The sequence below is a fragment of the Phoxinus phoxinus genome (assembly GCF_949152265.1).
Source record: "Phoxinus phoxinus genome assembly, chromosome: 2".
Taxonomy (NCBI): domain Eukaryota; kingdom Metazoa; phylum Chordata; class Actinopteri; order Cypriniformes; family Leuciscidae; genus Phoxinus; species Phoxinus phoxinus.
In genome coordinates, this window is record NC_136877.1 from 31367621 (window position 1) to 31511799 (window position 144179).

The window sequence follows — 144179 nt, forward strand, 5'->3', positions numbered from 1 at the left end:
ACACACCGACTTACTTTGACTTTAGCTTATTCACTGTATCCCCCAGAGTTCGATAAGTCCATACATACCCTTTTCATCTCTGTGCGTGCCGTAACTCTGTCTGACGCACCCACCGCTAGCCTAGCTTAGCACAAAGACTGGAGGTAAACGGCTCCAGCTAGCATACTGCTCCCAATAAGTGACAAAATAACGCCAACATTTTCCTATTTACATGTTGTGATTTGTATAGTCACGGCGTGTACAAATAACAAGGTCACATGAGACACAGCCCTCTTCTAACCGTATACATACTGGGAACTATATTCTCAGAAGGCGAAGCACTGCTACTTCTGTGGAGTGATTTGCTCGCAGCACCTGAGAAGCCCCGTGGTGAGGAGCAGAGAGTTTGCTAATCACTCCACCCAAGTAGCAGTGCTTCGCTACAAGGGTTGGGTACCGAAACTCTGTGCCAATAGGGAACCGGTTCCGACATAAACGGTAGTAACATAACCGAATAAGAACGAAAATTTCGGTGCCTGACTTTTTTTACCGCCCCCTGTAAAACATGATCTCGCGGCACAAATGTTCCAATACATATAAATAAAACATCTCGAGTTAACCAGGCCAGCAGAGCATTCATTTCGTTCATTTGTTAAATAAGAGACGATCTAGCGCTGAAATGTGTTTTTTAAATCAAGTGATCAAAGTGCTCGTTGCCGCTGCGATCAGTGGCGCGATACAGTGTTTTCTCTTGTGGCTCGCGCACACCGCACTGTCTTCACTCGGACGCACACTTCAATCCATTGCGGAGACTCTCTATTCGTTCCAATGAAATCACAAAATATAATGCACACAAACGTGTCCCTGCTTGATATACAACCACTGATGAGCATAATCGGTTTTGATGAGAAAAAAAAAACCTGTACGAATGCGGATTAGAACCCAGAACCTCTGACATGCTTGACGAAAGTTCAAGTTCAGCAGGCTGACAGTGTCTCTATAGCACGCTGTGTGTTTATCGCGAAATTTCATCAATCTATTTTTACGCGAAAATTTGTTTTTACGCCCATATGATACGCAGTTTTCGCGTGCATTTGATACACACTTCATTGCGTAAAATACACACGCATCCCACACCACTAATTCTACCCAAACGTATAATACACACGCACCCCACACCACTACTGAACCTACCCTAACCAACGCATGCGTATCCTATGCATGTAAAAACTAATTTTCGCGTATAAATTACACGATAAACACACAGCGTGCTATAGAGACGCATTTAGTGTGATCGGGTTGCGACATCACAGATGATGATAACGTCAGCCGTTTCTCTTCCGGTAAGTCTAGTAGGCCTATTTTAATGCCAACTACCAATTTTACATATCAAGTAGGCTAGCAAATACTGTTGCCATTCAACAGCGAGTGTGACAACGTGTGCAAACAAAATGTTTTAACAAAGTTCCAACACTTCATACGAGGCTATACGTGTGTGTTAAATATTTCTGCTCAGAGTCAGAAATATTTATCTGCTTAAAGTAAAAGTCATAATATGTGAAGGCAAAATGTTGATCTTAACTTAAGTGTTTTACATCAGTAGCCTATAAAATGGCACAATTTTTAATTTAATCAGAAATCAGAAAAATCTTTAAGTTAATATTGTGTCCAGTTTGGCCCTGTAAATAAAAGGGTATTATTTTTTGACAAAGTGTGTGCGGTTTCGTTTTCTTAAGTACCAGTTCAAGAACTGTTTAAGCACCAGAACCGTTTAAAAAATACAGAGTAGGTACTAGGGGTGGAACGGTACACTGAAGTCAAGGTTCGGTTCATACCTCGGTTCAGACATCACGGTTCGGTACGAGTTCGGTACAATGGAGGGAAAAGCAAAACAAAAATGCAGAAGGCAATTATTTTGCATGTCTCAGGCTGTACCACCTATACAGTCTCTCCCCTGAGCAGCTGCGACAGGCTGCCCTGAAGTGTGTAAAGTAAGATGTAAACAAAATAAGACAATCAGCTATTAACTGAAAATACAGCATCTCTTATGTGCGGACGCACGAGCGCGAAGGTGCGCACGGCAAAAATGTCGTCATTGCGGTGTGGGCGGTCATGTGCGTTGGGTGCTCAAGGCCCCATTTCGCGTGGCGGTGTGCAGTGCACAGCTTTTTTTGTTACAGCGCGCGCGGCTCCGCATCCGAAGATGCACGACTTTGAGCCGATTCTGGCTCAATTCTAAATTAGTTGCTTACATTAACTAAATGAGCCTAGCAGACATAACTAAATGAGCCTAGCAGACATAAGCCCTTTAAATAAAAATAAATGGCCATGTTTTATAAAAAAGTTCACAAAACTAAATAAAAATGTTTAGAAATTATGTAAGATAACGTTAATTTAGTTGTAGGTTACGTTCTCATATCCATTTTTTTTTCTCTAATGTCACAAGGAATAATCTGGTTTACTGCTTTGCACTATTTTTTTGTAGTGTGGTTTTGGTGTAGCCTACTAAAGTGTACTAAAATAAACATTCACGAGTGTACCTTACTTCTTCTCACCGCTGATTCCTGATGGTTTAGGACAATTACACCGAGTCGCACCCTCTCGTTTCAAAGAATAGTATAAATGCCTCGTCCATTTAAGGAGGCGCGCGCGCAGCGGAGGCTCGCAAACCCATAGACAGCGCAAACCTAGCTTAAGGCAGGGCTACAGAACCCACGTTTCTAACAGTAGTTCCGCATTACATTAATTCATTTGCACGTGAGTTTTATTTATTTCTATACCGTGTATTTTCCGTGTAAATTCGTGCACCGAACCGTGACGCCCGTACCGATTCGGTTCAATACGAATACATGTACCGTTCCACCCCTAGTAGGTACTGGTATCAGATAAAACCCAACCAATACCCAACCCTATTCGCTACAAATCACAACATGTAAATAGGAAAATGTTGGCGTTATTTTGTCACTTATTGGGAGCAGTATGCTAGCTGGAGCCGTTTACCTCCAGTCTTTGTGCTAAGCTAGCGGTGGGTGCGTCAGACAGAGTTACGGCACGCATCGTCTAGCGATCCCAATGCTCCAAATAGCAATTAAACATCTAAGAGTATCTTTATTTGTGCATTCCAACTCTGTGAAAATTCATAGCGAACTCTCTATGGCATGAGTCTGAACCAATGAAATGTGATTTTCAAACTCATGTTGATGTAAACAAAAAGATCTTAGTTGCGCTGATTGACAGATCTGATGTGTGCGCACAAAGATGCCTCTCAGACAGCGTGCGATCCTGATATACACATACACAGAATTACAGTATTTCAAATTGTCTGTCTTGGCGAGTATTCACATAAACATTATCTATTATGTCTTAGGTGAACGTTTGGTGAACTGTTGGGGGAAATTATCTTAGATGAGTAACATAGATCCGTGCGGTATAGATCTGAATATATAGGCTGTCTGTTAAATAAATAAATGCTAATTAAAGGTGCATAGCGCACGATTATGAGTTTTTGCAGAACTATGCCACCTCTGGCGGCAAGCGAAACTGCAGCCAGAGATGTGCACGCACTAGACAAAAGTTTTCTTTTTTTTTATCTTACGTGGAGTTTGCGTTGGTGTTTGAAATGAACTACAAGCAGGTCTCTTACAATCCATCTTCTACGGAGAATGCCGGCGAATACACAAACCTGCCAGACATAGCTATGTGAGCGTGCCGTGAACGCGCATGACGTCACGCCCAGTCTCAAATTCCGGCCCGAATCCCTCTTATTTATTTTACTTTACAGGATTATAGAGACAATCTCATGATCAGAGAAGGGCTCATTCAGCCCATCAGGCAATTGTTTAAGCATGTATGGGTTAGAAAAACGGGTATTTTTAACATGAAAAGTTGCTTAATGCACCTTTAAATAATTCTGGTAACATGGGAAAAAAGTTGAATAGCCTATATATTTTTTCTGTATATATTTGGTTTTGTCCTGTTGTGGTATTACCGGGGATTTTAAGGTATATGGTTGCTATAGGTGATTTTGTTTTGGAACCCTCAGAAAGCTTTAACTCGATTTTTCTCAAAATTCACTTTGCTGACTCTACTTCAAACAGGTGTAGCTCGGTAATTTTTTGTCCGATTCAAACAAATCATACATAATTTTGAAGGTTGTTTTTATAGAGAATGTGAAAATACTGTAACAATAACTCATTTGTGAAAATTTGCTCATTCCGACTCATTTTGCCAGCACGGGTAAAATGACACACACGCGTATAATATATACAGTATATATATATATATAGAGTGTATATATATATATATATATATATATATATATATATATATATAGAGAGAGAGAGAGAGAGAGAGAGAGTGCAATACATATATAAAGTGTTTTTTTTTAATAAATTACAAATATTATTCACGCACAAACACATTTAATGGATCAAAAGCATCAGTAAGGACTCTTATAGTGTTACAAAAGATTTCTATTTCAAATAAATGCAGTTTTTGAGCTTTCTATTCATCAAAGAATCCATAATACTAATAAATGTTTCTTCAGCAAATCAGCATATTAGAGTAATTTCGGAAGGATCATGTGAGATTTTTTTTTTTTTTTGTTAATAGAAAACAGTTGTATAACCAATAGTATAAGTTGTAAAAAATATTTCTTAATATTACTGTTTTTACTGTATTTTTGCAGCCTGGGTGAGCATAACATACTTCTTTAGAATAATATAATTGTATGCACTTTTTTGAGTTCTCTTTGTGTAAATTTATCTCACTAAAACAAGTGCTTTATTAGTGTAAAACTTAAGGTTATAAATAAAAAAACGGCTCTAGATTAGTGCGTATTTGGTTACATGAATCTTTTCCTTTTACACTTTTCATTCAAAGCAGAAGTCTAATCAAAATCTTCTCATGCTTCCTGGTCCACCTCATCATTAAGTACAAGCCATCTGTGGTAGAGCGTTCTCAAAAGACATCTCCACTACATGTGTTCTGACCTTTCCCCACAGCCAGCCTCTCTGTTTTCATTTTCTACTTCTGGAGAGAACATCACAGAGAGCACTGCCATTTCATTCCTGCCGCCTGATTATTTTTCTCCCCTCTCATATCCTGAAGAACACACTCGCAAGCAACAGAATTGAATGACTAATGTTTAATACCATCATTATCAGCATCCATTATTAATTACTAACTGTTCTAATTGTGTTTTGATTGCTCAGAAGAACTCATTATTGTGCATAGCACAGCTGTGAGGAGATAGAACCAGTACATTCATATATACAAGATCAGAATTATCTAAAACAGTATCCGTACTTATAAAACAACAGCCACTATTTAACTAAGACCTGCTTGGATGTTTAATGCACATTAAAGCAGTTAAACAAATAACTGAGGTCACTGAGGGTAGGTTTAGGATTAGAATACAGTTTGCACAGTATAAAAATCATTATGTCTGTAAAGTCCCAATAATCCATGGAAACTCAAGTGTGTGTGTGTGTGTGTGTGTGTGTGTACTTATTTGGCTTTACTTGGATTGTCTTATTTAGTTTTTCAGTGCTTTTCTGTGTATATTCATTAATAATGTAAAGAAATCATTTGTTTAATAACTACAGGCATTTAGTGTGTGTAGTCTGGTACATGTTTTTATGCCATTTATCAAACGTCCTATCCAGCTTGTTTAGATTCATAAGATGGAGTGATTGTGTGAAATTTAGGACACCGATGAAAAAATGAGGCCCATATGTTTACAGACGGCTCTTGGGGGAGGCGGGGTTTGGGACAAGGGTTGGGGGAGGGGTTCTGTCATCCTGATGTTGATGGATGAACCCTCTGAAGATCATGAACACAGAATTAGTGCATTAGGAGCTGTGTGATAAATAGCCCCAGCACCTCCGTAGCCTCATCAACACAGTCAAACACATGACAAATTGAATGGAACCATGAACATAATAAACCAGACTCAGAGCCAGGGCAACATACATAAACACGCATTCACACACTCACACATCACTGGGGTGGTCGAAGCATAGAAAAACAATGGAGAACTGATTTAGATTAAAACTCATTTAATATGCATGAATCTTATTTATGCTGGTTCAGCTTTGCAGAGCTGGCTCGACCTTTCAGAATATATGCAGAGATTGTCTGTTTGAAGAGCAGAGATGTTTAAAAGTGTTCAGTTAATATCATTTTAACATAATTTCCACTCATATTTGAAACTAACTTTGACAAATCAATACTAAGTAAAAATGCATTATGAAATAATGGTGTCATTCGGAAGTCATGTTTTATCCACATCATTACGTATACATTCTTGAAACCCATAAAATATCACATACTTATTTTTTTGGTTGCAAATATTTTACATCAGGTTTAATAGAATCTATTTTACATAAATACACATTCTTTTCATGAAATTCCGTACTGTTTCGAAACAGGATTAGGATTAAGTTGATGTGTCTTTATGCAGTCTTGCTGTCTACACCTTCATCTGGAATTCAGCTTACACTCTGACCAAACCAAACAACTTCACTTAATCCATCATTGGCTGGATTTGTTAAGTAGGATTCTGAGTGATTTTCTGTAAGTATTTGCCTCATTTGTATATAGAAGTAGAAGAGTACAGCCAACATTTGGCTGATAGACCATCATCCCTTTACTCTCTCTATCATTCCTTTATTCACACTCACTCACTCACTCACTCACCTTCCCAACAACATTTATTTATTTATTTTATTCTTGAATGTAGTGTATAATATAGATTTCAAAATGCATTATTGTTATTATATTATTATATTATTAGCATTATTATTTTTGTGTGTGTGTCCCTCTGATAAACTGAAAAACAGTGACGAATAAGAAGACCCACTAGTGGATTGTCACGGAGTAAACCCGTGATCATGAATGACTGTATGAAGGTACATCATATCAAACACACAAACATGTGCAGTGTTGTGAATGTGCAATGTTTGTGCAATACTTGAATGTATTGTGTATAATGTGTTTTAGATATTTGAGGGTACAATGTGTATTTGTTTGTTATGTGTAGTGGATATGTACAACGTGTTTGGATATCATTAGCCGCTAACATTGTTCATTCATCATTATAGAGAACCACAACACAAATATGTTTGATTTGAAACTTTATTGAAAATTGTGTAACACATTATTATATATCTAACTTACCTGCTTGGAAAACATCTGTGACCAAACCCGTATTATTTTAAAAGCAGAGTATTTAAACATGGTGCACATGCTGCCTGATTGGGAGAAACCATGTTGGGTAACTGGGGGGTTCCCAAATGTTCCTGTAAGCAAGGTTTATAATTGTTAATTCATTATTTTGCATTTTGTTTTGTATCATAGTTGCATGTTGTTGTTACTGTGTAGTTTAATTATGGATGTTGTTTAATATGCATCAGGATGTTGGAAGTACATATGTTAGAAAGTAAAACTTACCTGTGGAATGGTACATTCCAGGGTGTGGCCTAGACTATAAATGGCTGCCAGAAAGCATGGTACAGAAGGGTCAGGTTGGTTGTGTGAAGTGGAAGCAATCCCATAGAACTTGTTCCAGAAAGTTTGTTAACCAAACGGTACCACTGCTGTTGTGGCTATCTTCCCACACAAACTTGTAAATATTTATGTTATTGTTAATAGTTTTTCTTTTTCTTTGTTTTTGTTTTGTTTGGTTTGTTTGTTTTGCCGTTGGATTTGCACTGTCTTCACAATAAATTCACCTTAATTGGGATTTCCTGGCGCATTGGTCTTATTATGCCTCTGATCGCTAACATGGATAATAGGTGCTTTTGTGGAAAGTAGAGATTAAATAGCTGTTACATCACTATGGTGACAGTGAGAAAAGAGACACATTGGCTTCCCCGATTGCAGCAACTTCCATTTTTATTACAGATATTTTGCGCCAGTTTCCCAGGAAGTGACGTTTCTGTTCTCTTTAACACATGATGGAAACGCTGCTTTAATCCAAATGTCTTATGCCATATTCCAATTTTGCAACAAAAGGGTACTTTTTTGAGAGGTAACTTTGACAACGACACAACGTGTTGACTTTGAGTAACTTCAACTACTGTCGCGCGATGTGAATAGGTGACGGTTCTAACTTTAAGTGATTTTGTGTCCACCCGCACTGTATTTCTGTAAACAAGCCCAAGATGGATGTCTTTGATCACTACACCATGTTTTGTGCAAGAATGCTTTTGGTCTGAACTGTAGGCTATATAAAAAAGTGTTAAGGCGCAGTCACATATTCAGGGAATCCAGTAATTTCAATAGGAATCCTCGCGATTGTGAATTTCTCATGAGGGCAAAATATATATTTTAAAATATTTTACAACTGTACAGGCAAATTCACTGAGCTGACCAACACTTCTGAGTGAGTTGTGTAAGTCACTTTCAAACCAAGCACCTTTCTGTTGATCAACGCAACAAATTAGCATGACCAACTGGGGCCGTATTCACAAAGAATTTTAAGGCTTAAAGTAGCTCCTAACTGGCGAATTTAGGAGCAACTCCTAAAAATAATGGGCGTGTCACTCCTAACTTTAGGACTCCTAATTTTTTTCACTAAGAGTAATTCATGAAGCATTTTAGCCCTAAAAGTTTAGCGCCAACTAATCGCAACAACCCAATCAGTGCCGAATTTAAATGTTTGATAACACTTCGCTACCTGGCAACGGGGAAAATGCAATTGTGTAATGCCGACGATCTAGCGATATCCCAGCCATCGGTAAGCAGATCCATCCACCAAACCATCAATGCACTCTGTAGACCCCATATTATTTGACAGTTCATAAGTTTTCCTTTGGACATTCGCCAACTCCAAAGAAACAAAGCCAGCTTTATGGATATTGCCGGTGTGCCCGGAGTGGTCGGTGCTATAGACGGATCGACACATATTAAAATAATTGCACCACGTCAGGATGAGGACGTGTTTGTGAATAGAAAGAAAACCCACTCCATCAATACCCAGATTGTGTTCGATGCAAACTTTACAATTCTCGATGTTGTATCCCAGTGCCGAATTTCCCTTTTATTATTTTATTTTTTTCAGCACCAACTGGGCCAGCAGCAGTGACTGATCCTGCGTCCAGTTGGGCTTTCTTTTCCGTTTTGGCGAGTTCATAATCCACCGTCATTCAACTATTACATTACTTCAATAGGAGCAATATTTCCTTGCTTTAAGTAGCATATTAAGGCTAATAGGATGTCAATTAACCAAGCAAGTGTTAATGCAAGTGGCGGTTTTCATTACGGTATTAGGCTACCTTGATTTAATTTTATTTAATTCACAACTTTTCTCTCTCTCTCTCTCTCTCTCTCTCTGCCTTTTTAGAATTACACTTCACTGGGGCCTGCACAAACATGTCATTATATATGCATTTCGATTACATTATTATTATAATTTTTTGTAGGACACAGACATATTTAGATGTCGTAATTCCATGATTTGGTGCGTCTGTGTTATGTTCCGCATGATGGCCCTGTCATCTAACAACCAATCACCGTGATCATTGCGAGGAAGCTCGTGCATGATAATTGACGTCATCCATAGCAACGAAGACTCACTCTTAGTTTAGGAGTTGTCATTTTTCCTTACTAAGAGTAGGTCTGAAAGGCGTTGTGAATAACTTTTAAGAGAACACTCCTAGCTAAAATCTTTTAGTGCGATTTAGGAGTACTCCTAGTGGTAAGATAAAATTATTTGTGAATACGGCCCCTGAACCCGATGCAAAAATTGCGTGGGGAAATCTTTTGTCCTCATGCGAATTCCAGATCAAGTAGATTCTGACTATTGAAATGACTGGATTTCACCAGAGAATATCCATGAACAGCGGTAAATGTGATGTGTTAAATTTGAATGATTTTCATGATGTTTGGTTCTATAAGATCAAATATCAAAGGCAGGTATGTTTAGTATTTTTGTTTAGCATATAATTAGGACCAAGTATTAATCTTTTCCTCAAATGTACAAAAATAATAGTCAATAATAGTCCATCCATGCATTCTCCATAGCCTACCACTTATCCTCTGTAAGGATGTATTATGTATTATTTATTACTCAGTATTATTATGGTCAAAATATACTAAAAAGGTTAAACAGTGATTTTGCGAGCATGTTTTTAGGCATCCTATACTGGTTAATATTGAAACATGAATTCTCATTCTCACCGCTCTTGTTGTCATTTGTCTGACTCGCCAGGGACTTCAAAAGACCAACCATGAATGCTGTTTCCTCTTTCTCCATTTGACAGCCGTAATGGAGTCCACTAAGTTCATAGAGACAAGAGGCAAGATTTACCATCTCATATTTAACAGTTTCTACTGCACCCATTGAAAAGAGCATTCCTCCTCATAATCTGTAAAAGATTTGTTTCGGACTCCCCTTTCATTGGAGCAATGCATTTCCACCCTTCCCCTCCCTCTCACCCTCTTTCTCTCTCTTTTAAACTTGTGTGTAACCTTTCTCTGCCCCCATTGTTTGGCTTTTGTTTGGCAACAGCTGTTGGGGTGGTTTTTTTTGGTCAGCTGTGAGAGCTCCAGGCACAACAGGAGCAGATGGCGTTTTGCCCTGCATGAATGGAGAAACGGAGGAGAGGAGCTGAATAGAGTCTCTCTGAATGGTGTCTGTACAGCACCTGCCCCTTGTAGCTCCGCACAGACATCATAGAAACATGGCCTGATCTGCTACGGCTTCCTTACTGTCGTACAGAATTAGACACAGAGAGAGAGAGAGAGAAAGAGAGAGGGAGAGAGAGACTGATGGAGAGAGAGAGCATGGAGATGGAGCATGGCTTGTTGGGTTGTGTCCACATTTATTGATTTCTCTCAGACCACTGGAATAATGTGCCGTATAGTAAGTTTGAGTTATTGGATATGACATTTCATGCACATGTAATCTATCACTTTGGTCTCCCAGTACACTTTATCAGCTTTGTTGCTATAGTAACATGTGAGCTCAGTAATAGCTTACATTAACAGCCTAAGTAAGTCACAATAAAAAGCAATTTCAGAGAGTCAGGTTTCTCCAAAGAACACAAAGTCCATAGAATACTGAAGAGGAACTGGAAAGAGGCAACTCAGGGGAAACAAGATATGGTTTTATATTCTGCAAGCGGAGGAGACGGAGTGAAATCTCTCTCTCTCTCTCTCTCTCTCTCTCTCTCTCTCTCTCTCTCAGAGACACATCTGTCAGCTACAAAGTTTAGTTCTCTGTCACAACAAAGCAAATGTTTCTCAGTCAATGACAGCTCACAATGCAATTTAAAAATGAATCTCTACCTGAACATTAAATAAATGTAACAGTAACGCAGAAAAACATTCCTGAAAAAAATGGCCTCAAATACTCACTATTTGGAAATTTTCTGTTTAAAACTGCTGGCCTTTTACTGCTTGCAAGGTGAAACCGAGTCGTATTTGTGGGCTTGTTCACCCCAGTGATTTTGAACCAGGATTGTTTGTTTGAAGTAGTTTGGGAATATCTCACAGCATTTCTTGACTTTGGCCATGCTGTTTGTAGGAATTCAAATGAAGTGAATTAAAATTAGTCTTTTTTTTATTCATCTAACCAATAAAAAGTGACTCAGTCCATGGAATATTTATGAGTTAAGAAAAATAAAACGAGAGAGGAAAAGAAAACGTCTTGTGGAGTGCTAAACTGCTCTAAGCAAACATAACCTCAGTATATTCAAAGACAGCACTTTACAATTATTGTAGCCTTGGTGAGCAATGAATAGAATTTACTCCCTTGAATCCAGCAAGTTCATAATATGCAAGATTTTTTTTTTTAAATGAACATGCTGAAGTTAAAATATTGAGGGTTTCATTGTATTCATCATTGCAGTGGAGCCGTGAAATATAGCTCAACAGAATAATCTCACTTGACATTAATAAGTTCATATAAGTATCCTGCGTTAGCGAAAACTATTTTCTGGGAATTTAAACTTCAATTTAGTGCAGTTCTGCTCTTTCTGCCAGAGCTGAGAGGGCTGCTGGGAACAGCTAGCCATTTGATGTACTTGGGAGAAATAGGCTCTGCGTTGCTATTGCTTTGATAAAGTGCTGTGGAAAAGCAAAGCTGGTGTTACTGCAACTGTACTGAGTAAACAATTGATGCTCATCTCACTATCAAGTCTAACAACTATACAACCAATTGTGGGAACAACAGAAAATATGTTGTAGAAAGAAGCATCATTCTACTGAAAGACTGTAAAGCATGGTAGCAAACAAACACATAAATGCAAAAAAAAAAAACTACAATGACAAAAGCAAATCAGATTACTAAAACTTAAAATATCAAATAATAAATACTATAATAGTATACAGTTAATAATACAAATATTAGTGGATCAAAGTGCACACTTCCTTAAATATTATATGTGGTATTAGTCTAGCAATTTTGAACACTATATATTTTAAAGAAAAAAAATAGGGCTTGATAGTATATTACTTTAATAGAATACTGTAGAGTTTTAAAGTTTAATTTCAAAAGCAAACCATTCATTAAATACATATTACATACATGCCCCCACTGAAATTTTGCCTTAAAGAAAAGCAAATAAAAAAGACAAATGAAAAACAGTCTTGAAAGTCAAGTTCTTTACTTTGCCCCAGACATTCATTCAGTCTGGGGAATCTTTCATACAAAAGTTCACTGCAGCACCAGCAGGTCAACAGCACCTAAAGAAACTTCTCCCTCTCTCTCTGACTGAGAGGTCAACATTGTGCAAACAAAAGCTGGGTCTTGCCCAAAGCTAGTCAGCGAAACACTTCACTCACTGCAAGGCCATGCAGGTGTCTGAAGTCAGGTCAAAGGTTGCATGTGTGCTTTGGGAACTGGGCGGGAAGGGGTTTGTTCTGTTAATGGAGGGGCAAAATGCATGGGCTACTGGACAGAGTTACTGATGTTCTGTGGCTGGAGATGACCTTTGCCCTGTTCAAGTTCTACCCTATTTGGTTATTGTTGCTAAGCTACGCAAATGATGTCCACAACCAGAAACTCACCATCTGTCATTTAGCTGCTCTATCAGTGTATCAGAAACCAAGAAGCTGTATTAATGATTACCTTAAATTACTGATCACAAACGTTTCATTCAAATTTGCATAAAGTAGTGATAAGATTAAGTGGGGTAGCTAATACTTGATTGCTAACTAAAATAAGTCTCTTCACAACAGTAGCCGTTCAGCTTTGAATTTGGTAGAAAGTATAATCCATCTTAAATGTAATATAATAATATAAATGACGGTCATTTCTCTTCTTGGTCTGATGGAAACTGGCACTGAGGTCACGGTCTCAGCCTCAGGCCACAGACCTTTAGTCACACAGCTCACATTGTATCTGTGTAGACAGCAGGGTAATGAAAGATAGCTAATCAATCATTGATTGATATTACAAAAATGGGACATTCACAATGCATATGACCTTTTCTACTATGTTTTCTTTAACATAGGCTAAATTAAAATGCATTTATGTATGCGCGCACACACACACACATTGGGTTTTCATGTTTTATGGGGACTTTTCATAGACATAATTATTTTATATAGGCCTACTGTACAAACTGTATTTTCTATCCTTTAACCATACCCATCACAAAAAAACTGTCTGCATTTTTACATTCTTAAAAAACATCACCTATGATTTATAAGCTGGTCTCCTCATGGGGACAAAAAATGTCTCCACAAGGATTTGAGAAACACACACACACACGCACACGCACACGCACACACACACACACACACACACACACACACACACACACACACACACACACACACACACACACACACACACACACACACACACACACACACACACACACACACACACACACACACACACACACACACACACACACACACACACACACACGTGATGAATTACAGTGGAATATTAGGTTATATGCAATAACACTACTGTGCAATCATGTGACTGTGGTTTGAACTAGATTCTATAGATAGACATCATAAGCTCTACTTTAGGGTAATTCCAGTCGAGGTGGAATTTATGTTTGCTTTGATGAATTTTGTAACATTTTACTTAAAGGGATAGTTCACCCAAAAATCGAATTTCTGTCCTTTACTCACCCTTATGTTGTTTTAAAGCTGTGTCTCTGTGTTCAACTGTGGAACACAGAAGACAATATTATGGACACAACTGTTGAAAAATTCAACAGTCATACATATTTTTTGTGTTCCATAAAAGAAAGAAAGTCATATTTGGGATGACATGAGGGTGAGTATGATGACAGAATTATAATTTTTCCTTCAAGCATTTAAATGGCACTATAAGGGGAAAAAGACATTTTATGCTACATTTGAAAACATTGACATTTTCACAAGATTATGAAGCATTGATTGAATTTAAATGAGGTCTAGTAGATATGATCAGTTTTCATTCTGTCCCTGAAATGGCACACAATTGGATTCATAATCACTGGTGTGCCAACATCATCCGCCTTTATTAGGACATATAATAAAAGTTTAGAAAATATCTGCAAACCTTTATTTATTCATTCATCACTGAGGTGTGTCAGAGTTCCAACCCTTGTTGCGAGATATTTATCCTCACTGAGACCATGCGGATAACAAGGTTTACCAAATAACAAGGTACTGCATGCATTATTGATGCTGCCCTCCATGAGACTGTTCGGAATAATAAGTGCTATTTCCCGGCCCCTCATTACCGGCTGTTTTTAAAGGATGTGTTTGGTCGCCATGGACACCACTCTTACATTCTATGCTTAGCAATCTTCACTCTCTCCCTCCTTCTCTCTCCCCACTCCTTGCTATTGAAATTCAGGGCATGTGGGGTACTCGCTGTTTTTAATTTTCATTTCATCATAGGCGCTTTAAGACTGTTGCCAGCACTTATTTGCAGTTTTCCTGCAGACCTCTCCACTACACCCTCTGACAGAACAGATGCTGCAATTAATCAAAGAGTGAGAGTGTGGGCTTCTCTGTGACACAAAACCCGACTCGAGAGCCAATCACGGCAGCCTCTCTCATGCAAATAGCACAAGCATTCTCAAAATTAACTAATTGGGTACAAAATACAGATTGAGAATTCTATTAATGTGGAACAAGATATGTGCAGGCACAGATTCCTTCCCTTCTGTCTGGCATAGAGTGTAAAATACCAGCACCGGTCAGCACTGTCCTCACGTGCTTATTGTGCATTTATGATAATTAGCCTTCTTTAAAATCCTACCTTCCCCCTACAAATATTTGTGTCTGGGGGCTCAGGGGTCATTAAACTGTGAAACGCCGTGGAAAAGGAGGTTGATGTGAATGCACATCTTAATGACTCTGCTTTCACAGGCATGACAGAAACATAAATGGACACTTTTCAAACATTTGTAGAACGAAATAGAATCAAATATCTGTTTTGGTACAAGAAAAATATACACCTGTGTATCCGAAATAAACAGAATATTTGAAGTACTGATGTCTTTATTTTAAATCTTTCAGAACTAACAAGGACACATTGAGGAAATATTTTATACAAAAGTATGGCTAATATAATCTTTGAAATGAATCAGTTCCTTGAAATAAATATTTTTGATTATTTTAATTGCAAACAGAGAGACACAGAGAGACAATATAATACAAAATTATGGCTAGTATAATATTGATGATGATGATGATGGTGGAATGCCTCTTTTAAATGTGTTTTTGGGTGGCAAAAATAGAACTTAATAAATGACATTGATGACGTTTAAAAGCAGGTGGGGTTTCGAAATGACATCAACTGTATTTATTTTACTGTCAGGTTTTTAAAAACAATTAATTTTGAAATGTAAGCAAAAAATACAAACAAATGATTTGCTGCTACTGTAACTCATAAAAAAGTAGAAAAGAGTACTATGAGATAAAGCAGGTGACAGGTCAGCTTGCCAGCATCTGCATTTAAAGTCTCACATATTAAAACTTTACAACAAGAGGTATGAAAAATGTACAACTTCATTTTCTTTTATCTTACCACTGATTCTTTTACAGCTGGCACAAAATACTTCCATGTCCTTTCTATGATAGTAAAAAACATCTGATACGATTCCTGCTTAACTGTCCTTGTTGTGAAGTGTAGAGTATTATTAAATACTCAGTAAACCAACAGCCTAAATTCAGTCATTTAGCCATGTGTTTTCATTACACAAAAGAAAGAAAAAAAAACATAACTTATTCAATAAAATTTCTGAGGTAAAGATAATTACAGAGAAGAATGATTTTTGGAGTGCTGTTACTACTGTTGAAGTGAATTAGAGTTTTGAGGGTTTTGGCAAGAGGAGAAGAGCAACTCCAAGAACTTTCTCTCCACTTTCCTCAGAACACATACAGCAGGTCAAAAAAAGTGTTTAGAGACGTGATGACAGAAATGATCTATGGAAGCGTGTCAAATAGTCCAGCAAAACTCTGTGTTTTACATATTTTCCCGTTTGATAACAGTATGAGATGTGTTCTAAAAGCAGGGTGAGCTGATTGAGAGCTTCCCGACAGTGACTGTTAAACAGTTTCATCCGTAGGAATGCCAAGGAGGATAATGGAAAGGGGAAGAAGAGAAGGTAGACTTGACGCTACACTGGCCGGACAGTGCAAGAGCCATTCAGCATGTCTCTGATGACCAGTTTAGTACCTGTGCATTGTTCAGTTCATCTCTATGCCTTCTTTCTGAAATCCCCATTCATTCTTTCATTTTGTCTGGTGGTGAGAGTGAATCCAACCTCATAAATAAAGCTGTTAAATAAACCCATCAGGTGTTTTTGTGATCGTCTCTAAATGTTCTTCCCATGTCATCATGCTCCGACAGAGTTTAAACTCCACAACAGAGAGAGAGAAAATCCAAATGAACTAAATATACATACAAATGACTACTGGGCACTCAAGTCTATGAACAGACCTCCCGGTAGCTCAGCCTATCTTATAGACAAAAAATCCAGCTAAGAAGCTTTGTCCTTTTAAAACGTATCTTATATCCATCTAGAACAAAGGACAGTTCTTTGTATAACATTCATATTTTTTTACACACTTCTTAAGTGCAACTTAAAAAAAGCAACCATGTAATGATGCTTTTCAATAACAACTTCCTTCTGCCTTTCTCGTGGAGTCGCAACTGCAGGTCCGAGGGCTTTTGGTTCAGTAGATGCTCACTTGCGACAGGACCTGCGCGTGAGCCTGTACCTGCGAGGGGTGAGGCTGGGGCGCGGGAGGGGGTGGCGGGCTGCCGAGAGAGGCCGAGTGCGGCGTGCCGGGCGAGTGCTGCACGGGCGAACACTGCGACTGCGGGAGATGCTGCTGCATTTGATGCTGATGCATCTGCTGCATCTGCTGCATGTGCTGCATTTGCATTTGCTGCTGCTGCTGTTGTTGTTGTTGCTGCTGCTGCTGCTGCATCTGTTGATGCTGATGTTGCATGTGGTGCTGCTGAAGCTGCTGCTGCAGGTGATGCTGGAAATGCTGCTGCTGCATTTGCTGCTGAATCTGCTGGTGGTGCATTTGCTGCTGCTGCAATTGATGGTGCTGCAAGTGCTGCTGCATCTGCTGCTGCTGCATCTGCTGCTGCATGGAAGTGTGCCGGGATTGCATCGGTGGACTCAATTGTGACGACACGCCCGACTGCGGACCACCCGCTCCCATCTGCCCCAGCAGCTGTGACTGAACGCCGCCGGGCGGCATGTTCTGGTGAGCTACCGCGACCGAGGTGACAATCTGGCTGCCGCCGACGCGCATTTGCAGAGGTTTTGGGGCGATGGCTCGAGGCAGGGCCTGCTGGAGCGCCTGTGCTGCGGCAGACATTGAGGGGTGCTGGGATAGAGGTGAAGGCATCACGAGCCCTGGCGACAGGCTGGTGGAAGCGAGAGTCTGCTGCACAGAGCGAATCGTCTGGGCCTCCGCTGACTCTGCGGCAGCCTGAGACAGAAATAGAGATCGGTCAGATGAATTCTGGTACTCAACAGATTCTTTCTTTTGTAGTGCCCTCTCCTTTATTAGTGCTGATCTGGTGACTGACTCGACAGAAAAAGCTGTTCAGAGAAAATTGCTGCTGTCTTACATTCAGTGATCTAAAGAACTTGCCAAGAAAGGGATTTATATTATTTAGTAGCCTAGTGAAAGATCTGAAATAAGACGAAGTCTTGCACACTGAAAATAAGAAACTTTGGAGTTTCTGAAAAAAAAAAGGCTTAATAGATTTACTCAACTGCTGAATCGAGAGCAATGTGATGGTGGTGTCATAAACATCCAGTTCTTGAGTTGCTTAGACTTTAACAAACATGAACAACAGTAGTGCTAAACTGTGTGTAAAATGATTTTAATTTTTTACAAGAAGCAACAAATATGCAAATGTTCCCGGCCGCCAGCAAGTTAATGAGGCATGATGGATCATAAGAATATCTCATTCTAATTCATTAGCTGTAATTTAATGCTATTTTTACACCTCTAGTGTGATGGAACAAACACATTCACAGACACATTTAAGTATGCCAGAGAATTCTGTTAGTAGAAAAATCATATATTTAAATCCTTTCCAGTTGTTTTTTAGAAATTCAATTTGTGGAAATCAATGAATGTTAACTAATGCACAAAGGAATAAACACTGCTCCTAGACATAGAACAACTGCTCTTTTCAACCACCTTTCAGCTTTTAGCAGTTCTACATTTGGTGGTTTCTTTGAAAAGTTTACTGTGCAGAAGGTCTTATCTTTTAAAAGTGGTTAAGGACTCAAGATGAAAGTCATTGAGCCTGAAAGTGAGCTGAACTATTATTAACATACTGGTAAACAGAAATATAATAGAAAACAGGATGAATGGAGAGAAAAAAATGAAGGAAACAGTGAGAGGTAGACTGAAAGAAGGAAAGGGAAACAGAAAGACAGAGAGCTGTTTAAACACAAAACATCCTCACCTTTGACACAAGGCTAGCGCGGTACGCTGCAAGAGCTTTCAGATACTCCTTCTTTGCTGCTTCTGTTTTGCTTTTGTAAACCTGTGAAGAACAGAATATATGAGGTGTTGTAAACAGATTATTAGCAGAACATTGACTGGCAAGCATGCGTTTCACAACAGGGAGAGCCTGCAGGCTTCATCTTAGCCAGTAATAAAAAACTAAAGAAGGGTGAAATATCAAGCAGTCTGTTGAAACACCTGACATGAATCATTCGGTGCTAAAATGTGAGTAGAAATTAAGAACATTTGTTATTCTAGCTCAAGAAAAAAGACAGACAGACAGACAGTTCGATTTACAGCACATCACAAGGTTATTACGCAGGACAACAGTTTGATACCTGTTTCTGTTCCTCTCCCAGTCCATCCCACATAGAAGCTACTATCTTGGACACCTCTCCAAACGTGGCGTTAGGGTTCTGGCCTTTAATGGCCGCCTGGGTGTCTCTGAAGAACAGGGCGTATGCAGACACTGGCTTCTGGGGCTCATTAGGATCCTTCTTTTTCTTTTTCTTGGGCGTCTTCGGCTTCTTACCTGTGTCAGGGGCGGGACGCTTTTCACCAATCACCTGACAGAGAGAGGGCAACTCATTATAAAATCTCGCTATTTGGATGTTGATTTAAACGTTATGGTGAAAACACTGCATAAAACATTGCATGTATTTAATGGCACTCACCCTGTTTCCTTCCTCTTGATCGTCTTCGTTAATAGAGCTGGATGGAGAGGGTGTGGCCGATTTGCTGGCGGGTGGAGACGGGGAAGTGTGAGCAATGTTTGATCCAGTCATATTAAGCCCCAGTTGAGTGTTGATCTGGGACTGGTTGATGGTGGTAAGCTGGTTTTGTGACATCATGCCATTGGGGTTGTGCATGCTAATGATGGAGCGCATCACCATGGTGGGGTTAGGAGGGTACTGACGGAGGTGACTTTGACCAATAGCCTGCAGAGCAAACAGACAACAAAAAATGTTTTAGATATTTGGTGTCAAGATTTTTTTTGTCTTTGACAGAACTTTATATTTTATTCAGCAAGGATGCATTGATTTGATCAAAAGTTATTGTTTCAAAATATTGCTAGAAAAGATTTCTATTTTAAATAAATTATGTTCTATTGAACCTTTCTATTCATCAGAGAATCCTGAAAGAAAATGTATCACAGTTTGCACAAAAATATTAAGCAGCACTATTTTCAACACTGATAAAAATAAGACATGTTTCTTGAGCACCAAAGCAGCATATTCGAATGATTTCTGAATGATCATGTGACACTGAATGATACATTATACTTACAGACAAGTTATTTTAAATTGTAATAATATATAACAATATTGAGAAATATTGCAGATTGTGAATAATAAAAGCTTGGGTTTTATTTTTAAGTTATTTGGACAAATTGTCCATTTGTCAGTTATTGACCAAAACAGGGTAGGTTATGCAGGAGCCTGATGCGTTTGACCGAACAGAGGCTAAAATTATAGCATTTGACACTCTCCAAAAGCAACCAGATTACAGAGTAAAATCAACTCAAACAGCTTGAGAAAACCATGAGTTCATTTTGATCTCCTTTGTTCATTTTTTTCATTCTACATCAACTCCTTTCCTTTCTCTCCATCTGGTATTCAGAGACTCAAACTCAATATCTGTATGTGTCAACACATCATAAAGCAGTGCACCTGGCCTTATTGGCCAGACCTGCTGAACCCTCTCCCTTAGTACAATACTCTAACACCTTCCCTCACACACAGATTACATTCTCTTTGTATTAATTCCCTGTGGACACGCAGCTTTATATCAATTCTGTGCCTTATCAAAAACACAATCTACAAAACAATAGCTGTTTTCAACATCATATCCTGGAAAATATGCACTGTTGTATTGGTGTTTTTTAAAGAAACATACTGCAAAAGAAGTATCAAGCAAAAAAACAACAACTAAATAATCATTGAATAAATGACACCCTCATTTAATGATATAAATTACACCCTCGCCAAAAAAAATATTTGCATTAGTTTCATCGCTAGGTTGCAGTGACAGAGCCAGCAGCAGTCTTTGTATCAGACCTGTCTACTGTGTTCATTAGTCATGACCATCTGTGTCTAACACTTTCACACTAACAGCCACCGATGCCCTGAAATCACTACAGCCTTCTCTATGCGTCAGTAATGTAAAGAGCGGAGAGAATCACAGAGATGTAAGGCAGCATTTGAGGGCTCATATTTATCAAAGTCTCTGTGTTCTGGCTTTCTCCCCCATGTGAATACATCGACATGATCAATGATTTGAGCATGCAACATTCGCCAGACAACCATATGCCCACTTACTCATTTGATTTTACTCTATGTTGGTGAATGAGGTCTCAGAAACTATCAGAACTGGTCTTTAGTTCCAGGAGCACTTTGATCCGGTAGCACAAAGCAGAACAGATGTAGAACCAATTCCCTCTGTGAATTATGAAAAAAAGGCTGTGATTTATCTTGAAGCATCTAATGATTTGACAACATTATCTGATGAAAATGAAAAACACGAGATGATTTTGTGTAAAATAGATATTTATGTGTATAATCGGTACATGGAAAAGAAAGAACGATGGATGGACCATTCAAACTAAACCCGCACAAACAGCAGTCAGCTTTCTCTAATAGCAGCCTTTGTAGGCAATGAAAGAAATGTGATTTCTGCTGTCAGAGTGGTTTAGCTGGTAAAATGAGTGAGTCAGTATCCAATCTGTTTATTTATGTCCCTGCTGCACACCCTCCATTTGCATTTTGATTGGAACATTGTCTGCTGACACACAGCTCACATCTACACAGATGCTTTTGATAGTCTTCATAAATCTGTAAATAACTTCTTATCTGAAGAGCAAAGAGGCCAGATGTGCCCTATCCTCTCCTCTGTGTGTTTGCGTGTGCTTGTGCAAATGTTGCTATTATTCCAGCAATCAGCCCATCTCGGCTGACTGTATTCCAGCAAAAAATAACCTTTTTCCTCCTCGTATCTTTATTCCCCAACATACTTTACAGCAGGCACAAAAGATTCCGACATTAAAAGGTGCCAAAAAGAGATGCTGACCAAACAGCTACACCATACAACGAGCCTCTTGTCCAACACACTGAGACGTTTGATGGTTGACTGTTTGGTTCTGCCTCAAATCGTATCCTCACCCTTTCATCAAAAGCAGAAACCGCAACTAAACAGTCAAGAAAATATAACGGGGGGGGGGGAGGGGGGGGTGGCGGCAGACCTCTTTTTCCAGCATGTGTTCATAACCATAAAATAACCTATACTGCTTTCAGACGATCGGGATAAGAATCTGAAGATGCCATGTCAATGGCTGAGAGTATCGGGTCTGCTCTTTAAGATACTGGCCTCGGGATTCTGTGGGGAGTGGGAAAGGAATTGAAGAGTTTATTAAAAGCAGCTTGGTATGAGCTGTTCCATGCTGAAAAGAATGTTAACAAGTTCAATTTTCATTCAATCTTTCTGCGGAGCTCTTGGAAATGTTCCATAACAGAAAAAGGAGTAAAATCATCTATATGGTAATTATAAGGATGAATCTTACAAGTTTGGCCAGTGTGAAAAGGTCAGTTCTATTATGAATAGTTTATCAGCCCCCAGCACATATTCACAGCTGCACTGGAACCTTTACCAACATGCTGCTTTATTTTTCAACCATTTATGGGCACCTGCATAACTGGCTCCTCGAGAAAAAAAAATAAGAAAATGGAATTTTGAATGCTTGCAGAGACCATGGTAGCGTGAAGATAAATTGTTTTCTACTCATATTTCTCCTCCACCTACTTACTCTCTTCTCTCACGCCATCTACAAAACACACACACATTCTCTCGTTTCATACAGCTCAACTACTGTTCATGCTCAATGCACCCTGTACGAATTGCCCCCTCTAAAAAAATGGTCCAAAACATTGTCCCAATGCCTTAAAAAATAAGAGTAGTCTACAACCTTCCTCTCTTCTCTCTTATCTCTTTTCCTTTCCTCTTCCCTCCCTCCATCTCTCCCGTTGCACTATGGGTATTTAAAACTTGTTCAACATGATTTCATTTCATTTCAAGTACTGGCTGAGAAAACTAAATTACAGAATCAATCACACAGAAGGTCAGGCTAAGACTTCATTACAAGTATTGCATGCCTGCATGAATATCTTTCATTTCTTACTGGCCCAATATGTCACAATGGCTGTCTGACAGAGAGAAAAAAAAAAAGAAGAAAAAGAAAAACATGAAGGTGAAGGGGAAGAAAAAAAAACCACTTTCAGAGATTGATGTACAACTGATGTCACAACTACTCAGCTTGGAGATAAGATAACAGAAAAGTGTAAAGAGAAAGAGTGGGGGAGAGAGGAAAGTGTGAGAGTGTGTGTCTGTATGTATTTGGTGTTGGAGGAGAAGAAAAATATAGTTTCTGCTACACTGGTCATATTTTCCATTTTATTCACAGACACAGCAGTCAGATCCTCGTCGGTTTGTGAGGGATCATGTTTTAAAGCTCTGAATCTTACACCTGCTTTATACAAATGCACTGCTATTTCAATAGACCATAATTATATTTTTTGATTCACTGTTTACTATTTATTTATATTCATACATGCATATAAGCAGTGGTGTAGGATTGATTTTGAAATGGGTGGTGACGGGGACATCAATATATAAATATATTTTAAGTTTTGATCGAAATTATTGCTAGGGATATATCAGTGTCACTGGGTAGGGACACGTCCCTATAGCATCCCTACTAAATTCTACGCCCCTCCATATAATCATACATTCTTTACAAAACACTAATGCACAGAACAATGCATTGTATGTATGCATAACAAAGGAATGTCAGCAAATGGAATTAACTGTTTCTGCGAGTGTTTAATAAAAAAAGATGACTTCCAAGAACAAAATGGGAATGGTAAACCTGCTCTGCACAACCTCCAAGAACATCTCCTCTGAACTTAGTCTAAATAGATGATCAAATCATTTGCTTCCATCTACTCTGAGATCCAGTCAGAACCCAGATTCCAACAAGACTCAAACGAAATGCAGGAGCTTGTTAGGAGAACAGATTAAATAAATAATGACTTCACATTCTGAATCCTGCCAGACTTCTTCACAGCTGAGAAATGGATTTCGCAGAGTTGGGTTCAGCCAGCAGCATCTGCGGCTAATTTCGCCTGACATACGTGGAGCATTAGAGGGAAAGAATTAGAGGAATAGTTGGCTTCAATGTACAAACACAAAGGGCATATAAGTTGCTCTTTAGTTGAGTTGGAATGGATTTTTGAGGTAATGTGTAAATTCTCCTGACATACATTCTTCTTTTATTCCCTTGCTAACCATCTGTTTTAAATATTACATAAATTGGACCCCAAGTTGTACTTATTGGTCAGTCTTTCTGCATTAGATATACAATTATAATTCTGAAACGCATCAAAATTACTGAAGGGCAACGTTGGAGGCTACAGTGCTAACTTCCGCTAGCCCTTACCGAGTCCTTTATAAATGTGAGACATGGAGTCAAAGGCACGGCACTGTCTGTACCAGTCCCAGAGAGGAGGACAAACTGAGATCAATTCCATTAAGAGGAGAGAGACTGAGAGTCTTTGAGGAGGACAATGAGTGATGAGCGATAGAGAAGAATCGGAGGGACGGTCACAATGCCACCAGGCACAGAGCAGAGTGCCCTCATTCTCCCCCAAACCCGCTAATATAGTCCCGACACAATCAGCACCACTGTCCACAGAAAGAGCTGCTAAAGAGGAATAATGTTGGAGAATCAAATCTAATCCCTTCACAGCGCAGTGAGAACAGGCCGTGTTGTAATTGTGTCAAGGTTCCGTTATTTTTTCTTTTTTTCTTCCAGATGCATACGAGCTTAACTGACCATGAAATGAAAATTCTTTAGGCAAAAAGCCTTCCGGCAGTCACTTATGCAGCACAGATATTTTAAAAGCTGCAATTATTTTACTTGCCAGCAGCATGGATGGCCAGGAAAGGAGCAATAAAATTTGATGGTGCCTATCTATATTGGAATGTAAATAAAGATATATTATCCCACATATACATATACCACTGTATGTTTAGGGAGAGTGAGGACCTATACAGAATAAAACAAATAAAAATAAAAAGCCTGCCACACATTATTTGCTAGCTAATGTCACTTTGTGTCCTTTTATGTATTCAATTTTCTCTGATAGTGATTTCATTTCTATTTTAGCGCTTTTAATATAGTCTAGCCATGTCATTTTCAATGTTTCCCTTATTGGTGAATCCATGTCTATGGCATTTAAGATCCATTTCTCTACCTGAATTAACAGCTATAAAAGCTTGATCATAAAACATGATTATTATGAAGCAAATGCTTGCCCACACCTTTATTTTACTTTAAATGTTAGTCATCACAGCGACACAAGGTTAAAGAATAAAAATATTCACCCAAGCAGACCAATTTTATTGCATGTCTGTTAGAAAGTCTGCTGTATTTAAAAAAATAAGCATACTGTCATAATTTTCTACTCGTTCTAAGCAAGTATGATATTATTTCTTCCATGGAGCACAAACATTTTTTTTTAAAGAATATACTGGTCGCTCTTTTCCACAAAGTTATAATAAATGAGTATTGGAGCTTTCAATCTTTAAGGTAAAAAAAATACCATTAAATTAACACAAAACTTGAACACTGTATTCAAAGTCTTCTGAAGCCATACAATAGCTGTGTGTGATGAGCAAACCAAAACTGAAGTTAATTAATGGTAATTTTCTAATCCAGTGAGCTGTTAACCATTACTACCAGATCATAGAGTCAGTGAGATGAACCTGAGGACTGATGATGAACTCACCAATGAACTTACCAAGGAGAACTAGAGGGGATGTCAAGATTGTCAGTGAATAATGACTTAAATTCAGTCTGTTCCTTCAAAGCTTAGGAAGAGCTTTGGAATTTAAAGCGCATGAGTCATAGAGAGAACACTTTTATGATATTTTTATGGTGTATGTGTGTGTGTTTTCCCTCCATTTTGGAGCTTGAGAAAACCAGACCTCATTCGCTTTCATTAAAATGGAAAGAGTGGCCAGGATATTACCTTTTGCATTCCATAGAAAATTACTTGAAATTATGATTTTTTATTTATGGGTGAACTATCCCTTTAAGGCTTTGTCTACAAACTAGTTTTATAACACTGACACGTAACATCAGGCACCTTGATTTGTTTTGCACATAACACCTTTGGCAAACTTATTTGCATTTAGAGGAGGAAAATTACCTGGTTTAAATCTGCACCTAAATACAGGTGAAGCTAAAATCTGAATGTAACTGCCAGTGAATGATGATGTGGAAACTTATTTTGTGGAATTTGTTGCCTTTGTATAACAACTGCCTTCAACGTCTGTAAACAATACGATTTTTAAGATGCCCAAGCAAATAACCAAACACTTACCCCTGGATGTCCATTGTTGATTTGTCCTTCCTGCTCCATCATGTTTCTGGAGATGGTGATGGAGGGCAGCTCCAGGCTCTGGGGTGGGAACTGCGGGGTGAATGACCCCCGGTGAGAGTTGGGGTGGTCAGGTAGCCTGGGGAAAGGTGAGTCCACCTCCTGGAGGCCCATACCAGGCTCGGTCTCTGGAGGAGGGGTGATGGGGGGTATTTCAAACTCTTCGTCACCAAGACTCGGAGTATGAAATGTCTAAGGAAAAGACAAAGGGATTATTTTTGCACAAAATTTGGACAGTTGAAATCCTGAAATCACACAAATTCTTACTACGGTTAAAAAGAAGAACCACTGTAATTCAATTAAACAAAACCTACAGATTTCTTATACAATGAAAACATTTAATCTCAGAGCTGTGAAATATGTTGACCAGAGAAGACGAGATAAGAACACCTATTTGATACTTGTACAAGAAAATGTTCATTCAGACACAAACCATTACATTTTCCATTAAACAGGGTGTGAAAAACAAGATGTCTGACTCTGAAATGCAATATTGTGCTATCATCACACTAGCAGGAGGACAAAATTAAAGCCGCTTAATCCGAGCTGGATGATGTTGGCTGGAGGAGAAAGGGAATGCAGGGAGTGATGGGTTTAGAGAATATTCACACAGATTATTTTAGCTGTCCAGAAGTGTCACATTTTGTTCTCTGTTGCACCAACAAATCTGTTCATCAAACGACCAAATCCCTCTGCCTGTGAATTACATTATCTTCACACTTAATATGCTTATGTTGACTACCTGCTCTGTCTCCTCCTCATCTAGGAATTCACTGACCTCCAATCCTCTATCTCTTTGTTTCTTCCTCCTGCTCGCTCTCTCTCTCTCTCTCTCTCTCTCTCTCTCTCTCTGTTTGTATTCAGAACCTAGTTTCATGTTCAATCTTGTTCTCCATCTTCACTTTAATACTCTCAATGAGTTTCCTTCACTACCTCGAAAAAACATATCAACATCATGTCAACACATCATTCATCCTCTGAAGCTGTTTGTCTTTCTTCCTGCTGTCACTTTATATCTTGTCTTTCATGTTCTTACTTCCTCATTCTCAGCCTTTTTCTTTCCAGTTTTTTACTTCTCTTTTGTAAACGAATTATGTGCACAGGGAATATGCCATTATTTTTTTATTATAGAAATGTTTTTCTACTTTTAGTGAAAGTCCCACACACTACAGCGATACTTTCCAATAACATTGAGCTAATGATATTTTGAATCCGATACATCTAAACCCTTACAAAAATCTTTTTGTATTTTAGATTTTAATTTAGACATTATTTAGTACATTTACTAAGCCATTTTCCTTATAGGCCATTGGCTGGTCTCGATGTAGGTACTTTCAGGCGTCCTTACAAGGACATTTGGTCCTCACAGTGTAGGTAAAACCTGACCACCATCCCCCCTACACACACACACACACACACACACACACACACACACACACACACACACACACACACACACACACACACACACACACACACACACACACACACACACACACACACACACACACACACACACACACACACACACACACACACACACACACACAGAGAGAGAGAGAGAGAGAGAGACTCAAAGCTCATTCAATGCCTGTATGATGAGATCCAGTCGAAGGGGTTAAGGCTAATAATCAGCTCTTTTTCCGTCACCTCTCCCTCTTATTCTCCCCTTTATGTGGCTCCATTCCAGCATTTAACTTGCAGCATTTTTTCCAAAGCTGTGAGTAGCAGATCTTGTAAAGGCAGTGGTGTGTTTTGTCATAGAGAGAGCCAGGGGCTTGCAGTGCCTAACACATGTTCACATTACCTCCAACTAAAGCCATTAGTGGCCAGCACAGCTCTGTTTCCCAGTTCTCCATTAACACACAAGCTACAAACTCATTTTCCCTCCCTGTGGCATTGCAGCAGTTAACAGTGTGTTAATCAAAACAGCGGCGTTGAGGCATAAATAATAAAAATTGTGTCATGTGAGAAGAACGCTTCGAATATCATGCACATGGCAGTGATCACAGGACATCACGGACACTGAATTTAAGGGCCAACAGGGAAATTAAATAGAGGAAGAGAGAGGAACTAAACAAAAATATAAATACAAGTTTGATCAAATGGGAGGGAATGAATGATAGCAAAGCAGAGAAAACAGGAAGAGAGTGGTGCTCTTTTCATTTACTTTACTTCATGACCTTTATCTATGAATAAGACCTGCAGTGCCAGCATGTTTTCACAGTACAATACCACAGAGAAAAAGAAAGAGTGAGAAGAGAGAGAGAGAGCAGGAGAGAGCGAGAGAGAGAGAGAGAGATAGAGAGAGAGAGAGAGAGAGAGAGAGAGAGAGAGAGAGGCCCGACCTAAATGTCCCAACAACACACAGCTGTGCTGTAAGATCTGATACGACATTCAAAGATCAAATGTGAGGTACATATAGTCCCTTTTTCATCTTTTTCACATCAGAGCATAACTAAAATGACACTGACCTTTACAAATAACAAAACAAAACACTGAATACCTGACTGAACACAATGAGACAGGAGAGAGAGAAGGCATAGATTAAATTAACATCTGCTCTCAGAGACAGTGAGGTGGTGTGTGTGTGACTGTGTATATGTGTGTGTAAATGAGAATTGAGATGTGCTTGTATTATGTCTGACGTACAGAAGCTGTCAGCTGTCAGTGTAAGGCTGGTGTTGCGGGATGAGGTGGTAGGTCACTGGAGAGTGTATTTATGTGTGTGTACTGTATGTGTGTACTGAAAGATCAGGTCAGTGGTCAATTTGTGTAAATCTTCAGAAAGTGCTGTTTTTAAGTGTGTTCACAGTTATTTATTTTACATAAGTGATATTGGATCGGTTTGACTTGCATGAGACTTATATGAGAAAATGTCAATCAAACTAACTAATTTCTCACTAAGGGTCTCACGATTTCGAATAAAAAAATGGAATCGTTGATGCTGCCACGCCCCCATGTCACGTCCGGTCGGCTTGCCAAGCGGAAAAAAACACGCGTGTTGAAGTGCTGCGAGTCAACCTCCTCTAACTTAGCTACAGCAAGTCAAAAGATAGCATGGCAACTGCAGATGACCCATCGACAGAACTTGAACCTCCCCCTCTTTCACTGAAGTCGCCAGTGTGGAAGTATTTTGGATTTCCAGTGAGTTATGTTGACAACGTTCGCGCTTCAAAAAAGCCACAGTTTGCAAGCTCTGCTATGTGCGTGTACCATATTCTTCCACTGGCAGCACAGGGCATCTCCGCAGGCACTGTCAGGACACACTCCGTTCCACCTGCACGATCCGTTTCACGCATGCGCATAGTTACGTAGTAGAAAACGTCACGGTTTTCGGCCAGGCGGCACAACTTGCGGCATATTTGTGTAACGTTAGTTGTATTGTGTTTAAAATGTCGATGTGTTTACGTGGTTGCCAATCCAAAACAATAAAGGAGTTACATGAACATACATGATCAGTTTCCTCCACACTCTCCTTTGCGATTCATTGCTGTATGGTATTAGGCTTAATTTAGTGTTTTGGTCTGAGGTCAGTATTGTAAGACGGTTTGTATTTTTATTTATTTATTAAAAGCTGCTAATATTAGTTAACTTTTAAATTGAGTAATTTTGTATTAGTATGGGTCTATATAGGCTAATATATCTATATAATCTAAATGAGGAAAATAATCCCTTCAATGTTGTTTACAGAAGACAATAAGGACCATAATATGCATTTCTGCCTAGACTATCTGCACTTACATGAAGAACTACAAACAAGTCTGGGGAAACGTTATAGAGTATTTCAAACTGACAATGAATATGACTTGAAAAGAAGCATGTGTGCACATAGAAGTGACATGAGACCAGAGGTGGACAGTACTGAAGTACATTTGAATATCTTTATTTAAGTTTAAAAAAAAACCTCTCACACACACACACACACACACACACACACACACACACACACACACACACACACACACACACACACACACACACACACACACACACACACACACACACACACACACACACACACACACACACTCTCTCTCTCTCTCTCTCTCTCTCTCTCTCTCTCTCTCTCTCTCTCTCTCTCTCTCTCACACACACAGCTGTGAGTGAATGAAAGTTTAACGGTACAAAAATGCGCATGCGTGGAACACATCGTGCAGTGTCAAATCGTCGCAAAACAGAATTATCATTTGCGCATGCGCGTTTTCTACTGCGTCTACTACGCATGCGTGAAACGGATCGTGCAGGTGGAACGGATCGTGTACCGACAGGCACCACAAAAACGCAGATGTATCTGTTAAACCAACAACTGTTTATTTTATTTGTTGTGAACTTGAATGTCATCTTCTGTGAAGAAGACTGCAGTTACAAAAGAGATACTAGATGGCAGGTTATTTTGCTTAAAGGGGTGGTATAATGCCCTTTTCACAAGATGTAAAATACATGTCCCCAGAGGGTGTGTGTGAAGTTTTAGCTCAAAATACCCCACAGATATTTTTATATAGCATTTTATAGTTGTCACTTATTGAGGGTGAGCAAAAATGCACCGTTTTTGTGTCTGCCCCTTTAAATGCAAATGAGCACAGCACAGGGGGCGGAGCTTCAAGAGCTTGTGTCCTTTTACCTCACACACACATGCACTGAACATTTCAAAAACCTTTATCCTTTTATGTTCAAACCAGTCAGAAAGATGGATAGACTCAAGAAGTGACAATGTAGACAACATTTCTGAATGGTTAGTTGATGAATTTATGTAGCTTATGTGAAGTTAGCTTCTAGTCATTGATTAGCATATTCTGTCTTGATAATCTATAAATCGTGATCAGGGGGCGGGGTTTATGTAAATTTTAGGGTTGGTGAAGTCACTAACCCGGGAGGAATGTCGTGTAGTGCCTACCAGCTGTTTGTTGTAGTCCTTAAAAAGCGATTTCTGTAAAAGAAAGTATCTCCCTTTGCTTTGAACTTTGAGCGTTGTAACTTTCAGAAACAGTTACAACTTTAGTTAAACTAAAGTTAGAAAAGTGAAATCATAATCAACCACCCCTTTAAGTTTCTAATTGACTGAATATATAAGTTATTGTTACATTATGTTGTTAATACATGTTTTATTTGACAATGTAGTGTGGTACATTGTGAACAAAGGTCAGATATTATATTGCATAAAAGTGTAGTCTAAAAATGGCATTTTTAATGGCATTAAACCTGTGCTTTAAAAATATATATATTTAAAAATCGAGAACCGAATCGAACCTTGACACCTTAGAATCGAAAATTTTACCGAATCGAGGATTTGGAGAATCGTGACACCCCTATTTCTCACTAAAGTGAACTAAACTCTAAACATCTAATAAAAAAAAATAAAAAAACACTTTAAACCCTAAGGTTGACTAAAAATAGATCTGTCATTACTTTGAATTTCAGTGTAAATGCAAGTACCAGCAGGTTCATTTTCATTCGGTTCACTTGTTGGTCCACTTAAAAGAAGTTTTTCAACACACCAAACTCTGTGTCCTTGTTCAATAAAACAATTAAAAAAAACATTGATCTTTAGGCTTGATAATAAAACATGGTTATATAGTTTATAGCTTAAAATAGAATATGATTCCAATAAAACAGAACAAACACTACACTATATATGAATATTATGTTTGGAGGCAAATTTCGGCAAACCCAAATGTGATAAATTAATCATGTTTATTACAAAAACATCATGAGATTATTCAGGATTGATTTTAATTTACAGACAGCCTCAGGTTATACATACATCATCCGTACACAGAACACAATAGAGTAATATTTCTGCTATAATTTCCTCACTTTATCTGGCATTGCAATGAGGTCCAACCCTCAAGCATTCATTTGTGCAGAAAGCTGAATGATGACCTTTGAGAGTCTGTGTGGATTTTACAGGGGTGTTTATTATTATTTAATCTCCACAGACATAAATTAAGCAGATCATCTTCTCCTTTGCTTGCCATTATTTCCTTTAAATATACTAACCTGTAAGGGCCCAAATATTTTTAAATAGTATGAGTTTTGCTTTCATTTGAACCAATCACATATTGTCGAAGGTTATGCAAACCGTTGAAGAGACAGCTAAGCATACTCGGTGTGAGAACACCCAGAGATGTCTGCGTTTGGAATGTGTATATTAGGGGCGCTAATGATTAATCGACTATTTATTAATTGTCGATAATAATTTAATCAATAAAACGTATTGATGGTTGATTCAGCAAGGTCATGTGTGCGTAGTTTTAAGGTGCGTACGGCTCGTGCAAAACGTGCAGCAGACACACGAGGGGAAAAAAGAGAGCGCACCGTAGTTACGTACTCTACATGTATTAATGTCTTCAAGCCGTGCGATGGATTAGGTAGGCTAGCCGTTTATTTCAAAACATAATTAACGGTGCACAGGGACCAAAAAACCCTCCAAACAAGTGATTTTAATTAACATATGAACTAAATAAAATAACATAAAAGCATAAAAGTACATAGAATAAACAACTAATAATAAGATCCTAGTTTATGAGTGATGATCTTCCAGCACTGTTTCAGTATTTACGGTCAAATTACATAGTTCCCTTTCGAGGGAACTCGAACTGCGTCGGTTACGACACTAGGAGAACGCCCTTCAGCGTAGCGCGTCTGAATTTATGAATGAAACCGAATCCAATCCTATTGGCGTTGCGTGATGACGTAGAGTGTGACGGCATAAGCGGATGTACACAAAAGCACGCCGGCACACAGGAATGTCAGCTTTTTACTATTCAGCAAGCGCTCTGTGTGTGTGTTGAACTAGCGAATCATTTGAAAAGAAAGTATATATCCTATATTTCGTCTCATCATGGCAAGTGAACAGTTTTCTAAATGTGTGTTCCCATGCCCACGCTTTCTCACGGCTGGGGATACACACGAATTGTGTGTGTCTTGTCTGGGAAGGCAGCACGCTCAAGCAGCTCTCGAGGGGGCTGCTTGCGCTCACTGTGAGTTGATGTCAGTGAGAGTGCTGCGTTCTCGGTTGGCTTTGTTTTCCGAGGATGGCCAAATGCGTTCTCCCCGCGGTACGGGTCCCGCATCTGCCGAGGCAATGCGGCGCCTCGCATCGTGGGGATCGCAGAGAGATCTTTTAGACGACAGTGGGACTGCCGAGGCACTTTCCCACTCTTCGTCTGAGAGTTCAGGTTCCCCTATTCCCCGCTCGGGAGCCCGCCTCGCGGCTTCTCCCGCTCGGGATGATGCAGTTTTACACCTCTCTGATTCCGAGGAATTAGATGTGATTAATGTTGAGGAGGGGGATCTAAGTGAAAGACACAGTACTGTTCAGCCTGCACCCAGCTATGGTGAGTTAGTGGAGGTTTTAACACGGGCTGTGGCCAAGCTTGATATTTCTTGGCCACAGGAAAGGCAGGAAGCGCGTCCTAAAAGCAAGCTCGATAAGCGCTTCCTGCAGCCCCGCACGCAACCTTCACGCCGGTCTCTCCCTTTCTTCCCGGATTTACACAATGAGTTGTGTAAATCTTGGAACAGGCCATTTTCTGCGCGCCTGTCTAACCCCCCGATTTTAAACTACAGTAATGTCGTGGGGGCTAGGGATAAGGGATACGGGATGATGCCTCGGGTTGAGGAAGCACTAGCTAGCTACCTTTCACCCGACCTTGCGTCATCCCTGAAGACACCGGCGCTGCCTTCTAAGCCTTGCCGCACCACATCAGCTTTGGTGGGCAGAGCGTATATGGCGGCAGGTCGGGCTGGTGCGAGCCTGCACACGATGGCTATTTTGCAGGCGTACCAAGCCGACCTGTTGAGGGACATGGACCAAGGCGAAGGTCCCTCGGTTGAGGATATTGCGGAGCTTCGCAGGGCCACAGATTTGTCCCTCCGGGTCACCAAGGAGACGGCCCGTGCCATCGGTCGCTCCATGTCAGCTCTGGTAACCACGGAGAGACATCTGTGGCTCAACCTGTCTGGCATTAAGGAGAAGGACAGGACCTTCCTCCTTGATGCGCCTGTTTCAACCTCGGGTCTGTTTGGAGAAGCCGTTAACGCCGTGGTTGACAGGTTTCAGGATGTTAAAAAGCAGGGCGAAGCTTTTAAACAATATCTCCCTCGCCGTTCAAGGTCCAGGAGGGCGGCTGCTAGAGAACAGCCACAGCCATCTACCAGTTCCTCTCATCGCCAGGCACAGAAAGCGAGTGTCGCCTCTAGAGCTCCCCCTAAAAAAGCTTGGGACTCTAGACGTCGCTCGTACCCGCAGCCACCTGAGAGGGCGGATCTGAGGACCGTCCTTCAGTCCAGGAAGGCTAAGGGAAAGAGGTCCTAGCTCTTACGAGACCTCAAAGGGCCGCCCCCCCCGAGAGAGAGCGATTGTGGTCCCCTCTCTTGCTGGGCCCTCGGGAAGCTGGCGTCAGTATCCCGCCGTCTCTGACGCTTCGGGACACGCTAGCTCCCAGCGAGCACACACTGGTCTGTCTGCCCCGAGGGCTTGCAGTCAGTCAGTGTTCAGGTTCGCACACTGTGGGTCATTGTCGGTTCTCCCCTGCCGGTTCTCCGCTTCAGGGGGCCGTCAAAGACCTGCACAAAACACTGGACACCAGCCCCGAGGGGCTGGTTCCCTTGGTGAATTTTGCAGAGGCATGGCAAAACCTCGCGAACATTTCTCCTTGGGTCCTGCGCACTGTAAGAACTGGGTACAGACTGCAGTTCCGGGTCCGCCCACCAAAATTCAACGGGGTGGTCTGGACTTCAGTGCACCCAGAGCAGGGTCTAGCGTTGGAACAGGAAGTTCACTCGCTGCTGGAAAAAGGGGCCATAGAGTGTGTTCCCCCACCAGACAGGGAGTCCGGGTTCTACAGCCGGTACTTCATAGTTCCAAAGAAGGATGGAGGGTTGCGTCCAATTTTAGATCTGAGGCATCTGAATCGGTCTCTGAGGAGATTCAGGTTCAAGATGCTCACTATTCCCATCATCGTGAGTCAAATTCAATCCGAGGATTGGTTTGTCACGATAGATCTAAAGGACGCCTATTTCCACATCTCCATCCTTCCATCTCACAGGAAGTTCCTGAGGTTTGCTTTCGGGGGCGAAGCTTACCAATATCGGGTTCTTCCGTTCGGCCTAGCACTCTCCCCTCGCACTTTTACCAAGTGTATGGATGCAGCTCTAGCACCCCTGAGGCTCGAGGGCATCAGGGTGCTAAATTACATCGACGACTGGTTGATATTGGCCCAGTCGCGAGAGCTGGCGATTCGGCATCGAGATGTCGTCCTCGCCCGCATCCAGAGCCTGGGGTTAAGACTCAACACGAAAAAGAGCGTGTTGACACCAGCCCAGAGAACAACGTTCCTGGGAGTGGTGTGGGACTCGGTCACGATGCAGGCTCAGTTGTCTCCTGCTCGGATCGAGTCCATCCTGACCACAGTGTCCAGGATAAAGCTAGGCCAGGCCGTCACTGTCAAACACTTTCAGAGAGTGTTGGGTCTCATGGCAGCAGCGTCCAGCGTGATACCTTCTGGCCTGCTACACATGAGAGCCTTACAGTGGTGGTTGAGAACCAAGGGGTTTTCCCCGAGGGGAAACCCATTCCGCTTGATAAGGGTTACGCACAGATGCCTTCGTTCCCTGTCAATTTGGAAGAAGCCTTGGTTCCTGTCCCAGGGTCCCAAATTGGGAGCGTTATGTCGCCGAGTATCTATTTCGACAGACGCCTCCCTCACGGGCTGGGGCGCGGTCATGGACGGCCGTTTTACGAGAGGCCTCTGGCAGGACCATCATTCCTCTTGGCACATAAATTGCCTAGAAATGTTGGCGGTGTTCCGGGCTCTGAGGAGCTTCCTGCCAGACCTCCATGGTCGCCATGTCCTTGTGAGAACCGACAACACGTCGGTTGTGTCTTATTTGAACCACCAGGGGGGTCTGAGGTCGCGCCCTCTGTGCAGACTGGCGCATCAGATCCTCCTGTGGTCCCAGCGGAGACTTACGTCTCTCAGGGCGATGTATGTCCCGGGGGACCAGAATCAGGGAGCAGACGTACTGTCGAGGCAGGGGCTGAGGCCCGGGGAATGGAGACTCCACCCCGAGACGGTGGAGTTGATATGCGAGAGGTTCGGCCCGGTGGAAGTGGACTTGTTTGCGTCTCGAGAGACGACACACTGTCCACTGTGGTTCTCCCTCACGCACCCAGCCCCACTGGGGTTGGATGCCATAGTACAGACGTGGCCGAGGCTACGTCTGTATGCTTTTCCCCCGATCGCTCTGCTCCCAGCAGTTCTGGAAAGGGTCCGTCGAGACGGAGTCAGTCTACTCTTAGTAGCCCCGTTTTGGCCGGCCCGAGTATGGTTCTCGGACATCATTTCACTCCTGGCAGGCCCGCCATGGCAGATCCCTCTGAGGAGGGACTTGCTGTCCCAGGCAGAGGGCTTAGTTCTCCACCCTCGACCCGAGCTGTGGAAACTGTGGGTCTGGCCCCTGAGGGGGCACAGTACCTAGAAGCCGGCCTGTCAGCTGGAGTGGTCGAAACCATATTAACTTCCAGAGCTCCCTCCACGAGGAAGTTATACGGCCTTAAGTGGAATGTATTTTCCATTTGGTGCAGAGAGCGTGATTTGGACCCAGTTAACTGCCCAGTGGCTTCAGTACTGGAGTTTCTCCAAGACCGCTTTTCTGCCGGGCTTACCCCGTCCACACTCAAGGTTTATGTGGCTGCCATTGCGGCTTTCCACGCTCCTCTGAGTGATGGTCCTCTGGGGAGGCATCACCTGGTCGTACGCTTCCTCCGTGGAGCCTGGAGGATGAGACCTGCGACTCGCACCAGGGTTCCCTCTTGGGACCTGGCAGTGGTTCTCGAAGGGCTGGCCGAGGCCCCCTTCGAACCACTGGAGTCGGCTGAGGCCAAGAACCTTTCATTTAAGGTGGTCTTTTTGTTGGCCATTACTTCTCTGAGGAGGGTAGGAGATCTCCAGGCGCTCTCTATTTCCTATGGGTGCTTGGAGTTTGCTCCAGGCAACGTTAAGGCCATCTTACATCCCAGGCCCGGCTATTTGCCCAAAGTGCCATCTAATGTGGCACGGCCTATGGTTCTGCAGGCATTTCATCCACCACCTCACGTGACGGCGGATGAGGAGAGACTTCATCTGCTCTGCCCTGTCAGAGCACTGCAGTGTTATATCCGGAGGTCCTCCTCATGGCGGAAGTCAGACCAGTTGCTGGTGTGTTTTGGGTCGCCCAAGAAGGGGCTTCCCGCCTCTAAACAGACCATCAGCAACTGGATCGTTCAGACTATTTCCCTGGCCTATCAGGTGCGCAATTTGCCTTCACCTATGGCTGTGAGGGCTCACTCCACCAGAGGCATGGCGTCCTCTAGAGCCCTCCTTTCAGGGGTTTCTATCCATGACATATGTGAGGCGGCTGGCTGGGCCACTCCGCACACATTCATGAGGTTTTACAGTCTGGACCTTCCCTCTACACCCGGTGCACGAGTGCTTTCGTCCTAAGTTGTGCCTGAAGACAGCTTCACACTAGAATGAGCGGGGTTCGTTGTGGTATAGTGGGTATCTCGTTCCCCTAGTGTCGTAACCGACGCAGTTCGAGTTCCCTCGAAAGGGAACGTCTCGGGTTACGTATGTAACCCTTGTTCCCTGAGAAAGGGAACGAGACACTGCGTCGGTTCGCCACACCTCACCCCGCCTGGAGCACTTGCTTCATAGCAAAAGCTGACATTCCTGTGTGCCGGCGTGCTTTTGTGTACATCCGCTTATGCCGTCACACTCTACGTCATCACGCAACGCCAATAGGATTGGATTCGGTTTCATTCATAAATTCAGACGCGCTACGCTGAAGGGCGTTCTCCTAGTGTCGTAACCGACGCAGTGTCTCGTTCCCTTTCTCAGGGAACAAGGGTTACATACGTAACCCGAGACGTTTTCACATTATATAGTTAGATAACTATAACATATATATATATATATATATATATATATATAACATGATATATATAACATTAGATATAGTTAGATATTTTTTTGGTATAGTTATATAGTTAGCTAACTTACAGTTAACCAATTAACACGTTGTACTGTTGCATTTTTAGTCTTTTAGTCAGAGAAACAAGTGTGCAGCCATCTATCGAATATTGCATATTTCTATGTCATCACTGTTGAAGAGTAATTAGCTAGTGGATTTACTTATTGTAGTTAACTGACGTTATCATAGGCATTGTAAACCATCCATCAACCCTAATACGCTAAAGTCAGATAGCCAAGGTAAACCAATAGCACCGATTATGAAGCAATAACCCCTTTCACTTTGTAGATTTAGTAAACTGATTCAGCAGAGACATAAGCAGCAGTTGTTAAAAGGCAGTGAATCACAATTACTGAGCATGATGGTTAGAAGGATCGATAGAGCAAAGCTCCTAATATCAACTCAGCAGAGAGAAAAGCTCTCCTCAGATGACAGTGGCAAAGACTCTCAGAGTCCAATAGCAGCCATTCCAAATCCATTTCTACATATACAGTAGTGATTACATGTGTGTGTAATGAGATTGTGTGTGATAAGTGATATTACTAAGTGGAACTGAATATGGCCGTATCAGTTTCGGTTCAACAGCAGGAAGGAAGAGGTCACCTTATCAAGCACTATGATATATGGTTTCCATATCATGTAGCATTACAATGCTCAAGATAATCTGGTTTACATACATTATCATGTATGAAATATTATTTATATTTCTTGTGATCAATGTTTATTAATTATTGATTAATTATTGATACATTTTTACAGAAAAAGACTAAAAATGCAACAGTAAAACTTGTTCATTTGTTAACTGTACGTTATCTAACTATATAATGTGAAAACTTTGTAATTTTACTGTAAATACTGCAAACTTTTTTTACTATGTAATTCACAAAGAAGAACAGTAAAAGGACATTCCCAGAAGACACTACATGACACATCACATGTTTGTTTTCTCATTTATGTAATCAGTAATGTACATTAGGGTATTTTGTGTTAACTTTTATGTAATTTAGTCAATGTTTATTGAATGTTTTAAGTTTAAGTGTTTATGTGTTACCCTGCACTTCAAATAGTTTAGTGTAGGAACAATTTTCACTCAAAAAATGCTGGTAAATTTCACAAAAACATTGCAAAGAAACAGATTGAATTAATCTTGAATTAAACATGCAATGTTGAAGTAGATAAAGTGTTTTATGGACACTCCCGAATAACTATTGTAGGATCTGTATTATCATATTATGGTAAAAAGCAGATTTTGGAGGATCAAGTACAGTAGATTGGTACATTAACATTATATCACTTCATAAAATATACAATTCTAAGTTGTAAAGTTATTCGAACCCGTAAAACATTGTCACTTTTTAGACCACATGGCTACCATTATTTACTCAAAAAATATTCTGCTAAATTTATAGTATTTATCCTATCGTCAAAGGTCTATTTAAAAATATAACAAGATGATGTGTATATAAAGACCTGATTTACATTAAAACTAATGTTATATACAGTATATGCAGGTCTGTATACAAAGTGCAGAGTGTCAGACTCAGAGATATTTAGCCTCTCTCTCCTGGCCCCTCTCTCTCTCTCTCGCCTAAAGATGACATATTAAGCAGATTAATGAAAGAGCTAAAGCTCATGGAAAACCCATCACACTGTGAAATTACAGCACTCACTAGGGTAAAGTCCCTTTAATTTCTCTTCAGCTTGAGTTACAAGAAACAATATCCCCCTTCCACCCCCCTACACATATTTCAGGTATGGGAAAGAGGAATTTAAATGTTAATGCTTTTAATTTCATTGTGTCGTGTGTCATAATACCAGCTGCAGTGCGAAGGAGGAAACATTATTTCTTAGGAAAAAATTCAACTAGGGGAAATTTTCCGTCAACACTCGACAGCCCTACTTCCACTGCAGGTGCCAACTTGGAGCTTGGCCTCAGTAAAGGAACACTTTTATCAGAAGAATTTATGGAGATTGCAACCGGCTCCATCAAATGTGGGTACAACTGCCTGTGACCACCTGAACTTAAAATGAAAATGAAGCGAGAGGCCCACGCAAACCCATCGTTACCAACAAATGTGCAACAAACGCACTTGATGTTCACAGACATTATCTTTGCTTAGCCAGCATGAGTCTATTGATGCCGTTGAGATTGTGAGAAGGAGATTTGCATTGGAAATGTGATGGAAATCAGGCAGTGGCAACAGTGAGTGTAACAGTGAGTGACAACACATACTGTAAAGCACCTGTATACAATCACACACAGATAGTAGGGCCAGCCTGAGATACACCACCTGTGATTTGCAGTATATTGTCAAAAAATGATGGAGAAAGAGTGACTTTTGTGAGAGGTGCCACTTTTCTTTCCTTTTCTAGCTTGATGGTATCTTTAAATGATCATGGGGACAGGTGTTTACATGCATGCTCCTTTAGCCGTCACCTGGAGCATACCAGCAGGATGTGGAAACCTGTGTATCCCCCTGCAAAAGTGACCCTAATCCCAACTCAATTGCCCCCTGTGCTCCTCAACCTCTGGTCAGTACTGAGCCGTTTGCACTGTTAACGCTGGTAAACATATCGGCTCCACTGGAGGAATCATTCAGTCAGATTAGAACATATGTGTATTAACACGTAGCTGCTGGCGTAACAAGCTCTAAGCTTTAAGGGTTTGGGGTGTGGAAAATCCCAAAGCAGTTCAGGAAGGCATGTAGGGAGCTAATCATGTTTTATGTAAATGCAGCAGCTGTACACCTGCCGCTGAAATTAATCACTTCATTTGAACGTAGAGAGAGGCAAGCATGCTAAATGAATTGACTTTGTTTTGAAACAATAAATGGTTAGACATGGAAATGACTGTTTAGTGATTCCAGAATAACACTCCTCATGGCATGAACTATCAACGGTTTACCATCCATAGAAATGAAAGGTTATCTGCAACAATGTACTCACATCTCCTGCTAGCAGGCCTCCGTTGGCATCAGCCATGTTCATGTAGTTGTTGTTATTCCCAAACTGCAAAAGAAACGAGAATAGATTAGTCATTTCAGTTGCACCTCTTTCTGATTCACTAGTTGTATTCCTCAGTAACAATGGATTTTGCTTTATGCACAAAATAGAGGGGATGGGAGATGAATTCAAAATGAACCAATTCTTCGATTCTGAGGAGTTGGGGAGTCGTACATATTTTAAAGGATATTTAAAGGAATCTTTTAAAGGATGATAATAATTATTTGAATTTGAATTTCAGAATCGATTACAAATATTCTGGAATCAAACAGCCATGGGAAATACTGACAGGCCTGTACATTCATGTTATCTGAAATATTTCTTCTATCTTGCAAAGTAGTACCAAAACGGTTAATTGATTAGTTCACCCCTCATGTAACTGGGTAATAATAATGACAGACAGAAAGTAACCCAGTTGCTAATGCACCTCGCTTGGTACTGTAATACATCAGTGGGGCAGCTAGGTGCGGCAACTTTGCATTTGAAAAGAGGGGGAGTCACACACTCGTCTTAATAATCTGAAATGCCCACACAGGCTGATGAAAGATCACAGTTTATTATAGCAGGTGAACACAAAGCAGCTTGTATAGCACTGCAAAACAACCCCCACACACAAAGAAAATAAAAAAATACGTTAAAACTGACTCTACATACATTTTCAGGTCATTTTCTTTATTTTACATGTGAAAATATGATGGGATGGTGGTGTTGTTTATTCTCCAGTATCCATGTAGTATTCTACAGCTTCCTTTCCAAATGGAGTTTTTTTCTTTATTCTGATCCTTTATTCTATCTGTACCCCTCTAAATCAAACATGATGGCAAATTGTTGAAATGGCAGGCATACTATCTTTTCTTCTGAGACACAAACACACTGACAGGTAGGAACAATGGAAGAGCAAAATGAGGAATTATGGGTTAGCAGCTGGAGGGCCAGCACAGAGGGCCCTCTATAACCAGACAAATCATGCATACACACACACACACACACACACACACACACACACACACACACGCACACACACACGTGAGGACCCATGCGCACGCACACACAAACATCAACCAGAACAGCCAGAAAAAGTCTTCACAACAGCCTCAAGGCCCTGATTCAATGGCGCATCCAACAGCAAGCTTTTGTCTGTTTAAAACAAAGTGATTCCTTCAGATGTTACACAACCAGAAGAGTCGGAATAAGAGGGGAAAGGGGCTTTCTTATCTTATTGTGGAGGGCAAACAATTGCAGGAACAAATTAAGATCAGAGCAAAATGAGAAGAGCATTAATTTATTTTTCCCTTGCTTTGTTCTCTCTCCCCCCTCATCTTTTTGTCTGAGTGGTTAGTATGCGAATGTAATTACCGAAGGAACTGTAGCTAATCAACTGCGAATGGTATCCATTAATTAGTCTATGCCCTGGAGAGAGAGTGAGCAAGAGAAAGAGCGGTGGGGGAAAGAAAAAGAATTAGCTGAAATGTTAAAAGTCTAACCAGCACATATACACGTGTAACCGTGCACAACGCAAACACACACACAGGCCTTGCGGCAGCTGCAGGACTTGAAGAGCAGGTGTTTTGGGCTGAGGAGGCCTTTTGGAGCGCTCACCTGGTGCATATACACTAAAGAGAGGAACAACACACTGCCTCGCACAATACAGCACCATAACGTCAGCGGTATATGCCTCCGGAAATAGAAACACTGAAAAATGACCACTTTTTCCATATAGTGCGTGTCTTTTTATTTGTTGTTATAAGCATTCTGATCATATCAGAAAAAGTCTGCTGTCATCGGTGCAGTTTAGGTGCATTTAGTCTAAACCATGATGGAGAACTGGTGTGAGCTGGTTGAGAGTAGTATGAGAAAAGCAACCAAAGTTTTTGGAGCAGCCAATGGGGAGAGAGACAGAAAGAGTGGTCTTTGACTAAACATCTCATTAAAGAAAAGAATTTCCCTCATCCCACCCTTCAAAAATGACAACTATTGATAAACAAATCAATATAACTGCAGCACTGTTTGGATTCAACATTAAATAATTTTTTTTGAAAAAGTAGAAGTTTTCTAAATGAATGTGTATTATTGTAAATGATTCATCAGTGAATCATGCTATTCCAAGGGGAAAAAAATAGTTCATCCATTATCATTAAATCAAAATGTAATAAACTTTCCTCTAATGCAGACATCACTTAGGCCACTCAGGCTATTGGATAAATGTTAATCAGCACTCTTAAAAAGGCGGTTTTCACAGCGATGCCATAGAACAACCACTTTTCTTAGGGTGAAGAATATTTAAATAATCTTATAAAAAAATCCACAATAAAGAACTTTTTGTGCAGTGGAAAGGTTTCATTGATGATTGAGGTTCTTCATGGAACCTTTCTTTTCAAGAGTGAAGTGTCAAATATTAATTTATGCATTGTTCTAACTCGCATTCGGACTATTTCTATTCTGGTATAGAATGTTTTATTATGATCCAATTGATTCCACCACACACTTTTTTACCCTTAAATATACAGTTTCACTTCTAAATAGTTACATTAAGGAAAATAGATTGCAAACAGCAATTCATATTGACTTTACCAATGAATCTTTTGAGAAAGTTAAAAAAGAAGAAAAGGAGGGAGAGAGAGATCTATCAAATGAGAGACAGAGAGAGAACACAAGGTGGATTCTGAGAAGATGGAAAAAAGTTCATGCCTCATTTCATCACTAATGTGGGTCTACATAATACAAACAGCAAAGGGGAAGAAAGAGAGTGTGTGTTTGTGTGTATGTACACACACTAGCACTGCTCCAGGCTTTAAGTTATCCGTTCACACCATCAGCATTCACCCTGTTATAAATCCCATTACCTGCCTCTCTGCCTCGCATCACTGACACATGCAGATCCACAACTCATGAATATTAATTGAACAAACATTATTCTCAAATTAATATAACAGAAGGACAAGAAGGGCTGCTTTAAATCACCTGCTTCCACTTGTCAGCTGTACATTTAACAACTGATGCCGATAAACAGAAATAAAATGAAAGAGAGCTTTTAGGAAACAGAAGTTAGCGTGAATGGAAAAGGACACGGGGTGTTGTTGTCGCTCTTGGCTCTCTTCAGTGAGAGAGCAGACCCTCTCATGTTCATGGCAGGGTGGGATTGAGCCAGATGCCAAATGAGATTAGCCGTGATGGGAGGATGAGACAAACTGAAAGAATGAAAGAGAGAATACTGAAAATGGGTCAGATCAGACAATGGAGCCTCTGTAATTAACAAGATGAGAGAAGCAATGCAAACGCTACCCCTGCCTCGTTAGTGAACAGTAACGAGCTCAAAACACACCCATATTAGGCAGGAGTCACAATGGATGACTAGTCAACTTGGTCATTTAACAACCAACCAGCAGATTAGTTATGTAAATTTCAGTATTTATACTCCTTTGTTCATTTTTTTGAGTGCGTTTATTTATCAGCATTAGTGCTTTAATGATGATTATATATCTTTACTTTTTGGAAATATCTCGTTTTACACGTCTAACCTCTATATATGCATTTAACTAAAAACGCTCAAATCAATGAATAGTATATGCATGATTTTTTTTAGTTTATGCACAAATTATATGCAAAAAATGTCACACATTTTATATTTGATATATTTGAGTCTTAAAGCGATTTTAAGCATTATCGCTTTAATTAACGTGTTTTTTTAAATGCAGTTTTACACATTTCAAATATAAAAATGGTCCCATTAGACAATCTTCATGTTAGTGTTGTTATATACACAAAACTGTTCCTGACTGCATTTGGACACCAGCGTCCAGACTCAGCCAGGTTTTATAACCTGAGTGTTTGTATATTCTTATGCAAGTGTTTCCAGAGGGAAATAAGATATTATTACAACAGAGTGAATTCAATCATCCCGGGGGAAAAAACAATATTACAGAACTAATACCCGGCACAACCCAAACACAATCCACTTGAGAATGTGACCATGACCAACAGCCTGTTTGAAGAATTACTGAGGTCACATGGTCATTATCTACAAATGGGTGAGTTGAACAAACATACTGCAGTATGACGCATATGCAAGATTACTTTATTATAAAAATATAATACTTTGAGAAAGCAATTATATTTGGTGCTTAAAGGGAGACTAAAACTAGCCTCAAGATGGCGTGAACAACATACATACATACACACACACAACAATACAACAATATAAGCGATACACACAAATATAAAATGACATAAGCACACACAGTTCAGGAAGGGATATGTGTAAACTGACATCTTTGTCCAGCAGGCCCACACAAAGAGCCTAAAGCAGGGCCGTTCTGATCCGCAGGAGAAATCGATCTCTAAAAGTCAGTTTAAAGCTAAAATCATTAGATGAAAGCACTGCACACAGAGAGAATACAATCACACTGACAGAGACTCTCTTTAGACAGTCACCTCTTCCTCTCATCCTTCTCTTTCATGCTCTCGCTCTCTCTCCCTTGCTTTTTCACTTCTCTCTTCTGTACTGAAGTTCGGCTATACTTCAGTTTCTTTAAAAACAAATACATCTGGGTGTATAGGTGCTATGTATAAATGAAAACAATTGCATTACATGATATTTATTGCTGTAGATGCTGGCCTTTTACAAATATATCAGGAAGAGAGATAAAGAGAAGATCTGGACTAGTGCACAATTGCCAAAAGAGCTACAAGTGGCAACAATGAAATCTGAGAGCTATACTTGAGATTTTTCCCACCAGATGAGAGATGTGAAATGGATCCATTTATAAGTCTTTGAGTTTCCATTCACTAAGCTTTTAGCACGACAGGCATTATATCACTGTAATGCATAAAGAGAGATCACTGAATGGAAATAAAAATTAATAGATTTTATATATATTAATCTCAGCATGGGTTACAAAATCCTGAATGAAAGAAGTAATAATAATAATAATCATCAACAACAACATTACAATTGTACTGCTACTACTATTACTTTTAATAATAATAGTAACATTTTCAGTATCATCATAATAATAATAATTCATAAGTAATAATAATCATCTTATATACAAATTCGATTAAAATCAAAACGGCCCCGTTTTGTCTTGTCTAAATACCTCTGATTAATGACAACCCCTGTAATCTCCTGTGTTGGAGTCATAGGTCAGTTATTCCATTTCAATCCTTACAGAAAACCTTTAAAGAAAGCACTGACTAGCTGAAGCTTCATCTTTGATCTCGCTGGGTACAGCACTGGCTCTGCGCCACAGTAAAGCTAACACCCTGGATATGGCTTCAGAGATTCCCACAATAGAACAGAACATCCAGTTACACACACACACACACACACACACACACACACACACACACACACACACACACACACACACACACACACACACACACACACACACACACACACACACCCTCGCCCCCACATATGGAAGTGAACACAGATTATAATATATGTATGCTGACTTGCACCTAATTTCATTTCAGGTTTTGGAATGTACCAACAAGCTCTGTATAATAACAAAAAAATAAAGCAATAAAAGTGTACCCTATAAAAATGTTAAATGCATTTTCTTATTACCAAACAACTCTTTGTGAAACTTCCAAAGCAGATGTTTTTTTTCGTATTCATCATTTCCACGACTAATTTCTCCAAGTGTTACATACAGTACATTTCCTTTATTGCAGTTTGGGTACATCTGCAGTGGGTGCACTGCCTGCCAGTTGTTCAGTCTCTGCAAGTCTGTGAAACACAAACTGTTAAGAGTCGGCTCATACATCAGCCTATTATTCTAGCGAATACTCCACCATATTAAACAAATGGATCAGCCTACAGCTGCAGAGAGGAGCCTGCATGAGGGGCCAGAGGTTATTGTCTAATTTAAATCTTGGCTGTATTCCCGGGCCAGTGCCACATTCCAATTTGTGGCTGTGTAGCCTGGCGCCACTGACAGGAGTCCTTCTGAAAACACAGTTATGGCTGCCCTCCAGAAATGTGTCGAGAAACAAAGCAATCAACAGGTTGTGGAAGATTAACAGCGTGGTTGATATAAATTAGCCTGAATAATGAAAACAGTTTATAGGTTTTGTGCCACACAGACTGCTTCCACCTATTGTGTGTACTGTTCACACACAGCTATATGGAAAGAGAGGTCTTGCTCATATATGAAAGACAAACCATGAGCCAGGCTTCATAGCATGCTAAATGAAAGAAAATGTATGAAACAATTAACCATTAGAGCCATTCCAACAAATCAATGGGCATCCCATATGTATCGCACAATTGCAATTACAATACCTAATCTTCTCTTTTCACTTCTGGTTATTATGGTGACACTTTGAGAGCCCAGGAACAAAAGAGCACTAAGGATTTGCACATATATGCCCTAAAATTATTCCACTATTGAAGACAGAGCGACAGCACAGAGATCAAAGAGAAACTGAAATAAAACTGGGAATTACTGAAACTGTGCCTTTGTTAAAAGGGTTTCATGTGATGTGGATGGAGAGAGAACTTATCTTCAGCAATAAAGATGTTTTTAAGAGAACAGAAGAGATGGCGGAAATCATATTTTGAGTGATTCAGACTCTACATCAACAAAGTAAACTGGAGAAATCAATGTACACGTTAATCACACAATATACTGCAAAAATATATGGCAAAAAACTGATCCCAACGAAATATTTAAGTACAATATAATGTAATCAAAATGTAAATAATTTAGACATATTGCTTTGTCTGTGTCCATTATAGACTGGTTTCAGAAAAATTTACACGGACATTGTGCAATATTACCCCATTTTACGGTGAAAAGTCTGAAAAGAGGGTCAATAACAGATCCTATTTTTGAGTCTTGACCTCTGTTACAGGCCAAATGGGAGAAATGCTGGACTAAGATAACAGATTGGCCAAAACACAAGAAAAACTTCCGCAGGCCGACCATCATACTCATATAGACACTGTCCACCTCCATCTGTCTTCATTAGGTCAGTGTTTGACCCGTTTCTCTGCATCTGAAGAGGTCTTCAGGGATATCCTGTGTACTCCTAACACTGTTAGCGTGGATATTTTGAAAGCAATAACCTCACAACAGCACAGCCAGCCAATTTACAGCAACAGCAGGTCCGGTGAAGACAATGGCAAGTGGCTAATCCGAGCCTAAGAGTAAAGAGATAGATGAAAGTTATGGCATGGAACGTATGCCAGGATGGTGGGAAACGAGAGATAGACTGTTGTTTCTCTAGGGTGCTGAAGAGATAATAGGAGATGTAATTGATAAAAAAAACACAATGAAAATAAATAATGTCATTCATTTGCACAAAAGAGATCAAGGCTCATTTTCTGGCTGATATCCATAAACATTGATCTAAAACAGGGCAACATTGGCACGCAAAGGGATTATCACTGGCACATGACAATAGCTGAAGAGGTGTATGCATTAATTTAAATAAGGTCTATCATGACAACTCTCAGAAGAGTTTAGCATGGTAATGGATGTGACAATGTTAATGTATTTGGTCTTATCGGAATAGATCTGCTAAGCTGCTGCTGTTGATTATTGCTACTGCTGTAGAGCAAGTTCAGAGACTTGCTACCATACATACACAGACACGCTGCTGTGAGCAAGACAGACATACTGCTGCTGCACAAATATCATATATGAAATTACCTGTAGCAGATCTAAACAGGTGGAGCTAGGAAATGTGGAGGGTTTCAGGGGAACTTTGAAAATGCACTGCAGACTGCTACAGCAAACACTGACCAACTATGTATATGTTGATGCAGATGCAACAGAAACTATGTAATTGTCAGCAGGCTGAGTTAAGGAAAAATCGGCCTGAGCCATCTAGAGTTTAATGACAGAACTTGGTATTCCCTCGAACTTTCATACAGCTGTACATTTCGAGGTAATCATCTATCCTAGTCACACAGCCTGTTTTATCCATTCAGGAGCTATAAATACTATTAAACTTATAACATGCGCGTGACGATTCGACAAACCATTTGTGCGACCGGAGGTGCACGCTTCTGTAGCGATCCCTCCACGTTTGCCGACCCCTGATCGAAAACAAACCATTTCAGAGGGACTTCGCAAAGATAAACAGGTAAAAAATGGTTTCATTTCAAAGGATAATGCAGGACACTCTTCTTTGCAGAGTACATTTCAATTTCAATCAGCTTGAGCATCTTTTCTTCTTCTACTGCACAGCTACTCTTTAAACCTCCAAATTGACCACAGCAGTGATGAAGACAGTTTTATTTTCATTCACGTCTCCCACTCATCCTCAACCATTCCAATTAAAATCAGAGTGACTGATTGAGTATAATCGTAGCCAGAGGCATGACGTTTAAACACTGGCAGACTCGCTGTCAATGTGGACTTGTCATGTACAACAAAGCATGTTTAAAGCATAATTGAGGCCAGATGGCTGAATCTGGTGCCAAGACAGACAGGCAGTCCATATGCATGTCCACAGAGTATCAGTATGACTGTAATCAAGAATCACACAAGTGTCTGTCAGAGAAGTCTTTTCACTCAGCATACTTTTTTTTTTTTTTAATCCGCAGACAACGTTTAGTGCGCCTTCTGCAATAGTGCAAAAGAAGCCTTCAATTGGAATTGCGTGGCAATAGACAGTCCTTCACATCAGCAACATGCTCTCTCTGCATGTGTGCATTGAGAGAACTCCGCTTCTTTCAGTGGCTAAATGATGAAAGTCGTCTTCCCGCGAGTGCTCTACATTGCTGGTGACCTGACTGGTTAGTTCAGGGGTTTTCAAACTGGAAGATTCTAGGGGGTCTGCAGAAAATATGAGAGAAAAATTATGTATTGTTTAGTCAAAGTTCACTGTAAACTGCTCTGGAATTACATTTATTGTGATTATTTTATTTTTTTAATAGTAACTTGTTTATGAATTAGAATTAGGAAAAACACACTAAATAAAAAGTAAATATTTTCCAGATGATAAATTAATCTTTTGTTTCAGTACAATAACAATATAAAATTTGATTTTGATAACAACAGATTGCCTACATATCATCATGTTTTTTTTCAAATATAAATAAGTTTTTATGCACGACAAGTTTGAAAAAAATGTTTTTATCGAAATGAAGTTTTCTAAAAATAGTACATAAACAACTGATAAAAAAACGGATGAAACAGAAAACTTATAAAGTTACACAGTAATTTCCCATCAGGAATGAACACTATATTGGCTGACCACAAATATGTTGGATGGCAAATATTTTGGACTGCCAAATAGCTGAATTATGACTGACAGTGAAGCACAACATTAAGCATCCCTTCGTATTGCTCTGTGACAAGAAAAATATTCTAAACGGCCTCGTAAAATCGTACTAGTCCACGTAATCCCATCTGGGTAATTCTGCAGTGAACACTCTGGCATCGTTTCAGTAAACTTTCCTGCCAGTAACAGCAATACCTGCATTAATCTCTCTCATCAAATCGACAGGGCCGGCAGAACGTCTGGAGCAGCGCCTCTGCCATCACACTTTATGAATTATATAGAAATAGGATACAACATTGCACGCGTGGTCCAAAACATACATGCAATGCTCTAGGGCCTAATTTATCATTGTTATTCAAGTGCTTGCTCACCTCACACTTAAAACAAAATCCTTCTAGATTCTAATTAAGCTCTAAGGTACCTCCCAAGGGCTCTGCTTTGGCAAAGAAAAGCACTTTGATTTATGTAGCACTTTGTCGTTAGCGCTTCAGGCCTGCCTGTTGCGAACACACTAGTGATAAATATGAGCATGGAGCAATTACTCATATTTGTTAATTAACTCCCGCTAACAATGTTTTCCTCCACAATGTAATGAAAACACAGCAGATTGAACACAAATATGCCCCATTATTTCATGTCTCCACCTACATGCAATTAAGATGAAAATAATTTGCTGCCACAGAGCCCTCGCTGTGAGGGGAAACTTCCACAGCATACCAAATAAAAGCCGTTTACCCAGCACAAGCAGCAATCACATGGAACTGATAGGCTTTAAATGCTGTAATTAGCTCTCAACCTTGTGGCTGTCCGACTGCATCCCACTAATGTGCGAACACATGCACTTGTGAATTACTTCAAATATCACAGCTCTCCTCTGCAGCCCTTTAGCCTCAGTTATACAGGGGCCAAACACTCTCTAGCTCTCTCTCTCTCTCGTATGAAGAGAAGATAGCTTAGCAACCTTTTTGAGGAACGCCGCACAAGTAGATCGTATCCTACGGTACCACTGGATTGAGAACAAAGATGTTAAACATAGAGGTCTTGCATGCCAAGGCAGTGAAAACCTATATGGCTAAATCAGATCCCTATATGAACACAACGCTGCCTGTCATTTAACACAGGCCGAGCAGCACAGAATGTTACTATACTGAGGAGACATTGTTTATATGCTCAACCCACAAAGATTACCCTGATAACAATTCACTCTCTCTCTACTAGCGCAGAACAAAATGGCCGTTCAAACCGGGGGATGTCAAACAGATCAGACTCCACCCCGATGCTCAATTAGTAGTGATCATGGCCTTCTTTTACACCGCGGTGCTTGGTGAGGCCAGTTGAGTTTAGGAGTGGATTGAGCCCCTGTGTAAACAGAGCTCTGGAGATTCCAGTCTCCGGGGCTCTGACATGTGGCTCAGAGGAGCATGGGGAGATGAATGCTCTCATACAGACTTTATCAGGGTGAGTGAGAAGGGTAATGTTCCTAAAACAATCTACCAATGGGGGTTTTACAGAGTGTAAGACTCTAGAGCGTACTGTCCAGCTGTTTAAGCGAACAGATACTAACGCTGCAGCAACATCTAGTGACCCCTACAGTAGCGCATAAGTGGACCAACTGTGTGTTCATATAAAACTCAGAATGGGAGTATATTGAAGGTTAAGTGTTTAATTTCTGCACAACTAGCAGCACCCAATGACACTTTATAAGAACTTTCTCCAAACACACCGCCAATATAAAATTCTTAAATTTCAGACATTGGCTGCTATGCTGAAACACTCAAAGAAATAGAGCAATATTGAAAGTGCTGAGGAATGCATGCTCTGCTAGGGATATTTGTGAGTGTGAACTATGATCAGTTCCAATATATACTTCAAAGGTCAGTTTTTAGAAACCACACAGAACAGAATGAAACAGTATTAATGTCGAATCGTTTAAATGTGTTAACTGCTCAAAAAAAGTGCAATTAAATCCTGAGAATGTCATTTGTACATGTGGAAGTTTAGAGGGGATTTGAAACTGAATTTAAATGCTTGTTTTAACTGTAAACCATCAAGTTAATTTTATTAAAAATAATTAAGAATATTACACAGAACCAAAACCATACTGAATAGCATATGGATGGATCCTTCCTTATTGATACAAGACAAGTTGTCTCACTCTGGAGGCAACAGAGTTTCTAACTAAACACTGAGCAAGGCACTACTCAAGTCATTGAACTATTTTCTGAACACTTTCATGAGCTGTTAAATTCTGATGTAACAATTTGTCTTAACTTACTATAATATTTTTTTTACAATGCTCCTCTATATCAAGTTCAACTAATGAAGAAAGATTACTTCAGCTATAGAAAAACGTATATAAGCTAAGAATGTAAGAATGAAAAGTGTACAACAGTATAGATTAAGTGTATTCAAATTGTCAAAGTGCTTAGTTGCATCAAAGTGATGAGTTACACACTGAATCGTCCCATTTAACCCCTATGTTCTCCTTCCTACTGATGCATGCAAAGGCTTCATATTCAAGTATTTGCATCTGAGAAAAACAACACCTGCATCTGTATGGTGAACAACCGAAGTGAACATGTTCGAAATAAGACCACATTCTATTGCATTATTCAATCATACAATTTTACACATTAGTCCAAAACATATGCTCATTGGGAAAACATGCCTCTACTACATACAATTTTCAAAATTCCAAAAATATAGATTAGATATACAAACAATTCACTGAAGTTTCCAGGTGAAATAAAGTCTAGTGGCAGTAAAACAACAATTGTATTCCATTTTCAGATAAATTATAACTACAGAGGCAGATTATTGATTAATTAACTTTTCAAGTGGTTCCTTGAATGATACTATGTTATGACCTCAAGACACTTTAACCATATTGCATGATATAATATACTTTAATTTAGGGCTGGGCGATATGGCCAAAAAAAAATATCACGATATTTTTTTTTATATCAGTCGATATCGATAATTATCGATAAATGTCAAATCTTTATTTATTTCAAGTTTAAAGACAGATTTGTACTCCTAAGTGAAAGCTGTAGAAACCAGAGCGTTGTGTTTTTAAACTACTCTTTATTGTCAGAACATATCATGCCAAACACTTGCCAAACAGGTGAACATTTCACAAATCCAAGGTAGAACATTCAAACATTTGACATTTTACCTTAACAAAATAAATATCTTTATTTCAGTAGTATTAGCTTGAGTTAGGATGCAGATTTACTTTATACAATTTATGTGCATTAACAAAAACAGTAAAATCTGTTAAAAAAAATATTTTTATTTGGTAAAATGTAATATTCTTTAGTTTTATTAAAATTAACCATTGGTCATCCAGCATCATGCATTTAGATCATGATAACCACAGATAAAATGTAACTTTATGGTTTCTATGTGAGAAACGTCACATATTGTGACGTTTCTATGGTATTTATGAAAACCAGTAGCCTAAATACATTATTAAAAACTGTAATTATATTCCATTAGTCCTTTAATACATTGTATACATTAATAATATTATACAATTCAATATATATATATATCCCACATTTCATGGTGCAGTTAATATTACTAGGCTAACGTTACAGTAACGTTAAATCCGTGGTAAATGATGGGAATGTGTAGACGGAAAAGCTTCTGACTGTATCGTTGCGCACAGTGCTTCTCCTGTTCGTCAGCGCGGTCTCATCTGCCTTTAAACTGGTTTAAATCACTGAGACATTTGTGTTCCTCGCTGAATTCAAGCGCTCTCACTGGATCTAGTGACCGAGAACGATCAGAGTAAACGCGTCTGCTCGAGTGAGCTCGCGCTGCCGTTTGGACTTTGAGCCGAGCGGATAAACGGTCCGTGTGGCGCGCGCGGTTCAAATGAGATTCGTTCCGCTTTTGGCGCAAAAACATTATCGAACATTTATCGAACTCTTGATATCGTTTTATCGAGAAAAATTATATCGCGATAATTATCGTTATCGTTTTATCGCCCAGCCCTACTTTAATTTGAGGTGCATGATTTGTAGTAAACTAATACATTTTGACATTAGCAGCATCACATAACCAACACCATATGACTTTTCTGACAAAGCAACCTTGCTCAGTAGCTCACATGGTACAGCATTACACTTGCAATGGGAAGCATTTGGGTATGATTCCCATGATGCAAGCTAAAATGCCATGGTTGCTTCAGCAAATGTGTTTTTATTCCGTGTTTGCTTCTGTTAACACTTGGTTAAGTTGAGTGTAGGTGGTACGTTACTTATTTTCAAACGTGATAGCGCATTAACCCTTTTAGTGACACTCATCAGACATTTAACTTTTGAACTGCCACAATACGTACAACTACTAACATAAGAAAGCACTGCCAGATTCACGTTCATCTGCTTTGGATATAATTTTAGCGCCACTCATGGGACATTTTACTATGAAGATGTCACAAAAAGTCCAAGAAGAAACGTAAAATCATTTTGCAGAAACGTTGCACAGGCACGTTTTTCCAGTGAGCTTGCGTTGTTAGCTAGCACCCATTACAAACTTTCACTGTGTATTCCTTTTCATTGAAAAACATTTGTTTCAACCAAACACCATGACTGAGACATCAGTGAACCTTTTGAAGGTTCCCTTTCGGCTTCTGTGGCACAACTCAGCCTTGCAAGCTTTTCATGTAACACCATATTAACCACAATATTCCACTATAAATTTTCATTTAGTAAAATGGAGGTGCTTCATTTAACGCCTACCTAAATACATAAAAGCCCCTCACCCCCAACACACACACACACACACACACACACACACACACACACACACACACACACACACACACACACACACACACACACACACACACACACACACACACACACACACACACACTCCAGATGGAAGCCAGCTGCTGAAGTCTCCAATAGAACTTTATTAGAGGCTAAATGCAACATTCAATCACACTTTAGCGGAGAGTACAGACTGGTGTTTCTCTCAAGGATTCCTCTGAGGCTTATAAAAGACCCATCAGCAATGAAGCAATCACTGTACAATTTTTGGAAACCGTCTACAAAGCATTCACTCTCCAGTTTTAATATGCATATGAAATAAAAATCAGCAGCTGGCTTAGCAGTGAGGCAAACCATATGGTTGGTGGCTATGAAAAACTAACAGCATCAAACTTTTTTTTTACCTCCTTTTCTTTATTTCTTTTTTAATAATTCTTCCCCTTGGCAGAACCTTGTCTTCATCTAGCTTCAAACAGAGAGCATATGTCTTAATGTGTTACGATATAAGTGACAGCAAATGAATGTCCATTGCCCTGTCTTAATGAGAAGAACAGATCCTCTGTACAGAGCAGATTTTTATTACAAGGGAAAATACGCTGTCATGGGCATGATAACAATTTCATGGTTGGCGAATCGGATAGGAAGAGCAAACGTGCGAGAGGTCCTTTTCTCTCTCCTCTGCCTGTGATACAGCATCATTCAACATGCTAGTCAAATGATTAATTGCCCTGGGTTGTTCTGTCAAGCACAATTTAAATGAGTCGGCATGTCAGCACAAGCTGCCAGCCTTTGGAAATCAGTGCCCTTGGAGCAATGCGCTGCTACTGAACAAAACCAAGCTCCTGTACCGCCTCAGGCATGGGAGACAATGGCGGGTCCTCCTTCTAGGCTTTGACAAAGTAAGTAACTGGGAGCGCGCGGGTCCAAAAGAACGACTGTGAATCAACATGCTGACAATCAGATTTTTGTCAAGTGCTAAATGTAAACCTAAGAAGAGAAACAAATCCGTTCTGAAAAGGGATGGCAGAGTGAGAGTCAGAGAGAGTGAGGGAGTACACTGCCAACGTTTACATGGCCTAACAATTTAAAATACATTACAGTGAATTACATTACCATGCAAAACAAAGGGTCTTTCTTTCTCATCAGTCTAATGCACCTTTATAAAATATTTCAATTAAAATCCAGAGAGAGAGAGAGAGAGAGAGAGAGAGAGATAGAGAGAGAGAGAAAGTGAGAGAGAGAAAGTGAGAGAGAGAAAGTGAGAGGCTTTTCAAGACATATAAAAGTTACCCAGCTACCTTGTGGGAAAGTAGAGGAGGAGTTACCCATAATGTCAGTAACTGATGACCTTTTTAAGCTAATAGCAAACACACATTGGTCCCTAATTTCCATAACACTGTCTCCAGTTGCATACAATCACCTTACTGGTTTTAAAATCCAACTGAATTTCAAGTTGAGAGAAAAGAGTCAGACAGAGAGAAAGAAAGAAAGAAAGAAAGAAAGAAAGAAAGAAAGAAAGAAAGAAAGAAAGAAAGAAAGAAAGAAAGAAAGAAAGAAAGAAAGAAAGAAAAAAGAAAGAAAGAATAATGAAACAAATCTAAAGTTAGTCTTTTATGTCTATGTATGTTGTTAATCGTACGAGTCATTTCAATATGTGTTCTGTTTGCTCATTCAAATGAGTCTTTTGTTTACCCCCACTATCTGAACTCTTTGCTCAGTGAGCCTTACTAGTATTTGCACACCTGCTGTCTTTGTCAGTTCATACAGGACAACCTGGAGCCGCAGGGCATTCTGGGAATGTGTGCTGCAACCTGACAAAGGACTAACAGATTTTATATTATCATCTGACACGCGTTATCTGAAGCATCATTCTTCAGTTATAATAACGAGATCTTCCCTCCTCTCTTCCCCTTTTTCTGTCACTAATCACTTCTGTAACACGGTATCAAAAAATGGAGTTTGATGAAAACCAATGTCTTCATCAAATGAATAATTGACACTACCTCTGTCACAAATGATTGAATATGTGGAGACTTATGTTAATCTCAGAATGGAGTAACGATCAAAAGTGTTTTAGTCAATTAAGTTGTAAAAGAACATATTTGTTTAAAGTAAATTAAATGCTGAGACGACTGGATTGTTTTAGATCAGTTCCCAAAATTGGCCCCCCTTTTTTTTTTGAGTATGTTTAAACAATTTATTCTATGATGGCAAAGCTGAAATGTAAGCAATTTAAGTCTCAGGGTTACATGATCCTTCAAAAATCATTCTAATATGCTGATTTGCTGCTGCTCAAGAAACATTTCTTATTATGTTGAAAACTGTTGTGCTGCTTCATGTTTTTTGAGAAAATTTTCCAGGATGATTTGATGAATATATACATGACCTTGTTTGCAAAATCCTATAGAATTTATTACTGAAACAGTACTAGAGCTGTACGATTCTGGATAAATTAAGAATCACGATTTCATTGTTTCAAACAGAGATCACGATTCATATTATTCTGAATAAACAACTAAACAAAACAACATGTAATAAAATGCTGCAATCTATTTGAAATGTTGAATTAATATAACTGAATTATTTAAAAGAAAATCGGTTTGAATGAATGATTCAATGGGCCCTATTTTAACGATCTGAAACGCAAGTATCAAACGCGAAACGCTAGTAACTTTGTGGGCGGATCCCAGGCGCTGTTGCTATTATACCGGCGGGATAAATGACTCTTGCGCCCGACGCAAATCTAAAATGGGTTGGTCTGAAGTAGCTTTATTATTCATAGGTGTGGTTTGGGCGTAACGTGAAATAAACCAATCAGAGCGTCCTCTTACATTCCCTTTAAGAGCAGGTGCGCTTGTTCCATGGCGGATTGCTATTATAACGGCGAATTTGCCAGTGCACGCCAGGAGCGGTTCACAGCCGAGGAGACCGACGTTCTCGTCAGGGCCGTAAAAGACAGAGAAGTGACAATGTATGGGGATGGGAGAAACCCACCCAAATAAGCTTCGATTAAACAGGCGTATAATAATTTGGGTAAATTCAAGCTAGATTTATGCCTATTTTTTCACATCTTCATGGACACAATAATGATTTCCCTCGTGTGTTAATATTTTTTCCTTGTAATAATGTATGATTTGCAAAAATTTAAACTGCTGCGTCCATTTAGATTAGAGAATCAAAGTGTATGCGCGTTGTTCAATGATTCAATGACTCACTCATAAAGATTTCACTTGTTTCATTACTGAATGATTCAATGACAAATATATTTTTTAACAGTCACTTGTTGCCACCTGGTGGTGTAATGATGTAATGATAGAATCGTTATTAGCATCAAGTTACTTTCAAAAGGTGATTTGCTCTATTTTGATTGCTACCGGAGACATCATTGTTTATATCTGAACTATAAACTTTTATTCCTGTACTTCTGTGATAATCAGAATTGTTATTACACAGAAACAATTATACTGTGTTGAAAATTGAAAATACTATTTGTGACGCTGTTTCACACCTACACATGATAACTGCTCTATCTAAATCAGTGGCAAAGCCAACGCAGATCTGAATTTTCCAGTGTGATTTTGTCAAAGGTGTAATAGATGCAGGTAGGGCTGGGCGATATGGCCAAAAAAAAATATCACGATATTTTTTTTTATATCAGTCGATATCGATAATTATCGATAAATGTCAAATCTTTATTTATTTCAAGTTTAAAGACAGATTTGTACTCCTAAGTGAAAGCTGTAGAAACCAGAGCGTTGTGTTTTTAAACTACTCTTTATTGTCAGAACATATCATGCCAAACACTTGCCAAACAGGTGAACATTTCACAAATCCAAGGTAGAACATTCAAACATTTGACATTTTACCTTAACAAAATAAATATCTTTATTTCAGTAGTATTAGCTTGAGTTAGGATGCAGATTTACTTTATACAATTTATGTGCATTAACAAAAACAGTAAAATCTGTTAAAAAAAATATTTTTATTTGGTAAAATGTAATATTCTTTAGTTTTATTAAAATTAACCATTGGTCATCCAGCATCATGCATTTAGATCATGATAACCACAGATAAAATGTAACTTTATGGTTTCTATGTGAGAAACGTCACATATTGTGACGTTTCTATGGTATTTATGAAAACCAGTAGCCTAAATACATTATTAAAAACTGTAATTATATTCCATTAGTCCTTTAATACATTGTATACATTAATAATATTATACAATTCAATATATATATATATCCCACATTTCATGGTGCAGTTAATATTACTAGGCTAACGTTACAGTAACGTTAAATCCGTGGTAAATGATGGGAATGTGTAGACGGAAAAGCTTCTGACTGTATCGTTGCGCACAGTGCTTCTCCTGTTCGTCAGCGCGGTCTCATCTGCCTTTAAACTGGTTTAAATCACTGAGACATTTGTGTTCCTCGCTGAATTCAAGCGCTCTCACTGGATCTAGTGACCGAGAACGATCAGAGTAAACGCGTCTGCTCGAGTGAGCTCGCGCTGCCGTTTGGACTTTGAGCCGAGCGGATAAACGGTCCGTGTGGCGCGCGCGGTTCAAATGAGATTCGTTCCGCTTTTGGCGCAAAAACATTATCGAACATTTATCGAACTCTTGATATCGTTTTATCGAGAAAAATTATATCGCGATAATTATCGTTATCGTTTTATCGCCCAGCCCTAGATGCAGGCAAATCTTTGTCATTTAGGAATGAAATCGCTGGGTGTTTGAATCGCTTCCGACGATTAATCGTGCAGCTCTAAACTTCAACCGGCTTTTCCTTGTGATGTGAAGTCTCTAAGTGGCATCTTAACTTGTTCGGCTTCATACTGTCAGAAGAAACTAATATTTTGATGTAAGCAACACACTGTGGTCTCTCTTCATTAACCACAACTGTCCAGGTGAATATGAGGGCTAGATATGTCATATTTTCACGTCTACACCGGACTCGACGGCCATGCCAAAACAGCTTGGATGTGACACAGAACTGGACGCGACATAGCGAATGTTTCAAATCCATTTGTCCTTTGTGTCAGAGTTCTGGAGTACATCAGAAACAGACCAGCGTGTCAGTTAACTGTCTGGGATTTGTTGAGTCGTGTGTAGAAAGCATCACTGATTACTGATTGGTTTATATCACTGTTTTAGATAAGATAGTAGTCTTAGTATATTAGGGATGCATTGACTAATTCTTTCTTTGAAAGCCAACAACTGATACATTGGCCGACAATATAAATATTTTAATCTTTATATTTGTATATAATTTTTGAGAGTCTGATTTAAAAAAAAAAAAAAATCTCACCATTAAAAGCCATGTCCCAAACACTCAAACATACAGTAGGGAACTAAGACCGGAGATGGAAGTAAAACTTTTTGTTCGAGCATCAGTAACTTAGTGATAATAATAATAATAATAATAATAAATGTAATTTATAACGCACTATATATTTAGTAAAATCTCAAAGTGCTACAGGATAAAAAAAGAAAATGTTAGTGGTTGTTTATGATAGACCTCTCAAACAGTAGCCAGTAGCCACATTTGTCTACTACAAATAAACCTCACTTGGACGTGTACACAATCAGAGATGATGTGAATTAAAGTCAAATACAAATAGTTCCATTGAACCTACCTCTACTAGGGTGAGTTGTGACACAGGGTGGGGATAGATAACAATGAGAGGTAATTTTCTGAAATAAGGTCCACACCGTCTAATTTATCTAAGAACTTTATTGAAAAACAAAGAATAATCAATTCTGAATAAAGTGAACAATTTGAAGTGACAATAAATTTGCACAAAAAACTATGTACTCAATTGAAGTTATTTTTTTAAAAATCCAAGACAAACTACACACTGTAAACCCGAATAAGTTGGCAGCACTCAAAACATTTAAGGCAATCAATTGCCTCAATTTTTTTAAGTTCTGAAATTCAAAGTTTAAGTAAGCAGAACTAGCAGATTTTTATTTTGTACTTAAACATTTCAAGTTAAGTACAATTTAAATGTATGAGTACACTAATTCATACAATTAACTTAAAGCTTATATGTAATCTCAATGTGAACACTGTTATTAGTATAAACTTAGTTAGCTTTAACACGCTAATCCACTAACATACTGATTTGCTAGCATATTAGCAATAGTAGTACAGAAGCACTTGCTGTGAGCGAAACAATATCAAGGTATTAATTGCTCTCAAATCAAGCTGCATGCACCACTTGTCACCATGATGGTAACTATCCTAAAACCAACATTAACAGACATTCTTCTAAATTAGCATAACAAAACATTAATCACTACTAAATATCCCACTTAACATTAATCTTGCACAAAAAAAACACATTATATTACACTTCATTTTAGCATTTACTCTCCCTTTCGAGTGCCATCAGCAAAGCATGCTGGGAAATAGACATCCCAGCCATTTCAGTTACACTTAAGTTTGTCTAAATTGAAAGAAATAATTTCATAAAACTCAAAACAATGAAACAGTTCAGTTTACTTAAAATATATCAGTTCTGTGAACTTGAAAGAAAAAGAAAGTGCTAAATAAAAGTTAGGGTTTACAGTGCAATACGTGACTGCCACAAGGGAGGAGATTGATGACAGGACATTTTTAATGAGAACTGTTTGTTACAACTAACTAGAGAAATGGGTACTGTAGGTTATGTACGTTTTAATCATTTTAAGAAAAAATACAATCATTGCTTTGCAATTGATTGCTTACTTATAATTGTTTTTTTTTTGGTCATAAAATCTACAATGTTGCTCAGTCACATGCCACTTCTCCTGTGAGCTCAAAAAGGTGATGGGAGTGTATGGTATTGATGACATCACCACAGCTCTTTTCTGACTTGTCAAACCAGCAGTGTTACAACTCTCCTCGGTCTAGGCTACAGTAGCCTAGTTTGAACCAGTGTAAGTTTTAAAATTAATTTTACACTCATATGGCCAACTGATAACTGGTAAACTGAAGTGTTTTACTACTGGTTACTGGTTAATTAACTTAACCAAACGCATCCCATGTGATGTATATATATATATATATATATATATATACATATATACACAAATACAAACATATTATTAAAACTTACAATTGCACAAAACAAAAGGCTGTGAATTCACAAGCGAACTTGACTCTGCTAGTCATGAAGGTGTAACTGTTGTGGATGCGCTCTTCCCGTAACCGCACGCTAAAACACGAAGCAGAAAGAATTCACAACATTCTTTTCGTGTTCTTATTATACATTTATAAGCCTATATGACAGACTTGCTGCACTACATTGTATTTTTGTTTTCAAAGTGATTCCAATCATATTTCAAGCAATGCACATATGAAGTATCTCAGCTGAAGGAAATAATTAATTATTTATCGGCTTTTAATATATTGGCCAATTTTTTTTATTGGGCTGATAACGATATCGTTAAAAATGAACATATCGGCCAATACTGATATGGTCGATATATTGTGCATCCCTTCCCTACTGTATAGAGAAACTTTTGAAAAATAAAAAAGCTGTTTTAACCATAAAGTAAGAAAACAGTCTATTTAGCAGCTTATGAAGCACCAAGTGGATCTTTAGAAACAGCTTGATTCAGAGCAAAAGCTGTTTTTAGGTCACTGAAAATATCCCTGCAATAAGCCTGAGAGGTCGATAACTTCAAAGAAGCAGGACAAAGCTTGTGAGAGCTTTGAGAGTCCAAAATATACTTTGTAGGGCCATGAACATACACTTTCCAGACTGTTCTTTAAATAGTCTGTTTCCTCTACGTCCTTTTAGCTTTAATGATGTATAAAAGGTCAAAGGAAATGGGAGCAATCATTAGTGCAATTATAATCTCAGAAACACTACACTTGAAGAGCTAAATAAAGATAAATTTAAATTCAGACAGATGTTCTCTTGTACACGGTGTCCTAATGTGATAAATCAACAAGAGATGAAAGTTATCTCTAGTGTAAATAAAAATGTCTGTCTAACCAACCACAACCATGACAAGCTACAATAAATTTTGTTGATTTCTACTGTGCAGGTTAGCTCCACCCACCATGAAATATCATTGGTCCAAAATCCACACAACTGTACATTACATTTCTTCTCATTGGATGAGACTGTCACATCACACAGCATTTTCATGTTCAAAAGAAAATCTGTTTGTTGCTGGAAACCTGTCAGATCAAGTCACCATGAAATGAAAAGCATTTCAAGCATCTACTTTCTAAAAGCATGTTATTAATTTTATTATGAATAATTCACTCATGCATATATTTTTTTATTTATGAAAATGACCGGACTCGTTATTTTAGTGAAACGACAGTGATGTATACCAGACTTCTCATTTTGTCCACTTAAACCTTTGTTAACCACAAAGGTTTGCATGCAAGCTCGCATTCTAATCCATCTAATCAATATCGGATGAATAGAACCAAGTCCCCGCCCTAGATTTTTTTCTTTTCTGATAGTCCGTTTCCCTCAGATATACTACACAATACAGAAGAAAATACCAAAATAAATGTTTAGAAATTTTGAAAAGTAAAAGAGATATACAAACTGTTAGTCAAAAGATCTGTATACATAATCCAATAATATGTAACCATTGAATATCCTCTGAACACATATATAACCCCAAAAGAAGTGGGAAAAAAACGTAGCAATACTTTCTTGCCTTGCTCATCATGAAAGATGTTTGGTGACCCCATCAAACTAAAACAATATATAGAAAAGTTTCCCTTCTCTCTTATCGGAAGTCATTGTCATAACTGGAATATCTTTGGAGTAATCAGCATTCCAGATTGGCACCCTTTGTTTCGCAACAATAAGATTTGAGAAGAGTTTTGGAACAGGATGAGAATCAGAATTTCGGCTGGGCTCCAAACAAAAAAAAGGAGGACATGCTAAACCCTCTCCACATAGCTAACTGGCATGGGCACAATGTGTTGTCAGATGTGCTGTGCCCTTAGCATGCTGGGGCACATTCCTGTCTTGAAGAGGAGCCATCAAACCTTTGTTCAACACAATCTCAGGGGAAGATTTGGTGACAGTTTTCAGCAGCTCAGGATCAATGATGCCTTTCTTTTTCTTTGTCTCACCTTCCTTCTCTCTCCCAATAAACACACACACACACACACACACACACACACACACACACACACACACACACACACACACACACACACACACACACACACACACACACACACACACACACACAGACACACACACACACACACACACACACAGTTACAAACACATATAAATACAGGATTACATCGCCTCAGGCTTCATTTACTTTACTCTTTCATCAAACAAATTCACAAACATCTCTCAATTGCGTTAGAAGCAAAAACAGAAGTTTACTTCATCAGTTAAAACAGAAGAACACCCAGATGAGGCACAAAGGTAATATTGGAGAAAAAGTAGATGAAGAGCATTTGCAGGAAACAGCATGTATAGTGGACTTAGGGTTGTGCCGATAGATGATGATATAGTATATCGATGACAGCCAGATGAAAATATTTTAAAAAATATTTGTCTATTTTTCTGATTGGTACTATTATTGCGCCATTTTGGGTGGTAGCCTACCTGAGGTTTGATTGGTAAGCGTTAGACAGCACACCTTCCAGACCGGCGAAATAAAGTGCAACTGGATTTGAAAGACATTGATGCCTGGAATCACTTCGATCATGAAATACAGTTAGTGCAAGATGTGCAGCACCAATCTGTCATATACATAACATACATAATGGGAACACGATTGTAATATATTAGAATGTTGTAAATTCTTTGTGCTCTAGTTGCCCGTGTATTAGCGCGTTGTTGTTAAGGAAAGTCTTTTTTAACCAACAGAAAATGTTCTGTATGCATTGGAAATATTACTTACTCAGCAGCACATCTTTCTTGTGGTGTACTGCAGGGATCTATTCTTGCTCCTATACTATTTTCTTTATATTTGCTGCCAATGGGATCCATCTTTTCCAAATACGGAGTATCATTTCATTTACGCTGACGACACCCAACTGTACCTCTAATTTAAACAAAAGTTCTTTAGAAATCCTGCTTGCATGTTTTCAGGAAGTGAAACTATGGCTTACACAAAATTGTTTGGCTTTAAATGAGAATAAAACTGAAGTAGTACTGTTTGGACCAAGTCATCTCTATGACTCTGGTAATCCGGAGCGCGGCGACCTAAATTCTCATGTTACCACATTTGCGAAATACCTTGGTGTTCTATTTGATTCAGGGCTCAAGTTTGATAAACAAATGAATTCCGTCGTAAAATCATGTTTCTTTCATTTATGACGTCTTGCAAAAGTTAAATCTTTTCTCTCTTTAAAGAACTTTAAAATAGTTATCCATGCATTCATCACCTCACGCCTTGATTATTGCAATTCACTTTATTATGGAGTTCACCAATCATCCATTGGGCGTCTTCAAATGGTTCAAAATGCGGCTGCCAGGCTGTTGACTGGTAGTCGAAAATCCGATCACATCACTCCTATTTTAACTTCGCTACACTGGATACTGGTCAAACTGAGAATTTAGTTCAATTTTTTTTTTTTTTTTTTTTTATCTTTACACAGCCTAGCACAAAGGTAGGCTCCAGGTCACTTAGGTCTAGCAACCTTGTATTGCTTTATGTGCATAGTAGATCTAAGTTAAAAAAATAGAGGAGACCAAGCTTTTGTGATATCAGGCCCCAAACTCTGGATTGGAATAGCCTACCAGTATCGATCCGAACGGTGTCATCACTTGCCACTTTTAAATCGAAGCTTAAAACACATTTTCTTAATGTGGATCTTTAATGTATTATTCAATTTTGAATCGTAATGTAGGCTATTTAATGTATTATTCAACTTTGTGTATGTAATTTTATAGATTGTAACTTCTATCTTTGACTATATTGTTTTGTTCAGCACTTTGGTCAACCGTGGGTCCCGAATCCTGAATCCTGCCCCAATTGTCCCGAAAATTATACTAAAGCAAAATTTTGAGAAGTTATTGTCTGATAAAACTGTCCGTGGAGCTTGAGTCGTCCTGCAGCCAGCCCCTGCCGGCTGCTCATCGGCTGCAATATCTTTTTTGTTTCTTTTTTTTAAGGTACCGTTCTACAAAGATACCGTAGTAGGCGCGAATTTAGATATGCATTGATGCAAGTTGCAGCAGCCGCGAGGACAGTGAATGAGCAGGCAGCTAGTCGTAAAGGAGTGATTGATTGGTCGCGGCACTGTTTGCAAAAAAATACTTCGGCCTAATGTCTGATGTCGGGTTACACAAAGCAAATCATCTACACAATTATTTAGTTTTCTTATTTAATGACTGACTGTTTAGTTGTAATAATAATTTTGGCATAAGGCTTATAGCGTTAGGCTATAATAGCCTGAAAGGTCTGATTTATGCACTGTTACAACAATTATTATTATTTTTTTCTTCACAATAACATTTGAGTTCATGATGTTCTAGTCATATGTTCATGTTTTCATGTCACATTTGTATTTGTAAACATTAATTTTCTTAACAGTCTGAAAAAAATATTATCATTATCTCCATGACGGTCACAGAATGGCCCTTATATATGTCCAATGAAATATCACCATAGGGGAGTGACAAATTATAAAAAAATATATAAAAATATGATAAAACAATATCATAAATTGATGAATAAACAGACTTCTCTCTCAGGTGACATATACAGGACTTCTCCAATCAATTCGTTTTTAACCTTTCTAAATCACTTTAACTTTTTGTCTTTAGTTCACTGCAGTTTTAAGGAGAAAATACTCAATGGCGTTGACTTATGATTTTGCACATGGTTTGTCTTAGACATATAAACAATATTAAAAACTTGATTCTTTAAATGTGTGACTCAAGTCAGACTCGAGTCAAGTCATGTAACTCGAGTCCCCCACCTCTGGATTAAGACATGATTTATAAGAGTGTGATGTAGCCTGGCTAATGGTGTGTGTCAGCTACAAATTTACATATTTGCCCAGGCACACAACATCATATTAGCCAACTACTAAATCAATCATAGCCACTATTAAAAAGTCTGCTGATAGGGGTTAGTGGAAATGAGCTCTTGAGCCTGGGGCTTGTACTGGCATGGTTACCTTTCTTCCATCAATCACTGATGCATCTGAGATGGCCATTGGTCATGGTTAGCTGTGGAGGACTCGAGTGAATTACATTGCTATTTACACTGAATGATGACACTTCCCACGCACAGAATGAGAATAACCATGATGGTTATACAACACTGCGATATGCGACTAGTACCATCAAGTGACTTCTCGTCCTGGAGGCGAAATCACATTAAGTCTAAGTTCACTTTACGAAATCGATCAATAAAAAGAGAACAAGAAAATAGAAACAGGGAGAAGACGACCGCAAGAGAGAGAGAGAGAGGGGTCAGTACTTCTGCAAAGATGAAAATGAAGGGAACACAATGTGATTGGCACATCATTTTGTTGAGTGTCACTACAAGATCTGAACACTCAGTAGCAAATTACGTGTACCCTGCCACAAACACCACAAGTCCAAATTACAATCTTTGCATCTGTTTGCCTTTTTAGGACATATCACACAGGTGAATTTGTATCCTGATGAAAGCTGTCCACTTTCAATAAATACATCAGTATTTCTGGCAAAAGCAATGAGAAACCTTTCAGACACACTGCACACTTACATGTGCTCATGCTCTCAAAATGATACGTTGTTTGAATGGAGATTGCAAGTCAAACTATATCATTCACATATCAGCTCAGTCGCTATTTTCTTCCGCTGTCGATCAGGCAGTTAAAGAGATAGTTCACCCAAAAATGAAAATTCTGGAATCATTTACTCATTGTCATGTCATTTCAAACCTGTATGACTTCATTTCTTCTCCAGAACACAAAAGAAGATATATATATATATGTATATATATATATGTATATATATATATATATATATATATATATATATATATATATATATTCAAACCATCTTCACTCAATGTCATATTTTAACAATGATTAGACTTTCTTTTTTCCCAAAAATCGTATTTCTGACACTAAGCAGCAACATTTGACAAAAAAATTCCAGAAACCGTAAAAAAATTAAAAATCCCCAGAATCCCAACAAACACACGTATCCACTTCCTCTAGAAAGAGGGATTATGTTACATCGATTAAAACTCATGAATCAGATCTATGCTGCTTCCTGTGTAATGACACCTACTGTGTATTCATTGTATCACTGTACACAGATATGAATGTAAGAATGTGTTTGGGGAGTAATTTAACCCTTGCTGTATGGATCAACACTGCTTGAATTGAAAAGCTATACCTGAGGGACGAGAGTCTATGTTTGGGTAAACTAGTGAGTTCATGCTGAATGCAGACAACGCTATTGTTTGCTTGCTTCAATTGCTGTCACTTAATTTCCTCTAGCCTTTGTCTTCAGCACAGAATCATGAAACAGCATCTACATCTTTCAAAGTCTGTACAGTTTGCTATATGATGTTGTATCTAATCATTTTACATGCACACTGATCCTGATAAATCAGATCAGTGCCAGCTCCTAAAAATAACTTTCCTTCACTCATATGGGAAACGATTCTGTCTTTATTAAGAGTATAACTCAAAATGTAACATAAGATAAATACTAGTTTAAGAAAAGCTAATTAAAGCAATATTTCAGTGAATATTCAATTTTTCCAAGTCACCCATCATCAGTATTTCCTTATAATAACAGCTTCAGCAGCCCCTGCAAATATGCATTCAACAACTACACTTCCTTCCTGTACTGTCTTTACCCAGACTTTCTCTTTCAATGCATTCATCCTCACTGATTTTCCTTTTTAAGAAATGTGTGCATTTCTGAGCAATTCTTGTGAAGAAATTATATACTGACATCTGACTGTTATGACAGATAATTATGAGTAAATACTGATAGTTGGCTATCAAAGGAAAGTAAATGTCATTTGAAATGGCAATAACTTAGTATGTCAAAACAATCTCTGATTTGTTCTATAAACAGTCTGACTAAACCCACACAACTTGTCATTCCATGCAGGGAGTTTGTATAATAAAAAACCTCAGTGTTTAGTTGTATAATTTGCACAACATACATTGAGTCTTTTACATTTAAACAATGAGTGAATTAGTGTGCAAATCTTTGCAGCAGTTCTAAAGTGATCTGTTTATGTCAAGTTCAAAATGCATACACACACAAACATTTCCAGGACAACAGGACAAAGAAAATCATCCATCTCTTGCATAACTGAATGATGTCTTTCATGAGAGAGAGGGGGGATAGAGAGAAAGAGAGAGAGTGAATAGGGTTAGGAATGCTGACAACCACCAAAAGAAAGACGGACGTTCCCTGCCAAAATGTGAAGTCTCATTATCCATGTAATCATTAAATTATCACCTTAACAACAACCTTGAATGTTTTCAGTCAAAAGATTCAGTTAAATGTAATGCCTTTGCATAATAAAAAACGCTCCTATTACACTATTGGACATCTGTAAATGATCAGAGTAAATAAAACTATTGACCTAGGATGCAAATTACTCTTACCTGACATTATGTAAATACTACCACAAACTCACGAAATTATAAAGCGAGCACATGCAGGGTTGAGTTCAGTGTGACAGATCTGTCTTTGATATTTAAGTAGATAAATACAAACCAAAACTAGACCAAACACAGAACAGAAACAGCATTTAAATGTGTCATTTACAATTCCACATATAAACTACCAAAAAAAAAAAAAAAAGACAAAAATTTAAAAATCACATTGCATTCGGCAAAATGTAAGCACTGGTTTATTTAAGCCATCAGGAACACTTTTCTAGTAAATTTCACTGACTGCTAACACATGTGTTCGCTTAATAAACCCAATGCTCCTGCACAAACCACACTCATTACCCAGAATCCACTGCATACAGTGTGGCTCCAGACACAAATCAAGACCCCTTATAGCTGTCTCAAGGATACAGGCCTTTAACTGGTAGCCTAAAGTTCAGTTTGAGAACATCCGCAGACTCGGATCTGTTACTGCACTAAAATGATTCATTTATTAGAGCTGTTGATGGGACACACCTCTTACTTTTTGACTGTTTGCAAATCAGTTGTGATCGTTGACCTTTCCAAAACTGTGGTTTGAGTGTCAACGTTTCAAACTGTTTTTTTATACACCTGAACCTGCATTATGAACATTGATCAGGTGGAGATGATTATATCGTCCTGCCCCTTTTCTTTCTCCCATTTGCCACTTTTTTCCATCTCATCCACACATAGTTTCTGGCTTTATTTTTGTACTAAATTAAGTTTATGTCAGTCATTTTGTTTTTACTGTAGATATACTGTAAAGAAAGATGTGGCGACTGAAAGCAATGTTAATGTGCTGTGGACTGAATTAAATTTGGACTGAACCTACCAGGAAGTTTGGAATATTAGTAAGAACAGGAGCTTAAGTGTAGGATGACTGTCCTAACGCATTTAAAACAACATAATACAAATGAAAAGAATATGGTGTCACAACAACAACAAAACATAAAATACTATCATAGATATTCTTACTATCTTGATAGTGTTGCAAATAATGTTTATGCATTACAGACAGTTTTGTGTACAAAACACAATCTGAGGATCTCTGACGGTCCCTAAAAATGACTGGACACTGCCACTGATGGCTAATATTGTAGTAGATATGGTTCAAGTGCTTAATAGAGAACATTCTGAGCCATGGTCTTTGCAGTGACATTAACAACTCTGTACTTCATATTAAAACAGGATGAAGTTATGTTAAGGGATTGGGGTCAAAACTTCACTTATGCTTTAGATTTATTAACCATCATATAATTGTTTTGGCAGGTTATAAACAATGTAGAAGAGCAGGCAACTCAGCTTCTACTCAAACCTTAACAAAGGGCCAACCACCACAACTTAAAAACAAAACCTTGTTTTTTTTTGCAAACTATGGTATATAGTAACACCATATTGTTTATTTTTACAATCAAGCAGATTTGCAATCTGTATCACTTCGACTTTAATCTTGGAATTACAGAACTATTTCCTTAGGAGCAAATAAAAACATTCCTGTCATATCATGCAGAGTCTGTAAGACAGCACAATTCACTCATTGTCCTGTAACACTGACAGCCTTTTGTCTTTTTTTAACTGCTGAAGGCATCCCTCTGCTTTATTGGAGTCATTACTAAATCTATAGACCTATAAGACTCTGGAACTAACTCTGGAACTAACTAACAAAAAGGACATGACACAAGAAAGAGTGGGGTTGTCTCTTGTGCCAAATCTCTGCCAAAATACTGTTTAAGGAAAATACAGAGGACTCAGAAACTGAGAATAGAAAGAGTGGGGAATATGGCAAGCCATTTTATTTTATTCCTTAAAACTATATATTTTTTTGTGTTGCTATTTTTAACTTGCTAGCAAGTAATCTAATAATGACTAATATATCTGTCAGTTTCACTAGAGGTATTCATTAGATGCTACTTCACTATCCTCCCTTTGCTATCAATCACCAGTTTTCCTAGTAGAAACTGAAAAGACACTAAAATGTATTCCAATTTTTAAAATTTTATTTTATCTATAAAGAAGACCCTCTGATGAGTTATTATATACGACATAAAAAAGCGATTTTATTTCATACTAGTATCCAATACATAATTACTGGTATAGGTACCAGCAACAATAAGAACATACTAGTCAGACATAAATTTGCAATTTGTTACTAGAAGCAATTAAGTTCCTTTTCATCATGGAGTAGCAAAGTAAGGATCTAGTGAACAACAGTTAATAGCAAAACTGAGATAATATTAGTCATAAATCACTATTGGACTACTTACTAGTTCTTTAAAAAAAAAGAAAAGTACTAGTTATATAAAAATAGATAGGCCTACGGTTTAATCTTAAGGAATGTTAAATTGGCTTGCCACAAGTGAGCGTGTTTAGCTGTAGCTCTTCCACCTGCTCTGAATGATGGTGCTTTCCAAAGTAAAATCACTAAAAACATCACGACCCTCTCATTAAACCACTCCAAAGTTACCATATCTTACTTAAACTGGTTGAAAACAATATGTAGTCGCAAAAAAAATGACAACATCGCTCGCCATTTAAAATCTACTGAACCAAACAGAGAATCAACTTTGCGCTTCTAGTTTGGAAACACCAGCTCAGGGGTTTAACAGCGTATCTCACCTTGTTGTAGTTGTAGTATCCCAGGCAGTGGGAAAAATCCAGGTTCTGTGGATCTCCAGGAATAGAATTCCCTCCGGCAGACGGATAAAATACATCCATGTTTCCTCTCGGCGAAGCGCTGCTCTATCAAAAGGGCGCAATTTTTTACTTGTCCTTCAACAATCCTGGCGCGATGAATGAGAGGGACGCGGTGACCAACGCGGGTTTAATGCAGCTCACGGGAGACAGAGAAATGGTAAAAGGGATGTTTTAGGTAGTTTTAGTAATCCTCTTCTATAAGCAGTGGTCGCTGGCCATAGTTTTGGGATGTTGAGGAAGGTTTGGCGATGTTTAAACTGGTCCTGCGTCGCGAGGTTCAAGCATGCTTGGAGAAGAGCAACACAAAGAAAGCCGGCAAATAGCAACTCCGCTACAATGTTCTGCGCTCAGATACACATTCACAGATACACTCAGATGCTGGATTTGAACACAATGTTGTTCCCGCTCTCAGTGTTTCAAATACACCTCCATCAATCCACACTTTGCGTTTCAAATTAAGCGCTGCCGGTCAGTTGGGAGATCTGAACACACTTTAACCTCTCAAAGCTTGGCTAATTAAATGAAATGAAGCCCTCCAGACACGTGGATAATACTGTCCGATGGCACCGTTAGTCCAAGAAACTTGGGAAGCGGTGTTTACATATTCATTACAGCGCTTGAGGGACTCTGAACAGCCAATGGTCTTCTGTTTACTTCAGCCAACATCAAGCTGTGATGGAGGAGTATGGGAGAGAGTGGGGCTCATTGCGACCACTCCCTGAACACCCATCGCCACTCCCCTAGCAGCCCCAGAAAGAAAAGCCCAGGCGTACATTATATGGATGTTCATTACATGGATGGACAACATATAACCACTATATTAAACTCATAATCAATAATAAAAAATCATAACCAATCATAAAAAGTAACATATGTACATATGTCACAGTGTGTTCTTTGTATAAACTTATATTTAAATATTGTATAAGCATACAATTATACACACATATGTGTCATACATGTGTTATATATATATACCTGTATATGTATAAGTACACCACACACACACACACACACACACACACAATCTCATGCCCACTGTCTGTTGAGTAGTCCTAAAACCTGGAAGAATTTGCATTTTGAGGCAATAGGATTGTGATTAGTAAAATAGAGTAACCTTTACCTGAAGAGACTTTCGTGTTTGTCTAATTAACCACATAAATTCTTTTTTTCATTTCAGAAAAAATGCTATTCTAAAAACCCTTAGGAGATTCCAGAGAGAACTTATGGTGAATTAGCCTTCTGAGTTGACAAATTGACGTCATGGCTGTACAGTTCTATTCAATATTTTGTCTTTGTTTAAAGCAGCGTTCATGATGATCTTCATTTCCATTAGCTCATCCTCATCCTAAGCACAGACTCCAAAACTGAACGTCACAGAATCTCTTGTAAATCCCACCATAACAGGACATTAAACACTAACAAGTCTTCTCCTTTTCTCATCTTGTTCTAAAACATTAAATATGCATGTTGGGAACACGAAATCCTCTGCCCAGTTCCAGGCTCAAATGGGAATACGAAACTGCACTTTGATCTGAAGCAAGTAGTTTAATTAAACCAAAACAGATTAGAACAATGAAATAACAAAACCAAATTTGATTGGGTCGTATTAAATAAACAGTTAAATAAAGGCAACCCATATGAACTTTCTTTCAGTGCAATTCAGCATAATTTAAAAGGGGCAGAAGGGGTTTGAACAGAATATGCTAGGCACATTATTTGCATGTGAATAAGCAGAGTTCTTGCTCAGCTATTCTCGTGATCTTTTTATGAGTAAGCAATGCTTTATGAAAAGTATGTACTACATTAGTAGTGTAGTTCTAAATGCAAGGTGACTGTGGGGCAATTGGAAACAGATAAAGTAAAAGACCTGTCATATGTTCCTGTAGCTAAATCTAACATGCTTTGTTGAAGCAGCTGTCTAGCATTCTCAATAATGACCACCAGGGGCTACAGACTTTATACTGCAGAAAATTAGAACAGTTATCTGAATGTTTAAAAAGTTATTTGTTACTCTTTCTCATTTCACACACTGAAGCTGTCATTAGACTTGCTATATGGATTTACAACATTCATTAACTTATATAGGGCCTAATGCAATGACAAAAATAGGTTCTTTTTTATGATTGGGAAATAATTTATGCAATAGTTTTGTGCATTAAAACCAAATTATATGTTGTCATGCAGTGTCACAACTAAAACAAAAATCTTTTTATTTTTGATATCTGAAAGGTTACTTGAATCTTTTTTTGAAAATGACATGTATGTATAGTGCATTATGGGCTAGAATGAGTTCTGTAATCCCATGGGTTTGAATCAGAAAACTAGATGAAAGTAACTCCAGCAAAACAGAGGCTCAGCTGGAAGGTAAGTGGCAATCATGATTGCATTTGCATTCACAGTGTTCCCTTTGAAAATGTTCACTCTTGTGCAATGCATAATCCTAAATTACGCAACACAACCAAATATTTAATTAAGATGAGTTTTCACATTTCAAATTATCTACAAGGCCCAATGATTTTACCTAGTTTTTTAAGGGAAATAAATGCATGCAGTATGTATAAGCACATTATATGCATATCATTCCTTCTTCTTTCTCCCTCTCAGACAGACACTCATACAATAAACATGCAGATGCATGAACAGACTGACACACACAGGCGCGCGTTATCTACTACTACACACACACACACACACACACACACACACACACACACACACACACACACACACACACACACACACACACACACACTCACACACACACACACACTGACGATCAGATAAGGAGGGTGTTCCACATTCCACGTCGTTGTTATTACGTTTGATACGTGTGGTGATGAATGCGCCTGATCTGATGTGTGCAGGGCATCTTTGATTCTCTGTTATTATTTATTTGTGTGTGTAATGCTGTTTGCCCATGTAGCAGGAGGGAAACTGAATTAATTTCCTCTCTGTGGGTTTGGTGTCAGCGTGCACAGATGAATTATGCCGCATTCACACTTCATGTCATTTCCTCTACACCCAGCAACATTGTCACCATTTGGTAACCTGAAAACAAATTATCCCACTCTGGCACAAGTTCAAATTCAATTATGGCAGCCCACAGTAATTATGTGGAGGTATAAAAGAATAATAAATGCAAAATAATTAATTAACCTAATAATCTTTATTTATGCGCCCCTCATATTAAGCCTGTGATCTCTCCATTGTGGCGGTGTGCTCTAAATTAGACTGAACAGCTGTGGATGTAGAAGAAGAGGCATCAGTGGCATCAATAATATTCAATTCTCCTGTGCTTATTATAAAACAAGGCCAAATACTTCACATAATGCAAATCTTTTAGCTGCATTTTTATAGGCCAACCTAATATGATGTGATAATGACACATTTCACAATAGTTATAAAGTCAATCATGTACTGTATATTGCCTTGTGATTCATCATATAGCAGCCTACACATCCTTTTGCATTTGTTAAAAATGACTCTTGTCATCTGGGCCTCGGAACTGTGACCCACAGCATTACTTTTCCACCCAGAGCTCCAAATTATTCTCTGCTATGAATCTAAAGAAGAGCGTCTTCTGCTGTGACCTTGGCAAACTGACAAATCAGCTTTGCTCTACTGTGTATAGAACAGATACTCAAGATTCAGCCACAGTCTTATTAGATATCAAGCTTATTTCCAATTATACATGGATTCATATCAGTAATATTCTCAGGATGTTGGGTCTGTGAGATTGGCTTGGCCTTCAGTCTTCATTATCAGACACTGAGGTCTTTGATCTCTCTCCCCTTTGTAATGCAATAAAGTCAAATTGTCAGTGCACAAAGTGTTGTTCGGCTGGTGTCACATGTCCAAAAGCCCTTCAGAAAAAGAGTCTGATACATTTGCTATCATCAATGCAGTCATATAACCAAAGGCAGGGTCTAAAATATTTACCATGTTTATTTTATAAGGGCACACCGCAGAGTTGAGTAAGAATCTAAAAAGATAACTGAATATTAAATGATGTATCTCCCATGTCACTGAGATCACTGATGTGCTTGGGTGTAGCTGACTTTTTGAGTGTTTCTATTTCTAAACTGATGCATTTGAATCTTACAGTTTTTCTCAATCGCTTTGGCTCAATTCTCGAATGAACAATTAGTTTCTTGTTTACATCAGATTTGAATTTGTTATTGATTTAAGCAAATTGCATGTGTTTTGGCACATGTGTGCATATGAGCAATTGTCTACAATTTGCACAATAACTAAATGCACTTGTTTATCAAAATGATGAGTTGATTCTCAGTGAACTGTTCGCAACTTCTAAACATTCTTTCAACGAGCCATCATCACATGCAAAATGATGCATTTAGTTATCAAAATCTGTCAGACATGCATGTATATTCCATAAAAATCTGACTTTGAATGTTTGTCTGTTAAAGGGGTGGTATAATGCCCTTTTCAGAAGATGTAAAATAAGTCTTCAACAATTCGTTTCAAAACTCTTGACAGAAAGTAGCACGTTTTGTCACCCCTTTTTTCTCTTGCTTGGCTTCTTCCTTTTGTTCCTCTTCTTTTTCTTTCTTTCCAATGATGAATCTGAAGAAGAAATCATTTCTCTTGCTATTCTGTATTATGTATTAAAAGAAAATCCAGCACACCCAAAAAATAAGTCCTCACCATTTACTCATCTTTTAACATCATGCCATCCAAGATGTATACGACTTTCCTTCTTCAGATTAACAACTGAAGGTTTTGAGAAGAAAAAAAATACATCTCTGGGAATACATATAATGCAAGCTCAAGTGTTCCTAAAAGTTGGAGCATCAAGTCAAGTCAAGTCAAGTAATCTTCATTTATATAGCGCTTTTAACAATGTAGATTGTTTCAAAGCTGCTTTAAAGAGATAAACGTATAATTTAAGGTAACAGATTGTTTTGGCTTTATAGCGGTTCTTGAATAATGTTACTTTCCAGCTAAAGTTAGTTTTGATTGATTCACTTCCGTCGAAAGGATAATTTGTTATTAAATTATGGGCCGCTAAGACGACACCGTTCTCTCTACACAGACTTTAAACGTGAACCTGTGATAAACACTGATGGCGCTCAGAATTTGATACAGAATTTTATTTTATCACTACGGGGGAGATACGCGAAATTTCCCAATTGCTTTATCTGTAGAGTGGTAAAGGGATCCTCCATAGGGAGAGGCTAGTTGGCACTTCAGCACTGCGTTGTCATCGGGTCCAGGCGAAGGTCCTTCGTCAGATCTGGATACGGCCTGGATCCGACAGGCTGCGGGAAAACCTTGGGATAAACAAAGACACTAAAATTAGCGTAGATGCCATTCTTCTTATGATGTAACGAGCAGGATTTAAGGGAAGTGTTCCCAGTTCCGGCTGACCTAATCTATGCAGCCTAACATTGAGTTATAGAAGTCTATAATGCATTATGTGAATGATAGGTCAAAGAGATGAGTCTTTAATCTAGCTTTGAACTGACAGAGTGTGTCTGCTTCCCGGACAATGGTAGGAATACTGTTCCAAAGTTTTGGTGCTAAGTAGGAAAAGGATCTACCGCCAGCAGTCGATTTTGATATTCTAGGTATTTTTAACTGGCCGGAATTATGAGATCGCAATAGACGTGAAGGACTAGGCTATAATGCATTAAGAGCTCGCTCAAGTACTGCGGAGCTAAACCATTTAGTGCTTTGTAAGTAATCAGCAATATTTTAAAAAGTATACGATGTTTAATAGGCAGCCAATGCAGTGTTGACAGAACGGGGCTAATATGGTCATACTTGCTGGTTCTGGTAAGAACTCGAGCTGCTGCGTTTTGAACTAGCTGTAGTTTGTTTGTTAAGCGTGCAGGGCAACCACCCAGTAGAGCATTACAATAATCTAGTCTTGAGGTCATGAACTAATTGTTCCGCATTTGTCAATGAGAGCATATGGCGTAATTTAGATATATTTTTAAGATGGAAAAATGCGGTTTTACAGACACGTGACTTTCAAATGAAAGATTGGTATCAAAGAGCACAACGAAGACTTAACAGAGCAGCCATCAAGTGTTAGACAGTACTCTAGGTTATTACGTGTGGAAGTTTTTTGTCCAATAATTAGAATCTCTGTTTTTTCAGAATTTAGTAGTAGGAAATTACTAGTCATTCAATTTTTTATATCAGCTATGCATTCCATTAATTTTGTGAATTGGTAGGTTTCGTTAGGTTTTGAAAAACAGAAGATCAGTTATTGCAGTATATAGCACATACTGCAATAACTGTAGTAATCCATATGACCATAATAGATGTATCAATATCTTCTGAATTGAAACGATAGGTGTTTGTAAGAAAAATTACAATATTTTAAACTTTTTAAACTCTAGTCTAGACTATCGTTTCAGACCAACTGTAATAAGTTGTTTTTCAAATAAAGGTTTCCGAGTCAGTGATATTAGATTGTGTGTATGTATTTTTATTGTACTTACCCTCTAACTACATGGAACAAGAGGGTAACAAGCACCACTTTAATTTTCGGCCCGCAATGTCACACTTACCCAGTAACTACATGGAACAAGAGTATATTTCCCAGTATTTCATTTTTTTTTAATAGGTTTAACCTTATTTGCCTTGAAACATGTAAACCCAAACGTAAAAACATCTGCACTTTTGTAATAAAAACAAACAAAAAACTGTATAAATGCATAGATATGTACCCTGTAATCTTTAGAGAAAAATATTGTTGTATAATAATAGTTGAATAAGTACCCCTTAGTTCTATAATACTTACAGTATAAATCTCCTGTTGTTACCCCTTTATTCCCCAAACTTTACAATATTGTTCCCTTATACTTACATGTAAGTACTTTATAGGTACACTATAATTACCGAAAGTTATGCTGTAAATTCGTCTTAATTACCTTCCGGGTAAACAACATTTTGACCAGTATGGCTCACACAATGACAAAAGCACTTTTTATTTTGGTGGCATAAGCAAATTTACTGACACAATATGTTTTGAAGCACGAATTCAATGTTCTTGTTGAGTTACTACATTTTGTGACAATTGAACTTACAGTTTAGAGAATTTTAAGACTGCTTCAAAAAGGTTTGCGATTGAAAAAAACTGTAATAGTCTGTGAGAAAAAGACTATCGCCCTCCGCCAAAAGTCTTTTGAAGATTCCCCCTTCCATGTAAAGCACTTTGAGTACCCAGAAAAGCTCTAAATAAATGTAACAAATTATTATAATAACAATGCTACGTTGGATCAGAGGAGGATAAAGTTACTTTACCCTCTACAAATGTTGTTTTCATGAGATTTGATTCTCTACCACCCTCACCCCCTCCCTTCTACATCATGGCTGATACTGCAATATGCAGTGTGGATGTGCTGTCTTTGCATTTTACGTGGAGGCCTCAGGGGCCATCACCTCTATTACAGCATTCAGTAATGATGAGAGAGATAAAAGATAAAAGTGCTTTCTTTTTCTCACTACCCCCTTTCCTAATTTATCTTTCTCGCTCACCCTCTTTCTCTGCTACAGTATCACAGTTGCATTGTTGTATTTGCACTGTTGAAATGAACTGTAGGTAATAATTTGCTGCAATGTTGGCATCTGTGCTGTGATATAGCCACACAAGAGAGATCTTCATATGGATTGAAGAATTAGTTGTGTTTTCTGACTCAATCATAGCTCTACAAAACAAGGCTACATTCTTTAAAAATGTTCTTGCCATTACTTATAACAAATAAAACTAGTACAGTAGAAAATAGTGAAAATAGTTCAGCTATTTTCAAAGTACTGTAAATTTGACTTTTTTCAAAAGGTTACTTTTTCACAACCAATTCACCTTTGGCTAAGCCCCGCCCCCCTTAGTTACTGTTGCTACCTTCGACAACTTCATCTGGGCTCTGGTTTGGTATCAACATGGCTTATGCTGTGACGGCTCATCCTGCTGAAATTTTATCAAACTTTTATAAAGCAGTAAATAAAGTGTCCGATAGAAGTAGGCAAAAGGGGCTGCAGTATGCGTTCGAAGGCTATATTCAAGACATACCGGTGAAACGCAAGCAACAACAAGGCATCCAATAGAGGCAAAAGCATAACGGTCACAGTCAAAAAAATGGACCACCGCATATCCTAATCGAGACGGAGGCTGTGACTAACAATATCAGGAGAAACACTGTTCATGCAAAGCTGGGTAGGTCTCTATTCACTTCTATAATCGTTATTATTTACAAAGCAAACGGACTAACGTTACGCGAGTATAAAGTTGTGTTTATTAGCAGCGTGTGCTAGCATATCAACAATTAGGGCAGAGAACCGAAATCATAACCTAAACCAGCATAAAACTGTCTAACTAGTATAACTTCACAGTAAGGTTAAAAGCAACATTTATCTTAGAGCACAAAAGTGAGCTTGTTGATCCTTGAGGGGTTTCGCTGACTGAGGACGTCCACACAGTTTAATCCAAAGACGACACTTGTCAGTATTTAACTTCGGTTTTGGGAAGGGGAAAAACGGACACCCCCCTCCAACCTCTCTGGGAAACGCGTATCTGTGTTACAAATGCCCCAGGCACAACGTTTAACCATATTTTTAATAAAACGACGACGTAATAGCCTGCCGAGCCCAAAAATATGAGCCGCCTGCGTTGAAGTCAATGGAGCGCCGTGAAAAAGTGTCGAACCCTCTGTGGGAGCTCGTTCTTGGCTGCGCTGTGATTGGTCAATCTACATTCTAGGGCGTGGCTTAGCCAAAGGCGAATTGCTACATTGCTGGAAATAATCAACAAATAGGCTACTCACCTAAGCGTCCATCTTGCACTCCTTCTCATATGTAGGCTAATGCCAGAAGTCGGATTCATATTTGTTTATCTGAGCAAGTCCCCTAATAAATGGTCCACCCTCATATTCAAGATCGGAAAGTCTGATTCAAGTGAATTGGTTCGTTTGGGCAACTCATGTAAATGAACAGATTCACCAATTTGAGTCCTTTGACTGTACTAGCTATGTTTATGACTCTGTTATGGAAATGTGCTTGTTACTTGCTCATGATCAATATTTCTATGCTAATTGACCCTTCGCAGAGAGTTTGACTGACAGGCGATCTGACCAATCATACTTCGCCATCTGCCATTTTGTCCGACAAAGCAGTCAGGAGAGTTAGTAACGTTGGAGGATTTGAACTTGAAAAACGGAGTGTACTGACGTCTTTCCGCGGTTAAAGGGGTGGTTGAATATGATTTCACTTTTCTAACTTTAGTTATTGTGTGATGTTGCTGTTTGAGCATAAACAACATCTGCAAAGTTTCAACGCTCAAAGTTCAAAGCAAAGGGAGATATTTTCTTTTAAAGAAATGGCTTTTTAAGGACTACAGCAAACGGCTGGTAGGGACTACACGACATTCCTCCCGGGTTAGTGACATCACTAACCCTAAAATTTACATAAACCCGCCCCCTGAACACGATTTATAGATTATCAAGACAGAATATGCTAATCAATGGCTTGAAGATAACTCCACATAAACTATATAAAATTCAGCAGAAATGGTGTCTACATGTTGTCACTTTTTCTTGAGTCTCCATCTTTCTGACTTCGGTTTGAACATAAAAGGCTAAAAGTTTTTGAAATGTTCTGTGTCTGTGTGAGGTAAAAGAACACAAGCTCTTGAAGCTCCGCCCTCTGTGTCAGGAGCAGCAGCTCATTTGCATTTAAAGGTACAGGCACAAAAAACAGTGCATTTTTGCTCACCCTCAAAAAGTGACAACTTTACCATGCTGTTTAAAAATATCTGTGGGCTATTTTGAGCTCAAACTTCACATACACACTCTGGGGACATCACATACTTATTTTACATCTTGAGAAAAGGGCATTATACCACCCCTTTAAAACAACATTCTTTCTTATGTTCATTCATGTTTATTTGATGCTAAAAATTAACTAGAAGGAAGAGATGATCGGTTCACAAGCAGCTTTAATTGAGGCATACAGCGATCTGTCACGACACATTAAAGAGCCACAAAATGGTATTTATTGTTTCAATTCCTTTAAAAAATGACCAAATTTGAAAGTTGAGACTTTGCTTCATATCAAAAGTAATCTGGTCTGTCCTGTCTGTCAGCGTGTTGTCAGTGTCCTCTTTGCTCCGCGATGTACAGTATATTTCGCTGTGTGTGTGTGTGAGAGAACATATGTGGCGTGGTTTGTCGGACATAGCAACAGTAACTGAAAGGGGCGGGTCTTTGCGAATGGTCAATTGAGACAGTTTGGTCCTCAAAAACCATTATAGTTAAAGCAAAATACAGTTCTGAATAAATTACAAATTCACAGGCTATCCATTGTTATTCATTAAAACATTGCATGAGTTATATGTAGCCCGGTGATCCTAAAGACACTAAATTACTGTTTGAAAGTAATATGTTTATTTACATTTATAAGGTTTATTTATTCTGTGCCTTTACAGTGTCTTCATGTGTATGTATATAGTTATATATTTATATATAATATTATTTAATGTTTATTTACATACTCACGTATCACGCATTTGACGAAAAGTGGGGCGTGGCTAAGAGAGAGGGGAGAGGAGAGACGAGTCGGAGAAAAATAGTATTGTAGAGGCTGAATAAAAGGTTTTTCACACGATAATCCTATATATACAGACAGAATCGGTCATTAACATTGGTATTTTGCTAATAAGAACTTTATTTAGCAATTATTGGTGACATTCGTTATGGATTTCACTCAGCACGTTCACTCCATGCGCTCGTGTGGTGAATAGCACGAGCGACGCGCCGGATGACATTCGTCTGAGAGGAGGCGGACCAGATAGCGCTCCGGGTGACCGGAAAAGCCCGGAGTTCCTCTGGCAACGAGGGACAGATCGTCACAACAGATAGCGCTCTGGGTGACCGGAAAAGCCCAGAGTTCCTCTGTTGCATCGAGGGAGAGCGAGACAGCCCCTTTTGCGAGTTGAAGCCACGACATCATCGGTTTGCGGGACACGTCGCGTTCTGGACACCATCAGGCCTGCAACGTAGGGTGTGTGTGTGTGAATGAGAGCGTGTATGTGGGCCCACTTAAGTGAATTTTGATTTGAGTTATTGAGTATTTCATTGGGTTTAATACTAATTAAGACTGTGTTATTGAGTTTAACGCTTGTGAAGATAAGTGTTTGGTTTATTCCATATCATTGTAAATCCTTTAAAGGGATTTAATGTGACATTTATTTTATTTAATTTCAAAAAAAGTGTATTTTCACATTTTATTTATTTTCACATTATTTCACTTGGCTAATTTAAATACATAAAAAAACTCTTAAGACCCGTATTGGATTCAATAGTCTTTATTGCTGCTGAAGGGAATGGCAAATACATGTGATTATTATAGGTAATCATAACTGTGAAACACATACTTACCCAGGCCCCAGCTTTAACATAGCGGGTATCATCACTGGGGTTACATAATTTGGAGGCACTGCTGGGATCCATTTCCCTTATTACTGCAGCAGCATTAGTAATTGAAAAAAAAAAATCACGTTTTAAGTTTTCTAGTAAAAAGCAACAGTTTAGCTCTAGCTATGGCTCATTTGCAGACCTCTTTCTCAGTCCCTGATTTGAAAAGTTGGTGTCGAGGTGAAGGCATTGATCCAGATTATGCCATCATTGTGAGTAGAATTCCAGAAGAGACAGATGTTTCTAAAATTGAAGACACTATGCATTCTATCAAAGCCCTTGGAAGAGTCAGGGTAAGAGGACGGATGTATAGCCAAGAATCACAGTCTCTTATAGTGCTCTGTGAATGCCGTGAGAAAGTGCATGCAGAGAGACTCCCTCTTGATGTATTGCCTGCTGATGGATCAGACCCATGGATCCTGAGTGCTAACATAATGGAGGGTAATGCTTTAGATGGTGAAGGAGAAAGTTTCATTGCGCCTGATGAATCAGGCCTAAGAAAAGAACATCAAGAATCAAGTTCATCTAACTTGTTAAATGCTTCAACGCCTGAGTCTATCATCTTGGCGGTGGGTGAATTGCTTGCTAAAACCACCAAAATCTCAAGTGATAGCAGTTCTTTTAGACGGCTGAGGACCTTTTCGGGTATCACTCCTGTTCCGGCTGGAGAGGATAATTTAGAGAATTGGATGGAACAAGCAATGCTCATGGTTGAGGAAAGTGATCGTTCCGAAAAAGAAAAGAAGTTAAGGATTGTGGAGAGTTTGCGTGGACCAGCCTTGGAGATTATCCAAGCGGTAAGGTTTACCAATGCTGAAGCATCTCCAAAAGAGTACCTAGCCGCTATTGAAAGTGTTTTTGGAAGCTCAGAGTCTGGTGAAGATCTATATTTCAAGTTCAGAGCACTAAGGCAACGTCATGGAGAATGCTTGTCGGATTTTCTGAGGAGACTTGAGAAAATGTTGATCAGAGTTGTACAAAGAGGAGGGCTACCAGCCCAGTCTGCTGGAAAAGCACGTCTGGAGCAACTCATCCGAGGAGCAACCCAGTCTGACATAATGCTACTTCAGTTACGGCTAAGGGAACGAAAGAGTAACCCACCTGATTTCCTAGATCTGCTACATGAGATTCGGGAAGAGGAGGTACAAGAAGCTGAAAGACGAAAGTCTAATCCAACAGTTCGTCAATTGCGAGTTGGAAGTGAAAATATCAAAGACCAATTATTTCAAGAGCTAGCAACTGAGATCAAAGACTTACAAACTATGGTGGCAGAGTTAACCGTTAAGTCAAAGGATGATGCGATTGCTGAAAAGAAACATAAAAACCAGCAAGCATCAGAGTTCACTGATGAAAGTTATGAGGTAAAAGCTCTGAAGAAAGAAGTGACAAAACTCAGACAGCAAGTGAAAGTGATGGGAGTACAACCAACATCTAAAGGGGAGAAAGACATTTCTTTAGAGGGAAACCAAGCATGTTCAGTGAAGTTCACCCGATCAAAAGTACCCGGATCTTCAAAAAGCTCTGAAGATTACTTCTGCTACCGGTGTGGAGGTGACGGACACATTGCTTCAAAATGCAAAGCTCCCGTAAATGAGAAGAAAGTTATTCAGAAGCTCATTCAATCTCTGCGAAAAGCTAGAGGAAAACAGAGGAACGAGGAGGATCCTGAAGAGGAACATAACTGTTCTGTGAAGAAAAGCGCGGTTCAAGTCAAACCAACCATCAGTATCCCTGAAGGACTAGTGGGACCATCTTCTGTTATTCCGGTAAAGGTAAATGGAACGCCTTGTCAAGCTTTGTTGGACAGTGGATCTGTGGTAACCATTATCTTTGAAGAATGGTATAACCAATACCTGGCTGATACTCCAATTCACCCCATTTCTGGACTAGCTGTCTGGGGCTTGAGTGATTCCAGTTTCCCATATCGTGGCTATGTGGAAGTAGAGCTGCAATTTCCGGAGAAGTTGACAGGAGTGCAACAATCCATCAGTGTGTTGGCTTTAGTGTGTCCAGAGCCTCATGGACCCAAACAGGTTCCATTACTCATTGGTACCAATGCCAGTATGTTCCAGCGGTTAGCGCAGCTTTGTAAAGAGTCTGCTGGAGTAGACATTGTTCGCACGATGCCAGTAAATCTTCAGAAATCAAAGACGATCAAAATGGATGCCAGAGAACAGACAAACCCAGAAGATGCGGTGGCTGAAATTCACTGGTCAGGTCCAGGTCCACTCAGTATTCCACCGAGGAGTGAGTGTCAAGCTACATGCAAAGTAAAGGTGATGCAATCCATTGACAAGAGTATATTAGTTGTTGATCAACCGTTAACTTCTAGTAGTCCTGCTGAGGTTCTAGTTAAGCCTACTATAATTCCCTCATCAGCGATCCAAGTGAACCGATTTCCTGTGCTACTGAGAAATGTATCGCAGAAAGAAGTTTGTATTCCTGTGGGTTCCGTGGTGGCGCACGGATACACCACTGAAGTTGCTACTACTGTGGAGAAAGACCAGTCAGCAAGAGGATTACCTGTAGATCCATGCTTGTTCAATTTTGGAGATTCGCCGATTCCAAAATATTGGAAGGATAGGCTATCCCAAAAACTAGCGGAGAGAACGAATGTCTTTTCAGTCCATGAATGGGATGTAGGATCCGCTAAAGGAGTGGAACACCACATTCGCTTGAATGATGACACACCGTTTCGAGAGAGATCCCGTAGACTTGCACCTGCTGACATTGATGACATACGGCGTCATCTTCATGAGTTGTTGGCTGCTGGAATCATCAAAGAGTCCAGGAGTTCATATGCTTCGCCCATTGTTGTGGCCAGGAAGAAGAATGGAACGGTGCGTATGTGTATCGACTATAGAACCCTAAACACAAGAACCATCCCAGATCAATACACAGTGCCGAGGATTGACGAAGCTTTAGATTGTCTTACGGGAAGCAGGTGGTTCTCCGTTTTAGACCTACGGAGCGGGTATTATCAGATCCAGATGGCTGATGAAGATAAGGACAAGACCGCTTTCATATGCCCGCTTGGGTTCTATCAGTTTGAGAGAATGCCACAAGGAATCTCTGGAGCCCCTGCTACGTTCCAGAGATTAATGGAGAAGGCCGTAGGGGATATGAATCTGCTGGAAGTACTTGTGTACTTGGACGATCTCATAGTGTTCGGTAAAACACTTGAAGAACATGAGGAACGTCTGCTAAAAGTCCTAGATAGACTTGAAGAAAGTGGATTAAAGGTTTCAATTGACAAGTGTCAATTCTGTCAACCTCGGGTAAAATATGTGGGGCATATCATTTCTGAGAAGGGTATTGCCACTGATCCAGCGAAGGTTGAAGCTGTAACCAATTGGAAGCAACCCACTGATTTGAAATCTCTCAGATCATTCCTGGGATTCTGTGGGTACTACAGGCGCTTCATAGCGAATTACTCTGCTATAGTCAGACCCCTTACTGAGCTTACCAAGGGATATCCGCCTACTCAGCATGGCAAAAGAGCAGTAAAGAACAAAGGGGTGTACTACAAAGAGTCTGAAGCTTTTGGGGGCAGGTGGACGGAAGAATGTACGGATGCATTCAAGAAGATCATCCATTGTCTTACTAATGCACCGGTGTTGGCATTTGCTGATTCAACCAGGCCCTACATTCTGCATGTAGATGCCAGCCTGAATGGTTTGGGAGCAGTTTTAAACCAGGAGTACCCAGAAGGCTTAAGGCCAGTGGCATTTGCCAGCCGTAAGCTGAAGGCGTCTGAACAGCGCTACCCTGTCCACCAACTTGAGTTTTTAGCACTCAAGTGGGCAGTGGTAGACAAGTTTCATGATTACTTGTATGGTGCACGATTTACAGTAAGAACAGACAACAACCCACTTACTTACATACTTACTACTGCAAAACTCAATGCAGCTGGTCACCGGTGGTTAGCTGCGTTATCCACCTACAACTTCAACATACAGTATAAACCTGGTAAAAACAACATCGATGCTGATGTTTTGTCGCGCAACTTTTCTTCCTCTACAGAAGAACAAGATTGGCAAGAAATATCACCTTCTGGTATCCAGGCCCTGTGCAAAACAATGAATACTCAACAGTGTGTAGAGCAGCTGGGAGTGTCCCCTGAAGTCATACCTGAATGCTATGCATTTCCCACCAGACTAGACGTTGGTTGCCTTGAGCATTTGAGTTCTCATGACTTAATGAAAGCTCAGGACGAAGACCCTGCTATTTCTCCAGTGAGGCATGCTGTGACAAAAGGACAGTTGTTTTCCTTATCCAGGGACAAAGATCCTGAAGTGCATCTACTGCAGAAAGAGGGATCCAAACTTCTGGTAAGGAGAGGATTATTATTCCGGGTGGTACAGAGACAACAACATGAAGAGTGTCTTCAGCTTGTTTTACCACATAAGTATCGTTCCATGGTCTTACAGTCCCTGCATGATGAAACTGGACATCTTGGAGTAGATAAGACCACTGCTTTAATAAAAGATCGTTTCTATTGGCCGAAGATGTCAAATGAAATTGACCAGTATGTGAAGAACTGTGGAAAGTGTATTCTTCGTAAGACACAACCCCAAAGAGCCGCACCGTTGAAGCAGATCACCAGTAGTGGTCCCATGGATCTTGTTTGTATCGATTTCTTGTCTCTGGAGCCTGATTCAAAAGGAGTGTTCAACATCCTTGTAGTCACTGATCACTACACTAGGTACGCTCAAGCTTTTCCGACGAAAGACCAAAAAGCTCTCACGGTTGCCAAAGTGTTATGTGAAAGGTATTTTGTTCATTACGGATTACCAGCACGTATACATTCGGATCAGGGACGAGACTTCGAAAGCAAGTTAATCCATGAGTTGCTGAAGATGTTGGGGATTCAAAAGTCAAGAACGACTCCATATCATCCTCAGGGGGATCCGCAGCCAGAGCGATTCAATAGAACTTTGCTGTCGATGCTTGGAACTCTTGACAAGTCTCAGAAGCAAAAGTGGAGTCAGCATGTCAGTCAACTAGTACATGCTTATAATTGTACAAGAAATGACGCAACTGGATATTCCCCCTATGTCCTCATGTTTGGACGAGAAGCAAGACTCCCAATTGATCTCTGTTTCTCTGTCTCATCTGAAGGTGAAGCAGAAAATTACCAGCAATATGTAGCTAAGCTAAGAACAGACCTAAAAAGGGCCTACCAAATAGCTTCAGATGCTGCAGACAAGAGCCACCAGAAGAACAAACGACTTCATGATAAGAGAGTTCGAGATCAAATACTTGAAGAAGGAGATCGAGTTCTCATGAGAAATCTAGGAGTCGCAGGAAAGAACAAACTGGGAAACAAATGGAGTTCTTTACCGTATGTGGTTGTCAGTAAGATGCCAAACTTACCTGTCTACCGTATAAAACCTGAGAAAGGTAAGGGAACTGTCAAAACATTGCATAGAAATCATCTTCTGCCTATCGGATACCTGGTGAGAATGCCAAAAGAGACAGAGGAAAAGAAAGTACCTCAGAGACCAGCGACAAGGTCCCAGACTCTTCGACAAACTCCTCTCCATGAAGCAGGAACAGCCGATGTACCTGTGGAAGGAAGTTATGAAAAGGATGAGTTATCTTCAGATTGCGAGGATGTTGATGCATACGTACCTCTAGAAACCCTGGAAGAACTTCAAAGACTACCAGAATCGCATAATCTGAGATCTGTTCTACAGGAAATAAGAGTGTCTGTTCCTATAGAGAGTGAACTATCCAGGAGCTGTGACAACAGTGAGGGAAAAGGAATACACTATGTTGAAGATAATGAGCCAAAGAGGATGGGTCATACTCTGGAGAGGGAAAGACAGGATGATGAAACAACGCACGAAGTCGAAAGACCTAACACTCCAGTGGTAGAAGGGGATAACTTACCTTTTCCTGAAAAACCTGATGGTGAAAAGAATCCCAATGGTCTGGAGCCTGCTAGAGAAATCAGGTCTAAAAGAGAATTAAAGCCTGTAGTAAAACTCAGTTATGATGAGTTGGGTAAATCTACAAACCGCCCAATATATACCATTACTCATGGTATGCCAGTGCACTGCAGTTTTGTTTCAGAGGGTAGGAGAATTAATTGTAACACTGTTTGGTGCCACCCTCTTGCTACTTGCCGTAAATGCAGTAGAGTAACTGAGAGGAAAAAAATTAAACACCTGTAAAGTCCCAAAAGTTTGATGAGGACCTCAAACATTTAGAAGGGGGAGGGTGTAGCCCGGTGATCCTAAAGACACTAAATTACTGTTTGAAAGTAATATGTTTATTTACATTTATAAGGTTTATTTATTCTGTGCCTTTACAGTGTCTTCATGTGTATGTATATAGTTATATATTTATATATAATATTATTTAATGTTTATTTACATACTCACGTATCACGCATTTGACGAAAAGTGGGGCGTGGCTAAGAGAGAGGGGAGAGGAGAGACGAGTCGGAGAAAAATAGTATTGTAGAGGCTGAATAAAAGGTTTTTCACACGATAATCCTATATATACAGACAGAATCGGTCATTAACATTGGTATTTTGCTAATAAGAACTTTATTTAGCAATTATTGGTGACATTCGTTATGGATTTCACTCAGCACGTTCACTCCATGCGCTCGTGTGGTGAATAGCACGAGCGACGCGCCGGATGACATTCGTCTGAGAGGAGGCGGACCAGATAGCGCTCCGGGTGACCGGAAAAGCCCGGAGTTCCTCTGGCAACGAGGGACAGATCGTCACAACAGATAGCGCTCTGGGTGACCGGAAAAGCCCAGAGTTCCTCTGTTGCATCGAGGGAGAGCGAGACAGCCCCTTTTGCGAGTTGAAGCCACGACATCATCGGTTTGCGGGACACGTCGCGTTCTGGACACCATCAGGCCTGCAACGTAGGGTGTGTGTGTGTGAATGAGAGCGTGTATGTGGGCCCACTTAAGTGAATTTTGATTTGAGTTATTGAGTATTTCATTGGGTTTAATACTAATTAAGACTGTGTTATTGAGTTTAACGCTTGTGAAGATAAGTGTTTGGTTTATTCCATATCATTGTAAATCCTTTAAAGGGATTTAATGTGACATTTATTTTATTTAATTTCAAAAAAAGTGTATTTTCACATTTTATTTATTTTCACATTATTTCACTTGGCTAATTTAAATACATAAAAAAACTCTTAAGACCCGTATTGGATTCAATAGTCTTTATTGCTGCTGAAGGGAATGGCAAATACATGTGATTATTATAGGTAATCATAACTGTGAAACACATACTTACCCAGGCCCCAGCTTTAACATAGCGGGTATCATCACTGGGGTTACATATAGTTGTAGTTTTTGGATAGAGATGTGATGTTTTGTTGATCATAAATATATTTAAATCACTGCCCATTTCTAAGATAAGCGCCCTGAGACTTCAGCTCACCTACTGACACGCGAGGAGTCATTACCACACCACTGGTAATTACTTAATTAGTAATTTACTTATCTCCTAATTTCAGTTAAACACTGTCTTATAAAATGTGTAAGTCACCCTACTCTAAAATGTCACTGTAATTATCTAACATCAATTAGAGCAAAGAAACTTTCTTGGTCCAAAAAATGTACAGGAAGTAAAACATGGTCTGTGGCAATATTAGTCTGATGAGCAATTAGTGTGTGGCTTTGATGAATTTGAGGGATAGAGCGTTATATTATTCTCAATTAAAACCTGTCCTCCACAGCATTACTCATTTTAACGCTCCTCGTTCATACTAATTAGCAGGAGCCTTCATTGCCTCTCAGCTGAGAGGACATTTCAATATCCCATTAAAGCATAAGCAGATAGTGGCGTGATTGACACACTGTGAAAGTTGGGAAGTAATTACATTATATGCCTCAGTGTGATTTTCTATCAGCATATAATGACATGTTTCATTCTGCCATGACTTTATTTCTCTATGTTGCCTTTAACTTGGATATTCATTCTTTTCTTTTTATGTGATATTGTCATAATATATATATATATATATATATATATATAGATAGATAGATAGATAGATAGATAGATAGATAGATAGATAGTCTATAAAATTCATTTTAGAACTTACTTTAAATCCTGCTCTTTCACTCTTTCATTTCTCAACCCTTATTTCGACCATGCATTTGCACTAGTCATAGCTAGTGTCTTAGCTCTAAGTGTTTTTGGAAATCCCATCAGATAAGACAGGAAATGGGAATGTGAAATGTGGCAGCATTTAGGTTAGCACAGTGAATAAACAGTAGAAGAAGAGGAAGTAGGAATGTGAAGTCTGTTGCCCCATAAACATGTCATAAATCCTTCCAAATGACCTTGTGTTTATTTTACACTGCAGCCTCACTGTGCAGGGCTGTGAGAACTGGGCCAGTGCTCAGAAAGCATTGCAGTCAGTGATGCTCATGATCTACTCAAGGGGAATATTTGGCTCTTACAGATCACATTCACTATCAATCAAAAGACTAAAGTGATCTCTCATTACAGTAGTCTTCTTCTGAAATGACATACTCTGGCTTCCATAGTTCAACCACAGGTGTTTATATATATTTTTAAATAAACAAGCCAGTTAACACACATTATCAGCAATGAAATCTGGGCTTTATGAATGTAACTAATCACAGAAAAATAACAGCGCCTTCCCACAGCTGTAAAGTGGCATTTAATACATCACTTTCAGCAATTTGTAAATTTCTTAATATGACATGATGTTATTACATTGAAATGTACTGTTGGAGTAATCTCTCCATGAAATTGTGTGCAAATCTTATTGTAAATATATAAATCATAAATATATAAAGACAGGAACATACAATGCAGCATGTATTGTAAAATAGACTAAAATTAACCAAAAATAACAAATGGTAATAGGAGTCTTTTTTTTTTTTTTGATGACACTAATTGGTCACAAGATTTTAAAACAAATATTGTACAGAAAGGTACAGTAACAGACCACCAGGATGATTTAAAATCTAAATATAAACACAGTTTGCAAATTATATATTTATGTGTGATTTACTTCTAGAGGACAATCTCAAACATTTGATTTTCTTGAGTCTTTATATGTCTTGAAGAGAGACTGGTTACCTTCAGCTGGATGTTAGCCAAGATTCAGAAAGAGAAGCTCCCTCTCTCTTTTCTCTACTCAATCTCTCATACCCAAACTCTTTCTTTTTCAAGCATTTTTCTTCATTTACTCAGTTCCTTAAACCAAACGTTTACTGTTTTTCTTCTGTGTTGTTGCTTAGTAGCAATTATTCAGTCTTAAGAAGTGGTGTTCAAAACCTCAGTAACAATTCTGTCACACCCCCACCCAATAATAAGTAGCAGAAATGAACAAATCCTATGTTACTGGGCATGTGCCAGGATGTGCTGCCAGCCTGTGGATCTGCAGTAAAATCAGCAGTAAAATCAGCACTGAGATTATTTTCTGTAAAAACAGACATCAACATATGGTGCCCTACTGGGTAACCACTGCCAGACTATATTATTATATACGGTATTATTTCTTTCTTTCTTTCTTTCTTTCTTTCTTTCTTTCTTTCTTTCTTTCTTTCTTTCTTTCTTTCTTTCTTTCTTTCTTTCTTTCTTTCTTTCTTTCTTTCTTTCTTTCTTTCTTTCTTTCTTTCTTTCTTTCTTTCTTTCTTTCTTTCTAGCACTTACTGTAAGGGAATATAAATTCTATGTCCTCTGCTCCACTTGGTGTGTCTCTCTTGTGAAATGTTCCTACAATCTGCTCTAGATCTCATTTAGTCCTGTTCCACTTTGTGGTTGGAGCATAACTATGTATTTGCAGGTTGCTATTTTTAAATTTACAGCACTGAATGCTGTTGTCTCGTACTGAGAGACAGCATGTAACACACACACACACACACACACACACACACACACACACACACACACACACACACACACACACACACACACACACACACACACACACACACACACACACACACACACACACACACACACACACACACACACTCAATCATATAGTGGTGTATCAATGCTCATACCACACTTTAAAAGCTTCTCACAAATAGAAACACTGTGGGTTATTTATTCTGATAGTTCAAGGCTGCGGACTGAAGAGCCATAGGGGTAAAGAAAAAACAAAACAAAATACAGAGGGAAAGAAAAAGAAGGGAGAGTTAGGAAAACAAATCCGCAGGATCTCTTTCCCTGCCACTGGCACAGAATACCTGTGTTCAGAGTTATTTAGAGTGATCAGGTGCAGCGAGGTGGGTCGGCGCTGCTGCACACAGACACATGTTTCTGCGCAGTTTGACATAATTGCCATTCTCTCTCCCATTTGGCATCTCAGTAACATCAGTCAGACAGAAGCAGGCCTGTCACAACTGTCTGACTGCCGGGAGGAAAAAGAGAGCGGGAGAGAGAGGGAAGTCAGATAAGGATGAGAAAGAGAGATAGGATATATTATAGAGTGCAAGCCACTCACCCAAAATCAACAAAAAGAGATCCAGGACAAAATTAAACATTATCAATACAACTGATGTCATTTAAAAAGACATAATATGTTTATGCATGGTTTCACAAGTTCTTTTAAATTTAGTGAGACAAAGGTTAAAATGTTTGGATGAAGATTTTTGTTTGTTTGTTCCATAAATTGACTCTAGCTTCAAATCCCCCGAAAAAAAGAAAAAGGCCACAAATTATTGTTAGATACACACACACACACACACATATATATATATATATATATATATATATATATATATTGTAACGATTAAAAATGCATTAAACATTAAGATTACACTATATGATATTAGTAATGATATATACACAGGTTTCTTGTATACAAACAATACCGGATGCGCGCTCATCCAAGAGGCAAGACTGCTATATGTTATGCCGAGTTCTGTAAAAGAACATTGTAATTAACGTAGATTTCGCAAAGAAATTCTTGTTGACTCAATAATAAACTGCAATTTCAGAGTTGGATCTGTTTGCTTGTGTTTCATTTGCATATTAATATAACATTATGTAAAACGTTAGTTAGTTGACTTGTATGAAAATAGACTGAAATTGTCCAACTAATAAAAACCTGACATACCCTATGCATTTAGGTTAGTTTACAGCACAACAGCTCCGCGTCATCTCTGCTTCTGCTAGATATAGCCGTAAAGACTGTTGCTTTCTGCCTCTTAGATGCGCGCGCATCTATGTGATGAAGTTGCACAGAAACCCGTGTATAGGTACTAGCAATGAGTAATTTAGTGCAGAATTAGTTAACAGGTAGCAGCATAAAATTAAAAAAAAAAATAACTAAATCAATTAAAACTGAAATGCTGAAAAAAACTCAAACTACCAGTCATACAGTGTACATGAAAAATAAAATAAAACTATAGCCTACATAAAGCTAAATTCAAAACTATAATATTAATAACCTTGGTGGGTCACAATTGGAACGATGTAAGCAAACATTTATTTATGGTTATCCTTGGGTTGTGATTGGCAGGATTAGATGAACATGCTCCTCTTGTACTTTCATTCAGATGTCCATGTATCATAAATAACGTCTTGCTTTACAAATGCAAATGCAATTTTCATGTTCACTGTGATTAACAATCTAAGCAAGTAGAACTAGTTGGTGCGTGTATTTGTGTGAGTGAGTTTGGAAGCAAATTTTCAGCATCTGAAAGGATAGGAAAAAGTGAGGAGTACGGGGGCTTTTAGAATTGAGAAAATTCAATGTGACATGCTGAGAATGAATTGCTCAGTCAAGCTGAAATATCCCTCATTCTAATGGCTCTGGACAGTCATTGGTTTACTCTCTCTGTCCATATCTCCCTTTCTCTCTCTCTCTCTCTCTCTCTCTCTCTCTCTCTCTCTCTCTCTCTCTCTCTCTCTCTCTCTCTCTCTCTCTCTCTCTCTCTCTCTCTCTCTCTCTCTCTCTCTCTCTCTCTCTCTCTCTCTCTCTCTCTCTGCTTTCTATGTCTCTGATATTATTTTTCCAATAATAATTGTTGGTATAAGATGGACTGTACTCTTAATTAATTCAACATCTTGAACATTTCATCCTCTGTTTAAAAAACAATGGTGAACCAAGCCACAAACTACTGAAATACCTATAAACACACTTAGAATAGAACTACTCAATCCAGATCAGCACTATCCTCACAGCAGATTATATCATAAAATAAATATCTAAGAATTCTATTACGCTGCTGCCGTGTCCATTATATATGAAGAGACTAACTTGCCTGGGGATGAGAAAGAAAGAAGCCATTACCCTGTGTACAGAACTGCTGGATCAGATTTCTTCTCTCACTGACTGCTGATCTAAAGGTTAACAAGCTGATAAATTCAGAGAGAGGAGAACATGTTTGAAATACTTTAGTATTGCAAAGGGAGGAGATATTATTGCAGTTACTAGACCCTACTGAATCATTAGTACATGATTCAGCATTATGAAGGCTGTAATGAAACGTTTGAACAGCAAGTAAAACATCAAATTTCTGACCACATTTGCAGATTTCATAAACAGAATGTCTTTTTGTCCTGCATGCAGCATAAACAATTTATTTTATGAGGTGCAGGACAGAGAAGCATTTTTGGATATGAGCTGACTTTGAAATCTAAGAATGTGGCAGTAAAAATAAGGCCGTAAAATATGGCTAAGAGAAGTTGAAATAATGCCCTTAGAAAATGTAATGATGGATGTAATGCTCATTGTTTTACCAGCACACACACATACTTACACAATTCCAGGAATTCATGCAGGAAACCAAAATAGTAAAATTGCACCCTGGGGTTTGTCCACTGCCTCCGTGTGTGTGTGTGTGTGTGTGTGTGTGTGTGTGTGTGTGTGTGTGTGTGTGTGTGTGTGCGCGCGCGCTTATTATTCAGCTAGTTTGTTTCTTGTGTATACCTTACTTCAAATCCAGTGTATGTCAATACAAATATGGCAAAACATCAAATGTTGTATGATAATTGGAGGTTTATGCTGAATGAGGCTATTTTTAAAAGCCAGTCTTTACATTGTTGTGCTTTCATACCGTGGCATCACCGCTAATCATGCTAACATGCTTTGATGCCTAAGAACAACACACAATATAATGGCCACTAAGCCCAGAGAAAGATACACACCCACATTTGTACACACACACACACACACACACACACACACACACACACACACACACACACACACACACACACACACACACACACACACACACACACACACACACACACACACACACTTAAATACATACACAAAGAGAAACAGACAGATAGAGAGATAGAGAGACCAGTAGCACTTACACCCCATTAGCAAAATCTCCCTCTTTTTGGCTGAGACAGAAAAAAAGGTGCATGCATAAATTTTACACATTTATTTCCATGGCAACCATTCACCGTGTCATTCACATGTCAAAGTGAATCAGAGGAGATTAGGGGCATTCTCTCTCTCTCTCTCTCTCTCTCTCTCTCTCTCTCTCTCTCTCTCTCTCTCTCTCTCTCTCTCTCTCTCTCTCTCTCTCCTTCACATTCACACATGCAAACTCTTTTACATGGGGTTAATAGAGAAAACTACATAACAAATAGCAGCCATATATCCGATTCAGATATTCAAAAATATTTCAGACTTATTCACAAATAGTCATCATACACTGAGCTGAAGCTAGCTGAATAAAGCAAATATTTTAAGCATAAATTCTATATATATAATTTGAAATATAATTATTGAAATGTACTCATTTTATTAGTATGGAGACTCTTTTGCTGATATTTCCCATTACTTGGGGGTTGTAATTAGTGCTAAAGTCTGGTGCAGACATTGTCAGGTATGGTAATAGTGATGTGGCTGGTGGTGTGCGATGGGAGGGTGGTCATCTTTGACTTTCAAACGGACCTCATTCATCTTACTCAGTGTTCCCTAAAGACTCGTCCTCTCTCTCACACACCTCTTCAGACAGTTTGAGGCTCTACACTGTGAGGGTGAAAGAATTGCAAAATGAAAAACAGACTTTCCATCAGACGTCTCAGGGATTGCTGCAGAAGCAAAGAGACACATAATTTATCATGATCCTGCCATCCTTCATGCTGTTATGGCAAATATCATAAAATGATTTCTTTGGTGAGGATATGAATAGTCTTTCTTGTTATTTGTAATAGTATTTGATGTGCTGTCAACCCTGGGCTTTAGAGTAGGGTCAATGAAGTAAAAACAACCACGAAAATCGTCTCAGGTTACGTATGTAACCCTGGTTCCCTGAGAGGAAACGAGACGCTGCGTTGAGACACGGTGGGAACTTCCGCCTTGCGTGATTGCGTCGTGAACCATGTGTAAAATCAGTCCAATGGAAAAATGAGACGTCATAGGCGGGTGACGTCATCGACCAGGAAGCTATAAAGCACCCTTGCGATCATACCACATTTCAAAGCCTGAAGCAAGTCGATCACAGGCATGCTGGGAGTATGGCAAGGCGACGCAGCGTCTCGTTCCCACTCAGGGAACCTGGGTTACATACGTAATCTGAGACGTTCCCTCTCAAGGGACCCTGAGCTGCGTCGAGACGCGGTGGGAACAATATACCATAAGACAAATGCCTGTTCTGTATGAAGACCATGCGCACACTAAGAAACAAGCCCCCTTAACCCTGGAGTGGAGTCTAGGTCCAAGTCATAAAAATGGACAAATGTATGCGTGTGGACCAACCTGCCGCATTACAGATGTCGTGGAGAGAAACTCCTAAAATTAAAGCCTAGAGGCAGCCATACTCCTAGTAGAGTGGGCCCGGACAGCCAAAGGTGAAGACTGTCCAGCCGCTACATAAGCAAGTGAGATAAGCAACTACTCGCTTGCTCAATATCTGTTTAGCTTTTCCTGATTAAGGTGGAGGACAGAAGGCCTGCAGCACAAATGACCCGCAAATTTAGTAGGGACCTAGGAATACAACCCGGCCTGGGGTGAAGAAAGACTAACACCATACCAGGTGCAAATCCAAGTACTTGCAGGCCTCAGCCTCAAGTACCACGGAGAAAACTAAATAAGGATCTCTCCTCAGAGATAACCCAGCAAAGAAACATTCATTGCGGAAATCAAGTATTGTAGCCTACCATAGGGCAGATAGCAAGATTCAGAAGGCGTTCTCCGCACCAGGCAGAGAACAGTTTACATTTCAATGCATATTCAGTCTTCTCATGGAGGGAGCTCTAGACTGGAGTATGGTCTCCACGGCCTCAGTCGAGAGACCTGAATCTATGAGCTGGGCCCCCTCAGAGGCCGAGCCCACAGTATCCATGACTCCAAATGAGGGTAACTCCCGGGAACAAAGATATCGGGAAATGCGTACAGGTGTAGCCTCGACCACACCTAATACATCGCATCCAGTCCAAGCGGAGCTTGATGCGTCAGGGATAGCCACAAGGGCAAAGTTTTAACCGAAGTTCTCCCAAAGAAGCACCACCACCTCAGGGTGAAGTCTCCATTCCCCGGGCCTCAACCCCTGCCTCAACAGGATATCTGCTCTGATATCCGAGACCATCAGTGTGCTGTCCAGAAAAACAGGCACATGGTGACCTCTCGGTTCTGACAGGAAGTATTGAGATTCTCGGAATACTGCCATCACTTCTAGCCAATTATGTGCCAAAGGAGATGGTCCTGCCAAAGACCCTTCGCCGAGTGACCACTCATGATCACCCCCCCAATTGTGAGGAAGCATCCATCGATAGCATAAGTGTTGACAAGAAGCCCCCAACACTGGGCCTGGGCGAGGAACCAAGGTTCTTTCACATGAACGAGGCACGTAGGCATAAACGCGTGACCTTGATCATGTGAAAACGGATTTCCCGTTGGAGAAAACCCCTTGGTCCTGAGCAACCACTGCAGGGGTCTCATGTACAGAAGGCCAAAAGTAATTACGTTGGACGCAGCTGCCATGAGACCCAACAGTCTGAAACTGTTCCACAGTGAGTGACTGGCCTAGTTTTACCCCATTTACGGCGAATCGTTTATAACACCTGGAAAAGTGGTCCTCTGAGCTGGGAGGAGCACACTCTTCTTGACGTTGAGTCGCCGAACTGCCATCTGCTCAAATTGAGCTAGGATCAACCAAACATCGATAGTATAATACACGAATGCCCTGGAGTCTCAGAGGAGCCAGAGCTGCATCCACGCATATTGTAAAGGTGCGGGGTGATAAACCTAGGCCGAATAGAAGAACTTGATACTGGTATGCTTCGCCCCCGAAAGCAAACCTCAGGAACCTCCTGTGTTGAGGATGGATAGATAAGCGTCCTTCAAGTCTATTGTGACAGACCAGTCCTCGGGCTGAATCTGTGACACAATCATATTAGTGTAAGCATACTATGAACATGAGATTCTGAAACCTGCTGTTTAATTGACACAGGTCTAGAATAGGACGCAACCCCTCATCCTCTTTCGGAACAATGAAGTAGCGGCTGTAAAAACCCTGACTGTCTGCTGGGAGGAGGAACCCCTTCTATAGCTCCTTTTTAAAGGAGATAAAACGAGGGTAGGGAACAACGAGGGTAGGGAACAACACAACGTTTGAATTCTTGTTTCTCCATAATATATATCTAGATACTGAGACAGACAACAATAAATAGACATGGACAGATATACAGATAGCGCTTGCTGAAGGCAACAAAGCTAATGTAGTATGATCACAAGGGTGCTTTATAGCTTCCTGGTCGATGACGTCACCCGCCTATGACGTCTCATTTTTCCATTGGACTGATTTTACACGTGCTTCACGACGCAATCACGCAAGGCATTCCCACCGCGTCTCGACGCAGCTCGAGTTCCCTTGAAAGGGAAGCATGTGTGTACACATTAGAAATTAGAAATAATTTAACTAGACATAGATTAATATTCTGGCTAAAATGATAAATTGATAATTCATGTTGTGGCTGATAACTGAGAAATGGCCAGTTTTAAGTTCTACACTATTTTGTCTAAGTAAAAAAAAAAAAAAAAAAAAAAAAAAAAAATCATTTAAAGTTATATTAGTGAAATTGTTCATACATTACATTATAATGTGAAGTATGAACAATTTATTTTATTTGCATGTAACAGAGATATTAAACTATTATAGTTTTAGTGTTAAATGATGGAAAAGGTTATCTAAATTTACAAATAGAGGAAATGAGCATGAACAATTAAATATATTGGCCAATATAGATAATACGGCCAACATTAAAACAAACAACAAGCAACAAGTCTCTGGCGAAGTCCAATTAACCCTTTTAATTATTGCAAATTATTTGCCAGATCATCTTCACCTGTCAGCCTATTTTCAACTCTGCCTTATCATTAGTATCCTACAAATATACAAACAGTAACCTATGCCATATTCCTAATCAGAACAGCAATGGATCACACTCAAGAGGCAAGATGGTGTGCACACACACACACACACACACACACACACACACACACACACACACACACACACACACACACACACACACACACACACACACACACACACACACACACACACACACACACACACACACCTCAATGCATGTATCCCCTCTGATGCATACAGACTGCGATCTTCCTGAGCCTGCATGGAGTTCAATCAATACACATCAGCTGGAATATATGATACAGTGGCCGGTATAAATCCAGACCATTGTCAATTCACACTATTTCCATTTGATTTAGCCTCCACAGCTGCCTAATTAAATGGACAAATGCATAATCTAAGCATGTAGTGCTAGTCAATACTGGGAAGAACAGTCAGGACCTGTACATTTTTATACTTTTTGCTTTGTTGTTTTTTTGCTTTGTTCCAGATTATGTTATAGTTGATAACACAGATTCAAATGAAACCTTGTAATGCACTGTCAACATGGAAACATTTTATGGTAAGTTGGTAACACCTCAAAATAAGGTTCAAATCATTAGTAAATGTTATGAGTCATGAACTAAGGCATTAAAACATTTTACATTTATTTAGCTTAAAATGTATTTATAAATATGGGTAACACTTTACAATATGGTCTAATTAGTTAATCTTAGTTAAAGGTGCAGTGTGTAAAATTTATGAGGATATATTGTCAGAAATGCATTATAACTATGTTTTGAGTGGTGTATAAAGGCCTTACAAAATGAACCGTTATGTTTGTATTACCTTAGAATGAGCCATTTATATCTATACTATATTGTGGGTCCCCTTAGGGGCCATTCACATATGTGCACCATGTTTCTACAGTAGCCCTAAATGGACAAACTTCTCTACAGAGCGCGTTTCATAACTGTTTTTTCTTCTTCTTCGTTGGTGTTTTTAGAGGCAACTTGCACCGCCACTACGTTGAATACGCATGAAGAAGTAGAAGTAGTAGTTAGTAGTAGAACGTGAAATTTAAACAAATGGAGGACCAAACATATTATTTTGCACAAGAGCCGACAGAGCGTCAATCTTCATTTGATTGAAAAGAAAACATGATGCAGCCAGACAAAATCGGGACAGACGACGGCAGAAATCCTGGATTGACATTGTTTGTTTTTTTGGGGGGTTTTTTAACAACGGCGAAGGTGCCTGTTTTCTGCTGGACAGGTAAGTTTGTCCAACTTTAGCAATGTAACGTTAAGTGAAAACTGTTGTCTGGTTTCTTTAGATACAAAATAGGCATCACCCCCCGCGAGAAGGAATGCTTTTCCCTCTTGAAAAATATGTCATTGGATTGTAATTTCATGTAACAGGACCATGTACCTATCAAGTGACCAATAATGCTTACTTTCAGAATTTGCATAAATAAAGTGTAACTTATTTGTTAGCATTGCTTCGCTACTGTGTACACAAAAGTGTAATTTGGTCATTCAAAGGGTAAATGCCTATTGCAAACGTTTCATAGTTTTACCTCAAACTCAAAGGATGTTTATTGACTGGCTACTCTCTGCTGTCTCAGACAACGACATGTTTGTCCTGTTTTGGCCACCATAACTTCTTCGAAAGGGAGGGGTGAGTGTTGGGCTGAGCCGTTGGTTGCAATTCGCAACCGGACCGCTAGATGGCACTAAAATGTACACACTTCACCTGTAACTACATTCGTGAAAATTAGCCCATGATTTACTCACCTTTGAACTTGACACACAACGTAATGACGGCAATTGACGCCTATTGCAGTTCAAACTAAATGCGCTGAGCAACCGCGTTCGTCATTACGCTGTGCATAAAGTTAGTCTTTTTGCATAAATCGATGCGTACAGCTGTATGCCGGAAGCTAGTTATTTTAGTAGATAAAGGTTTAAATATGGATTTTTTTCTTACACTAACGCATCACTTCACTTTAGAAGGCCTTTATTAAACCCCGGAGATGCGTGGGGCACTTTAATCATGACTAGATGCACTTTGATAGACTTCCAAAGACATACAGCCATTCTCTGACATTATGAAGCTTGGAAGAGCCAGGACATTTTCTAATATAACTCCGATTGTATTCGTCTGAAAGAAGAATGTCATATACGCTAATTTTAAAGGGCCCAAATTATGCTATTTTAAAAAACGGTTTCATTTTCTCATAATATACATTTGCACATCACCAGATTTTCAATTATTCTCAAACGACTCGCCAGATGAATTAATCTCTCTAAATCCTTCCTTTCCGCAAACTACTCTGCTCTGATTGGCCAGACAGCTCAGTTTGTTGTGATTGCTTTACCGCATACAGCGCGCGTCGAAAACAAAAACTCCCATTGTCATAACAACGTCAGCTCTGCGTGTCATGAGCTATGGTCCTGAGTCTTCCTACACCATAAACTAAAGACAGCAACGAACAATGACGTCGATTTTATCATATCAATCGATTTTACCATATTCGATTTTACCCAAACCTCCATCGCAAGGACGACTCGAGCAGCATTTGGTCCTCTTAAAAGGCTGAAAAATCTCCCGAGCACGGTCACTGCCATTCGCCATTCCTTCTCAAATAAAAAAACAAAAACAACATGCGCCTGCGCCTGCGTAAGACTGTTGACTGGACAGGATTTACAGTGAGTTATTAAAATCGCGATAATCAAACACGGTTTTAACCCTCTGGGGTCAGTTTTTTTTTACATAGCAGCAAAATAGACCTAAAATACTCCGTCAGTTTTGGTCATACAGACTTAAGAAATATGAAAAAATAAGCTGTTAAATGTCTACTTTTGTATGTGTCCACTTACAATCGAAATAAAACATTGTGCTTTTGTAAAATAAAGAAAATATACAGGGTGTGCTTTCTGCCTCTCCGTCTCCGTGAACTTTTTTTCTGAAGCACGTCTCTAAATTTAAACAAAACTCAGCGAATACTATTCACTCAGACATGATATATATATATCTCTATAATCATTTAAGTGTGTAGTTTTAAATTATCTAATTCAAAACTAAAACAAATATTCTCTGTTTATGTAATCTATATAAAAAGAGCGAGAGATCAGCCGTTCTCATTATCGTTCTGGCACCTCATTACTCTGCTAATTTGACACGCCCATGGAGAGTGCACGCTATTCAAACGCAGATCTGAAGCAACACATGCAAACCAGTCAACGCCCACAACAGCTGGATAACATGATGTGAGGAATAATATCGTGATAATCCTGGAAATTTTACCTCAAACGTGCTGGAGTAGCCTAACAACGGATCCAGCTGCAGATCAGTAAGTGCTTTGTTCTAATCGCGATATGAAATGGTGTCTGTAAACAACAAAAGACTGTTTAAATTTGAATCGCGTTTCTGTGTTTAAATGAATGAACGGCACATATGCATGCTGTTGTTTACTACAGCTTGCGCGTGTCTGTGTGTGAATGAATTTAGCTTTTAGCAAACTATCTATATTGCCTACTGAGATGAGTAAAAATCGAAATCGTTGAAATAAAATGTCTTTGTATAAGCAACATATTAAACTGCAAATGAACATGTATGCCCTAATATATATTATAAAAGACGATATGTTACAGACGAAATATGAAAGACAACATTTCGTTTTGGATAGATTGTAAAGTTTTTACTGCCACATCAAAACCTAATTTACAGGTGCAAACAAAATCTTAAAATGTCAATATAAGCCTTCTCTTTAAATTATTTTTGTGTTTTATTAGTGACAAATTTGGGGAGAGGATAGCCTACATATTCCAAAACTTTCTGAAAATACGAATTAGAATTAACTGCACAATTACTAGAAATGTTTACCTTGGATATTATACAATTTGCAAGCATACACAGTTTGTGGAAAAATACATGTTTTTTTTCAAGATGTTTCTAACTCTGAACCAATTGTGTAGTGATATATATATATATATATATATATATATGTGTGTGTGTGTGTGTGTGTGTGTGTGTGTGTGTGTGTGTGTGTGTGTGTGTGTGTGTGTGTGTATGTGTATGTGTGTGTGTGTATGCATATATATATGTGTGTGTGTTGTCTTTGCATTCTTTCTTGTGGCTCAGTGACACCTGAATGAAGGGCAAGGGCTCATTAGTATGCAGCATTAGCAGGTCTTTGTCTTCTCAGGTGTGAATTAGGACATTATTCATGACCTTGTTGGATCATTCACGTCCATCTGCATATTGCCTTTCCAAACTAAAAGTGTCTTACAAAATTTAAATCAATCTATTGTTCAATGTGAACGATTAGCCCGGATGATTTTCAGATCATTTTGAAGTAAAAACTCTAGCTGACAACATTCATTAGTCAAAAGTATTGTGGGAATATGTGAAGTTGGTCGTATGTGTCAGAAAATGTAAGTTTGAGTTTTTTGAATAACCACGCATTAATAATATTCTCTCAAAAATGCAAACATGTACATACATGTTGCTCACATTTTATGATAGCCATGTTCGTGCTAAATAGAGTGTAATTACACCTTTGCCATTAATATGTTTATAAGCAACTGAAAAAAATACAAATATCAGGGCATGTCAAAACTTAATTAATTAATGATGATTAAATTTTAAATGATAATACTAACTGTCAGTACATTTTATCGTGGTTTATCGTGAAACCGGTAATCGTCCCATCCCTATTTAAGTGAACCAAAATTTGTAAACAAAACCACATGTGTGCTAAAGTCATCCATTCATTTGACAGACATTCTCAAGCAGGGAAAAGTAGGAAGTGTAAAAACAGGCAATTTATGGAGATTTTTTGTAGTGCAATTTTTATTCCTTTACTGATTTGGTGTTATCAGCTACTAACGCAATATGAAGAAACTTATATGAGCATCATACAATGTCATCTATACGATGCTGTAATTAGGATTTTGCGAAGACGAAGATGTGCTGCAAGATGGTTATGGCGGAGAAAGCATGCTCTTCACTGATAAAGTTCTAACTGTTTGGAAGTTTTCATCTCTGTCCTGCAGTTGCCACGCACGCCCCATTTTTCTTTGCCACTCAGTTCCCCATGCAGTTCACCACACATTTAACTAATTAGCCTCAATCAGCCACAGACTTCATGAGACAGGACCTGTACACACAGCCCCGTTTGTTCATGCCACATAGAGGAATCCTTGTGTGTTGCTGCTGGAAATACCGTGTCTCCTGCCTTGTGTGCGTTATTGAACTATGTAAGTTCCATACGTTTCTCCTTTGATGGTATGTTAAGGTAGTGGTGGGCAGATCGAGGCTTCGTGAAACAATGAAACAGTTGAAGCAAATGTGCCAAATTGTGTGGTGGCTTCTAAAAAATCCGACACCCATCTCAACGGTGACATCTAAAACAACCTTGACAACGAGCCATTAAAAAAATTGTTTTTTTATTATTGTATTTTTCTAATATGTGAAGCTTGTAACCTGTAGGCTCCTTACTGTGCATAATGTTATTTTGGTCATGAAAAAATAATATAAATAAAAGAAATCAAGCCACAATGTCTCACTTTTTTCACACTTGTGAAACACTCCGAAGCTTAATTTAGCCGTAGTCACGTGACATGGGTGTTTTGAATCGCACTTCGGATCAGTGTTTCGAAACATCTGCGCTTCGGGATCTCGGAAAGCTTTGGAACGTCAGTTTCGCGTCAGCCATCCCTATGTTAAGGTAATTATGAGATGTATGAATCTTGCATTCCTTTTTTATAGTATTTATAGGCATTATCAGTTTATTAATTATGGGGCAGAGAAAATGTATTGACTTTGTTTGTAGGCTACCTAGCTAATTTCCTGCATTCTACGTTCTTGTAAAAATGTTTGATTGTCATTCAAATTAATTGTGGCCTTGTATTGTGGCATTATGTTGTTAATTGTTTGTATCCCATATCCTTCCTCCCTCCTAGAAAACTAGCCGCCAAGCCCCGCGTCCTGTACGCTATGATGACTACGTCATGGAATATGGTCAGCGGCCACGACATCCTGCTGAAGCACCAGAGCCACCACCGCTTCACTCTGCAGACATCTGTGGTGTTGGACCTCAGTATCAACCACAGTACGAGTCTGAGGAGGAGGAAGAGCCACCTCAACTACTCAGCGAGGAGGATGAAGAGGAAGAGCCGGAACCACCGGAAGAGCCGGAGCCAGCAACAGACCCTTCCTCACCTGTCTCTTCCAGAAGCGCCCTTGCCCCCGAGTACCCACATGACCCTCATGTAGCCCCAATTCCTGACTCTCAAACTGAGCTCTTACAGAAGTTACTAGAAGAAGTAAGAAATCAAGGTACACTAATCCAGAGCTGTATGTTTGGTAAAGGCCACTCCTCACAGTCTCGTTCAGTACCATCCCCTGAAAACCTTGGCCCTCAGTTAGTAGCATCACAAGCCCAGCATGCTGCAATGCCACCCCAGGCTACCACAAGTGACTATAAGCCCTTTTCTTCCGCACCTCGGCAGCAGCTTCCTTATCCACCTCCTGTAAGCTGTGCCCCTACCATTCAGCCCTTAGCTCAGTCCTGGCAGCACACAAATCCTTCTGACCATAGTCAGTTCCCTGCCACCTGTCAAGTCCCAGTCTTGCGTAACCCCTTGCTCCCAGCCTACATGTCGTAACCTCAAATTTGGTTTAGAGCTATGGCCCACTCTGCCCAGCCAGCATACCAGCCCTACAATGTGCAGCCTCACCACCTTACTTCTGCAGCCCCACCAAGCCATTTAGCTCCCCCTTCAGGCTGACTGCAGTCATATAGCAAGATAGAAGGTCCCTCATTCCCTGATCTTACTAGAGAGGATGAAAGCCAGTATGTTAAAGATGGCCCTATCCAACCTGTTGGAGTCAGGAGAGTCGGAGCAGTATAAATATCTCATCTTACTGGATCACTTAAAGGTAGATCAGGTGAAGCGGCTTGCCTTGGCTTATGTGTATGCCCAAGATCCCTACACTCAAGCTATTCGGGCCCTGGATGAGCGTTATGGCCAACCCAGACAGCTTGCTCTGAGAGAGCTCCGGGCTATGATGGAGATGCCTGCTATCCGGATAGGTTATGGTAGAGGCCTAGATCAGTTTTCCCTTAGAGTACAGGCCTTAGTGGGTCTCCTCCAGTCCATGGGCCGCAAAGGTTTCTCCGAGCTTACCTGTGGCTCACATGTCGAGCGACTACTAGAAGATAAACTACCCAGTGAGCACCTTTGTCAGTTTAAGAGAAGCATGAGTTTGAGCAGACCAGGTCCCCTTTCCTATAACCTTCTAGATTTCTCCCCCTGGCTACAACAGGAAACCCACTACCAGCCACAAAAGGAGAGAGCCCTTCAGCCTGTCCGACCAAGGCCACCACCCTCTCACCCATTCAGAGCTACAGCTATACTCCATGGTAGCAAGATTTCCCAAGTGACCTCCCCTAAAGTTCAGATAGCTCCTCCTGGAGCCAGTCAGCTTCCCCCCAACACCACATCCACACGCTGTCCAGTGTGTGCTTACTGTAACTCCCCTGAACATCATGTCAGTAAATGTGATGACTTCCTGCAGCTCACTGAAGATCGGAGAACTAGTTGCATCACAGGACAGAAAATCTGCTGGCGGTGTGCACAAGACCACTTTGCAAACCAGTGTGATCTGAAGGGACGCTGCAACCAATGCAATGGGAAACATCTGCAGGTCCTATGCAACATCAACCAATTATGCAACATGCAAGTGCATAATTTCTACCTAGACCATCCTAGGGATTGGAATAAAGTGCTCCTGAAGGTAATTGAAGTGACTCTGCATAATGGAAACAAGTCCTTAGACACGTATGCCATATTGGATGATGGGTCGGAACGTACAATCATCCTGAATCCTGCCACCCAGAAACTCCAGTTGGTAGGAGAGTCTGAGAGCCTGAAGCTGAGGACTGTGAGACAGGTTGTCCAAACTCTAAACGGTGCCGCCGTGTCCTTCACCCTCATTCCAAAGGCCCATCCAGAGAAATCCTATGCCATCAGGCATGCCTTCACTGCTGATCAGCTTTCCTTGTCCGAACATTCTCATCCTGTAAAATCCCTCCAGCGGCGCTACACTCATCTCAGGCAGATTCCCTTGAAGCAGCATGATAACGTAAGCCCCCTTTTACTCATAGTAAAGTTACGCTTTACAGGCAACCCCCCCACAGGCAGAGACCTATACAAGAGATATCCAGAAGTTAGTTGATGCTATATCAAGAAGTTAACCTTATCTGAAGTAGCAGATGCTCCTGAGTCTTGGTACCTCACCACATTGTGCATCATAATGGAAAGGACCGCATTGTATTTGATTGTTCTTTCTCCTATCATAATCAATGCCTGAATTCACAATTGCTCCCTGGTCCAACCCTTGGGCCTTCCCTCCTTGGAGTTCTCCTTCGTTTCAGGCAGCACAAGATTGCCATCAGTGGAGACGTTAAGTCCATGTTCCACCAGGTGCGCCTGCTACCCCGAGATAAACCCCTCCTGTGCTTCCTTTGGCGTGATCTAGACAGTAGATCTCCTCCAACTGTATCTGAATGGCAAGTCATCCCATTTGGCACCACCGCTAGCCCATGCTGTGCCATTTACGCCCTCCAGAGGATCGCCAAGGATGCACAGGCAGATGAGCATGTTACCTATTCCATACAGCATTGTTTCTATGTGAATAACTGCCTTCAAAGTCTTCCCACACCAGAGGAAGCTAAGGACCTCTTTCACTGCATGCGTGCAACCCTCTCCTCTGGTGGCTTTGAGATTAGTCAATGGGCCAGTAATGACCCCAAGGTCATCTGTGATCTCCCGATGCTAGTTCAGACCAGGCAGAGCTCTGGCTGTCACACCATCCTTCCCTTGATCCCATGGAATATACTCTAGGCCTCCACTGGAATTGCCATACGGACACCCTGAAATACAGGCACAGAGCCAATGAAGCTACTACTCCAACCATGCGTTACATCTACAGAGTTCTTGTGAGTTAGTATGATCCTCTTGGCTACATCCTCCCCTACACAACAAGAGTCAAGATCATTTTCCAGCACCTGTGGGCAAAGGCAAGAGAATGGGATGACCCAAACCTTCCCCACAACACCCTAGAAGCCTCACTTTCCTGGCAAGGAGAACTCCCTAATCTCTAGTAGTAATAGTACTGCCCTGTTGTCTTATCCATTGGACAGTAGACACCCCCTCAGCCATCCAAGACCTGCACATCTTCTGCGATGCGTCAGAGCAGTCTTATGGCACAGTCGCCTACATGCGCACTGAAGATTGTCAACAGGTGAATGCGTCCTTCCTAATGGCAAGGTCCCGTTTTGCACCCAAAAAACAACTATCTATCCCTCGACTTGAACTGTGCGCAGCCCTCATTGGAGCTCAACTATTCAAACAGAATTCCAAACAGAGTTCACCCTCAACATCAGACAGGCTACTTTTTGGAGTGACTCTACCACCGTCCTCTATTGGCTTCTCTCAGACTCATGCCGCTATAAGGTCTTTGTTGGAACCAGGGTGGCTGAAATCCAGGAACTCACCAAAGGCCAGGAATGGTGCTATGTGGATTCCCAGAACAACCCAGCTGACGATCTGACTAGAGGGAAGCAGCTGTCTGATCTAAGTTACCCTTGCAGGTGGAACCAAGGACCTGCCTTCGTCCTGCAACCCCCTGACCTGTGGCCAGCTAATCCCACAATAGATCAGGCCGAAGATCCTGTAGAGCTACGTAAGCCCAGTTTCTATGGTGCCAAAATCCCTCCATCTCTGACCCTAACCAGTTCACCACCTTTCAGGATCTCCTTGACTCTACCGCTGCCTCCCATCAGCAACCTACCTCGATGCAGAGACTGCCATCCTAAGACACACCCAGCTGGATTCCTTTGGAAATGATCTGGCATGCCTTCACACCCAAAAACCCCTTCCACATTCCATTCGTCTTCTCTCCCTTGCTCCGGAACTAGATCCAGTGTCAGGTCTCATTCGAGTAGGCGGAAGGATATGACAAAGCAGGGACCTGTCCCCTGATGCCATGTATCCAGTTGTCCTGTACCCTGCCCATCAGATAACAAAACTTATAATTAAGGATTGTGAGGACCACCTACATCATTCTGGGCCCGAGAGGCTCTTCACTGAGCTGAGGAGGCGATTCTGTACCGTGAGGCTGTCAAGAAACATCAGCACAGGTGTGCTAAGTGCCAGCAGTCCCGTGCCAAACCCTTTATTCCCCAAAAGGCCGTTCTCCCTCCTGCTCGCCTATGCCTCTGCAAACCTCCCTTCTATTCCACCGGGATAGATCGTTTTGGGCCCTAAACTATGAAAGTTGGACGGCAGGTTGAGAAAAGGTGGGGAATTATTTTCAAATGCCTGACAACTTGGTGTGTACATCTATATCTCAATCACATGAATACAGATTCCTTTTTAATGGCGCTAAGGCACTTTATAGCTCGCAGAGGCAAACCTTTTGAGCTGCTTTCTGACAGAGGTACCAACTTCATCGGAGGCAACAGAGAGCTACAGGAAGTCTACCGATCCCTGACCCCTGACCTCCAGGCAGTCCTGGCCAAACAGAGGATCTCCTTCAAGTTCAACCCCCCACACGCACCCCACTTCAGCGGGACGTGGGAGCGTGAAATACGTTCCATCAAGATTGTCCTGCAGACCACCCTAGGTGCCCAAGCTGTCACTGAAGAGATGCTATGCACAGTGATGATTGAAATCGAAGGTATCCTCAATTCAAAGTCCCTAGGTTATGTCTCTTCTGACGTTGCGGATCCTGATCCGGTGACTCCTAACCTGTTGCTCATGGGGCGGCATGACTCTTCCCTCCCCTGGGTAACGTATCCTGACTCTGAGCTGCGCAACCGCCGTCAGTGGCGTCATAGTCAGATTCTTTTCGATAATTTTTGGGCCGCCGCGAGAGGAATTGATTCCTCTTTTGGGTTTCCTATGTGATCATTTCTGTTGTGCCTGTTCCAAAAGGCCAAAAACTTAATTTAAGTTTTATTTTATATTAATATAAAAAAGTAATTTCATAATATATTCTAGTTCGATTAAATGTATGCTATTTTTGCTTATTGCAACTCATTTCATTTCACAAGGGTAGAGACAGAGAGAAAGATACAGAGAGAAACATTTATTTTAACCACCGCAGCTGCTACAGTTGCATGATGCGTCTTTACTGATGATAAACTCAGCAGAATGTCTGCTGAGCAGAGAATATCTAAAGTTTATTTTAGCATATTAAACATGAAACCAAGCTCTATAGTTGGGGCACTTGGCACTCTGCTGTGTATCCACAGAAACTGACTGTAACTGATGGGCCGATGCATTGCCAGTGGTTTCTATAAAACTGTTCTGAATACAGTAAGGGAATGTAATCCAATCAGAAATGTACTTTTATATGCAACATATGTTATACAGCTTGCAGCAACGGATTCCCAGCATGCGTTTGTTGTTCAAAGACGCAGTGGAAATGATGTCTTGCTCTGCTGTAGTGCTGGAAAATGAGCATCATTATACAGCCTTGCCTCTATTCATGAATGTCTAAAAATGTCATGTGGCTGCTGTTGCAGATATGATGTACTTCATGTTGTGAATTACACAGTGTCTAAACTGCAAGTGAGCAATGCGACAAATATAGATTGCTATAATTATAATCAACAAAGCTGTCTACACAGCAAGTGAGTTTTTAAGCAACAAAAGGCTGGGGTTACTTTACGTTTGTTTAATATAAACATTTTTTTTTTTTTTGCCATTTTGATAAGTAGTCCTAAATTGCTTAAACAATTAGCTATCCTGTTTGAACAGGTAAAAATGGAAATAGGCATGTTGTCAACCAAATACATCATTTGATCATTAAAAGCACAATGCATATGGAGCTAAAAATAATAGCTAAATGTAAAAAAAGGCCAACAGCAGACTGATTTCCATGTCTCATTTAACATATAACATTCAAATGTCATTTAACAACTCTAATTTGAGATGATAATCATTTCCCAGTAAACCAGTAAGCTCATGACTTAGTTTGACATCTTAAATAATGAACTGGGTGTGAGAAAATGGTGTACAAAAGGCCACCGTTTTAAGTGACCACACAATTTCTCAGCGGTTAGAGGCTTGTGTAGGAGTCGTGGGTAAATGGATTTAAGAACAGTGTCCCACCCACTTACCCAGCTGGTCTTAACTCTAATGAGGCTTTAACCAGGATGTGGGATGGCTTTCTTCATACAACCTACAGGTCAGCACCACACAATGAGGCCCATAACAAAGACTCTGAAGATCTATTGGTCCAAACTGCCATTTTTAAGTAAATTGTGTGGTCAGCAATTCTCTTGAATTGAGTCCAACCATATAACATTCATCACATGTGAAAGGACACTTTATAGACTTTGACAACTGGCTTTACTTTTAGAATTATTGAGCTGTTTTCATTTGAAAACAGAGCTGATGTTAGACCTTACCTGGGTTATTTCACAGTTACATTTTTAAAGGGATATATTTCACACAAAAATACACCCTCATGTTGATCACAACCTGACTTATTCTGTGGAATATAAAATATGCCTATTCATTGTTTTTTTGTTGCCAAGTCAATGGTCATAAAATGGTTTGGTTACCAACAGTCTTCAAAATATCTTCTTTTGTATATGCATACAATGTTTTGATCAACATGAGAGTGAGTAAATTATGACAGAGTTTTCATTTATGGTTGAACTATACCTTTGGTCATGAGCCAACTCTGTCTAACATACAGTTTCTCTTCACATTAGTCAAGTATATTGAATAGCTATAGGATATTTTCAATTTAATTAATAAAAATGTACATTTTTAATTACTTGTATTGTTTGAGAGTATGAAAAGTATAGCAATACTGCATTGTAACATCTGAACCAGAAACTACTATATATCACTATCTGCTATAACAACAACAATAATAATATTTAATATTTGGTATTTGCATTGGTTAAATGTTAATTCTTTCCTTGGCACTTGTACTCTAAACAATGACAAAAGCATTGAATCAAAACTAATGAAAAACCCCAGACCTAGAGGTTTAACCAGAGGTTTTGCTTGATAAAAAAAAAGAAAATCAAGTCCAATGATGACATTACAATCTCTCATGTTCTTTAGAGACTTTCACATTATATACACCCACACAGGGAAATTCAGCACAAAATAATATAACATCCTGTCATTATGAGAAGATTTAATGGAAGATTGGCCTAAGCTCAAGCAAGGGAGTTTGAACTACATTACCAGATTTCAATACAACACGTAGGTCAAATGTAACAGAAATTACTAAACAATCTAAATCGTTTTTTTTATTTAGTCATTTTTATGTTCTAGTTATCCATAACAAGTGAAAATCATAAATCTTCACATTGGTTTAATGATTCTAATGGTTATTCCGGTAGAACTTTATTTTACAGTCATGTTCCTCACATACTATGCACTTATTGTAGTAATGACACTAACTGTGTAATAACAATGTACTAACCCTGAACCTACCCCTAAACCCATGTTGTTACCTTACATTACTCAGTACTTTTGTGGGTAAGTACACTGTAAGGAGATTGAAAGTGCATATACTGTAAAATAAAGTGTAACCATGACTACAATGAATGTTTTTTAAAAATAGTTTTATCATTTGTTTTAAATTTGAAAGAGGATCACAACACAATATCATGGGAAATAATAAGTATTTTACAAGATGGTGATTTTTTTTTTAAATGAATTTGTACAATGTGATTTGTATGAAAACATGATTTTTAAGGGGGGGGGGGGGGGGGGGGGGGGGGGGTAAGTATGAAGGTCCGCCCATCAGTGCCCATACAAATTGTGCTTTCAAGTCATACAGTGGGATCTGCAAATATTGGCACCCTTGGTGAATATGAGCAAAACTGACTGTGAGCATTTGTTGTTGCAATTTCTCTCTTAGTAAAAAATATTAAATATTTTTGTTTCTGAAATATTTTTTTTCCACAATTATTGGCACCCCTACATTTAATACTTTGTGCAACCTCCCTTTGCCAAGATAACAGCTCTGGATCTTCTCTTACGATGCGTAATAAGGTTGATGAACACATGGCAAGAGTAATGAGACCATTCTTCCATACCTAATCTTCCCAGAACCTTCAGATTCAGAAGTCCATGCTTGTGGACTTAGCTCATCCCACAGTTGTTGTTGTTGTTGTTTTTAATGGGGTTTGGGTCAGGGGTCTGCTATGCAAAACCTTCATTCTGTGGTCAGTGAACTACTCTGTTGTTTATTTTTGGATGTGCTTTGGATCATTGTCATGCTATAAGATCCAGCTCATGGCCCAGAGTAGGCTACCTGACAGGGTCAGTCAGGTGTTGATTTAATATCTGCTACTTGGAGTTGTCTGATGGAGTTTATGATCCACCACCATACTTCATACTTGGGATTAGGTTTTTTGCATGGCTATGCATGTTTCTGCCAAACCCACCTCTAGTGTTTTTGCAAAAAAGTGGTTTGGTCTCATCTGACCATAACATCTAGTCTCACTGAAAGTTCCAGAAAAGCCTGGCAAAATAGGAGATTGCTGTTTGATATCACCAAATGTAACGACGGCCAGGTAATAAGAGCTGTGCAAGTAAACCTCACTACACTGGCCTCAAGAGGTGCACTAGCAACTAACACTGGGGCCCTATCATACGCCTGGTGCCATATATTACGCAACGCAGGTGTTTTTTGCTACTTTTAGCCTGACGCAGTTATCATTTTCACATCCTGCGCCACATTGTTTAAGTAGCAAATGCATTTGCGCTGGTCTGAAAATGAGGTGTGTTCAGGTGCATTGTTGGTGCGTTGCCATTTTGAGGCAACTGAACTAGACATCGCCATTGACCAACAAAAACCTGGTCTAAAGTCAATGGCGAAGTATATCTTTTTTTGTTATTTAAAGGGCGCATTAGTAATATGAGCCTATTGGCGGGTCCACAACACGCATACACTCTGTTTATTACACACACAGAGCAGCACACAAACATGCCACATTTTTTAAATAAACGGATTACAATGTAAAATATTATTATTGTGTACATAAATATATAGTGGAATCTGGCTTGTCTCGTAGATGGTCTGCTTGCGTGCTTTAACATGCAAATTCAGCCATGTAAATATTGAATCCACCATGGCACCATTCAGGACCAATGACCAGTGCGCCAACCATTTTTCCTGTCGTTAAACTAGACAAAAGTGGATTCGGACACGCCCTAGTTGCACTTGCGCTGTGCACTTTAGACCATACGCTTAGATTGTTAAAATAGTGCCCTAGGGGATCCAGTTGTTAGTGTCCTTGTTACAGAGTGCTACGAATAGAACTGGAGGGGTTACACAAAATATTTTTTATTGCAATTTTCCCAAACAAATTGTGGTTATATAGGTGAGGTCTGATCATAGTTTTAGAGACTTTCTGACCAACAGGACACAATTAGCATCTGCAATTCACCCACTTACGATCTTTACAGTTTGTTTGGCAACTCAAACCATCCTCCTCAGAGTGTGTGGGGCCAATATAGACACATGCATGATTAATGAATAGGAATTTGTCCTGCATGTCACTACATATTTAGAACCCAGAGAAACAGGAAGTCGTCATGACTTATAACGTCCTGGTTGCCTATGTAACCCACAGTTCCCTGAAGGAGGCAACGGGGGACGTAGTCTACGTCGACTGAATGGGGATCACGCTTAGGGAGCCTGTTTTCTTCGTACTACTATTTAAACAAGCCAATTCAACATTTCCGTATAAACACGGAAGTGGGTGCACGCACCAGTTGCTTTTTCGCTGAGGAGCCGAGCGGCCCTCGGAGTCAGCGGTGGTACAGCAGTAGTGGCGAGGAGACTATGTCCTCTGTTCCCTCCTTCAGGGAACGGTGGGTTGCATACGCAACCAGGACATTCCCTTTCAGTTGAGAACGTCAGACGTAGTCTTCGCAGTACCTGGAACGGGCAGGGCAACTCTCCTGCGGCTGGCTCTACGTCGAGACCAGGGTGGAGACTGCTGCGATGGTCCGGCGGGAGCAGAGACGGCCGCAGGGGGACGCCTTTGGCGACGGGCAGGCGGAGGATCTGCCCCCGGCAGACGGTGAAGGCAGCAGGTGTCGGGTGACCTCCGTCTGCGCCTGGGCGACGGAGAGCTGTTGGGCGCAGCTCTCCACCGCGTCGCCGAACAACCCAACCTGGGAAATTGACCTATGGCTAACCCACGCCCCCAAACGCGATGAGCCAATCACAGTGCGCATAGCTAACCCAATACACTCGGACATTCTCTGCTTCCATGTCCATTGAAATGCATTGCAGTTAGTCAGTTTTAATTCATTTTTATATGTTTTTTCTTAAGCTTCATTAATGTATCTGTAAATAACCAAGATAACAAATGTTAGTAATCTTATGCTGGATGATTCATATACTGTAGAACCAAACTAACGGAGAGGTATAGGCTACTCTTGGTAAAGATGGTAAAAAGGCTTGTCCTGGAAACGTATATTTTTGGTGATTTCAAGATGATATAATCTTTCTGTCTCCAAAAATCATCAATTGCCTCCTGTAAAATGTCTCCTACTGTGACAGCTGCCATAGCACCTGTCACCAGATGTTGACTGTTTGTCCGAGTGAGTGGAGGGGGCGTGGCTTAGCCATAGGTCAATTGGGGAGTCGAGGAACCGAACCTTGTCTGCATACACCATCTCAACCAGGCTGAGCCAACGATGGCGCTCCTGGACCACTAGTGTGGACATTGCTAGACCGACCGTGCACGCTGCGACGCTGTGACGCTCGTGCCAGTGAGGGCGAGGTCAGCCGCAGTGCGGAGCTCACTCATGAGCGCACGGTCTAGACTACCCTTGTGCATGTCCATGGGTGTCTTGGCCTGATAGACCTGCAACAACACCATGGCACGCAAAGAGGAGGCGGCTTGGCCGCAAGCTCTGACCGTCAAACCTGATGCGAGCTCACAGGCCTGCGAGGGGAGACAAGGATCCCCCAGATGCAGCGGCCGTTGGACACAGGTGCACCTGTTGTCGCAACAGACCGCTCCACTGGAGGGATATCCTCATAACCCTTCACCGCTCCTCCCTCAAGGGTAGCGAGGGGGGAAGAACCACTCAGGCAGTTTTCGGCAGTAAAGGTGCGATCCACAACCTAGTAAGCTCTCCATGCACTTCGGGAAAGAAGGGCACTGGGGCGGCGGGCTGAGAACCAGCACGGCCCGCACCGAGATACCAATCATCCAACCGAGACTGAGCAGGACAAGGTGGAGGGTTCCACTCGAGCCCGACAGCCTCGGTGGCCCAAATCAGCATAGCTGACAGTTCTGGATCCGGCTCGAGCAACGTTACACTCCCAGAGGGAGATAACACAGTCGAGTCATCATCTCCAGAGGCCAGCTCACCCTCCGATACTGCAATCGGCATCCTGTCCTCTGGGGGAGCCCCAGGTGAAACGGGCGGTCCACCCATTACAGATGGACCAGCACGCTCCACGGGGGACTGCTATGGAAGGGAGGAGTGAGGAGCCCACAGGGAATTGTTTCCGGGCGAAACATCCAACACTATCCTCCTGTCATCCACCCCACGCGGCACCTGAAGGCGGGGCGTGGTAATGGGGACTCGCGCTTCGCGGACGATACCGAGTCTCGACCTCAACACCGCGGCAGTCATATTCCCGCAATGAGAACATGAACTGTCCACAAAAGCTGCTTCAGCGTGCCCATTAACACGTGATGCAACAATTGTGACTGTTACAGAGAGACAGGGAACGAATGCATCCAGAAACACATGGACGGAATGAAAAAAATCAAAAAGATGCAAATGCACCCGTGTTGCTCTTTTAGGAAATGGGACCGTCACCAGTGCTGAATCACACAGGGAATGACCGTGGCAACACTGAATCAGCGAACTGAAACAGTGAAGCACTCACTTCTCGCCCTCTAACCAACTGTCAGAACAAACAAACAAACAGAAATTTGATCTGTTAAAACAGCAGTTGAGAGCTTGAGAAGCTTGCGATCACCACTGCACTCACGCTGTAGAAACACCAACACTGGGAGGTCTTCCCGCAGGAACACAGACACACTCGCTTGTTTTGTAAACAATACTCTTCAGAGACATCCGATCGGCTCTGAAGCGAAATGCAACTGGTGCGTGCGTCCAGCGTCCACTTCCGTGTTTATACCAGCACTGCGGGGAGGAGCGTGTAATCACGCACGCCAATGTTGAATTGGTTTGATTAAAAAGTAGTACGAAGAAGACAGGTTCCCTTAGCGTGATCCCCATTCAGTCGATGTCGACTACGTCTGATGTTCTCGACTGAAAGGGAACTTAAGTGTTCTAAGGTGAACTTTTTTTACTAATTAGAATTTAGGGGTGCTAATACAGTAATTGTGGAGTACATCTTTTATATAATTGTTTTATGAAAATAATTTTTGTCTTTCAGCTATTTAAATTTAGTTAAAGGGTAATTAATATCCTTTGCACTTATACCTATTAATTACAGAGCAACACACATAGCCATCAAACAGTCAGCTTTTTGTGTAAACAGTCAGATAAAACACTGCACTGCAACACAAAATGCAGTGCTATGAAGGAAGAATTAAGCAAGATACTTAATGAACATTTATTTTCATGCATGCATTTACGCTGCTGTAGGTTTGAAGTAAACTTTGTGATAAAACAGTCATAATGTGGTTAATTGAAACAGATTAGTTTATAGGAACAGGAAGCAGTTTTGCTTCAAATCATTTTAAAATGCCACTAGCCACATTCAGAGAACAGAGAAATGTGATGCCAGTCTATGTTAAACTCATATGAGAGCTATTGGATTCATGAATCACCAGTGCCAATGATGTTTGCAGGTGCTCTCTCTCTCCTTTCTGTTTTTCTTTTTTTTTTTCATTCTGTTTGTGGGTGTTTTTTTGATATTTTAATCAAAGCATCTGCCTATCAAACCTGTCAAACTATATTTTTCACATACCCTTTGTATTGTACATATCTGAGTTATTTTTGAGGTTAGAGGTTTATTTTACAGCAACCATTGCTATTCATCTTTTATTGGAACTACAGCAAATTTGACTGGTAATCTATATGAACAAAAGATAACCAGGTAAAAAGCATGAATGAGGTTGGTTAGAAATAAATAATACAGCTGTAATTTAGCAGAAAAGCAAATGAATGCTTCCATAGATGGATCGCTCTGTAATGTCATCTTGGTTTTAATTTATTGGAGCATTAGGAAAAAAACTCTATACTCATTGTAAAAGCAAGCTTTGCTAGTTATTAAAGGGTTAACTCCAGCTTGGCTTTATTGATTTTGATTGGCTCACACACTAAATCTCATCTGGCCACAGAAAGGCATCAAGATCCAATTGGCAATTCCTTTAGAGTTTACTGAAAAGATAATTGATTGGGAAGCCATTTAATTTACTTCTTCGTCAATACTCATGTATGAGAACAATCAATAATCAAACAACTCAGTCAGCCATGTCATAGACATTATCTAACAGGATTAATAGGACTATCTTTACTTTCTCGTAAGCATGTTTTAAAAGAAAGTCTAAGAGATGTTTTCTATTTAGGTTGCTTTTACCTTTTGTAGATCAACTGAACATGGTTAACTACCATAGAAGAATGATTATACAGGATTTTACATTAAGAACTAAGTTTGAGTGAATCATTGCTTATTGATTCAATCTTGTCAAGGTAAAAACAAAAACATCTTTACATGATCATTTCATCTACGAACTGTCTGAGATATTCGTTATGGATAGACTAAGGAAATGCACTGACATAGACACTCCAAACAGTGTCAACCAATGAATTTTTCTTTTACTTTTGTCTTCAAAGTATCGTCCCTTGCCCTGATTTTTAAGATCCCTTAGCTCTGAACTATGATCAAAGGAACTGCTCTCTGTGGACACAGAGTATCGAACTAAGCATTTGACAAGGGCCTGTCAAAAGCTGTATCCATAGCAACCTATAACATGAGGGAGGCAGGAGCAGACACACACACACAACTTCACAAACACTTTTGTTCACACAGACAAATCCGAGCTGTGGAAATAGTCACAAGTGAGTTGCAGTAATCGCGTTGGACTAGATAGTCTTGTTATTAATTAACACATTATTATAAAAGCTGTGATGTACTTACAGTGTGTAGGAGTCTGTGTTTTTGTGTATATCAAGGGACTTGGATTTCTAATAATTACCAATTACCACTTTCACTTCAATGAAACTCACATGCAAACATATAACAGGATTTCATGTGTGTGTAAGTGTTTAACCTCAAGGTACAAAGTTCCATCTCACTTTATTATATAATAGCTGTTCAGGTTATCCAGTGTGTACTATACATATTTGAGAGAACAAAAGAGCGGTTGACTAATGCAGTATATGTGTGCTGCCATCTGTTTAAATACATTAGCAATGCCAACCAAATTCAAATTCATAAGCCTATATTTATATGACGTGCAAGAAAAGACTAGGACACCCATCACCTGCTAATGGACAACAGTGCATTTACATATTCATATTAATGGTGAGTAAAGGAGGCTCAAGGTATTTAAAATATATTTAAATACATATATGGACACAATAAATATGAATATGTATAAATATAACAACATGTAAAAAATGATATATTGTATTAAATGTAATTAATGTTCAGTTGACTCAATATGTATTCATTTATCAAATGTATTTATTATAAATATAAAATATAGTATATATATATATATATATATATATATATATATAAAATATAGTATATATATATATATATATATATATATATATATATATATATATATATATATATATATATACAGTGAAAATACACAACACCTCAAGCTTCTTTTAATGATCACCATTAATATGAATGTAAAAATAATAAATGTTGTTTATGTAAAATATATATTTGATGTGAAAATATATTTGTATTAACGATACATTAAAAGATAGTCCTATATGTATACACAACACCTCAAGCATCTTTTAATGATCAACATTAATAGTTGTATGTATATATATACTATATAAATCGTGACCATTGATTTCATTAGACTGGTACACATACATTCAGATGAAGAACAGTTTTTGTTCTTTTTCAGTATCCATTAGTAGGTCACACTACAAACATCCATCATATCTATTTTAAAGAATCACACATACACACACAAGCTCTTCTCTGAACAGAGAAATATTGCTAACACTAGTGCTAAGAGCCTTTTACAGCTATAACTTGACATTATAACAAAGACCCTGACAGATCCAATGTGTCCGCAGTACAATGTACACACAAACACACACACACATATTTTTTCTTCCTTGTCTACTCCGTCCTTCTTACCCCCCACCCCCTCGCCCCCACCCCTATAACCCCCCTCCCTCATCTCTCCCAGTCAACCTTGACTGGAAGAAAAGCAATTTATTTCTACATGGCTTAGATAATGAATAATAGATGTTATCCAGTGATTTGGGTTTGTCATGGCTGTGCGCGGTACTTTCAGAGGCTCAGAAGTTCAAGGCTTGTTATTGAAATCCATTAGGAAGATGGAAAATGAGACTGATGGTAAATATAAGTGAATTTCATGGACATAACAGAAAAAAAGGTAACTGAGGTTAATGTTCTCTGAAAATAACAGTGTGTGTGCATGCGTACATGCGAGTATCTGTTTGCGTTTGTATGCAAGCAACTGTGTGTTTATTTTGTAGCATCTTGTACTGTGTGTGTGTGTGTGTGTGTGTGTGTGTGTGTGTGTGCTGAACTGCAGTAATATCCATTATATATATTGTGTTCTGCTTGCTTGTCTCCCTTGAGTTACCCAAGGGGGATGATATTACATTTCATCACACTTTCATTTTCTACTACAGATGAGGGACAGTAGAAGAGGAGAACAGCAGCAGTCCCGTGGCATGTATGAGTCAAATCTGTCTCACATATACTCACTGTCTCTCTCTTACACACAAATGCAACTCAGGGGGCTAAAGTAAAATGAGTTACCATCTGTTATCATGTGAAACCTGCCTTATTGGAACACAAAAGAGAGAGGCAATGACAATAAAGGTGCACTTCTTTTTGTTATTGACTAACCACAAGCATTTCCACTGATTTCCTTCGTGATTTCAGTGACAATTTACATGTTTTCTTCCTTTGTTTTGAATTATTAGTGTTTGGCGTCACGTTTTTGCTCTATACACACATGCACATAAAGATAATTTTACACTGTCCAAGCAAATTTGATTGACACTAATAATAAAGGCTTTTAACCAAATCTATACTTACACTCGCAGCTTTATTTAGCTGGCTCATAATAAATAAATAAAAACACACAAGATCAAATGACTGAGTCATTTATAGGACTTTCAGTAATGAGCACCCACAGTAAAGATACTACCGCTGCTGAGTGCCACATCATATAAAAGACTCTCACAGCAGGTGTGGGATTACAAACATGGCTAATCATAATAATAATTGTTTTTTTATAGTGCCTTTCCAATGCCCAAGGTCGCTTTACAAAGTTAGACAGAGGAATACAGATAAAGAACAAACACCCATAGTATAATACGCAGACCAAGAGCTGAAGAGTATATTCAGAAAAAAAAATTTTTTAACAGAGGTGAGGATGCTGGACGGATGTCTTGAGGAAGAGTATTTAGTAATTTATCAATAAGTAACATCACAGCTCTGAAATACATGTGGCACCAAACTACATGGAATATGTTTTTTTTTTTAAACATGGTTATTTTAAAAAAACGAGTTGAAATAATGCAGTCTAATGGCTTCAACAAAACCATATACCAACAATTTACAACCTCGTAGCCCATAGCAGGTCTCTATTTAAAGATTTATAAGTTATCACTCAAATTCAATTCCCTTATGGATAAAATGGATGGGACTTTCAGAACCCGACTTGGAATCTATTTTCGCCGCTGTCCGTGACAATGCTGATATCAGTCTGCTCACCCTGAAATCACCCCTACTTTAATTTCTCTTGTATCACTCTGCAGACTCACTCTCTCTATTTTATAGAGATGCAACTTGTGCCATCTTGCATCTCAGTTATCGATTGTAGTGAAAATGACCTCTGAGGATTTCAGTATTAATATGACTAATTTTGTCCACTATATGCCAATTGTTTTGTACAATTATGTTATAAATGCAATTGACTAATTCGTTTCTTGAACTGATAATATACAGGTTGGATAAATACAAAGTTATGTCATGCAATTCTAGATAGTGCAGGCTGATAAGTCTTTAATTGAACTATTCTAACTTAATTTGTTAGCAATCACATCGTTATACATAGCACAGCAGAGTGGTTGCTGTGGCATCAGCAGCCTATGAGCTTGCTGCTCAACATTCAAATATTTGCCATTGTTTGCTGTTAGCGGTCTGCAGTGCGCTTTCTGAAACCATCCACCTTCCCCAGCTCCACATACATATATACGGGGATTATTTCCATATGTTATTTGTGCAGCTGCAGTCTTATATGCTCACAGCAGCGTATCTTTGTATGTATTGGCAGTAGCAAGTCTCTTGATCTACAGCAGCAGCAATAATCAACAGCAGCAGCTTATTAGATCTATTCAGCTAAGACCAAATACATTAACAGCCACATCCATTACCATGCCAATCTCTCCGAGAGTTGTCATGACAGAACTAAATTTTATATCCATGTATTTATTTATTTGGTGAGTAGCCACGTAATAATCAGCCATGTAATAATTGTAAAGATCAAGATCACCAGCAGGCTGTTACCCCTCACTAAATGACCATTTGTTCTACGCAATCCAGACAAATAGATCATACTGCATTATTTTCAGCATTATATTTTCTCTTTTTTTCATTGGTTTTCTCGAAGTGATAACGTGCTTACATGATGAGAAGAACCTAAAACACTTCATAACTTGCATATATTTACCTCTGATACCGTCTGCTTTGATGTCGTTGATCTACTAGCCTCTGGTATCTGAGAGTCGACAACTAGTTTTTCCAACAGTGTTGTCAAATATCTATCCCGAAGCTGTAGGGGGAGCTCTATAGAGACACCTGTGAGCAAAAAGCGAGAATACAGCGAAGAAATTCACGAAACTGCATAGCCCTGCTTTAAATGATTACTTGTTCCTTTATCTTTTGCTGGTTTGAGTGGCACATGCACATTCATTTAGTGAACTTCAAAAGAGACTTGATTATGCTAAAGACAAACAGTTTTGCCTAATGTAAATGTGCGCCTTGAATTTGTTCAATGTGTTCAACAATCACTAAACGATCACCAAACATTTGCCATGAAAACACTGCTTATATGAATTTTTTTTTATTTTTTTTTTATTCTTCATTTTATATTTCAGAAAACTGAATTGGGGAATAGTCTTGAAACACAAATATCTTTCCATACTCTGCTTTGTTTTTTCCATACTTATCTGGAAATTACACTCAAAAAAATGCTGGGTTGTTTCAACCCAAATTTGGGTCAAATATGGACAAACCCAGCAGTTTTTATTAAAAATGTTAACCCAACGGTTGGGTTAGTCCATATTTGACCCAGATGGGTAAAAACGATCCAGCATTTTTTAGAGTGATACTCAAATCAAATTCCATACTTTTCCAAACTGCATAGGAAACCTGGCCTGTGCAGTCTCTTTCTTCCTAAATAACATAATGATTTAGCCCCAAATCAATATCTGATGTCTTTATTTATAATAATACCTCCTGTTCTAAGAAACATGAGGTGAGGAGGAAGTGATTGGAAACCGCAGGATTGTCAGGGCTGAGATGGCAGTATAGCCTGCACAGGTGTTAAATAGTACATAAAACCACTGACAAAAACAAAGATTTTGGTATAAATAAACAGAGAGAGATATATAGAATTCGACAGACAAGAACACATTCTTTTTAAGAGAGCCATCGGCAGGCAGTCGTAAAGTAAGTTGTGTTGTTGTTTTAATTATCGACAGTAAAGCAATCTGTTCATAATTACAATCATTTGCCTGCAGTCATTACTGCCAGTGGCACTGAGCAGTTTAATTTGCCTTCTCTAATCTGCAGTGTAATTAGAGCACACACAAGCAGAGCTGAGTGATCATTCAACATACACACCAAACTCTGTCTCACACACACACAAATACTTAACACATTCTGTCATGCTGCCTCTGGAACACGTTTTATCCATTCTCTCTCTCATTATTATCTCTTTATTTTCTTGTTTCACTCATTAATCTACATGCTTTACATTATGAGATTAAAAACATCCATACTGTTTGGTCTCGCTTGTAATATAGCACATATTTATGCCAGATAATGGGTAAATTGGGATTTTGTAGGAAGGGTAACCCTGAGATGTGGTGGTGACCCAGGTGCCCTGTACACTGTAAAAATGATTTTTCAAAGTTGTATATAAACAAGGATTCTTGTTTTACAAGAAAAGTAAAACAGCTAACAAGAAAATACTAATTTGCGTCTTTCTAGTTGAGTTTTCAGCAGCTATTACTTCAGTCTTCATTGTCACATGATCCTTCAGAAATCATTTTACTATTCTGAGTTGGTGCGCAAGACACAATTCTTAGTATTATAAAAACAGCTGAAAACAGCTTGATGTGGAAACCCTAATAGACCCCCCCCCCCCCAAAAGGATTCTTTGATGAACAGAAAGTTAAAATGTATTTCATTTATTTGATACCGTTTTTATTTTTTTCGTATTTCCGACATTTTTTTATATAAACCTTGATATATATATATATATGAGAATAAAATAAAATAAATTATGTATAGCTGATGTATAACGATGTGTAGTAAAGAAAATAAATAAGAAATGTAGGATGTTTAATTACATATTTAAAAACACAAATACAGTAAACATATAAATCCAGAAGAAAATGTATGGTTTGCTGGTTTATTTAATATCATGTCAATGTCAAATATCAATGTAACCAACATACTTATGTGAACAGAATTTGTCTGTTATACCTGTGACCTTTCACTTGATTTTGCATGCAGATGAATATATGAAGGTTAGAGCGCTCACACACACACACACACACACACACACACACACACACACACACACACACACACACACACACACACACACACACACACACACACACACACACACACACACACACACACACACACACACACACACACACACACACACACACACACACACACACACACACACACACGTGTGTGACAGCAGCGATAATGAACTGAGCCTCTCAATCTCTCACACACAGTAAAACAGCACAGGTTCTCTCTCTCCCTTTCCGATGACAGCTATTAATTCTTGTCTGCACCAACTTGATGGAAGGCTAACAACATTTTATATTGTTGATACACTCTAGGCTGGGGCTACATATTCTCAATTACTGATGAAAGATAGATGGTAACCTGGTTACAAATGGGCAGCACTGCTTAGATGATGTCAAGCACCTTTATCACACACTGATATGTGTTTGCTCCTCCGACTCCTTGTGTGTTTCCCTCTGTCTCTCTGAACAATTATTACCCACAGTAATGGTTTGTGCTGTAGAACTGCACACATGCTTTTGAAATCAAGTGTTTGAAAGATTTAGACATGACGATGTTGTTGAGTGGATGACAGCTTGACTTTGACATGTTTTAGCAGCGCGGCCTCTGTGAGAGCATAAAAACAGCACTGAGAGGACTGTTGAAGCATTTTAAATGCAAAGTACTTGCTCGTTCTGATGATATTACGCCGCACACCGGATTCCATATTGAAATTCCTTTCATCGTAAGAGTAAGGTCACGCGTGTACAGCTGGCAAAAGGATCGATTTCATTATAAAAGCAAACCGTGGGAGGGATCACAGGACTAAAGCGGTTATAATATTAATTCAGCACATTTAGAATAGTCTTTTCTGTGGCTTTCTTTGAGCTTGGGACATGAAAGGTGTAATGTGCATCCTTTAAAGTCTGCTGATTTGTGTTTCATCATAAGAGCTAAAGGATGAGGTGAGGAGGGACGGGAGGTGAACAAGCAAAAATAAATGCCTGCGTTTATAAGCACATACTGTGTGAGTGTTTGAGGGTTTCAGGTCTCAAGGTCTACGGCTTGAATATAAATGTGTTCTTACATAATGAATGAGCTTTACACAGGCTAAAAGACAAACATCAGAGCCTTTTACATCAGCAGTGTATTTCAGGAGCAGGATGCTGTCTTCTTCTCTCTCGCTGCTGCACAAAAGCTCCTTTTTTTCTTGGACAATAATGAGACGAATTTGGGAAAGAAACAGATAAAGCAGTTAAAAACAAACATGCTGGAGATGGGAATGAAGAATAAGGAGTTGAAACATCAAATCTCCTTCAGTCATTGAGAGCATCGTTGGCCAAAACAGATCTTAATGAATTAATCATGCATCATGGACTCTCTCCCCTTTTACAATTAAACACACACACACACACACACACACACACACACACACACACACACACACACACACACACACACACACACACACACACACACACACACACACACACACACACACACACACACACACACACACACTAATGCATGCACACAGCTGCTGTGTTGTTTATAAGGCCCATTTGAGATGTCTTATAATGCATTGTGTCATGGAGCATTGGGTCAGGCCGATGGAAATTAAACTCTTCAGACAAGATAAACATTATATTACATCATTACCCTTTACAACACATGTAAATTAAAACCATTATCTTAGCGATTATCCATTCATCTTCACCTCCACCATTCTCTCTCTCTCTCTCACTCCCTTGCCATATGTTTGAATCTCTACCGTTCCCCTTTTCTTCTCCCTCCCTCTCTACAGTTTGGCTTTGGTTCAGTCAGCTCTTTTGTCCTATCAGGCTGTGACTGTTTGAGCTGCCCATTTTCCACTGCTGAATTAAACATTAAACATTAATGCTCTCTGACAGCAATAAATAACATTTAGCACAATGGGGATCTAATAATGACCTGACTCTAGGCTGAGCCCCATCAGAGCCCTTCCTTTGACAACTGCTGAAATGTGATTATCAGGCAGCTGTCTGAGACAACTGTATCTGAATAACTTTAGCACGGGAAGGGGCTTTGATCTCCCCCGCATGAAATTATAGCAGAGATCTGTTTGAGTTACATTTTCTTTCTCACTTTGAGCCAATTATCATTAGAATCACATGTATTATTTCAGTGGATTCCCAGCCCAGACTTATGTGTGCAGATAAATACGGAGTAATGGGGCTTCTAAGACCTCTGCAAAACGGCTCTGTCTCAGTGACTATTGTCTGTGTGACTGTGCATTTATATCACTGCTCAGGCGAACAATGTGGGTACTAGTTCTGCTCAATAATACAGACAGCAGGTCATAGCCCTAATGTCAAAGTTCACATCTATTTCAGCCCGACGAGCTGAAATACGCATTGTAAACAGTGTCACATATCAAACGGCTACAGTATATGTACTCTTGAAGTGAATTCTCTTAAGGGTTATGTTTAGTTTAATTGTGATTTAATTAGATTTTCCTTGTTCCTTTTTGCCTGAGTTCTTGTTCCTTGTTTGTTTCCATGGTTTCTAATTGAATTACACACCTGTTCCCGGTTCTATTTGTAGTAGGATGGCCCCTTTAAGAATGGAGCGTGGATTGCGTGGTGGGTTGGTATGTCAGGCAATCACGTACATACTGTATATTATAGTTGGCTGTGGACCTTTTTTGTCTTGCTTTACATATTGCTCAATTAAGGAGCTAGGAATTTATGGAATTTATTATTTATGGTAAATAATTTATTTATTTTGGGTTCTTTTCCTTTGATTTTCTTTTTTTTTCTTTTCTCTTTTTTACAGTGAGAATTTTTGTGTGCGTTTTGTTTGGTTTGGATTGTTTAATTGTAATTCTCCTGTCTCATAATTTTGAGCTTTATCTAATGTTTGGTGCAAATACATAACAGTGCCCAAAGAGAGAAACCACCTTCAGTTATTTTTGTTGTATTCTTTTTGTGACTTTTTTTTGTATTACTGTATTACTATAAATATAATGTTTTGGGGGGTTGTTGGTATTAAGATTATGTTGTGTGCTTGTGTGTGTGTGTGTGTGTGTGTGTGTGTGTGTGTGTGTGTGTGTGTGTGTGTGTGTGTGTTGGTCGGAGTAAAACTAAGCCACTGGGTTGGCACATAGTGTTGAAGCACAGTGCACAGTAATTTAATGCTTGGATCCTTGGAACTCATAAGTAAAGAAGTAAAGCTATGAATGCCAACGAAAGTTAGATTTTGGTTTAAGCCAATTGGTTGAATTTTAGAGTGTAAATTGTCTTTTTTTTATTGATGTTGAGCTCAATCTCTTTTAGTAGTGATTTGGAGAAATAAACTTGTGATCATGTCATGTGGCATTGCATTTAGTTTTCATTCAGTAGGAGTCTGCTATTTGGGAGGCTTGTGTATTTGGGGTCCCTATTAGGGGCATTTATGATCAGGTCCCAGTCACATATTGATGATCTTCCCTTGTGGATCTAAGCCCTTAGTTTTCCTCATGTCCTGGTCCAGTGTTAAAGTTAGGTTGTAGTGCTTTGTTTGTTCCTAGTGTCTATTCAAACAACCCGATCTCACCAAATGCGTCTATATAGCACGCAGTGTGTTTATCGTGTAATATATACGCGAAAATGAGTTTTTACGTGCATAGTATACGCATGGATAGCACATGGTTGGGTTTAGGGTGGGGTAGGGTGCGTGTGTATTATACGCTTGGGTAGGATTAGTGGTGTGGGGTGCGTGTGTATATCACGAAATTAAGTGCGTATCATATGCACGCGCAAAACTGCGTATCATATCCACGTAAAAACTCATTTTCGCGTATATATTACACGATAAACACACTGCGTGCTATAGAGACGCATTTGGGTGAGAACAGGCTGATTCAAATTATCTCAAATCGTCTTCTTGTGTCATGCTCTCTCTCTTGTTGGATGAACTACAGCTCACCGTATCACTTACACTTTTAAATGAGAACAATCCATCAGTAAACACTTATGCTATATATAATTGATAGTTTAAATATTTTGTTAAATGATTGCAAACGCAAAAGATACATTAATCATAAGCCGACTATTTTCTGTACACACTTTGTGCAAACTTAAAAATGAAGGAAATAATATGGAGTACACATTCCAGTGCTATCTGTTCAAATATATATCTGTTCAAATGTATAATAAATTATTCATACAGATTTCTGTAACAAAAATAACAATGAGCAGTCAGGTAATAAACAATGCATGCTTTAAAAAGCACAGTGCCCCAGATATAAGCGTGCATTTTTATCCAGCTTCACACTTGCGACTCATCTACAGTACAGATGCTTCCAGACTATAATTAGCATAATGTAGCACAACCCTAAAAAGCTGTGACAATGTGAGAAACTACACCCAGTGAATTCTCAGTTTCTCTAACCTTTGAATAGTCTTTAAACTAACCTTTATGTTATTGATTTTGCCCTTCTTCATAATGGCCAGCACTTCCACAAAGGTTAAAGAGCACTAATATTATGATCCTGTATTTTTTAGTAGTAAGGGCTCTTAAAATAAAGTTGAAATGAAGTTATTTACGTAACCAAACGACAGTTTGCTACACGCTAACTGCATCCTACTAGAGCTAGCATGACACTAGTCAGACAGTATGTTCTTACAGTAATTCTGTTTATCTGAAGACACTTAGAGCACCATTCCTTACAGTAAATACAATTTCTGTACAGGTCATACCAGGCGGGGCGGGGGGGGGGGGGGGGGGGGGTTACTTAGTGCTTCTTATTATTATCAATGTTGAAAACAGTTGTACTGCATAAAATTTTTGTCGAAACATTAATAAAAAAATTAATTGTGTTGTGTTGTGTGTGTGCCTGCGTGTGTGTGTGTGTGTGTGTGTGTGTGTGTGTGCGTGTGTGTGTGTGCGCGTGCGTGCGTGCGTGCGTGCGTGCGTGCGTGTGTGTGTGTGTGTGTGTGTGTGTGTGTGTGTGTGTCGACTGATGCAGTTAGAAAGTATTCTCTGAAAGGGAAAAAACATGGACTCTGAGTTATTAAATAAAAATGTGATGAGAGGTCTGTTGTGTTTATGTCTGTTTATTAAGGTCCCTGTGAACTGATTCTAAACACTTGCAGCTGCTGTGGACCCCATCTTTAATGTGTGCCATAATAAAACAGAATCTAGAATAGAGAAAGTTGCCGTGTTAATGGGATTTCTGCATTTCCTCCACCCACACTTAAAGCACTATGAGACTCATTCATTTTCCAGGTTGTTTGAGTACACTGTAAAAAATAATCTGATCAAAAAGTTATGATAACTTATATATGTCATTAACTCAGACATAAAATAATGTGTTATGAAATTTCAGCTCAATTGTTTGAGTTTTCAATCTTTCAATTTAGGTTCATAAGTTACTTCAATGAATCACAAATTACAGGTGCTTGAATGAACTTGCAATTTTAAATTGAGTGGAGGACAGCTCTTTGCGCATGTGCGGGAGACTACAGACGACGAGGCCACGAGACAAGCACGTTTTTCCCGCCTGCAAGCAGTCACACTTCAAACGGCCGGGTGCCTCATTTTTCCATCAGACAAGACGATCGGGTTGGCGTGAACAAGTTCGCTATTGGTAAGTGTTCGTGTTTTGTAGATATTATGAATGTGCGTTGATGAAACCAATAACGCGATTAACGTTAGATATCGTTACCTTTTGATATGTGCGACAACTGTGATGTCATTTAACCGAGGCACATTTCAGCGGCCGTTAATGTTAGCTAGAACACGTTTGCAGTCTTTTAGTTCAGTCAGAGACGGTTGATAAAGCTTTATCTGAGACAATACCAGTTTTCACTGTAAACTGTTGTAGAAAACACCATTTCTGATAGACCGTATGTCAAGGCCAAATACACTAACGTTACCGTTCAAAAGTTTGGGATCAGTCAGATTTTTATCTTCTGCTCACCACAGCTGCATTTATTTGATTAAAAATACAAACAAAACAGTAATATTGTGAAATAGTGTTCCAATTTAAAACAGCTGTTTTCTATTTTAATATATTTTAAACTGTAAATTATTCCTGTGATCAAAGCTGAATTTTCAGTCTTCAGTGTCACATGATCCACCAGAAATCCTTCTAATATGATGATTTGATGCTCAAGAAACATTCATGATCATTATCAATGTTGAAAACAGTTGTGTACAATTTTTTTTTTCTAAATTCTTTGATGAATAGAAAGTTAAAAATAACAGCATTTATCTGAAATCTAAAGCTTTTGTGACATTAAACACCATTCAAAAGTTTGGGGTCATTAAGAATTTTTATTTTATTTTTTGGGGAAATGAATAAAATAAATCAATACTTTTATTCATGAAGGATGAGTTAAACTGATAAAAAGTTACAGTAAAGACATTTATAATGTTAGAAAATATTCTATTTTAAATAAATGCTGTTCTTATGAACTTTCTATTCATCAAAGAATTTTGAAGAAAAAAAAAATTGTACACAACTGTTTTCAACTGATAATAATAATGAATATTTTTTTGAGCATCAAATCATCATATAGTGATTTCTGAAGGATCATGTGACACTGAAGACTGGAGTAATGATGATATGATAAATTCAGCTTTGATCACAGGAGTAATTTACAGTTTAAAATATATTAAAATAGAAAACCGCTGTTTTAAATTGGAATACTATTTCACAATAGTACTGTTTTTGTTTGTATTTTTAATCAAATAAATGCAGCCTTGGTGAGCAGAAGATACTTCTTTTAAAAACATTAAAAATCGTACTGACCCCAAACTTTTGAACGGTAGTGTATGTTCATGCCCAGGGCTGCAAAATAATTTTGGAGAACCACTGAGGTGGTTGTTCTTTCTGGGGTCCGCTTGCCAGTGCGAGCTGATTAACGTTAGCTGCCTGTAGATCATGGCGGCGATACTAACGAACTAACTTAGTGCTAGATTATTAGCAGCCGCTCGGTTGCTGCAAGCCCATTATTCTTTCTTATTACAGAACATCGTTGCGTTAGCTAGTGCTAAAGAGCAATGCAACAATTTATACATCCAATTTGTTAGTTAGACTTAACTTGAAATGTGCTGTTGTTCATTTTTACAATTCACATCACTTAGCAGCTAAAACTTTTCTTCTGTTTTGTGTGTTTCAGGTGTTTTATGATTTACCAGGCTCCGCTACTCATTTTATGAAGTGGACTTGTAAGTTTTGCAATTTTGCTTCATACATTCAAAAGACTATAGTGAATCATTACAAAGACAAGCATGGACGTGGAAGAACAGGTTTTAGTTGTATTTACCCGGATTGTCTTACCGTCTTTCAATCCCATGTGGAACTTTTAAAACATTTGACGGACCACAAACAAGGAACCAGTCCTGTTGCTAAACTTCGTTGTGAACTTTGTACTTTTTCAGCGCCAAGCAATATCAAACATTATTTTCTTCATTTAAAGAGACATTTGATAAAAAGAGAGACTGTGAATTGCCCATTTGTGGGGTGCTGTTTTACATCTAGAGTAGCCTCGACTTTTACTGCTCACAGAAGCCGATATCATCAGTCTTCTACATTCAATAATTTCAAACCTGAACTTATTATTCATTGTCAAAGTCAAGCTTCTGTCAATGATGAACAGGATAACTTTGATTTAGAATCACCAGATGTTTCAGTGACTGAACCTGACTCTCAGCCTACACAGAAGTCAGTTGAGCGCAGAATTGCATCCCTTTTCCTTCGACTGCAAGCCGTCCTTCATGTGTCAAAGTCTGCGATTCAAGAAATTGTGGATGATTTCTTTGATATTGGAAAATGTGCTGGACAAATAACTAGGGAGTCAATTGAGAATGTTTTGGAGAAGCATAATTGCACATCTGAGGAATGTTTGACATCCTTGACCGAACTATTTCAAAGTTCTAACCCACTTAATTTCCTTTCAAGAGAAGGATCTTTAGGCACAGACTACAAAAGACAGTTATATTACAAAAAGAACTTCAATGTCATTGAACCTGTCGAATATCTTTTGAACAGACAAGAAAAGTTTCATACTGTTATCTATATCCCTATTCTAAAGTTACTTTCAGATCTTCTTGAAAAAGAAGAGGTACTGCAAGCACTGGGGAAAAACAAACCTGTTGAACAGTCTGGCTACTACAAGTCTTTTCTGGATGGTGACTTCTATAAATCGAATGTAATCCTCTCAGGTCAAGAACTAAGTGTAGCTATTACTTTGTATATTGACGACTTTGAAATCTGCAATCCCTTGGGCACATCCAAAAAAAAACATAAAGTCTGTGGTGTGTATTGGGTTATTGGCAATTTACCCTCTAGATACAAGTCAGCATTATCATCAATCTACCTTGCTTTACTGTGCAAGGCTGAGCATGTCAGGATTTATGGTTATGATCGTGTTTTGAAGCCACTGATTGAAGATATAAAATGTCTTGAAACAGTAGGTGTGTTTGTAGAGAAAATAGGGTGTAATGTTAAAGGCACCATCTTGTTCGTTGCTGCTGACAACTTGGCAGCACATTCCTTAGGTGGATTCCAAGAGTCTTTCAATGTTGAGAAGTTTTGTAGGTTTTGTCTAGCTAGTCGTCAAGACATACAAACGTGTGACGTTAGAACTGGGAACTTTGTTTTAAGGTCACCAGAATCATTTGATGAAGCTGTAAATGTCTTGAAGCAGAGGGACCTTGCATCTGTTGATGGTGTGAAACGAGACTGCCCTCTCAACAGCCTGACAGGTTTTCACACATGCACAGGCTTTCCACCTGATTTTTTACACGATGTGCTGGAAGGGATTGTGCCTGTAGAACTAAGTCTGTGCCTTACAGATTTGATTTCAAAGAAGTATTTCACATTAGAAGAGCTTAATAGTGAAATTCAGAGCTTCCCTTTTAAATTCTCGGATAAGACAAATCGTCCTCAGAAAATTCCTTCAACTTTTCAAAAGAATGGAACTGTAGGTGGTAACGGCCACGAAAATTGGAGTCTTGTGCGTTTCCTTCCCCTCATCATCGGCCACCGTGTTCCAGAAGGGGATCAAACATGGGAAGTAATCCTTGAGCTGAAAGACTTGGTTGAGCTCTTAGCGACTCCATATCACACTGAAGACTCACTGTGTTATGTGCAGTCCAAAATATCGGATCATAGACAGTTACTACTGACAGTTTTCCCGGATTACAAATTGCGCCCCAAACATCACTTTATTGAACATTATCCTTGCCTTATTCAAAGATTTGGACCCTTAATAGAGTGTTGGACAATCAGGTTTGAGGCTAAGCATTCTTTTTTTAAGAAGGTAGTGCGTGATGCCAATAACTTTAAAAACATTCTGCTTACCCTTGCCTCAAGACACCAACTTATGCTGGCATATTATCTTGAAATGCCCAGCATTTTCAAGCCTGAGATTGAGACAGCAAAAGTGACTGATGTGTGCCTGGGAGTCTTAGATGGTGGTCTTAGATTAGCAATCTTGAATAGATTCAGTGATGTTGACACAGTTGGACTGGCCCCTAATGTCTTCTTAAATGGAACGCAGTATTCAAAGGGAATGATACTTTCTGTTGGAAGTACAAGTGGACTACCCAACTTCGGAAGGATTTTGGAAATATGCATTGTGCTGGCTGGTCATGTTTGTTTCTTCGTTGAACCTTTTTCGACTTACTATGTGGAGCATTTAAGGAGTTACCATCTTGTGAAGAAAAGTCCTGCTGAGTGTCTCTTGGTGAAACCAGATGATCTCAATGACTACATGCCACTTGTGTCATACCTTGTCCAGGGACGCCTGTTAACCACTCCTAGAACATTCTTGCTGAATTAAGGCTGCTGTAAGTTTGTGTTTTTCTACCCTGATGTAGCAGAATTAACCCTCTTGCAATGTTTCCCAAATCTCTCTAGGAGTGATGGGTGTCCTGCAAAATATAATTTAACAGCCTGATCCAAAAGAATTAACCCTCTTGAAGTGTTTTCCAAATATCTTCAGTAGTAACCATTTGTTTGTATGTATACAATGAATTAAACCTTCTTTCTTCTCCAATTTCAGGCCGAAGTAATCCACGATGCTGCTGCGAGTTGTTCTCTCTGAGATGGATATCAGGCGCCTTTCCATCGAAATCACCCCCCCTAGTGTTGATGCTCTGTGCCAGGTGTTGCGTGCAAACCTTGGCCTGAGAGGTGGATTTATTTTACAATTTGAGGACCCTGCGTTCAAGGATCAGCTGACCAATTTGACCGACATCAGAGACCTTCCTGAGGAGAGAGCAACATTGAAAGTGTTGTTCACAGCTGATGCAGCTTGCTCGTATTCCACATTGGATACAGCCAGCCTTCCATCTCTCAGTAGTGGGGAATCTGACTCCCAGCACTGGCCTGAGCCCTTTCCGATTCCAGAGTTCTCGCATGATGTTGAACTCACGCTGCAAGAAGCAAATGGAAGATATGCAAAAGATGGATCTGTGCTGGTGATTCCTAAAGGTATGAAAACTGATATCCTGGACACACTTGCAGACAGTATGTCAAAGATTAGTCCTTATCCTGAGAGGCAACACTATGAGAATGTTGCCAAAGCGCTTGTGGAGAAGCATCCCAGTCTAAAGGAGCCAGGGTCTGGAAAGGGTTGGTACGGCTGGTTCCACAGCCTGAAGTTTAAGCTCGGAAACTATCGACAGAAGTTAAGTGCAGCTGGATGCCCAGAGGTGAGAGTAAACAAAAGAAAAGGAGAAGAAGCCAAGGGACCACGTATGAAGAAGTCAAAGAAGGGCGAGGTCCACTACTGTCCAGATCCACCAGAAGGACTGAGTGATGAAGACATGGAAGAAAAGCGGAGGATGATGGAGGTACATCACACACATGCACATCACACATACACTTCATACCCGTCTAATATTACTGCATACATACCTGCCTATATTATACTAACTACCTACACTTTGCTTTTGTGTCTGTGAAGCCTACTATTTTGTCTTAGTATGTGCCCTTTGTTCTTGTGCAATCAAATTCAGATGGAAGTGCTGAAAAAAGACCCAGATCACCAGCAGATAGATGAGCTGATGTCTGCCACGTTCTCCAAGCGCAGAAAGGAGATCGTAGGGGATCAACCTCTCGTTGGAGATGTCATAGCTAGATGGCCGGCCATGTTCTGTGAGAGACAGGTATAACAATAGACAACACAGCCTAAGATTAATCACTTACCATAATCCAATGACTGGATATCAATGTATGAGATTCCCTCCAGTAAGTACTAGAGAGATGTCTGATACTGTATTGTGGTCCGTTCAGAAATGTTTTTTTTTTAGTCCGAATGGTGGCGTGAATGTGCATACAGATAAGTGAGAGGATTGTGTTTAGTTTTACTGAGTGGATGAAAGCCTTTGACAACAGACCACCTTACTAAATTGTGACTCTATGCTTTGAAAAATATTTTCTCTCATTTCTTAACCTTTTTGTCTTTTTTGTCTCCTCAGGTTCGGGCAGAGTTCAAAAGAGTCGTAAGCACAGACCTTCTTGAGTCGTTCCTCGACGGACTTGATGACCTGACACCAAGACTGCTGGAAGTGTACGAAGCTGCGACCAAGTCGGCAAAGAAGCCTGCACTGAAAGCCATTTTGGACTGTCTGAAGAAAGACGTGAGTAGACGAGCTGAGAATTGTAAAATTGGGCACCAGATGTTCGCAATAAAATCTCAACACTGCTTATTTTTGTCTTGTAGGACACAAACGAAAGGAGAAGGACTGCTGCTCTGCTGGGTCTGCCACACTACCTAAGAGAAGAGCCATCAGACATCATCAGGATGTGTGATGTAAGACCTTTTTCTGTCATGCATAACAGCCCATATACGAACGCACCCACCCACATATACACTTGCGTGCACACACACACCACTCACCTCACTACACCCCCCACACACACACACACACAAACAAACACACACACAACCTTTAACACAGAGCTTGGATTAGATACACTCATGGGTCTTGATAAAGTCCTGTGGCAACAAAATAGTGATGATGCAGGGAGGGGTGAGAGGCAGAATAGGGATGGGGAGGATGAGGGTTGGGTGGAATATTGGTGATGGGAGGAGGGAGAGGTAGAACAATGTTGGGGGAGGAGAAAGGAGGGGTAGAATAGGGATGGGGAGAGAACCCAGTGCAACATACACTTAACCCAGATCTGAGAGGACACTGAAGTTTTCACCCTTGCAGTAACCTTGCCCCTACAAACATGCACACTCACAACTGAAAGCCCAAGACTATTTTATTAGTTTGAAAACAAGGCTTATGATCACTGAGACTTAAGTAGCTTTGCAGAGCATGCACTTCTTGACCCAAACATTCACACTATTTTTTTTCTTCTGCTTTTCAAGGCCCATGGTGAGACTCTGACTGCAGCCATGGAGGGGATGCAACTTGGCCTGTTGATAGGCTATGAAGGTGAAAACCAGGATGCATTTCCACGTGAAGTCTTCAATGTGGCAGTTGTGGTTGAGGAGACTGTTGTGCTTCACAACTTTAAGGATGTGCCATCCAGCTTTGCCATGCTTTTGGGGATCATCTACTGTGTTAACCTTGAGTATCCACAAGCCATGAAGTACTCCTTTGAGTTCCTTCAGAGGGTAGTGATGAAGATCAAACCAGATCAAGCCTCTGCCAGAGTCCACGGCATCCGAAACAAGCTCCTGAGGTACAATTTGTAAACCATGCCGAATACGATTGGAATTCATTTTTTCCCTTTGTTTCTGTTGACGTATCAAGTCTCAAATATTTGAAAAAAACCAGCTGAAGTTTTAGTTTGTTTGTGTTTGGGGTTCAGCACAGCTTGTCAGCTGGCTCTGTGCGATTAATGTTAAAACCTGTTCAATATTTCAGTGTTGTTTAAGGAAAAAAGCGAATGTGTTTAAAGGAAAGTATTTTCTATTGGGTGAATGTGAATAGTGCTGTATTGGCTGAACATTGGTTTTAATAAAAAAAATGTTTTGTACAAACACACACATTACACACACTCACACACAAACAATCAAACACCATACAAACACACACCACACCACACCCACAAACAAACACCACACCCACAAACAAACACACACTCACAAACAAACACACACCACACCCACAAACAAACACACACACCACACTCACAAACAAACACACACCACACCCACAAACAAACACACACACCACACTCACAAACAAACACACACCACACCCACAAACAAACACACACACACACCACACTCACAATCAAACACCACACTCACAAACAAACACACACCACACTCACAAACACACACACCACACCCACAAACAAACACCACACCCACAAACAAACACCACACCCACAAACAAACACCACACCCACAAACAAACACCACACCCACAAACAAACACCACACCCACAAACAAACACACACACCACACTCACAAACAAACACACACCACACCCACAAACACCACACCCACAAATAAACACACACTCACAAACAAACACCACACCCACAAACAAACACACACCACACACAAACAAACACCACACACAAAGAAACAAGCACACCACAAACACACCCACCCACAAACAAACACACCACACACAAACACACACCACAAACACCACACATACACATACATACAAACACACACAGAAACAGGGTTCATCACAGATTAAGACGATTAATGATTTATAAAAGTAAAATTTAAATGAATCTTTGTGCTGATTAAAATATAAAACAGTTGAAACTGATATTAAACTTACCAGAGACAAAGAGTGTTGTGAAAGGAAAAAAGCTAATGTGTTTAATAGAAAGTATTTTCTATTGGGTGAATATGAATAGTGTTGTATTGGCTGTATTGGCTTAACATTGGTTTTAATAAAAAAAATGTTTTGTACACAAATGTGTGTGTGTTTATAATGAATTGTTAAGTTAAAACAAGAAATTATTTTAGATCATCTTAAATTGATACCCTAATTCAAAGACATTACTTAATTGAAATTACTAAGTTGAACCCACTAATGGGGATAAGTGAACAGAACGCTCATTAATGAGTTCACTTTATTTTGAACTTGCACAGCAAAGTTGAAACAACAATAATTGTTTAGTCATGTTGACTCGCAGAAGGCAATTCACAGCTTAACAAGACTCAAAATAATGAGTTGAAACAATTCATTAATCCATTTTGTTTTTACTTGAAATTTTGAGGCAGCTGCTTAACTTATGCTTTTAAGTAGAACCAAGTAGATATTTTTTACAGTGTAGAAACTGATAAACATCTGTTGTTTGGCATCACTCTTTTAATCACACATTCCAGACAGGTGTTTAATTTCAGGCAACACACACACACATTAAACAATAGCATGAGTCACATATTCTCCCATTAACACGGGTGAGCTCATGGCGGTTTTCAGCATTAAAACATATGTCATGCTTTTAAGCATCTATTCACTTAAAGATGAACTATTTTTCACTCCCTCTGCCTTTTTGTCTTTTCTTGTAGACTTCTTCTGTTTCCAGAAGACTTGAGGAAAGGGGCGCTCTGTTCCAGGCAGTAAATAGAGTATTATATAATCAATCTTCTAGAGAAGTTTTCAAAAGTCATAATATTGAGAGGAGATGTCAGCTGAGCCATTAGAGTGATTCATTCCTACCGCTCTACATTTACAGTCTCTACAAGAGCAATGCTGCTTCCCTCTTTGTGCCTCTGACACCATTTCCTCTCCATTTTCTTTCTTCATTTAAATGTGCAAGAAGTGAATTCAATTAGAGGCTGTGGGTAAAAGGCGGAGAAAAAGAGAGAGAGACAAATAAGTTTCTTGTCATTTTCAGGGCAAACACAAAAACATCCTCATTTTTGGTACCAGTAATCATGTTAGCTGTGAGAAGTTATTAACATGAACAAAACAAAAGCTAATGGAAGTCTTATAGTTTTACACCACCAGCTTTCTATACTGATGTCTCCCACTTTTGCGTTTGCTTCTGCAGCGGCCTCAAGAGAGAAGAAATAAAAGCAAAGCAAATGAACATCTGCAAAGTAACGAAACATCATTCATTAATAATTTAAGCACACTAAAAGCCCCTCAAGCTATCTCAAACTTTTTTTAATTGAATTACTGTAATTAATTCTTAAAGCAGGACTATAATAAACATATAACTTGGCCAGCCCACCTAAAATACCCTTCTCAATATGAAGAAATGTGAGAAAGTTCACACCAAATGATCTCACTTTCAGCCTATTTGACTGATTCTGGCACTTTCGCAGTATGTATAATCTGCTGACTGCAAAGAAACATAGAATGTTCTGGATCCTACAGCTGTGTTTAACTGTCAGCCGGTCTGTCAGCGATCTTCTCAGAGTAGACGTCTGTTTGCTGTAGCGGCGCTTGGCAACCGAGAAATCGCTCGAGCAGGCCTCTTATACAGTATACCGCTGCTGGAGCCCAGCCAACACTGAATATTAAGAGAACTGAATCATTTGCTTGCTCCTTTTCTGCACTGCAGCAATTATAATTTCATAAAAATGAAACCTTCTCACTGTAACATTCCCCGAGTCCGACATGTCAATTCTTGCTTATCGGAGCCAGCTATGAGAGCTGAGGTGTTGGTTGCGCTTGTATGCACAGAAGGAGAAAGCTTTTCAGTTATGCACCGCTCCTGTGGTTTATAACATGAATGAGAAACAACAAGCCCAAAGGCTGCTTAGGTTGGGATTAATTCAACTTTTTTTTTGAATGGCAACTCATTTAGTCTTTGGCACTGCCGGTAAACCAAACCACAAATTCCATTTCATTTTAAACAGCTCCAACAGCATCAAACCACAGTGGCTCTCTGAGATCTGTTGTAGTAGCTTGCGGTCTAAAACACGATTGATATTGCAGTGTTTTTGAACAAAACCGGTCACACTTATATTGGTTCAGAGGTTCAACTGCGTGATTATGGGGGACGCTTGTCAGTACAAATATATGAGAGATGTTAAAGGGCCCATATTATGGATTTTTTAAAACCTTTCATGTAATGTGTAACATAGCTCTAAGTGAATGAAAACATCCTGCAAACTTTTAAATCTGAAAGTGCAGATTTTGTCTTTCAAAAGTAAGAGTCGACTCTGAATTAAATTAAATGAATTGTTTTTCAAACGAGTCATAAGCCGTTTCGTCGAGAGGTAACATTAGCCCGCCCACTTATTGCGCGCACAGGCACCAGGGAAACTTAAACCTCAAACCGGCAGCTGATTCCTGTGGACACTGGACAGCATCATGTCGAGGAGACGCTGTGATCTACAATGTGACGGTAAATACTTTTTTTTCTCACTGCCCAAGGACAAGAATGTGAAGAATATGTGGTTAAAATTAATCTTTACCATGATACAGCAGTATAATCCTAACCTTTTCCTGTTACCTTTATTTTACTGACGACTGCTTCTCAAATATCGGAGTTCAATGCAGGATTCGCAAATAGCTTGCTCTTGAAAGACGGTGTTCAAAATAGTTTTGAGTTTTACATTGAGTAGGTCTCCTGCTAACTGGCTAACTCATGTTATCACTGTCTTACTGAAATACTTCTGCTGATCAGCTGTGGGCCACTGTTACATAAAACTCTGTCTATTAATGCAGATCGTCAGTCGGTCTCACTCCTTTGAGGAAAGATTAAGCATGGAGCAAGATTTGT

The 144179-nt window shown here is 39.5% G+C and overlaps 2 protein-coding genes across 3 annotated transcripts; one reads left to right on the plus strand and one right to left on the minus strand.

Moving 5' to 3' along the window:
* Positions 1-15426: 15426 nt before the first annotated feature.
* On the minus strand, positions 15427-73504 carry tox3 (TOX high mobility group box family member 3). Its single transcript, XM_079587093.1, has 7 exons — positions 72676-73504; positions 41388-41450; positions 26367-26615; positions 19605-19868; positions 19269-19496; positions 18890-18970; positions 15427-17895 (listed from the first exon to the last, which is right to left on the minus strand). The coding sequence occupies exons 1-7, from the start codon at positions 72772-72774 to the stop codon at positions 17122-17124; spliced, it is 1758 nt and encodes a 585-aa protein (XP_079443219.1). The 5' UTR covers positions 72775-73504; the 3' UTR covers positions 15427-17121.
* Positions 73505-133068: 59564 nt separating this feature from the next.
* LOC306994338 (uncharacterized protein) lies at positions 133069-141353 on the plus strand. Of its 2 annotated transcripts, XM_079604749.1 has the most exons (7): positions 133069-133144; positions 134682-134730; positions 137571-138363; positions 138529-138678; positions 138991-139152; positions 139236-139325; positions 139890-141353. In XM_079604749.1, the coding sequence occupies exons 3-7, from the start codon at positions 137587-137589 to the stop codon at positions 140217-140219; spliced, it is 1509 nt and encodes a 502-aa protein (XP_079460875.1). In that variant the 5' UTR covers positions 133069-133144; positions 134682-134730; positions 137571-137586; the 3' UTR covers positions 140220-141353. The 2 variants fall into 2 exon arrangements, with proteins under 2 accessions (XP_079460875.1, XP_079460876.1); XM_079604750.1 differs by lacking the exons at positions 133069-133144; positions 134682-134730 and adding an exon at positions 135626-137355.
* Positions 141354-144179: the final 2826 nt, after the last annotated feature.

Coding starts and splice junctions, on each gene's coding strand:
- tox3 (XM_079587093.1), bottom strand. CDS start 72,774: ATGGATGTATTTTATCCGTCTGCCGGAGGGAATTCTATTCCTGGAGAT. Junction 26,616..41,387: donor GAGGCCTGCTAGCAGGAGAT/GTGAGTACATTG, acceptor TCTTTTCCTTAG/ACATTTCATACTCCGAGTCT. Junction 19,869..26,366: donor TCAACAATGGACATCCAGGG/GTAAGTGTTTGG, acceptor TTTGCTCTGCAG/GCTATTGGTCAAAGTCACCT.
- LOC306994338 (XM_079604749.1), top strand. CDS start 137,587: ATGCTGCTGCGAGTTGTTCTCTCTGAGATGGATATCAGGCGCCTTTCC. Junction 138,364..138,528: donor AAAAGCGGAGGATGATGGAG/GTACATCACACA, acceptor AATCAAATTCAG/ATGGAAGTGCTGAAAAAAGA. Junction 138,679..138,990: donor CCATGTTCTGTGAGAGACAG/GTATAACAATAG, acceptor TTGTCTCCTCAG/GTTCGGGCAGAGTTCAAAAG.